General features: G+C 46.8%; 3 protein-coding genes across 18 annotated transcripts; 1 reads left to right on the top strand and 2 right to left on the bottom strand.

Annotated features, from left to right (window-relative positions):
• The first annotated feature begins 4,303 nt into the window (after nucleotides 1-4,303).
• LOC8023960 (protein BANP) lies at nucleotides 4,304-33,102 on the top strand. 4 transcript variants are annotated; one of them, XM_029977119.3, is made up of 10 exons: nucleotides 4,304-4,342; nucleotides 4,844-4,887; nucleotides 5,123-5,298; nucleotides 10,407-10,570; nucleotides 12,708-12,745; nucleotides 12,800-12,878; nucleotides 12,948-13,111; nucleotides 23,346-23,481; nucleotides 30,242-30,362; nucleotides 31,465-33,102. In XM_029977119.3, the coding sequence occupies exons 2-10, from the start codon at nucleotides 4,845-4,847 to the stop codon at nucleotides 31,615-31,617; spliced, it is 1,074 nt and encodes a 357-aa protein (XP_029832979.2). In that variant the 5' UTR covers nucleotides 4,304-4,342; nucleotide 4,844; the 3' UTR covers nucleotides 31,618-33,102. The 4 variants fall into 4 exon arrangements, with proteins under 4 accessions (XP_029832979.2, XP_029832978.2, XP_029832976.2 ...); XM_029977118.4 differs by lacking the exon at nucleotides 4,304-4,342 and adding an exon at nucleotides 4,363-4,596; XM_029977116.4 differs by lacking the exon at nucleotides 4,304-4,342 and adding an exon at nucleotides 4,363-4,676.
• LOC8023958 (ataxin-1) lies at nucleotides 32,219-48,594 on the bottom strand. Its single transcript, XM_029977123.4, has 3 exons — nucleotides 47,570-48,594; nucleotides 33,673-34,355; nucleotides 32,219-33,618 (listed from the first exon to the last, which is right to left on the bottom strand). Exons 2-3 carry the CDS (start codon nucleotides 34,336-34,338, stop codon nucleotides 33,277-33,279), a joined length of 1,008 nt encoding a protein of 335 aa, XP_029832983.1. The 5' UTR covers nucleotides 34,339-34,355; nucleotides 47,570-48,594; the 3' UTR covers nucleotides 32,219-33,276.
• An 11,304-nt stretch (nucleotides 48,595-59,898) lies between these two features.
• On the bottom strand, nucleotides 59,899-124,573 carry LOC8023964 (NACHT domain- and WD repeat-containing protein 1). Of its 13 annotated transcripts, none has more exons than XM_029977128.4 (13): nucleotides 124,117-124,572; nucleotides 109,872-109,932; nucleotides 109,676-109,814; nucleotides 108,091-108,399; nucleotides 97,488-97,698; nucleotides 96,990-97,125; nucleotides 92,425-93,136; nucleotides 85,271-86,320; nucleotides 84,200-84,606; nucleotides 75,622-75,820; nucleotides 66,336-66,520; nucleotides 62,930-63,054; nucleotides 59,899-61,057 (listed from the first exon to the last, which is right to left on the bottom strand). In XM_029977128.4, the coding sequence occupies exons 2-13, from the start codon at nucleotides 109,910-109,912 to the stop codon at nucleotides 60,852-60,854; spliced, it is 3,720 nt and encodes a 1,239-aa protein (XP_029832988.3). In that variant the 5' UTR covers nucleotides 109,913-109,932; nucleotides 124,117-124,572; the 3' UTR covers nucleotides 59,899-60,851. The 13 variants fall into 13 exon arrangements, with proteins under 13 accessions (XP_029832988.3, XP_040360828.2, XP_040360831.2 ...); XM_040504894.2 differs by having other exon boundaries at nucleotides 109,866-109,949; nucleotides 124,117-124,570; XM_040504897.2 differs by having other exon boundaries at nucleotides 92,431-93,136; nucleotides 124,117-124,570.
• Between the last annotated feature and the right edge of the window lie 5,883 nt (nucleotides 124,574-130,456).

Here is a 130,456-nt window from a genome sequence, read left to right as displayed (position 1 = left end):
TGGGCGTTGAGCTGTAGGTGAGGAGGGCCACATCCACATCCTCGCCCAACTGCCTTGCAGAGGGTGTCCTTGATCGTCTTGATTGCTCGCTCTGCTTGCCCATGAGGCCAAGGGTAGTGGGGCGATGATGTCCAGTGTATCATGGGCCATGAGGCGTTCAAGTCTGCAAATTCCTTTCGACGCACTCTGACAGGTAGAGTGCAGAAAATTATAGGAAGATCCGTTGGTGGATTTGATTCTTAAGGAATCCATTAGCATGACCCTTGGAAGCGTCGCACATGTCTCCTTTGTGACGAGGCCAAAAAGAAGAAGCAAATAATAGAGGAGACAAAAGAGAAAAGTGAACGGGCCAGCGTTAGCATTTCCCAAAGGGGGACCTGTGTAGCGTTTCCAAGGGTATCTGTTTCTTATAAGACACAGAGCTGAAGTAAATCATGTATATATGTGGTCCAGTAGAATATTTTGGAACCACTTACTGTCGTTGACCCCAAAATGCTCCACCAGCCAGGAAACAATGTGGCAATTGCGTAACTTCAATGTTTTACAATAGAAGAAAAATAGAAATTTTCTGACTGTCATGGAGTAAAAATGTGTTGCTTTTTTTTGTTATTTCTGTAATTCAAATTTGAAGAAAAACATTTTTCTTCTATGTTCCTACGTTAGAGGAGGTCTGTTTTCTCTCAAATTTCAAACCAGTTCAAAAATTATCGAATGACCCTTTTAATCAATGCTGTTGCTGCGTAATTACAGAAAGCGATTGTTGAAATGGTCACGGCTATGGTCGTGAAGGTTAATTCAGATGGTTTAAATTAGAACTGCCGGTAGACCAGGTGACATTACTGCTAGTGAAATAAAATGGCATACTTGCCCATTTATAATATTTAATAAAAAATCATCCACGAAAGCGAGCGATTAAAAAATCAAATCATGAAAACGAACGCTCTGATCATGGTTGTTCATGCCTGAAACTTGAAAACAGCCGCTGCAAGACACCTGAATTGTTTCCCTAAGAATTCACAAAATGATCTTTGTAACTTTTTCTCACCTTTCACCCATCTGTGTTTCGGCTGCTAGGAGTTTACTTTTTTTTCATGCAGTCACAAACAGTCTATCTATATCGCCAGCTTGCCCTTTCAATCACTTGGTGCTATAGTAGCTCTATAGAGTCTATGCCAAAGCACAGAGATGTGGTAGTAGATGGAGATTTTTATTTTGCAACCACATAAAAATGTTTCAGCATTTAGATGCTGAGAAGTGACGCTATATAGGTATGAAGGGAGGTTTTAAAGAGATACTTAAAATATACCTCTCGCATTCAGAATTATGTTAAACATGATCAACTCAATCTGCTGATGACAATCGCACGCTTGTGTTTTGAACGGATGGCTGCATTTTTCATTCCAACGGACCGATTCCAGCGAGAAGATAGCCATTGGAGAGCGCGATGCATCCTGAGAACTAAACCAATTGACGTTAGACGTGACGTCAATTAGTTCAGCACAGGCAAAGCTGCTCGGGGGCTGGTGTGGTTATGAGCTCCGCCACTTGGCTTCGTTACAACTTGGCCATTTTTGGTTGCCCCTCCCCGCTGCCACAAGAGTTGAATAGGCCGGGCGAGTAGGGAAATTCGGTTCAACGGGGCTCGCGCGGACTCGGCTTGCTGCCATACTTCAGTAGAACGATGCTGATTTTTAAATTCATAGTGATGTAACGACACGGTTTATTCCTTTTAAGTAATGTTTTGATGCCTTTTTGAGCAAAAAATTGGTGTCTGGTGTGGCAGAACGTGGCTGACATTTAGACAATAAAATAGGGGCTATAATTTTGTTTTAGTATTCTTTTAAAAGTATTTTGCTGGAGTCACTGATAATGTGGTAAACAACTTTATTTTCGTGGGCTTAATATTTCTAGAATTTTACGAAACGTGGGTTTATAGAAGATTTCACAGGTGCAAAACTTAATGATTTAGAGCAGAAGTGGTCAGGCTGACCGGGTTAAAGAGCCGCAAACAAAACCACGAAACCTCCAAGAGCCGTGGGGGGAATTTTTGTCCAGAGCAATATACGAAACTTGAACTACTTTCGATCTATCCGAGTCAAAAGCGGTCCAACTGTATGTATGGTGGCAGTAGCACAAGACTACCAAACCGCAACCTGTCTGTCGATTTAAAAGGCATTCCATTTCTTTTTTTGGGGAAGTGCTTGCGTGACCGGAAGGGAGGCGAGGGAGGGGGGAGGGTAGCAGGGGAGGGAGCCGCAGGCCGCATTTTAAAAGAGCCACAGCTTGGCCACCCCTGATTTAGAGTGATATGTTGTGTATTAGCTACTACGGGGTAACATATTTGCGCGATTAATTTTTTTACAAAAAATTCCTCATCAGTGTCGCAAAGCTGCCTAAAGCCGCAACAATTTCGAGACCCTTTTCATCAAACCATTTGAGCAGTTGTCCAGTTGACTGAGAGTTTCTGAAGAAGATTCTGCCGCCCCAACATTGTGAATTCTAGGCACCAGGTTTCGGTTTATTTCAATCATCAAGATAAGCAAGTTGAAATGCTGAAAGCCCTTGTTTGATGCATTCGATCAGCTCCTTGCTAATTTTTCTGATATCTTGCGCAAGGATATATATATATATATAGAGAGAGAGAGACACACAGGTTTTTTTTTATATTGAATATTTTTGCAGACTTTTTTAAAACATACCGTGAAAGCTACAGTAATGCGGTTTGTGCAGGTGGGTTATACGGCCAGGCGGACATTATGTGGGTAGGTAATCTTTGCGATAAGTCGGCTAATTAGTAAAAAAAAATGTTAATTAACTGTTTAATTAGTGAAAACAGACATACAGCTCCCATTAGAAACTTGCTGAGCACCATCGAAAATCTCTGTATCAACTATTTTTAGAAGGATATAACGTCGGGGCAGCATCTTACGGCGTTCTGTAAAAACGCTCCATTTGGACACGTTTCTAGGTTTCGGTTTCTTATCGGAGCGCATCTTTGCGCCCGCGGTCCTGCTCCCCGCTGGTCGCGGCGCGAAGCCACCCCTTCGCCTCCCCCGTAGAATGGAGGGAAGCAGGGCGCACGTGTGTTGCGCGTCTCAGACATTGGGGAGCAGGACCGTGAGCGTGGTGATGCGCTCCGATAAGAAACCAAAACCTAGAAACTTGTCCAAATGGACAACTACTACTACTACAACTTGAGAACTACAACGTGAGAACTACGAGCGTTTTAACAGAACGCCGCAAGATACTGCCCCGACGTTATATCCTTCTAAAAATAGTTTCTAAATGGAACTGTATGTCTATTTTCACTAATTAAAAAGTTAATTAACAATTTCTTTATTAATTAGCCGGCTTATCGCAAATATTAGCCACCCACATAATGTCCGCCTGGCCGTATAACCCACCTGCAAAACCGCATTACTGTCGTCACGACGTCCCGGGCCTTAAGCGCGAAACACATGTACGACGAAAACCGTCCGATCTGACGTGCAGACTGCCGGAATGACCTTGGGGGGAGAGGGTTTTCGTAGCATCGGAGAGCGTTGAAAACCCTCGCCTCCGACCGTCGTATTGCGCGGTCGGACGTCGGATCGGACGGTTTCGTCGTACGTGTGTTTCCCGCTTTAGGCGTCCCAACTTCTGACCGCGGAAGCTTCCGTGGGCTGTCACACTGGAGAGAGACTAAAGGAGAGACCTGCAGACCTCCGGCAACCTCAACGAGCGACCTGCACCAGAACAGGCGTCTGCCATTTAAGCACAGCTTGTGGGACGCCGCCAGGATCGCGACTGGCGCCAGCATCAGCTTGACTTTTTAATGACGTCATCAGGCGGAAATCGAGGGACCACTTTTTGGAAGCAGTAAAGCGGTAAACACACCAGTTGGAGACACCGTACTTGCGTTCAGGTACCATACTTGTGGATCGAAAATAACAGGAGCGAGAACAGGTTCTCTGCCCCTTCGTTTACAAATAGGCTTTACACAATTCTAGCTTGATGAGTTGCTAACGTAACATGGAGCACCCGGCTTTGGGAGCAACTTTATGCAGGACGCGAGAACAACACCCGCCGACGCCACGAGATGGTGAGGGCTAGTGAGCCTAGTGAGCCTTCCTAGTTGAGGGCTCTGTGGCTCTGTGCTCTTTCAAATTTGGTAGGTTATGAGAAAATTCAGACGCTTAGTGTTAATTTAAAACTATCCCTACTGACATTTTAGTGTTTTTTTTTTATTGTATCAACAAGAATAAAACGTTCAAAAAATCATCCACGGACAAGCGCCAAACGTGACGTCATATTTCGTCTCGAACTTGTCGAGAAGAAACGCCATTATCGCGATATCGTGAAGGTACGTGATCTCGTTGGAGATTTCGGAAAGGGGGTCGTTTGCTCACATTTGCTTGCGGTTGGCGCCCCAAAATGATCCGTATTTACGCGTGTAATCACTCGGTCGAAAAAAGTCAGGACGTAACGTTACTGAGGCGCTGCTGGTCCGTTTTAGGCCTGGGAGCCGCTTTGTCGTGGCAGATATGCAAGCCACCTTTCGATTCGAACCTCGGACGCTTGATCCGTTGCAGCCGAAACCAACGCAACATCCAAGAGGTAACTCAAGAGTGACATTGTCGTTCGTACCGTTTGGAGGGTCATCACCGATGCTAGATGTGCAGCAGGGTATCCCCCAGGTGGGAGAGGACACGAGCCTGCTTCTTTCGGGCCTTTGGAGCGGTGCCGAAGCGCCTGGCATGCTTTCCAAGTGCTGCATGTCCGTCGTCGAGTGTTGCTCGCGTCGGTGCTGCGACACTGTCCGAAATGAGCCCTGGAGTAATTTCGGCGTGTCTTTGTGTTCCAGGATGGGGGATGAGATCCCAGGCTCTGTCCAACTTGCTGTCGATGGTAATTTGCATGTTTTTCTCCCATCTCGGAAGGTTGCTGGCGTTGCCGCCACATCTGACGCGATTTCGTGACTGCCAAGACGCGACGACGCTCATTCGAGCATTTGAGACAGTTCTGAGAGCTATGCACGTGTGAACACGCACAAGCCACAATGACGAGTCTTTGCTAGGGCGGCCAATTGCAGCGGTACATAAACGTCCAGCGCTTGCCCTCACAGAGGCCGTGCGACACGCAGGGGCAATGGACCAGCTGGGCGAACTGCTGGTGTCGACCACCGACACGGGTGCTTCGGTGCCGCTGCGCCTGGTGCCCGTCGGGGGGGGACAGTTCCTGCTCGCCAAGCTGACCGAGGACCCGCCGGACGCGGTCGGGCTCGTCGGGGATGCCTCGCCTGGCGACGAGGAGCTTAAGGTGGGAAGCCGCTTGTTGTGGCCCTCGGTTTTCCTGCTCGAGGCCTCTGCTGCTGAGACACTTGAACTCTGGTCAGCCGTGCAACTGAAATATTCAGTTGGCTCAGCCTCCCTTGCAAAGAATGTGCCCTAGGTTGTTTCAGTGCTTGCTTCATCCCCTTTTCTCTCTTCGTTGAGCGATCCATGGGCCTTTTTGGGCGCTTGCTGAAAGCTTTAGCCCTCACGTGATCCATTCTCTCGCTCCAGAGGACTGACCCGACCACTTGAAACGAAACAAGTGAACACTATTTCGTTTCAAGTGGGGCTAGTATTGTGCCATGTCCCCGTCGTGTGTTCTGAACTTGGTACTCTGGTTCTTGATAGGCGCACCGTCTCGGCTGACCTCTTGTTTCCTTCTGAAAACTTGTATCTTGGGCAAAGGCCTTGCCAATGCCCCTGTCCACGTTTAGCCAACGGCTCCAGTGCTGCTTGTGGAAGCCTGCACGACATTCCTTCACGACCGAGCATACTTTTCTCCTTTCAGAGAATGGTGAAACCTTTTGGGTCTTGCAGCAGGGAGTAAAATACTTTTGCCCGCCAAGTTGATTCACACAGACACAGGTTCACATAAAGTGAAAAAAAAACTCTTAAAATGTGGAGGATATCACCAAAATGACCTTTGGGGCATCTTGCGAAAAAAAACAACTAAAAACATGCCCCCCCGCCCGCCCGCCTTTTCTCTTCCGGTGAGGGAGTCGCCAACTTTCCTCTGGTTAAACCTAGTCTGCGTTACCCCGGCACCGTGCCCATTGGGAGACAGGGTAGAAACTTTGGGCCGTAGCCACGTGGGAAGAGTCCCTATTTTTCTCTGTCCTGCCTGTCCCCAACTGTGTCAGTTAGTTGTATGTCATTAAATTCTCCCTAGAAAATTTCCACCAGTCTCTCTTTGTTATTAAAATGCACTTGTCATTCATTTTTCATTCTCGTCTGCAAACCCCAGCACTCTGGCTAAATCCGTCGCCCCCTCCGGGAGGGCGGGAGCAAGCCCTGTGCACCTCAACACCACATGTTCCATTGTCTCCTCTTCCCTTGGCATATGGCGCAGGCGTGCCTATTTCCTCATACTTCGTCCTACATATCCTAGTTCTCAATACTCCCATTCTAGACTCTAATAGCAACGAGCTCCCCCGTGAATTATTGTATCAAATGTGCCTTCCTTGTTTCCCGTTTTCGTCTCCTGTACACAGTTAAAAGTTGATTTTCCCTGCATTCTTTCCTCCCACATCTTTTTCTCAGCTTCGCAATTATTCACACAATGAACCCGGACTGAAACGCGGATGTCAAGGGTGAGCAGACACCGAGAACATCTAAGACAAGAAAGGTTTTCCTTTGTTTTCTTGATCGAGATGGGTTCTCGAATGTTCACGACATCTTATCTGTTGAAGAACGGGCCGCAGAGGCAGAAGACATCTTTCACGATGTGTCGGTGCATTTGGACAGCCTGCCGCATCCAGCTCCCCAAAGCAATGCCGCCAACGCAGCCCCCCCCCCCCCCCCCTCTTGCCTGCTGGTTCTTTCCGCATGGTGGCGCGAGCGTAGAGAAACATGGCGGCGCCCTGGAATCCGCGCAGACATTGGTCTATAGGTCGCACTTCCGTATATCGAGCCGTTTTCACGGAAAAGTTGGTATATAAGTCTCACCTTCGTATAAGTCGCACCTCTGCACTGTGCACGCAATGAGTGTTTTTCATTTTACGCGCATTAGTATTGCGAAGTCGGAGTTGTACACCATTGGCTAGATCGCACATACCGTTTGACACGCAATTTTGACGTTTTGACTCGCAGGAAATGCCCATATTACGGCGCTGTCTGTCGGGGGAAATCGAGTGATTCGCACCACGACGACGTAAAACTAGCGAAATTAGAAGGTTGTCTGCTTTATTCGAGCATACACATGCTGAGCAAACGAAAGTTTAACGTGCCAGACACTCATGAACCGAGCTTTGGGCCACTAGGCTTAGCCGAGGCCTAGTCACGAAGACCACACGAGCATGGATGCGCAGGCTTAAGGCTGGTTCAGACATGTACAACGAGCGCGATGCGTCCGTTGCAACCGTAGCGACCGGAACGACCGCTCTGCGCCGTGCGTACACACACCTGCAACAAGTGCTGCGGGTCGGCAGCACGGCGACCGCTTCTACGCCGCCGTCAGCTGTTTCAGCGGTGCCCCTAGAAAGGGGACGCACTGCCACTGAATACCGCAACAGAATATAGACAGACAGATATATCCTAAAGCTTTATTGATATCTTTTTTTTTCATAATAGGCTTGCAGGGTACAGTGGATGAAAAAAAGAAAAGAAAAAGATGCAGTACGCCGTCTTGGACGATCACGACTCTAATACACGACTTTGCCAATAGTACAAACCTCACCACACGCCTTTTGTATGATAGATGATATAATCTTATCAGCGATATAGCAACATAGAAATATGATTTCGTGATCAGATAGACGTTGCGAGCGTTCTGGATAGCTAACACTAATCACTTTTCTCCGGTGATGAAAACGCGTGAAAATTCACATCCTTTATACGGTACGCGCCAGTAATACCTTGAACTAGAGCACACGCATGAAATGCGCCAAATAAGAAATCCGGGTGATGTTCGAGGACACAAATGCTTAGAAAGCACCACTATAGTCGAAGTAAACAAACACAACGGCACGGGCGTTTCTGCTGTCTTGAGAGTGCCGCCACGACATCGCCGCACGAGTAGGTGGATCTTTCCTTCTAATACATGTTGGGTTATCATAGCGTCACACACGAAAGTTCACCAGACAAGGATAGCGCTTTTACGCGGAATGATGAGCTTTCACCACGCCGTCCACATCGACGATTACCACCGACGCCATGTTTGCAGACAGAAGGAGCCAGCCTGCGACCGGCACGCAACGCGCGCGACCCATTCTCCTCAATTTGTGATTGGTCTGTCGTTGCGGTTGATTCGGTTATTTCCAACGCAGCGGGGAAAGTTGGGCTCACTCCAACTCCGTGCGTTGTGAACGACACGCGCGTGCGTTCCTTCGTCGCTATGGCAACTGAAGGTAGCAGACCCTTGCAACGGTCGTTTCGGTTGTTCCGGTCGTTCCGGTTGCTACGGACGCATGTGTGTGAACGGGCTTTTATAGATAAATCTTAACACACTTTTTGGGCACCGCTAGAAGACCGGCTAGCCACAATGCTTCCTTTTACATGTAGCAGCACGGCTGGAGCATGGCAGATGAAAACTGCTCATCAAACGTAAACTAAGGAAGATGCGAGAAATTTTTTTGCAATGCGTGTATACCAGCCCCCTTACCTTTCAGTGTGACTGGACTGAGGCAAAAGAATACAGAACCATGGCTGAATTAGGCCACATCGATCACATGCTGTACAAGTTTTATTCTCACTGTCTTGCCTATCCACATTGATCCGCTTCGGGGAAACTAAAATTTCTCGCTCTCGGTACTTTCAGTTATGAAAAGTTTAGAAGAGTACGGCGGCAGCAGTGCCTCCTGGAAGGGTCAACACCACCTGTGGCTACATAGTTACGGTGCTCTACGAAAGATGGTGCGTGGCGCATAAGAAAAATTGCGTCGCATCATCAATTTGAAAAAAATGCATATAAGACGCACCAAGAAAAATATTTGAAAAGAAACCGCGACTTATACACCGGAAAATACGGTATCTGTGTGGTTCCAGCTTTTGGGCGTTTTACTTGGTGCCTTCCTTGATAGGTTGAGACGACCCTTGCCTCCTTGCCCTCTACCCTTATACACTCGTGTGTGGTCAATAAACACTGGAACCCTTCTGTTTATCTCCCTTGTGCATTGAAGTGCTCCCATTTTTGCTGCATTCCTACATTCTGATTTAGCTCCATCATCCACTGCACTCCATCTCTACCAATCTTGGCCTGGATTAGATCAGATGCCTCTCTTTTCTGGAATGTATTTCATTTCGATGCTACCTCAGTGGGTGTGTCCCCCCTTCGCCCACCTGTGTTTCCCTTGAGGCCCCTTGTCGCCCTGCTATGGTTACCTTAACTTCACTGTCCCGTCAGCTTTTTGGTGCGTGTTTCTTTCATCCTCTTTGTTTAATTTCAAACTTCTCTAACTTTCTTTTAAAAGTGTTTACTAAATCGTTATATGTCCATTCTCTCTCCAGTTGTCTGGATACTAGAGTCTCAATTCATTCCAATATTACTTGTGGTTGGGCATCATTTAGGGCCAATAAACTTTTTCATTCAAGAATTTGTGTCTCTGGTTCTGCTGTGCCAAATCTTCTACCCTCGTAAAATCAACCTCAAGATTCTCACAGAAACTGCAAGTGAAGCTACCCTCTACTGCATCAGCTAAGCCTCGAAGTTGGTTGGTCTCTAAATAGCATCATCGCTTGCACTCTTCCCACGCTGTACCAACTCCGCTTCTCCCTTTCGTTCTTTGCAACCCTATGCTAACCCAAACAAAGCTGGTAGATGGTCCATCGAGTGGCCGGCCTATCGCCCTCTTGCTTTATAGGGCACACAAGACTGTCCGAGGAGGCGGTTAACACAACTACTGGCGCGGCCAACTATCCCGCCAAATATTAAACAAAGCCGTGCCACGTGGTATCGGGGAAAAAAAAACAAAACAGTAAGGTAAGAACTATAAATTAACGTTAATTATATCTGTATTTACTATCCCATTCGCATATAATCGTGCGAGAAACAAAAATACATGACGAAACTTCGCTTCGGGGATTTGGGGAGCTTCCGAGAACACGTCCGGTCAGTCCGAGAACTGGCGAAACGACCAACATAAACGAAGGACAGTGTTGCTCGCTGGTGGATAGTGAAATGGGCTGAAGCGTGTTTCTGTTCTTTCTGCGTCGTTATTTATATTTTATAAAAAGGAACACGCATCCATCCATGGTTGCTGTGACGTTTCGGTGGTCTGCTTTTGATTAAGGGAGGACCACAAGGAGGGGCCCTATTTGTACCGGCAGGGGGCTTCCGCCATGGGTTTTGTTTCTGCTTTCTAAGAGACTGGTGTTGCGAAGTGAGACGGTTGCGCTCGAGGGACGGCGGAAGGAGGCCTGAGTTGGGGCTGTGTGCAGAGGCAGCTGGCGGCGGTGCAGGGTGAGGTGGTGGCCCGGCTGGAGCGCCTGTCGCGCAAGCTGTCCAAGGTGGCGGACCGCTGCCAGGGCCTGGGCGACCGCCTGCTCCAGCTGACAGCCCGGCTCACCCATGCCGCCCCTGCTGGGCCGTCCCGGATGCCCCGGTGAGCCTCTTCAGCTTGGAACTCAAGCCTTGTGTTTGCTCCTGCTTTTTATCTGAAATTCGATTCCCCACCACTGCGACATCCGACAGCATGACGGCTTTTTTGAGGTTGCCACTTCAGGACGCTCCATCAGCTGCGCTCTCGAAGGCGTGTCGGCATTGTGCAGATATTGCGTCGACTGACAGCCCAAATCTTCCTGCACGGGCGGCCAAAGAGCCATAAAAAGTGCTACAGTAGCATACCCGGGCCCCCCAAAATGTAGCCGTGCACTCTTTCCTTCTTTCGTGGACATCCCCGCCACTGCCGTGCAATGGGAGCTCTAGGATGGGCTTTCCAGTGCCCCCTGCATGGTTGGGGCAGTGGGTCAGCTCCTGTAGAGCTGTGAGCAAAAAGAGCCTTTTGATTGCTGATGAAGCAAATTGGGAAACAAAGGGTACAAAAGATGTTTACAAATTTCTGCCAAAATCAGCTGGGAGTGATTTCTCTGGAATATGCGCCTTTAAATGGGCGAATGCCATTGTCTTTTTTCTACTGGTGATTTGGAGCAGTGCTACTACCCCTTTATAGTAAACCTGTTGGGACCGGGCAGTAATTTGACTATGTCAGGGGAATACATCAGGAGTATACCTTCCGACGACACCGCTGGAAATGTTAAAATATACTTCACGCCCTGCTCACATTTCATTATGCCAAACAGTTTTTCAGTGGACCGGTCACACGAGAATCTGGTTTTGTCATTGTGGCGTCTTATTCAATGTGGCTAAAACTATGGCAATGAATGCCTCATGTTATTTTGCAGATAGCTTTTTTAATGACTTTATATACGGGGGGGGGGGGCAGGCAGGCAGGCACCCAAGAGGAACTGGAATGAATTTCTGTAGGGCGGGCCGTTCATAGTACAAGCTTTTGCCGCTAGCAGCGCTTAGCGGCACCCCTTCTGAGTCCGTTTGCCGACCGCCATCGTCTGCTAAAGTTCTAGGGGCGTGTTGGAAATTTTTGTTTTCAAGCACTTCAAAATCATTCGTAATTTTTTTGCAACGTCTTTTGCGATTGTGAATTTTTTTTTTTTTAGGGAAAACTGCTGCGGGAACTTTTTTAATGCTTTGGACAGCTTAGAAAGAAGATGATTGCAGCTCTACAAGTGTAGAGCTGCGATATCCAGGGCGACCCTTGACCTCCTCGACTGATGAAAACATGGAGAAAATTCGGGCATTGTTCACTCGGAGTTTCTTTCTCCTGGTGAAACTGTTAATCAGGTGCTTTACCTGGGAGTTTTGGGACGCTTGTGCAATTCAGTGAGGCAGAAACATGTTGTGGCAAAGGGGGGAGTGGTGGTTCCATCACAACAATGCCCCAGCACACACTGCCCCGTCAGTGCAACAATTTGTGAACAAAAATGGCACGACACCGCTTCTCCACCTCCCCCATTCACCGGACCACGCCCCATGTGACTTTTTTCTGTTGGCTCGTATGAAAAAGTCCTGAAAGGAAAATGTTTTGTGGATGTTGAGGGTCCTTCAAATGAGACATTGGCAAAAAGGAGGAATGGTTTTGAAGCGCTTGGGGGGAAAAAGTTAGACTTCGGCAGACGATGCCGGTTAACCCACTGACTCTGAAGGTGTGCCGCTAGATGCTGCTAGCGATGGAAGCTGGCACTCGAGGAATTCATTCCGGTTACTTTTGCGTTCCCCCTCGTATGTGTAGCAACCGCATCTTTCAGTCCTACAAAGTTTGTGTTTTCCCACCTCTTTCATCTAGCAGTGGGAGTGGCCCAAGGGAAAAAAAAATGTTGATGATGCTGACGAGGGTACCCATCTTGCACAAAACACACTGGGTTCTTTTTATTACCTATTTTTATTATTTATTTTATATCTTTATTAATTTTATTACTTTGATCCAACCTGTATTGAAATAAAAATGATTCAGCTGTGCTTGTGGCTCGGTGGCTTTAGTATCCGACCCGGGTTGGACCCCTGCCAGGGCTCGGATATCTTTATACATGATGGTGCGTAACGCTCCCAGCATGCGAGTCATTGGTCATTGATGACAATTTGGTCAAAAGCCATTTTGTGTTCTATCTGGAAGGCAATTGTTGCACATTGGGAGCGAAACGCAGTTGACGTGTGGTTCCCTGCAGGAGCAGTGTGACAGTTTCGTCGCCAGCAGGAGGGACAGGTGAGTGAGGGCTTTCTCTGTTCGGACAAGGGGCTCATGCGCACGCCCCTGCAGTGGAGGACTACCCCAACGGGTCCTGGCTCGGAGATCCGATGGACCCGGAGGCGAGGATCCGCGTCCCCATTGCATCCGCGTGAGTGCCCCCCCGTCGGAAGGCTGTCTGGGGTTGGGAGCCGTAGTGGATGCGTCTGCCCGAACCCAGGGACCTGGACATGGTGAACCGGACGTGCACTACTCCCGAGAAGATGGCCCTGACACTGCTGGACTTCCTGTTTGACCGCCAAGTGCAGGCCACATCCAACATCTCTGGGACGGGCCGCCACGGCAAACACCAGCTGGATCCCCTGCGCATTTTTGGCATTCGCTGTGAGTCTGGGGCCGTCTACCTGCCACAACGTGCGTTGCTTGCAAATGCATGGTCACTGCCGTATGGTGGCCATTACACGCTTGAAAGTTCTCACCTAAATGGGAGCTACTGCTATGTCTTTGGGGAATGTTGCATTCGCACCGTCTTTCGCCTTGCTGGTTACAATTTTGCGCTGCGTGCGATATGCTCGTGCTGGCGCTTCTCTGGTGGCTCTTCCGATTCAAGAGTTGAATTGAGAGGATGAGAGCCAATCATTTGATGGAGATGCTCCGTCAAATAGCTTGGGATCTAAGACCTTCCCGGAAGCGAAAGAAGGCCGCCCATTCCATGCTTCTCAATCTGGACAGCTTACAAGCATTGGATGTGCTTCCATTCACTAATTGGAACCACTATCTCTTTGGACCCGACCCCAAAGGGGTTGAACGAGAATTGTTAAAGCTCCCCATTTTTATAGACTCGATAATGCCTTTTTAGACGTTTCCATAGTCGTAATTTGAGAGTATTCCGCACGTTACAAATGTCAATTTTAGTCTTGCCTCTGAACATTCAGACGTGCCTGCCTCTTCCGTTATCTCCTTTTGTCATTCTTGCCGAGTTTTACTCGTGATCTCGTACATGGAGCTCTCTTCTCAGTTAAAGCGAAGCTGAAATGGTTTTTGAATTTCAAAAGACTGCAAGAACCTAGATCTTAAAAATGATGCACATAAATATTTTGTTCTATCGCCTGCTGACGTGGAAGCCATGTGCTCGTTGGACCGGATCTTTGGCCATGCACTCATAGTATGGACGTGCAGAGAGGGGTCGGGGATAAAAGGGGGGCAGTCCGAGCGCACTGTGGAATGGAGTGCAATCCGTCCACCCCGTGTCAGGAGAGGAAGCTATTGGGCTTGTGTCTTCAAACCTTTTGGCTTGTGTGTTCAGGTATTGCCCATGTTGGGTTTGTTTACCTAAAGACACTCTGGTTTCTCATAGAGCCCAAAACACGGTCCCTTGGGCAGTAAATATTCAACAGTGCCATCCTTTGACAGGCAGAATGTACTTTTCCAAAGTAAAAAGGGTGTACGCTAAATAATGCCCTATTCTAGCTTGGTAAGGGAGGAGAGGAAAAGCCTTAAGTGCTCCAGCCATGCTGAAGAGTTTTTTTGCAAGCGGGTGCACAGACGCTTTCTTGCTCTGCACAGCGAGGGTGGTTCACGGCGTTCTGCTGCATGGGCTTTTCCCACATGCTATAAGTGTACCACCAATTAAAGGGAAGCTGAAGAGCTTTTAGACAAAGCCTGTGACGCTGAATTGGAGCGCAGCTCTTGAGGAGGAGGAGGGAAGGGTACTGAGGGGAGGGTATACCCCTCCTCCCTCGTGATCCTGGGGGTCACGTGACCTGGGAAAGGGGTGTCACGTGACTTACGGTTACGCCGACGCCGCTCAAGCCGGAAACGGGTGCCTAAGAGCTGCGCTCTAAAATGAGTTAATGGTTGATTCTGATGTATTTGTGCCTGATAATTCCAAATGTCACGACCGTTTAACCCAAAATAATCACTAAACAAACAGAAGCGATGGCCGCAGCGGCACGCCATTGGCTAGCCCCGCGTGATGCACCACTGCGTCATAAAAGGACCCTCTTGATTCTCGCTTGCTCTGTTGCGAGCGGAAGTAGTCGGGTGCCGAGGCTTTTGCTCTTGTAAATCGAGTTCGGCTTCTGAATTTTTCCAATTCTTTGGGTGGATTCCTAAAGGGCCATGTGTCCAGAGGACGTGCAGGAACGTACTGACTGTTACTTCCTTTTAACGTAGACAATAAACGGAGTGCTATTGACGGGACGCTTCAGGCTGGATTAGCATGACTCCCCAAAACGGTTGTCAGAGGACAAGAATGGGGCACACATTGGCCTCCATGCTTGGCAGCTGCTGGACATGTGAGCATGTGGGCTGGTGTTCCCCAAGGCTGAAGTGGTTTGAAGGGATAGTAGAACCAGCTTTGGGCGACAGGAGAGCTTCCTTTGAGATGAGACGGGTCATGAGACAGGGTCGCCGTTTTGCCACCCCAGTGTCCTCACCCCAGCAACTTGGACTATGCGAATAACTATGCAGAAGGGCCATCCTTGGGATAGGGGTACCCTCTGCTGCGTTTTATTGGTTTGCCACAAATTATTATGCAAGTACAGCTTTAGAAAAAGCGGGGATGTGTGCCCGGTAGCCTTCAATTTGATATTGAATTCGTGAAAGCTTCCTGGGCCTCTACTTTCACAAACTTCTCTCGAGATTGGTTGACCAAATTAGACCTCCACCACCCTGCGTTATCATCGTCCTATTGCATTTCTACGGCACAAAGAGCCATTTGATACACAAACTGAACACGGAAAAAAAACTGCATAACTTGTAAAAAAAAAAAGAACTCAATTCACAACATCCCTGGTTTAATGTCACCCTTAAAAGATTGTCCAATGAAAAGAAATGTCTCTTTCGATTGGCAAGAAATTCTAACCATGACGAGCATTGGGAGTCTTATTGCTGTGCAGCCAAAAACCTATAAGTAAGCTATCGTGGAAGCCAAAACAACTTTCTTCAGTCATACTTTGCCTTCCATGTTGTTATAAAGCATGAAACATTTCTGGAATGTCGTGAACGGATTTAAAAAATTGTTAATATTGCTTGCAGATCTAAATGGTGATGTGATGTTATACCGAGTAGTCGGTGTGCCAATGTTTTAAACGATTTGTTTGTAAGCACCTTTTCTTGTGACTTTGATTTGTCTCTCCCTTCTCACAGCTTTCTACCTATAGACCCTTTGGTGTTTAGTTTTGATGGTATAGTCAGGCTAATCGAAAATCAAGAAACCTCTTCCTCTTCAGGTGTCTACAATATAACATCTAAGTTTCTGAAAAATACCAAAATGTATAGCCTATCTTTCTTTCCAAAATTTTTGAACTGTCACTCAATTTTACTACACTACCTGAAGATTGGAAAATAGGGAAGGAATCAGGTCACAATTCGAAGCCTAGTCCTATTAGCTCCCAGCCAATCTCACCAGATAGTACACCCTGTAAAATCATGGAGCATATTGTTTATTTGTTAATTTCCTAGACGCTAACTCGTGTTTTGCACCCTCTCAGCATGGTTTTTGCGAGTTTCTTTCCTGTGAGACCCAACTTCTATCTTTCACTAGTGATCTTTTTTCTATTCTCAGTCGAGGATCCCAGGTTGATTAAGTGTTTCTTGATTTCTGCAAAGCATTCAATAAGGTTTTTCACAAGCTTTTACTTCTCAAACTTAATAAATTTAACCTCGACCCCAATGTGTTTTCCTGGATTGAAATTTTTTTTTTTAAAAGTCGGACTCAGTGTGTCTCTACTAATCAAGCCAATTCTCACCTCAGCGCAGTAACATCGGGTGTCCCACAAGGGTCTGTTTTAGGCCCTCTTTTGTTTCTAATTTATATAAACGACTTGCCTCAGAATTTTTCATCTTCTACTAACTTGTTTACTGATGACTGTGTAATCCAGCGCGAAATTACTAACGAATCTGATGCTCTACTACTTCAAACACTGACATACTACCTCAGTACCTCTCCCTTGCAACTCATAACTTCCTACAAATATCTTGGCGTTCGTATTACCCATAACATGTCATGGAACGTTAATCACATCTCTGCTAACGCCAGCTCTATGCTTGGTTACTTAAAATGAAATTTTACAATAAAAATTCTTTTTATCTAAAACACTGGTACATTCAAGATCAGAATACGCTGCAGCAATCTGGGATCCCAGTCACTCAATACTCAAACTGACATTGAGGCCGTCCAAAATCGCGGCGCACAATTTATCTTTTGTCATTATCACCATACTGCAAGTGTCTCGTCTATGAAAACTAACTTGTCTCTGCCTGTTCTGTCGTTGCATGGCAAAGTTTCTCATTTGTGTCTTTTTCACAAAATTTATTACTTTAACCCTACTCTAAGAGAAGCGTTTCTTCTTCCTCCCCCGCATATCTCTGCTTGCCTTGACCATCAATGCAAAGTAGGTTTTCATCAGTGTTGTATCAATGCCTACACTGACTCCTTCATCCCCAGAATGTGTTCAGAGTGGAACCACCTTCCTGCATCTTTAGTGTCCATATCACCACCCAATTTGTTCAAAACTGCAATAGCCAATCACCTTTGTTGATACTAACCTTGACTGCTCATGTTTTACATCATTTGTATTTGATTTTGTTTTTACTGAATTTTGTACTGCATCTTGCCCCTCCCCTCTGTAATGCCCTAGTGGCCCTGAGGGCACTGAAATAAATAAATAAGATGTCACATGCTTTGTTTTCCATAAAGCTCTCCTGAAGAGAATGTGTACCTATGGAAGGAAAATATAACAAAATATATGTTTAAAAGATGAGTGCTCTTAAATAGTATCAGCAACTGTAAAAAAAGTCCGTGCACCTTGAAAGTAGCCTGATGAATCACATGACCAGTTTTTACAACATAAGCCCTCCCAAGCAACTGGGTAGCGGAGTAGATTAAAATAAGAAAGCAATCTTGGGTAGCGGAGTTGGTGCGGGCAATATGGTCACTTCAATGATCTAAAAAGAAACCAAAAGGAAAACACTAACACAAAAGAGCCAGTAGAAGCCCTCCCTTTGCCTACATGATAGCGGCTTTCCAGGACACTACACACAACGAATAACGTGATAGCTTTTTTCTAGAACAGTCGATTTCTGCGTAGTTTCGTCTCCTCTTTGCATGGGCCTTTGAATGCGCTGAATTGCCTTGTTACCTTCAAAGATGGTCGACCGAGCATCAGGTTCAGGCGAGCCTTCTTTAGACCCATACGCACATTGTTTTCATATGCACCATCCGGACAAAGACTTTATTAAGACCACAATAAAGCTACGATACAATTAATAGAAATCTTCAACAGTTTTATGATACTTTTCATATCAACTTTTATCAAAGAACAGTTGAGGAAAATTGGAATCTCTTTAAAAACAAGGTAACAACTGTGACTGACATGTACATTCCAACCATCAGAATTAAAACAAACAATGCAAAGCCTTGGTACAACAAGAAAATCTCCAAATTAAGTGCTCGGAAGAAACAACATTTCAAGCAAGCTAAAGAAAAGGACAATACTACTGCATGGGATAATTACAACGCGTCTGCTAGGGAATATAAAAGAGAAGTGAAAAATGCAAAGAATGAATTTTTTAACTTTGACCTTCTTAACATTTTAAAGAATAAGCCTAATAAGTTCTGGCAAATCATTCATCCTAAAGACCATAGATCCATCCACCTGACTAATATGAATGGAACTCCCGCATCTCATAGCGAAAGCGCCTCACTAATAAATACCTACTTTAGCTCAGTATTTACATTAGAAAACAATGACTATGTTCCTCTCCTAAATCACCTTTCTCATTCTGCTATGCCTTCTATCGAAATAACATATTTGGGTATAGTGAAAGCGATAGAAAATCTCAAAACTTCTGCTAGCTCCGGTGATGACCAAATAAATTCTAAATTGCTGAAAAACACAAAACATATCTCATCCCAATTTTTAACCCTTCTTTTTCAAGAGTCATTTGATGTCGGCAAGCTTCCGTCTGACTGGAAAATTGGTAGAGTCATCCCTATTTTTAAAAGTGGGGATCGTAATGTTGTATCGAACTATCGCCCAATATCTCGCATCAGCATCTCATGTTAATTACTAGAGCACGTCATTTTCTCTTCTATCATGAAATATCTGGAAAATTACGATCTGCTTTTTAAAAATCAACATGGTTTTCATTAGACATATTTGTGTGATACCCAGCTAATACATTTCATTCATGAGCTTCACAGTAACCTTGACAAGAGATTACAGACCGATTTCATTTTCATAAACTTTTCTAAAGCATTTGATAAAGTGCCCCACCAACGTCTGCTACCAAAACTAACCCAACTGCGTATTCATAATTCAGTAATCACTTGGATAAAAAAATTTCCTCTCCGATCGTCCACAATATACTGTTGTAAACGAGTCCCGCTCACCTCTTTCTCGTGTAACGTCCGGTGTACCCCAAGGTACACCGGACGTTACTGTTTTTAATATACGTTAACGACCTTCCTGCTAACCTAACATCTGAAATTCGCCTCTTTGCTGACGATTGTGCTCTATACAGACCGATAAGTAATAATAATGATCACCTACTCTTACAGGCTGACTTACTAATAATAGAAGAATGGTGTCAAACATGGCAAATGACTGTTAATGTAAATAAAACGAAACTAGTGTCTTTCACCAGATCACAGTCCTCATATCAACTCAACGACACAATAATTGACCCCTGTACATCTTATAAATACCTCGGCGTTCATTTAACGTGTGATCTATCTTGGGCAACTCACATTAACTTTATTTCATCTAAGGCTAATTCATCATTAGGATATCTTCGGCGCAACCTCAAACTGGCCTCACCTGAAATTAAACAATTATCACACATAACATTAGTTAGATCTCGTCTAGAGTATGCGTCTTCTGTATGGTCCCCATGGCAGCATTACCTAGTTATGAAATTAGAGGCAATTCAAAACAGAGCTTTAAGGTTCATTTTCTCAGACTACTCTCGTTGCACTAGCGTAACAGACCTAAGGAGCAAAGCTGACCTTCACACACACTCATTTAGGCGCATTCTTTCTCGACTAACCCTGTTTCATAAATTATACTATAATAATGCCTCTATTAGAGCATCCCTCTTCCTTCCACCCTACAGCATATCTCTCCGCCATGATAACTCCCGCAAAGTTCGCCCGATTTTTAGTTCAACTGTAGCATTTTAGAATTCCTATCTGCCCATGACAATCAAGGACTGGAATAAATTACCCGATAACGTTGTAACCGAGACTAACTCTGATAGATTTGCCGAAGAACTGATCAATTACCTGGAACTTACAAACATGTCTATCTGCTAATTTTTTTTTTTCTTTTTACTGTTCAGAGTGCATACCGTTAAAATATTAATAATATTGTGTAATGTTGATAACTACTTGTATTTTGTTGTTCTTTGATTCATCTGTATTGCTGACTTCCTCTCTGTGAACGTTAATTTATTTTAAACTATGATTATTAGTGTGTTATTGACCCCCCTTGTATAATGCCCTAATGGGCCCTCTAGCAATAATAAATGAATGAATGAATGAACGTTCTGAACAAGAACAGTGTGCTTGCCCAAACTCGTCTGTTTGCATAGTGGGAACTAGGGATGTCGCGAACCACCCTAGGTTCGATTTCGAAAGGTTTCGATATTTGCGAAGCGAACTGAGGTTCGATTTCGAAAAATTTCGATATTTTCGTACCGACCGAGGTTCGATTTCGAAAAATTCGCAACTTTTGTCCACAGCGGAGTTTCGAATTCGAAAATTTCGAAGCTTTCACGGTTTCTAAAATTTCGAATTCGAATATTTCGAATATTTTTTTACTTCAGGTTCGATAAATTCGAAGATTTCGAAATTCTTTGTAAAAAAAATTCGAAAACTTCGAACGCTTCGAATTTTTATAGACATGAAGTTCGAACAATTCGAAGATTTCGAATTTCTTTTGGCATAAAGTTCGAAAAGTTAGAAAGTTTCGATTATCTTTTAACGCTAAATTGAAAAAAAAAAAAAAAAAAAACTTTGAAGATTTTGAATTTTTTTTAATCCAAGTTTTCAAAGTTTGAAGTCCGATTTTCAAGTTTTTCTACAGTTTCAGTTTCAAATAACGTTTTCACGACTCGCTTGTTTTCACAAAATCAAGTTTAGAAAAGTTAGGGTGTGATATCTAGATTCTGCGAAGTTGGTAAGGCAATTAAATGAGACGACGAGTGTCCCGGACGTGCTAGAATATTTGCCAGTGCAGAATTGTGACCGCCAGCCCCCGGGGGGGGGGGGGGGGGTCGGGTTTTTATCATGCAGTAGTGATTGCACGAACACACTGTTTTACGAGACTCATCCAGTTCGAAACGGCCAGGGGCAAGCAGGAGGTTGAGGCTCAGAGAAACCTTGAAGCGACCTGGAAAACTAGCTCGCCACCCCTTGCACGCTGGTAGTAATCCGATCCGGTGAAGTTTATAATTGTACTGGAGGTTTATTTTCTGGGACGGAGGAATCGCCTCGCAAAAAGCACAAAAGCCGACACAACTCGAGGTCGAGGTGCGTTCTACCATACAAGTGGCGTCGGAAGAGGAAAAACGGGGGGAAAGAGAGTAGCGGGGGGGGGGGGCTTTAGCCTCCTTCTCCCCCTTGCAGGTATTTCGAACTGTTAAAGAAAACAATACGGGGAAAGAGGGCGTGGTCGAGCTTATTTTAATCTGAAATTATTTATGCATATGTATAGCTACTGTCGCTCTTCACTGCATAAAAGGTTGCGTAGATGGTCATTGTTAGAAACTCGTTGTCAGAAGGCACTGCTCGTCACATGCTTAGTGGTTCGGAAGTTCAAAGCTGTCTTTTCGACCTAAACACCTGTGCCGATAGTAACAAAAGAAAAAAAAATAAATAAATGCGGGAATAAAAAGCAGGAGAAAAAAAAAAAAAAAACTATCAAGAATTCGTCGGAAGTGTTCTATTCTTGCATATTCCGAGGTTCAGAACTTCGAAACAAGTTTCTTTTACCAAAATGTGTACAGGCTAAAAGAAACACGTCCCAAAAACGTGAAGCGAAAAAAAAAAAAAAAGTTTTCTTTTAATGACGTGCTGAACTTGAACACTACTAGAAATCTTCTGCCATGAGTTAATTTATTCCTTAACGTGAAAAAACAATAAATATATTATTTTGTATTCTGCAGATGGCAATGATATGTACTGTCTGTGGTGTTAATTTAAATGCGATACCTCAAACAACTTAGACGAAAATAAATATCAAGTTTAGGTCATAATTGCATGCAGATACATGTTTGGACATTTCTTCGAAACTCACGTTGAATAACAATAATCACATCTTAAGACGGCACTTACCTACGCTATAAATAGATCATTCTTAAAAAAAAGTATAACATATCTACCATAAATAGCTCCGGCTGCAGCGTGCTTCAAATCTGGCACAAACGATAATCGTCAAAAACCCGTCGTCCGTCCTCGCCCCTTCGGGGATTTATTTCTTTAAACCTAAGCATGCCAGAACATTGAAATAAATGACATTGTCTTTCGTAAGGAACGCAGCACCGCGTGTAAAAGTTCGAGAAAAAAAATTACGAATGTACCCCACTACTTGAAATCAAATGAAACCGTCCGCCGGTCTTTCGAAGTTCGACGAACGTCGAACTTTTGCCCTATAAGTTCGAGTTCGTCGAACTTCTGACTTTTCAGAATTCGAAAGTTCGAAACCTTTCGAATTTTCTTGATAAATAAGTTCGAAAGTTCGAAATTTATCGAATTTTTTGGTCAGTCAAGTTCGAAAGTTCGACAAGCATCGAACCTTGCAGCGCAATAAGTTCGAAAGTTCGAAAAAGATCGAATTTTTTAGCGTAATAAGTTCGACGGTTCGAAAAGCGTCGAACTTCTTAGCTTAACAAGTTCGAAAATTCGACCTCCGTCGAATTTTACGATATAGACAATTCGAAAAATCGAAATCTTTCGAACCTTTCGAACCGCTTGATTCGATCATCGAAACTTCGATTCGAAAAAAGTTTGCGGCATCCCTAGTGGGAACCCATCCCTTTGAAATCTCGGTGTCTGAATGAAAAGGGCGGTAAGCGGGAAGAACAACTGCGACGAACCGCATAATGCCGCACATGAGTAGGGCATCGTGCAACAGCGCAAATCAGTTGGTTCGGTGCCACGAGAATTCTGGAAACCTGTGAACAAACAAGAGAACAATCAACACGTCGGGCGACTGTGTCAATAGCACTACCGGTCAGTGGCTAAAAGCAAGCGCTATGCAGCGGCAGAATGACAACGGCTCGAAACGTCAGTAGGAGCAGCCTACGAGAGAAGCGCGGCCAGCCGCGGCGGGGTCCCCAAGCCCTTTGTGACGTTGGCTGACGGGCTTCCTCCTCTCTCCCCTTTGCGTCGGAGGGGCTTGGCTTCAACTCTACTTTGAAGGCGCTTTTCCCGTTAATCGGTGCATAAAATAACCAAACTAATACAATATTCGTAGTGGCTCGGGTGTTATTGAGGCTCGGGTGTTATTTACAACCACTTCAGCTTCCCTTTAAGGCTGCTGTCTTGAAATGCACTCGGTGGAGCCTGTGCTTGGAAGGTGTGCTCGAAGCAAACCTCAATTTGCCCCTCCAGGTCACCTGGTGTACCAGTTCGGCATTGGTGAACACGACTGGCACCGAATTAAGCAGAACATGGACTCCAAGTGCCGGACGGCATTCAGGCGCAAGCACCGAGGGATGTCCCTTGTGGTCAAGGCCTTCCGAGATAGGTATTTGGGAGATGTCAAATATTTGATCTTGTGAGGGGAAATGTAGCGACGCATTGAATTCTGCATCCAAGACCCCTATCAAGTGGCCATCAACTCAGCCACCCGAGGAGTTCTAACGGCATCCTCGTTCGTGGTCATAAACCGAGGCTCTTTTGCTTTTTTGAAAGGCATCTCCTAGCCTAGTTGTCGCTGCTGGGGACTCCAGGGCTGTGAATCTTGTTCGAGCAGATCCAAATTGCTCCGCGATTCATGCCATTTGGCGACACAGCTATGCTGGACACTGGTGGGTTTTCAAATGATACAACACTTTCACTCTCGAGTATTTTGGAACACTGCCAATTGGGGTGAATATCTGGAGCTTGGCAACAAAGAATTATGTACGACCATGGTGTGCCTCATCAATCATCGTGGAGGGAGATCAAACTCTCGAAAAGATACACTTTTTAAGGGGCTGCGGTAAAAAGTAAGGTGATAACGCTTTTTGGGACCGGGGAGAAACTTGCACAGAAGAAATGTTTTCCCTTGGAACTTTAGATTCAAATATGTCTCGTTTTCACCTCAAGAATTAATAAAAAAAGTAATTTGTAAAAAGTAAAAAGTAGTTTGTTTGTTGTGACAATACAGTATTTATACTCGCTGTTAGAACGAATAAACTTCAGTTGTAAGTCAGCGCCTTGTTTGTCTACCTTCTTGTTCTTGTCCGTGTCCTTGCGCTGTTTTAATCTTTAATCATGAAATACCAACTAGCCCAAACTTCTACTTTAATTAATTTCCCCCTTTCTGTAAAGAATTAAGATATGTGTAGGTGCACTTTACACCAGATATGTTATCTTGTCAAGAGGTGCATGCTTCAAACACGCATTGCTTCTTCCTCCAACGGCCAAATCTTTTAAGAACTCTTTCCTACGAATAAAGGCCCGTTCACACTCTTGCGACCTCTTAAAACTGGGTTCCTTAGAACCTCTTACAATGAGAGGACACACTGTCACCATCTTTTGGGTAACAGTGTAAACTTGGCAGTCCGGCATATTTTCTATTTCTCTCACGCATTATCCTTTCTTTCTTGGCTCGAAAAACTTTTGTCAACGTTATAAACGAGCCTTTCTTATAGGTATTATGCACATTTGACCTCGGAAATCCTGCAAAACCTCCCCTCTTGTGAAATGCAGTTGCAGGGTCACCACATAGATGGTGCCAGCGTGCCAGTGTGTTCTCTCGTCCTAAGAAATTTTAAGAAGTTTTAACAGATCTCGTCTCTCTCGGTCGTACTCGGTTGCAAGAGTGTGAACGGGCCTTAATGCGCAAAACTTGTTTTTTTCTTGAGGTGAAAACGAGTATAGCAGGTCGACTTTCTTTTTGGAACAGCTTTTCTTAGAATTGGGTGTTTCTTTTTATTTCTAACAGGCTCGTTTAAAAAAAGCACTGAAAGCTACACTAGTGCGGTTTGTGCTGGTCAGTTATATGGCCAGGGGGACATAATGATCATTGCAGTGTCGGCTAATTAACTTCTTAATTGGTAAAAATGAACATATAGTTCCAATTAGAAACTTGCAGAGTGTCATTGAAAACCGTGTTAGAAAGACTTTGAGAACGTGGGAAGCACGGTGGAGTTTACCCCTCGTGCAGGAAAAGGGAGACTACCAGTGGGATAATGCGCGGATTTTCCCTCCCTGATGGTAGCCTTGTGTCTGTTGCACAGAGGGTAACTTTAGCGCACTGGTACGCTTCCAAAATCAAATTTTGGGGCTTTACGGGCCAAACCAACGACAGGCATCTGGCATGCCCCAGCGGAGGACTGTGGATTAATTTCGACCACTTGGTACTCTTGTGACGTGGAGGGATGGAACTGCTGTGCCGATTGCGCCATTGTGCACCTATTGACTTTTCGTGCGCCACAGTGATACAAAAGTATAAATAAGAACGAAATTGCGCCAAAGTGCGCCCAAACTGAAATGATAAACGATCCTCGTCCAAATTAGCCATTTCGCAATTTCTGTTGGCGACATTGACGTCGGAACTTCCGGCCCAAAGGGAACGCCAGTGGATCTGAATCCGAATCCCAAGCTCTGTATCCAAAAGTCGCTGGCTCAGCGGTCGCTGGCATGGTTAGGCTTTGTTTCAGCTTATAACAGTCGTTACAGCATCCCTCATTGCGATGCTTCTGCTACCAGGGGCCCTAAACTCGTCAAACACAAAGCCGAAAGTTCGCAGAGCACGCTGATTGGAAATTGGCGACAAAAACACAAAGTCATCGTCATGACTGTCCAATAGACCTATTGCAGTGTTACCCAAGCATCAAGGAGAATGCAGGGATTGCTGTTCCACGCGCCACACACTTTTTCTGTATAAAAGATTTGAAGGAAATAACTAAAATAAAGCGCTGACGAACGCGCGTGCAAGAAGCCATTTGTTTTAGGTATTTGCTTTAGAAAAATTGCTACTGCTGAGGAAAGCACGTGAGGCGCGTGAAACACCAATCCCTGCATTCTCCTTGATGCTTGGGTAATATAGCAAATGGTCTATCGGTGCACTCCGTCCACTTCGACCCCAACTTTGTGTTTGACGTGTTTAGGGCCCCAGACCTCTTTTGAAGCCATTCGCTGTTCCTCTGCTTTGTCCAAGTCCACATGCAGACGATGCTACAGGCGCGAGCTCCGGGCCTTCAGCATCCCTGCCAAGAGCGCGGGCTCGGCCACTGCACTGTTCAAGGCCACATGCTAGCGCTTGTAGCATTGAGTGCGTCTGGACACAAGCTGAAACAAAGTATGGCTGCCGTTGCTGTGTGCTTTTCTGGAGTCCTGGAGTCACTTCATTGGAATAGTGGAGGCGCTGCCATACTGCGATAAACTCGAATGTATTTAAGTTGGCATGCCTCCCTCTTGGCTGTTGACCAACTGCACGCTGTATAAATATCCACACAACCCCAATTATTATTATCATGGCTCTACTTCCACTGTTTACAAAAATTAACAGTTCACATGCAGTGTCCACATGTGCCAAATCAGTCCAGCCAGCGCTCGCTTGCAATTGCGGCCAGCCAGAAACTGCGAGTGAATAACACACAAAACACAGCAATGAACGTGCCCTAATCCGCTTTTATGGGAAGGTGTATGCCCGCCCTGAAGCCCCGCGCAGAAAACTTGGGAACGTAAGAGAGGCGCGCGAGCAGTGAGGCGTATGACGGAGCAAGGTACGAGCTGAAAGCTATTTCTGCCTCTTTGTTTATATTTACCTCTTTGCAAGTCCATCACGTGTCACACTGTCGTGCAGTTTTGCTTTATATATTTTGTGCAATTTTCGTGTAATTTGTTGAAAAATGTTTCAAATAAAACGTTAACTGTATGTATGTTAATTGTATGGCATCCAGTTATCTGTATGCCATATTTCCTCAAGTTTTTGAAAGCAACATTTGGCCTCTATTTTAGCATTCTTAAAAGTCTTGCACCGCTCCTAACTTGCTCCAAGACCTCGTGTTTGCTGCTCCCAGCCTGCTCCAAACCTTTTTCTACTGCCAAGATGCTTTGCCCAGTTCCATCCCTGGACGTGCAACCAAAAGCTCGGTTCCACATCGCCTTCTCCGCAATAAGCCTCAGTCAGATTGGGGGCGCCTCGGCCGGGATTCGAACCCGCCACCTGGGTACTGCGCTTCCCATGAGCTCAGTCCTTCTATTACTTATTTGGTGGTTTTCGATGACGCTCTGCAAGTTTAGATTTGGAATCATAAGTTTATTGGTACTAATTAACAGTTAATGAAGAAACTTGAGTTAGTTAGCCTACTCATCGTGATGATTAGCCGCCCTTTCTAAATGACCTGCACGGATGACACAAGTGTAGCTTTCGTTTAAAAGAAATCTGTAAACCATGAAGAAAAAAAAAGCTGTCTAATGGTAAGCAAATATCCACGCCTGTTAGCTACAGTGGAATCTCGTTAATACCATTTTCACGGGAACCGAGAAAGGAAACGTATTACCCGAAAATCGTATTGAGCTAGCATGCTCCAAAAAGCCATAAAAATGCATACCTGGTGAGAAACTTGCTTTGATCCTGCAACCTTGAAATAGTTTGTCAACGGGCACTGGACGTTTTTCTTTTCAATATCCAGGAGTAAGTTTTTTTGAAAGTTAAGAAAAGATCCCCAGTTTGGTCGCTCAGCTCGGCATTTGCGACGTGAACGTGTTGCCTGCAGTTGGCGCACGACGATCCCCAGAGTCTCCGAGCCCTCACGTGTCTTTGTAATCGCTGTCTTCGGCGGTCCCGCTGGTGGCCTTCGCAAGGATTTTTTGCACAGTGCGCAACTCGCACGTTGTCAGGTTATCGTCTGCTGACACGAATTCTTCTGGGGAAATGTTTACGTTCAAGTGATCCCAGTTCAGGATCTCAAGCACACCATAGTTGCCGTCGTATTCCTCAACGCTCTGGGCATCGTCGCGTGCACCAAAAAATCCACGTTTCTCGAAGCAATTTGCGATTTCACACGATCTTGGGACATCGGCAAAAAGTGAATGGCGTCAAGAAGATCAATCTTTAGGTTGGCATATTTTTGTACGATCTTGGCTAAAAGCCGCCTTACCGGCAAGCTTTGAAAATTAAATTTCACGTTTCTGATAATTCCGGCATCCAGGGGTTGCAAGTGGCCGGTGGTGTTGGCTGGTAAGAAAATCACTCTCGCGTTCCAAAGCCAGCCGACGTCGACCGGGTGTGTGGCACAGTTGTCCAGAAACAGTAAAATTTTCCTGTTTTTAGCACACATCTTGGAATTAAGACCAGTGAGAAACTTTGAAAAGAAAGCACCAGTCATCCATGCCTTTTTATTGGCCTTGTAGATGACTGGAAGAGGCGGAGTACATGAGAAGCAGCGCGGCTTCCAGAACTTTCCGATAACAGTCAATTTCAGTTGCTCGCTTCCATCTGCGTTGCAACAGAAAAGGACCGTCACTCTTTCCTCGCTTTTCTTTCCTCCTCGGCACGTCTCGCCCTTCATGCCGAGACTTTTCTCGGGCTGGAGGTTGATGAAGACGCCTGCTTCGTCCGCGTTGAACGCATCCTGTGGCCAGTATTGCAAAATCAGCCCTGGCAAAGTTAACATCCAGTTGGAAGCCACCGCTGCACCCGCGTTCTTTCCTTGGCCAGAAACTGTCTTGTAGGACAAACTGTGTCATGCCCTCAACCGGTGCAGCCATCCACCTGATGCTTCCTTGGATGTCCAAGGAGGGCGCAATTTCATCGGCCTTCTCGCGTAAAACTTTCCCGTCGGCACCTGCGGCCCATACCTCCTTGAACCAAGCTAGGAGGATCTCTTCCATCTGGTCATGCTCTGCATCTCTTGTTTGCTTTATGCCGGCACCCAAGACTTGGAGCTTCTTACGAATCTCTTCCCGCTTGCCGAAGATAGTGTTGAGCGTAAAAATGGCAAACCAAGTTCGTGTGCCAGATCTACACGCTTCTTCGGGTCTAACTAATGTCCAGTAGGGTATGTTGTTGGACTAGTTGGTTCATCTTAAACATATAAAATAGCACAAAAAGGACAAGAAGTAAACGGGACAAGCACTATATACAGCAGGGAGGAACGGAGAACAGCACGCCTGATGACGATCTAACCAGAGAAGAAAGGGGAAGGCGTGGGAAACGAGTGGACAAGAAAGGCAAGTTCTCACGATGGACGCACCGCACCGAGAGTTTCCAACTGCCCGATCGAGGTCACGTGGTTTATGGGCCACACTTGCACTATGAGCTGTGACAAAGAGGCAAAGGCGTTCATTGCCTGCAAACGTAGCCGCCTTTCCTCCTGCTTTTCTCCTTGCTTGCAAAAATGCAGCGCATGTGCACTTGCGACCGATCGCCGCAGGAGGTGTCCGTCATTAAATTGCAAATGCTTCCCTTGTGCGAGATGGACCCTCTCTTCAATCTAGGCTCTCTACGAATACTTTTTGTGGTCACATGCTTGAAAATGTGCCCTACTTTTTGCTTGAAGGCACACAATACCGCCCGACTGGATGCTTTGGCAGCCATGATAGACTAGCCTAGTCCTAACTGCAACTCTCTAGCGGCGGCAACTGCGGCTATGGCATTCGTGATATGATGGCCGCAACCTGCGACTTCTCAGAGCCGCGGCGCCAGGCTGACCGTGACTTCCGCAGTCGTGCAACGGGTCGTTGGTGGCTTGTTAGATTGTGATTCGAGCTAGTAACTGGAATGTACAGGTATATTTTCCCATGAGAGCCCATTTATGTAGTCGTATTATCCAATCCCAAGTGAAAATATGATAGTATTAGCTGTATAAAAGTACATTGTTCCTATGGGGCATCCACCGGGAATGAAAGAAAGAATGCATTATACCGAAAAATTTATTACGCAGTATGGTATTAACGAGATTCCACGGTAATTGGGATGCTCCCCCTCATGAGCAGCGGAGCAAAGGGAAGGGCACAAGCGGGCAACCCAACACGTCGGATGGCGCCTTTCCACCAGTAGACACAGTGGATATTAATGACATGCCAGGAAAGCTTGTGCCACTAGGGGGTGCCCCTCTCTCCTGGGAAAAGTGGCGCCATTCTTTGTCGTGGACCCGCTCGAGACACGTGGTGCGTGCCACTTCTGGGAAGAACATCGCGTCTAAAATCCAGCTCTGTGCCACTGTATCAGTGCTTCCAAAGGGCTGCACGTTGCACAGGCCTCGTGCATCGACAAACTTTGTGCTACTTTTGAAACATGAAGGGGCTCTAGTGCAGGGTGGCATACAGATTTTGAGCTCCTGTTGCAGGGCACCCCAGGGGGCGGGGCATCGGGGCCAAGTGCTGGCAGAGCTCGGCTCGGCATCCTCGGTGCCCATCACCCTACTCTCGGAGGACATGGCTGCCCGCATCGCCTCCATGGAGCCACAGGTGGGCACTGCAAAGAGGTCCAGACAGCTTCTTTTGTCCTCCTCCCTGGGGGGGGGGACCCAATTTGGCAAAGCCAATCATGGGTGCTTTTTATACACGCATCATTTTACATCTAGAATGTTACTCTGTGGTCAGCTTGGATTGAGCACTTGGCCAAGTCGCTTTCTTGGATTGGGATGTTCCCACAAGTTGGCTCTGTAGGGAGACTGGTGCAGTGCAAGGTGCAGAACGGTCCCATTGGCGGCTGCGAGGGTTTCCACTTTGTTGCGGCGATGCAGGAGCCTTTCGAAACCCTTGCAGCCGGCAACCGTGGACAGTAGCTATCCCACTCCAGCCACCACTTGCGACTGCAGGTCAGGAAATATTTCGAGTTTTGCCCCGCGATTATGCGGCGGAATCGCACCATTCCGAAGATGTGTTTTTTGTTCTTTGTGACAAGGTAAAGAATAAAAAGTAGAAGATGCAAATTTTTTCAAGGTTAAAATGGTTGCATAGCTCCTTTAATGGCAACGTCTCCAGTGCTGCCGTTTGCTGGATTTCTTTGTGCACCTGCTGTTGCCCCATTGGCCCTGAAGAGGGCTCATAGAGCACAAATTGTGCTTCATTTCCGAGCAAAGCTTTGCCACAGCTTTCCCAGCACAGACAGACTGCTCTGTGCGTGCATACGATACGGATCTGCCAAAGTTTGGCCAAGCCTTGCCCGAATCGAAGCACACTTGGGCAACATCGAGCACAGCAGGGCGGTGGTCGTTTCCTCCTCCCTCTTGGGTCCTGTGCGGAGGCCTTCCCTCCCCGGGAGACTTCTCACTACAACTAGTCGCCAGAGAAACTTTTTCCTTTTGCTGCTCTAACATGGTTTGCAAAGAGACTGTTTTGTCATTCCAACATTTGGTGCTGCCCATCACTTGAGTGGAGCAAAAAAGCAGCGAGCAAGTTGATCCCAGGGCCTTTTCCCATTGTGCTCGGTGCATTGAGGTACAACCAATCTTGGCGCCCAGGGTGATGGCATTTGAGTAGTGAGAAAAAGTTGTTTGTGCCCTAGCAATGTGTATTTGGTGTCAAAGAAGTGGAGAAGGTGAGTGTCTGATCGCTTCCCCCCCAGATCATCCGCACGGAGCACGGCGACATTCAGGTGGTCCAGGCGACGGCCGAGCAGCTGGCGCAGATGGAAGGGGATCCACGGATCCACATCCTGGCCAGTGCACAAGTGCTGAGCACAGATGAGCAGGAAGCAGACGACGACCTGCAGCCCTGACGTCCCCTCAAGTGTGCGGCACGGAGCGACAGCTGGGTGGGAAGGGCTGCAAAGCCTTTCGAGGCACTGGTGAGACCTGTTGGGTCCAGGTGGCTTCTGGCCAAGTGCTGCAGACTGGCTCAGTGTGTTGGACTGGAAATTGTGCTACAACTGAAAATACTCTCAAAGGTGGTACAAACATTGAGGCAATATTGTTTTTCTCTCATCAAATTGACTGCAGGGATCATCTCGCATGTGGGCCACGAGTCACTCAGAAGAGCTTCGACACTCTTTTCTCTCGTTATCCGACCCTCCTTCGAGTCGGAATTTGTTTGACGTGTGTGTGCTGCCATTTTGTTGCTTGGAGCTGCACAGGAGATACGACTGTGAGCAAGTAGAACAGAAAGACTATGAAGCATTGGTTACTCTGGCCAAGGTTATCTCCTGGCCTGACCACATTTGCGAGTGAGGTAAACTCGCCCTGCGTGCTGAAATTAAGGTAGTGGGAGGCTGCCACCATTGGATTACTTTTCGGAGTCTCCCAGAGTGGGAGCTCTGCCGACTTTACGAAGAGAGATCCCTCGTGATCTCTAGCAAAGGATGGGCACATGAGGTCCAGGCATTGCAAGAAGTCAACACTGGTTTAATTTCTGGTAAACAAGCTGGCCAACATTAACACTTGCACGCAAACGTACAACATGCAGCTTAGGAAGGATTACCGCTCCCCCGCCTTAGTTTCCACAGGGAACACTTGGTGTCTGAGATCAGGTGAGCAGGTCGTATGACTCAAGTCCCTGGATGGACCAAATTATCACTCAATTGCATTGTTTGGCATTCCACATGTAATAAAACTGATTGTGCATCCATCTGTACATGCAACAATGCTAGTAAGGCAACCCTAGGCTCCATCAGCATCTTTCAATACACTCATTTTCAGCATCCCTTGACGCGAGCCCTGCAACTTCTTTATGAACACAGGAGAGCTTTTTTTTCTTTTCAAAACACCAGTTTGGCAGTCACGCAGCATGCTTGAGACTCCATGTAACACAACAAACAACCATACAAATTGTTTTTATGAAGGGGGCTTACACAATAGCTACGAATCCTCTACAAAATGCAGCAGGGTACTTAAGAGATGGGGTGGTAAAAGGCAACATTTCCATGACCAGCATGGTTTCCTGTGGCAAGAGTTTTTTGAGCTTGTGTTTGCTCCCGAGGGTGCTCTTTTTGTCCCCCCACTGGCTGAAGCAGTTTGGGATCAGAATTCGGAATTGCTCAGCATTTAGTGGGGGCTTGTGAGATCGTTGACGACTCGTCCGTTGCAGTTGTGTCCTTCGGATGACTTAGATTTGGCAGACACATTCTGCGCGCATTTCTGTCTGGCCGCGATTGCGGGGTACCTGCAGCTCGCTTTGGGGAGATCATACCCAGATTTGTCAGCCTGCTTTTGTACACCGCCTGTGAACAAAGGTGGAGGGAGATTCCTTGGCCACCAGTGTCTAAAAAGCATTATTGGGCAAAAATAGAGATACAAACGTTCCTCAAAGTAAGCAATTCTGCCTCCATCTGTAAAAGCAGGCTCGCTGGCACATCAGTTTGAAAGATGAGTGGAGAGCCTGGTAATGCGGGCAGCTCGGAAGTGGCTACAGAATCTAGAGTCTTTGGAAAAGGCGGAGAGAGTCACGTGGTGGCTGTCCGCTGGGGCATGGGAAGGCCCGCGTGGGTGGTGACCTGGTCGGGGGCCGACCAGCGGCGCTTGCGCGCTCCCCCCGACTGGGCTCCAATGCTCAGGGGGTTCATGGGGTCCGTCTTGGGCGCAGATCGGGCGCCCCTGGCATCGCCCCGAGACGGGGGGGCGTCGAGAGACTTGGCGGCCCGGTGCGTGAGCGAGATGCACACGTCGCCCACCGAGAGGCGTTGGCACTGGAGGCGGTAGCGCTGCAGCGATCGCTCGGGGTTGCACGAGGACCAGCCCCGGTTGAAGACGAAGAAGGGGTGCTCGACGGGCGCCTCGACCGTGACCTGCAAGAGGCCCGGAGGTCGGCTGCGCCCGTTCCTCGGCTGAAGCCTCCTCACCTGAACTTGGTTCTGGCCCACGGAGAAGCTGAGCGTGGCCACCGAGTCGCCCGTGGCCATCTGGAGCACCCGGCTCGAGTCGATGCGCAGGTCCCTGCTCACGTTGGCACTGGTCACAAAGTCCTCGGTGTGCAGGTCCTCCACCTTCTTGAGCAGGCCCGTGCCCAGCTGGATGATGGAGCCCTTGAGGAAATAGGCCGGGTAGTGGAGGCGGGACGCCCCCCCCGGTGGGTGCATCGAAGACACGGCCAGCCGGGGCCCCTCGGCCAGCGGAATGGGCGGGGCCGACAGCGGGGCAGCGGCCAGCAGCGCGGCCGGCGGCTCCACGATGCGGATGCTGGGCGGCGGGTGCAGGATGCGGTGCTTGAGACTGCCGCCCCGATAGTAGGGGGGGCTGGTGGGCCGCTCAGCCGGGAAGGGCAGGCCCTCGGGGAAGGGACGGTAGGGCACCGTGTAGCGGGGGTAGCGCTGGTAGGCCGGCGGCGGATACAGGGGCTCTCGGGGTCGGAACCAGGGCAGGGGCTCGGCCCCCTCGACGGGCAGGCTCATCGGCCACTCGTAGCGGCCTTCGGAAGCACTGCGCACCTTGCGTACCTCCTCACCCGGCTCGCCCTTGCTGCACAGCACCTGGGGGCCCAGGTAGTCCGACGCCCGCAGAGACAGCATGCTGGGCACACAGTGCCCTGCATGGCCACCAGGCAGCCATCAGAAAAGCTACATTTTGGAATCCCAAAAACCTTTTTTTTCCATGATGCACACTCAAAATAATCGACTATAGCAGGCGTAAAAGGCTCCTCCGTCTCAGAGAAATTGCACTGCATCAACCAGACAAATGCGCACCCATCTCTGCACAAGTTCCTTCTACAATTCCCCACCCTCCAGAATCGGGGCTTTTGTTCATGTTGGTAGATTTGCAAGATTGTCATTTAGCTGGTTTTTGATCCGTCAACAAGCGCACCTCAAAGTACTCTACTGGCCAACTGATTTAGTGTTTCCAACATATCCATCGTAGATGTCAAATCAAAGGTGTCATTTTTGGGTAAAAGTGCATTTAGCTCGTCCAAATGTTACTTGTGTCTGGAGCTTTCCAAGTACCGTCAGTCAGATTTGCCGTATTCCTTCATGCCAGCTGCTGACTTGATCTGTAGAGTCTAAAGCAAGCTGTAATTGGACACCACTTGCCAATGGAAGCAGTAGCCGCTTTACAATTACTGCCCAAAATGAACACTTCCCTGCACTTATTAGCGCTTCCGTAGATGGCAGTGATGCAATAGCATTGGTGCCAGACAAATGTTTACCATGTTACATTTCACTAAAATGTGAGGAACTTGAGTCAACGTTGCACCAAATTTTAATTTCGCTTTCTCAGTTTTGAAACTAACTGTCCAGGCTCCACTACACTGTCGAATTGTTGCAGTAGGATTGTGCAAAGTTTTGAGATTGGGCTTTGAATAGTGCGATTTCATCTTAGTATCACACGCCGACAATACTCTGGACGTCTGCAGTATTTCTTGGGGCGAGTTCTTCTCACTGCGCACTAGTCCACTGCAGAAAAGCGACGACCGTGGAGCAGACTTGACAACTCGGCATCTCTCGCTCCGCTGCAGAGCAGTCTGCATGCTTAGTGGAAAAACACTCCCACAGTGGGATGGTGCATGCATCGGGTATTGAAAGACTTAACTTACCCTAAATAAAACAGCAGCTTGTGTGTATGATATATATTGCGATATTCCCACCAGTTGTGTGCATCGCCAATAACAATTTTTTTTTTTAATAGGAGGTTTAAGACAATTACATTTCTAAATAAGTGTGATGAGGTGAAACTGGTCAAACAATCATTTAGCTCGTCTCCATTGTATGAGGGCAGAGTCGATAAAGTTTAAATTCAAATGCCACTAACTTTAGCAATGTTCTCTTTTATCGGGAGGGAAGCCTGGCCAGAACAGATTGCCCACTGCTGCGAGACAGGACCGGATGGTGCCACAATGGCGGGCATTCTCGGATAATCCAGCTACACTTTGAGGGGGAACGGTGACATTTGCTCGTGTGCCTCATAATTGGTGCTCCAACAGGCAATTTCCAACTTAAAAGTCAAAAAAAAAAAAAAAATTGTTGCAGTTTTAAATTTGGTCCTTAACATTTCATGTACCCCAATAGAAATATTTATGGACTTGTTTCTACTAGAAGGTGGGCAATGGCATGAAAATACAGAGGGAATTGAACGTATCGATCAGCCCACCTTTGACCTTAAAAAGGGCTGGTGATCCGAGCGACCCAGGAGCAGGCGAGGGGCTCCTGCCACCCCCCCCTTCCCCCTTCCCTTTTCCCCCCCCCCCCCCCCCCCCCCAAAAACCTTTTACGCGTAAAAACCACACCAAGCAGTGGACATAACTTGGTTTTGGAGGCACTTGTTGACGGCCTCTTGGCAAAAATTCTGAGCTGGCACAGCCGAGCGGCAAGAAGGCATGTCGTCATGGAGCCTAGTTCCACACAATTCTGTCCATGTTCCCTCCAAAGCATGTGCCTCCAAAACAAGGTTGGGGAATGGAACTCTCCTCTCAAAAAGGGAAAGTCCGGCAGTTTGATACTGCCCATGTTACCCATGTTACGGATTGCAAAAAAAAAGGCGTGGGATGGTTAAGAAAAAACACGCCTTTTGTGTAACGCTCATCAAATTATGAGGCACAGAAGAAAACCAGCCTTCTGCATCAAGTCCTTATTTCTAACTTTCTTTGTTCGCGTTCCACCCATTGAAAAGCATGTGGGAAGCACCTCAGCACACGCCTCGTATCGCTGCGCCACTTCCGCAGCAAAAAGGCCGCTGCTTTCATCGCCGTCACCATGGCAATGAATGCCGAATTATCTATCAGGCAGCACTTAAGAACGTGTTAACCCAACCCCCCCCACGTGCATTCGTGGCGAGAGTCTGTGGCTGCTCATTACAGAACTATTAACACTTTGGCTAGCAGACGGCGTTTTGGAATTGGTGTTCGTTGTAATGGTGACTGCTATGAAAGCAGACTGTCTTTATGCTGCGAAAGAACACTGCGATACCAGGTGCGTGCTGAGGCCCTTCCTGCATGCTTTTCAGTGGGCAGAATTCAAACAAAGAGTTTGTTCGCATTCTGCAGGGCCTCATAATTTGAAAAACCTCACACGAAAAGCAATTTTTATACCGGAGTTTTCAGTTTTTTTTTTTTTTTTTTACAACATGGGTCGGAAGTATCAATGTGCCGTAATCTTTCCCTAGCCTCAGCCAGCAGAGCAGAATTTGAGTCTCTGCCAAGGAGGATTGCTGGCCAAAGTAAACTGGGGACGGTCTAGCCACAGTGGTACCAAGTACAGTCTTGTCTCGTTAGTCTGGACACCTTGGCTCCCCAGAAAAGTCCATGGAACTCAAAGACACTAGGAAAAAGAAGCAAATTGAAGTTACGGCATGTGATTGACCAAGTAATTATTGGAGGAGAGGTGCACAACGATTGAAAACTAGGTAAAATGAAACTAATATATAAAGGCAAAGGAAACAAAGACAGCATTAAGTCGTATCGCCGAATAATGGTAACTTCAGTTCTATACAGATTAGCTATGCAGATAGTAAAGCATAGAATGAAGCAATGGACAGAAGATATGCAAATACTGGGCGAGCTCCAAAATGGATTCCGAAGAGAGAGAAGACTGGAAGATAATCTATTCGTCACCACTCAATGTATAGAAATGGCAATGAAGAACCAATCTCCTCAATGGTTAGCTTATTTGGACATCAAGGGAGCATACAATAATGTGAGCCAGGAAAAACCCTGGGGTCAGCTGAAGGAGTATAATTTAGATACACATTTGGCTAGGTTTCTTCAGCAGGTGTCCACAAGGTAGTCATAACATGGGAAGTAGAAACGACACATCCTGCAACAATAAAAAAGAGGACTCCGGCAGGGCTGTTGCTCTTCATGATATATCTTGGTGAAATGGAAAAGAAATGAGAGCAGTGCAACTTGGGTTTCGATGCGAGTTATATGGAAGGAGGGAGAAATGTAGTACAGGTAATACCAGGACTGATGTATGCGGAAGACATAGCACTCGTGGCAGGTAACCAGGACACATTACAGGAACTAGCTGGAATATGTGGAGAGGAAGGGGACACCTTGGGCATGAGTTTTAGTAGTGACAAGTCTGGAGTAATGGTGTTTAACGACAAAAAGAGGGAACCCCTGAGGGTACAAGACATCGAAATAGACCAAGTAGGAAAATACAAATATCTGGGAGTCTGGTTCAATGAGGGAAGGAAATATCTAGAGGAACATGAGGGGAATATAATTAGAAAAGGGCAAAGAAATTCATATGGAACTATAATAGATATGAAGTGGTCAGAGGTATATGGAAAGAAGTGATGGTACCTGAACTGACTCTTGGCAATGCAGTACTGTGCATGAAACCAGAGGTTCAATCAGGATTAGAAATTGACAAAGAAGCGCAGGCAGGTTGGCACTGGGAGCACATTGAAAAACACCGAATGAGGGAGTACAGGGCGACATGGGATGGTCGTCTTTAGAAAGCAGGCAGGCAATTATTAAGTTGAAATTTGAACAAAGGTTGACCGAAATGGATGATACACGGTGGGCACGGAAGGTATTCAAGTTTTTATACATGAAAAGTTTGAACACAAAATGGACAAACCAAACCCGAAAGCTTACATTTAAATACCTACTCACTGGTGATGGGGTTGAGCAGACGACTACTGTGAAAAAGAAGGTGAAAGGGGCAGACAGGAAAATGTGGGAGGGGAGAATGCAGGAGAAATCAGCTTTAATAGTGTACAGGTCACGAAAGCAGGAGATAAGAAAGGAAAAACTGTTTGACAATTCACTGGGAAGTTCTTTGCTGTTCAAGGTGAGAACCGGAGTTTTGAGGACGAGGACGTATAGGGCTAAATTTCAAGACAGAACACATTACGTGCCGCCTGCCATAATGATGGCGAGACACTAGAGCACTTGGTTTTGAAGCGCACGGGGCTTCGCCCTGCCCTGCCTGAAGGGTTAACGGATTTGGCCGGGGCCCTGGGTTTTACTGGCGGCAAGAGAAAAGGATAACAGTGGCAAAGATGCGATTAGAAGATTGGTGGAAATTATCTAGGGAAAACTAACTAGCACAGGTGGGGACAGAGAAGATTGGGACTCCTTCCTGCATGGCTCTGGCGCACTCTCAACCCTGTCTCCCAGTGGGTCCAGTGCTGGGGTAGCGCCGTTTGACCAGAGGAAAATTGGCGACGCCCTCGCCGGGGGGGGGAAGAAGCAGGGGGGGGGGGGGATGTTGTTTTTTTTCCCCGAAGGTCATCCTGGTGATATCCCACACTGCCTGGTGATAGTTAAGGGGAGACAATTGGTCTTAGAAGGGCGGGAGGAATCATTTATTTAAAGTTTTTGTCTTTTTAGACTTAGGCTAGGTGGGCTACTGCCCGTTACAAAGGGTATAGCTAGTAACATCCATCCATCCATCCATAATGAATAAAAAGCAGCCCTAAGAAACTTGTGAAAGTTTCTTAGGGCTAGTGTGTGCATAAACGCTTTGTAGTCCAAGTTCTTACCTAAAACTAAGACACCCTAGCTCGAAGGTCCAGGAAATCAATGGCTTGCGCTTAATGCGGTCTTTGGCCACTTGTGCTTCATGCCTGATATTGTCCTCCCACCTTTACTCTTGCGAATGTTCTTCAGATTTGTCCTCCGCAGCCATAAAACACGTAGGAAGGACCTATTTGGATGGAAAGCCCTCCCCAAAAATTGTACCACTGTTCAGAGCCCAGGTCTTATCTCAGGAAGGTGAACAGACAATAGTCAAGCTCTGTTACCCAAAAGGTTTCTTTTTCTTTAGAAGTTTAGAAGCTGGTGTTCATAATGAGACAAAAATGCATTTACCCAGTTGGCTCCCCAACTGGTCGTCCATAGCCTAGGCTGTGGGCTTCTCTATATTAAAGGGGCGGTGCAATGATTTACGGACTTTGGCCAATTAATTATGGAAATTAATCTGTCACCTATGGAACAAGGAACTGAAAAGCATATTTTCTTCCAAACGCTAATTTTTATTAAAAAAAAAAAAAAAACCAAGGTCAAAGTGCTTTTCAACTCTCCACTGCGCCTTTTGAGTGATGTACTCTGGGGGGAATGCGTGGTTTCCCCTTAGGTTCTCTCTTCAGAGACCCCAGCCGCTGTCTCCGCGATTTTTGACTTTTTTAAAGGATTAGCATCGTCGAGGGTCGCGGCAAGCAATCGACACAAAAGACGGTTCGCCACGGGGCTGACGGCCAGTGAAGCAGCGGAAGGGGACAGGTTTTTGTTGACTTCCGCATATCTCCCAGAGACGCTGTCACATAGTTCCCGTAACCGCCACACACGGCTGCATGCAGATCGGCAAATAAATTAGTCTTATTTGTGATCAAGTAGCGGAATGGCAGGTTTACGGGACAGGGTAACGCATTTTTGGTCACTCGTGCTTGGACAAACGATATAAAAAATACAAACTGACAATTCTTTAAACATTAAAATCAATGCACTCCCCCTTTAATGAGCAAGGTTGGTCCCTACCTATGTAGTGAGGCATCCATATTAATGAGGCACGACTAGTCTCGGCTAAGCTCGCTTCTGGAGACGGGTGCATCTGTCTGATCCGATGCCCACGCACTCTGGAGCCTAGTTTGAGCACCCATCAATATGAACGTTGCAGTAGCCCCGTTTTGGCCTCACAAAAATCGGCGTTATCTGCAAATTTGTGCATGCTCAAATAGAGAGAGAGAAAAAAGCAGCTCGGGGGAAGCTGGTCATAAAAGTGGAGTGCACGCAGTTCAGTCAAGGACCACGAGACGATGGTGGTTGGAAGTGGCCAAATGAGTTTCTTCCCAAGGCTGCACCGACACGGCTGTTGTCGGGGCCACTCGAGACCGGGCGTGAATCAGTGGCTCTGCCCCACCGCTGGCAAGATAAGCCAATTGGATAAGCCTGCAAGCCCCGTGCATAGCCCCCGAGCAAAACGGCACTTTGACCGCTCACATTGGCCTTTGTCAGTGAGAGGCGATTATTCGCATTGTATTCACACTGCTACTCTACTTCCCCAACAAAGTGTGAAACAAAAGCTACCTCGTGTTTCTAGTCAGAATTTTTTTGGGCGTCTATCGATTGGTGTTTCCAGGCAGACAAGTCCTATGAGGGTCGTGATCAAAGCAAACATGTTTTGCCATGCAGAGTGTGATAAACGCTGGCACATCTGTTCTAATGGGCTGCCATTTCGGGAAAGCAATGTGTCGGAAAAATTTCCTCACTAATGCATATCTCGGCAACTAATCTTGCCACATTGCACACCCTGGCCAACTGGCTGATTTTGCTTGTTCCATGCAATGTAAAAGAGAAATGCTGCAAATTGAAATCCCTTTGGATGAGTTGGCATGTGTACTGCACTGGCCACATTTCAAGGGAGAAAACCGAGGGCAAACCCTCTTGTCAGCTGCCGGGGTGCTCTTGCAAAAGCAAAGCTGAAAGCAGCATGCTTCCACAGTGCTTCACCATTTTGGAGACACACGGATGCTGACCCAGCTTTCGACTTTCTCCAGTTAAATGTGTTTTCACATCAATTATGTTTTCCGATTGAACTCTTTGCCTCTTGAGGGACTTGATGCATGTAGCTCGTTTGTTGAAAAGCAAGTCTGGGACAGATTTCGCAACACACAACTTGAGAATGCATCAGTGAGGATGCCCCACAGGCCAAAATTTCTAGGCCCAGTTGGGACAAAAGCTGCCACCAAATGTTCCACTGTCGATAAGGGGGCATTTTTGTTTGGCTACTCCACTCCAAGTGAGCCAAATTTGCAAATTTCATAAACCGACTGCAATTACTCTATGCAAGCACTAACAATACAACTTGCAAATATTGTAAATGACGCAATTTTTACGAAAACCGAATTCTTGAGAATTTTGCAACTACCGTAAAATACCGGGCAAGCGCCCACTCAAAATATGAAGATAATCGCGAAAACTGGGAAATGAGCTCTTGTTAGGTCATTAATTTTACCTATATATCTACAATGCATATTTTTTCAGATGTTGCAAAGTTTTGGGGCGGGCACTTAGTAGGGAATGGGCGGATGCTCGGTATTTTACGGTAATCTTTTAAAAAATACCGCAAATATATTACCTGAACGAAATTACGGTCAGTGCACAGGAGAGCTGGTGCAAGTTTAGCATGATGATTTTAACCCAAGACTGGGGCAGGAGGAGGAAGCTTTTTTACAGTGGAAGAGAAAGTAACAGACAGACGGCATCTCTAACTCGGCTGAGTTAGAGACGCTAATTTCCTCCTCCTGTCTCGGGTTAAAATCATCATGAGATTACCTTGTGGTGACGGATAGTTAAGTGAAAGTTTGTGCCTCCAAAATATTCCCAAAAGCCACACTCTAAAATGTCTGCAAAATACTGAGCCCTTGAAAATAGTCGCTAGCAGTAAGCTTTTTTCGTCAGTTTTCAAACTAAAGTGATGATTTTGCGAGTGAAAAAGTGTCAGACAACTCGGCGTACTACTTTGTGGTGCATCTACTTAATGGCACTGCTCTAGGTGCTGAATTTTGACGAGGGTATTTGAGTCAATTTGAGAAAATACAAAGTTGTCTTATTTTGGAGAGCTGCAGATCAGGAAGTTTGAGCAGTTGATTGAGTGTACAGAGCCCGAGACACTTGGATTAATGAGAAACGCTGTTAGTGTGATGAAGTGTCGCACCAATCTATGGGTGGCTCATTCAGAGGGGGTTGGAAATTCTGACACACTTGATTGTTGCCAGAGTCCCAGCAGTGCTGGCTAGATTGGCCCCCTGATGACGCCGCGGACTAAGCTCTCCCATTGCGTTGGAAACTTTGATGACCAGTATTGCAGGGTATTTGAAATGAAGGTATTTGGAAGAAAATGCACAGCGGTTGACAGTTTAATTTCAGAAAGGATGGATCAACAGAGATGGCGCTACTATGGTAAAAAATAATACAAATTTGTGCATTTATTGATTTTGCACCGGCCACAATATCTACTTTGGAGTTCTGCTGCATTTGTGAGTGGCCTCCGGCATCGTACTTGAGATGTTTGTATCAATCAAAGCAGCTCGATTGAAAAAAATATTTATGAAATGCCAAACAAAATGTATCGTGCACAGATAACACTGGTATTGCTGGGTACATGGACCAGGGCATCAATGAGAAGATCCATCAGCCTCCTTTCAGTTGCTGTTAAGCATGCTCTACCATACCAGTCGTGCACTGCAGAGCAATTTCGGGCAATGTGGACAAGTGAAAAGGGGGGGGGGGGGGGCATTATTATTGACAACTTTGTACAAGAGTGCCGTTTCTTTCTCAACCTACTTGTCCTCCAAAAGCAAAGAGCAGGGTGTATGCAGTGTTATGGGGGAGTACTTTGGGGAAACCTTTAAGAAACTAACAATAGCGAGGTGACCGCTTTTCAGCGGATTAGCTGTTCCCCTTCATACCAACAAGTACCTGGGAAAAGTATGCATTTGATACCAAGGTGCCTTACATTTGTCTACCACTATCATCAGGTCTATGAACTGATTCTCAGTTATTTCTACTCTTATCTTTTTTTACACTACTGTAGATACAGAATGCATGGCTCCAAATATTTCTGGAGGGGGGTGCCTCCAGCCAGCCATAAATGTGTGCAAATCAAGGATAACTGGAGTGCAAACAGCCCAATGTTAAAATGTGCCGAATCCAAGCGCTCGACTAAAAGAAAGACGCGGGACTGTGCGTCCCGTGGCCCAACGTCTTTGCGCAGTGTTGGGGAATGCCACTGACAGTGCTGTCCAACATCACGTGAACACTGCTCCGTGTTGGCTTTGTCACAGTTCCATCGAAGCAAACAATTTACCAATGACTTGACACAAGCAAAACTTGGACGCTTCCCACCTCGTGCTGGTTCTTTTTCACCCACCAAACCAGTTCTTGTAAGAAGCCTCCGTCCCAGAACCCGAGCCGACCGACGCCTTAGGAGAAGTTTTTGTAGGGTCGGCCTTGCCTCTAGAACCGTTCGGAGAGCTTCTACATTGAGTAGTAGTTATGCCGCTAGCAAAATAAGAGCAGTTGTGAGGGACAAAAGCTTGACTTCTGCAATGTCCAAGCTCCACCGTCAATGCTGCAAGCACACTCTCAAGCTCCACTTAAACGGCTTTTAGAGCATCTCGGTCCATGTCTACATCCCACAAAGCGTTACGGCTGCTGCCATGGCCTACTCCACCAAGTTTTTCAGCTACCCAAACTCTCAATACCTGGGCATTACTCTTCCCGCCATTTAGTATCTCTAAATGCAGAAGAGCTACTAAGAAGACGGCAAATGCAGGCGATGCCGAAACCGACATCCAAACTTTCCAGTGGCATGACATATTTTGTGCTTCCAGGCAAGTACTCAAATGAGCTCCCAGAGCATTAAATTTCGCATTATTAAATGTGTTGCAATCACTTGGGAACAAGTTCTAACAGCTAAACAGTGAAGCTGTGTCTGCCGGTGGCACCCCATTTGCAGAGTTGCCAGCAGAGACTTTCAGTTGAAAAAAAAAAAAAACAAAAAAAAAAACGATGAGGTCCAAAATTGAAAATTCAGTCACTGCAGAAAGATCATTTTAAAATGAAATTTGAGCTATACCGGAGTGTTGAACCAATCTGGAGACAAAAGTACCCCCTAAGCACATGCAATTGCCAGCTTGTTGATTGCTGCGCCTGTAGACAAGCTTGCGCTTGTGTGTACTACATCGGACAAGTTGTGTGACGTGGGATGAAAGCCAGAGAGCCCTGTGCAAGATTGCACAAGGAAGAAAGCAGCTTCTTAAGCCTCCCACAGGGCTACACACAACCTAGGCTAAGAATGGAGTACATGCTCATTGCCTTCTATGGTGCTTGGGAGCCCTGTTTGCAGCACAACTAGGCCACAAGGCTGCACGCATGACAGCTTTAGACCATAGAGTTATTATAACATACTCTAGAGGTTCAACTAGTGCCTATGTGACTTCCGGGAAGCAAACTGAAGCAGACGGCAACCATTTTGCGGTGCTCCTGTGCATTCATATGGGAAAACGCGCATGCATTTTGTATCTTCGCCGGAAAATAACGTGGAACACTCTTATTATTGGGGTCGTAACGAATAGTATGTACCTTTATTAACATTGTAAAAGTGCAATTGCTTTAGTAAGCACATTTTTCTTCATTAGTGAACAACATTTAACTGCGCTATATTTCAGGCCCAAACCTCTGTTCCACAACAGGTGTAAAAACAAGCGACGATTCTAAGCAAAATAACGATTGAAAAAAAAATATATATATTTGCGGCGGGCACAAACTGCCGGTAGAGTGTGGTCAAGGCTCGTCAGTATTCCGGTCATGCTTATATGTTGCTCATATGCCGGTCTTGTCACTATATGAAAATGACCCCGTCTTGCATCTTTACGAGCGGTTAAAAACATTCAAAACGTAAAGAATAAAGCATGTGGGCTCTGAAATGTCTCTTTGTTATTTTCTCTGCAAAGCAGACTTTATCGGGCACTCATTCTCAACGATTTCGAACGTGTGGGTGACGTTTTAAACATAGAACAACCACATTCGCGCAGAGCAGAAAGTAGTACTTATTGAAAACCTGATTATATTACGTGGCCTTCAATTTATTTTGATCGTACAAGCACAGGGAGTTACTGACCCAGTGTTACTGCGTAGTTCTTGCCGTCTTCCTTGTCTTTTGTCCGTTTGGCACGTATATCCCCCATACTGAAAAGCGCCGATGCCGTGTTCGCACTAACAGTTGTCCGACAGTGCACATAAATACAGGTATATGAAGTCGTTTTAGCACAGTTTTAATGCAATTAATTTGAAAAGAAAACGTCCTAACTGACCAATTATTTTGTCTGCCTGACTGAGAAATGTTCCAAGCTACCTAATACGTATGAATTATTCAGGATCACCGATCTCTATTATAGGGGGCTGGACGGCGCATTCAGCAACCAGGTATGAAGCCACCGTAAGTAAGCGGCTTGTCCCGGAAGTGAGCACTTGGCAGACTTGGTAACCCTTTCCGAGTGCTGGATCGAAAAGTGTCGAGCGTGCTGGATTTTCGCTTGTCACTTTAAGAGAGCCTGCTTGTTGCGCAGCAAGAGCGCATGCAGACCCCAGAAGTATCATGGGAAGCCATTCAATGTAAACATTTTGAGATTCTAGTTGATCAAGTGTGCATATGTCCTAAGTTCAAATGCCTCATTTTCGGGATTTAATTCGGAGCATGATTATTAAAACCCACTCAAAGGAAAGTATGGACCAAAACATCGACTAAATGCACTAGGAAGCCTAGCAGACGCCACACTTCCGGGACAAGCATCAAACTCCGGTGGCTTATCTTGCACCCTGCTCTGAGAGCGGCTATGCGCCACCCGGCCCCCTATAATAGAGATTGGTGTTCGGGATATTTGCTCTTATAATTGAGCGCAGGGAAAAAATGCACTAACTTTTTCCCATAGAAAGGCATTACCGAAAGTCGGTTTTCGACTGGTTGCTGTCTGCTTGAATTTGCCGCAGCACACTAGTGCCAGTTGAGCCTCTAGCGTACATTATAATAACTCTGCCACGTATCAGCACAACTTGTTGCCGAGACAACGGCATCCCCACCATATGCTCGGACATACTTCAAAAAACAATAAACAGACAACTTTTTTTTTTCGCGACTTTATATAGTCTACATTTACTTAGCATTCAAATGTAGCTGCACTGCAGTGCAAACATGCTTTCTCGTTTGTTTTATTGTATCGCATGTAGAGCTCAAACTTACCAGAACACGGGGGAATGCATCATTGCAGGGGGACCACAGGTGTCCTTTCAGACATGTATCAATATTGTTCAGCTCGAGAGCGAAATCGCTTTTGAGCACTCGGAACCTACAGCTACAATGCTACAGCTGAGATGAACATCACGACAATTCCCAAGACAACTTTGCAAGCCAATTGAAAGTGTCGCTGATGCAGGAAGGGTTTAATTAGTACCCATGGTGTACAAGTTTTATGCAGGAATAAATTAACTTTCCAGATGGAGGTGAATCTACTATAATCAAATGGTACTCTTAAAACTGTTTCATGTCACCGCACAAATCGGTGGTACTTTAGCGGGGATTCTTCTTTAGTTGACGTAGCAGCAGACGACAACAGGCTCCCTCGGCGCTGCGATACATCGGTCCTGAGGAGTTTGCCAAGTTTGCGTTCCTCTCCGTAACGCTTCGTTTCGACTCGCGCGGGTCTCTCCCACGCAAAACTTGTAGTCTGGAGCTTTCCGAGCTCACCGACAGCGCAAGTGTCGAGTTATGCGAGGTCCAAGCACGGCAACGGACCTCCCCGACGGCAAGCACGGCAGGCACCGGCCGCTCTGTGCGTCGCAAAACAATGCCCAGCTGGCGTCCCGTTGCTCGGCGCAAGGTCACGCGAAGACGATGTGTGCGGCAAGAAGGGAAAGACGCGCACGACGTCCGAAAAAGCAAAGCTTCGGTTTCGTGCTCATCCCGGTCCAGGAAGGCATGCGAGGCAGCGGACCAAGCGCCGACGACCACAGCAGACGACTGGCTGTGTACAAAAGGGCGACCAAAGGCGGCACCGGGAGATGCGCGCGTCGCTTTGATTCGCCAATTCAGAGGCCGGATTCCATGACGGTGGGACACAAAGCCACGGACTGCGCTTTCCGACGGATCCCTTTCCGAGCCACGTTATTTTAGGTCGGGAAACTGACGTCAGAGCAAACGCGTTTTTGAAACGATGCCAAGTGGTTTCGAAGCCAGATGGACACATCTGGGCGAAATCCACGACATGTTTGCTCGGCCGCGCCTTTCGATTGCTTCTACTCACCTCGTTGTCCCGGAGCCGTCCAAGGGACAACTGTGGCATCCAAAAGGCAGTCTCAGCAGCTCGCCAACAACCGTCGCCTGTCGGTTCACCGGTGAGGCACGACGGCGAGCGCCGCCAGCATCGCAGCCTTCCGAGCCAGCCAAGCAGTCGCGATCAAGTGGAGCAGCGCGCCTGCCGGCCCTGCCGGTGTCGGAACCTCGGGGTAGCAGACGACGACAAAGCGGCGGAGGGGTGGCGGAGGTCGGTCGGTTGGTCGTCTGCTCTCCGCCCTCTCCCACCCGGAGCAGACGATGAGAAGCGCGGAAGCGCCCGCACAACCAAAGGCACAACACGGCACGCAACCCTTCTCTCCAACTGCCCCGGGATGTTGTTGCTTGGTTGGGCGAGAGAAAGTAGTGCGCGCCCACGTGCCACTCCGCCGCGGCGGCTCCTTCTTTCGGTCCCAAGGTCACGGGGCGAGGACGACGCGGGGAAGGAGGCGAACTTGCCGACTTGCCTTCACTTGCTCCAGACAGCACGCGGCGCACTACTGTAGCGTTGCGCCAGCTCACGTCAAAGCAGAAAGGACGCGTTGTCCCGGGAATTTCCCTTTCCTGCCGCGGAGAGGGCGGCCGAGCCAACAACAGCCGCCGCAAAACAGCGCGCATTCGCAGTGCATCGTCCCCCGCAGCCGGGCAGGCTCGCTTGGGCTGGGGCGGGCCACCTTGGCTTCCCTCCGCTAGGTGCTGTGCGTGCTGCCCGTGCTGCTGCGCGTTGTGCACCGTTGGCCGTAAAATGGTAGCAGGTCGTGCTAGCCGGCGGACTACGCTCCCCGTTGCCTGTGCTGGTGCTCGGGCGAAACGGGCGCCGTTCGTTGACACTTGGGTTGCTCGCTCTCTCTTTTTTCCTCTCCTCGTCGCCTTTGTGTCACTACGTGAACAGATGCCCGCTTTTTACTCTTCTCTCGCACTTTTTTTTCTCCCTTCTCGGGGAGCTAGGAGAGCCTACCTCAGTAAAAACAAATTGGGGAGTTTTTGTAGACCGTTTTTCCACCTCCGCTGCGCTCTCCGGAAAGAAGACGTCACTACTGCGCATACACGGCGCTAGCCTTGCCTGGAAAGTCCCGGATCTCGTAGCGGGTTGCGGGGCAGTGGAAACGATCTACAACAACTTGTTGTTTATACCTTTATTTAAGACATAACTGTACAGAGATGTCTCAGGGGGCATGGCAAAAGGCATAAATGCCTAACCCGGGGGGGGGGGGGGGGGGGGGGGGGGGTTAGGCATTTATGCCTTGGTGGCGTCTACTGACGCACCTGGTAGGATGCGAGCAGACGACGCGCTGTGTGAAAGCACGGAGTGGCTATGTTTGTTCGAATCTGCACCGATTAAAAGCTGTTTATTTATTAAAGAAACATGTATCACGTTTTTGTGAGTGATCTTTCTAATTAATAATAGCGCCTCAAAGTTACTTTTTACATTAGAAAAACTTCAAAATGTTCCAAAAGAAGCCTCGAGCTTCGCATTACAGTTTGCGCGGCGTGCGTCAGGGCTATTCACAACCTCCCTGATTCTTTTTTTTTTTTTTTTCAAATCTGATGAGGGTTGTTGTAGAAAAAGGCTTTGCATTCACCAGCGTAAATGACATGCTGTCGTCTTAGTTGTGCACGCGCGCACAGTTGCGTTGAAAAGTGCCGCACACTTGTTTTAGCTACATTGACTTTGCCGATACCGACGTTTCTATCCAAGTGTGACTCGACAGTTGCTGCCGAGCAAATGATCGTCTGCACTGACGCTTAGCTCCTCCCGAATCGAATACATGGTGAGGAAGTTTGTCACATCGCGACTTCTGCTCGAAAGAAAATTAGAAATTTTCATAAATTGTTGGCCATGGCCCGGCAAATTCAGGCGATTGATTAATTTGTTCTATCCTATTTTTTCCAAGAATTTTTTACAAATTTAAAATCGCTCGCTGAGAAGCGCATCACGCATTATGCTCATTTGGGTCCGCAAAAACATACAAACGGTAGTAATACGTAGCAGGTGTATTCCTCATTTTTTTGGGACGCTGAAATGTCACCGACTTATTAAAGACTTGGATCGCGAGGGGGTCTCGCACGTTTCGCGTCCACCGGGTAAATTAGCGGGGATTTAGTTGAAGCGACTTCGGAAGCCAGCCACCGCTTCTTCCTGCCAGTTATTTTGAGGAAATGTTCGTTTACTGCTTTTCAAACTTCAAAAAGGAATCAACTCGGAACCAATAAGGGACCAGTACTCACAGAACACATTGAAACCAACGGAATACACGAAGTCGTATTCACCGAAGTGTTGACTACACACTCGAGAGGTTCGTGAATTTCGCTTTCTAATTTTGTATTTGGTGAGGCATTCCTTTCTTCGTTTTATTTTGTTCGAATCATAATAATAAAAAAAAAATGCACCCTATTCACCGGGGTAGATGTTGTAGTCGGAAAAAGCGCTGGATATTATATTTTCATCATCCAGCTTTTGTAACAGCACACCACCATTCGGGTGTTTGTTGGCGCGACTACCCGTGCCACGTGCGGTTTCAAACCTAGGTCAAATGTCCTGCTACGAATAGCACTTCACAGGCACGTAGCCAGGGGGGGGGGGGGGGGGCGTTGACGTCCCCCCCCCCCCCTGACTACGTCAACGCACCGCGCCGGTGCGTTGACGTCAAATATTGCGGAGTCCTGACAGTCCACTTTCTTTCACGACTCCCTGCTCTTGCCATGGTGACCCAAAGCGAGGAGGAAAGGAGCGAGCGCCGCCGGACCGGTTTTGAGCGGTGTCGCCTGTTTTACGTGGGAGGATACAAATCCAGGAGACGGCACCACAACGGACTTCGTTTTTCGTATTTCAAAAAGAAGGGGAGTAGTGCGATCGCAATTGCGTTAAAAAAAATATGTTTTACGATTGCCGTTATTAAATGTTATAGAAATGTCGCCTACAAAGTTTCTAAATTTCATGACTCTTGACGTCACGAATCAAAAGAAGTGAGAGGCGGGAGAATCAAACGACAAAAATAAAAAGGCGCGCGCGCGCGGGATATTTTTTTTTTCGCGATGCGTTTTTTTTTGTGTGTGCGTCTGTCTATGACTGTAACTTGCATCGTTATAGACAATAAAAAAAAACGATCTTTGGGGTGTCAGTGCCCCTTTAAAAATGCTTCCAAAGACATGACATTACTGAAAAGAAAAAAAAAAATCAACATGCTGGAAATATTATGAAGTTTATATAAAGTTGTACCAATTTCTTTATTTCAGTATGCCGATGACACTCTCTTGTTAGCCAGATCATTCAACTATTTAGAAGCTATCTCGGCTTTACAATCTGCGGCTATTAAAGCTATGGACTGGTTTGCAGCTCATTTCATTTTAATTAATGCTTCTAAAACTCAACTTATTTGTTTCCACAGCCCTTTACAAAAAAAAGTTTCTCTAACTTATTCTTTGTTGCTGCATACGGCATATGGTTTCCCTTGTGATTGTGTACCCATAGAATATATACATCTTCTGTGAAATACCTTGGTGTGTTTTTTGACAGTGACCTTGCGTGGAATTCTCATCTTTTGCATGTTTGTAAAAAACTTCGTGCAGTATGAGTAATATCCGGTATTTCATGCCTCTTTCGGTACGAAAAGTTGTTGTTCATGCTCTTGCATATAGTGTGCTTCGATATGGTATCACTGTTTACGGTCATCGTGCTCTTCGCTGGCAAGATAGAATTAACTGCCTTTTACGTTCTTTGTTAAAAAAAAATTTTTTCACATGACTTGTGTCTAGAGAAGGATGTCGATGTATTTAAAATATTGGGTTTTCCTAACTTTAGCCCGCTTTTGAAACTGTTGTTCACAGGCACTATTGGGCTAGCCAATTTAAAACCCCGTACTTTCCGTCACGTTATCTTAGACCCAAATACCCTTATTATATACCTCGATGCTCAACAAAATTTGGAAAACGAATTCGTAAGTATTACGTGCCAGAAATCTTCAACAAACTTCCTTCTGAAATTCATAATATAAAAACAAAATACAAGCTTAAAAAAGCCTTGAGATGTATTAGTTTTTAATTTTGTTTAATGATTGGTATGTTTTGATTGTGTTTCATTTTTTGTTGGCTATAGACCAGGGGTGGCCAGGCTGACCCGGTCTAAGAGCCGCTAACAAAACCACGAAACTTGCAAGAGGCGCGGGGGGGGGGGGGGGGCGGCAACATTTTTCTAGAGCAATAAACGAAACTCGAACCACTTTCAATCTATCCGAGTCAACAGCAGTCCAACTGTACGTAAGGTAGCAGTAGCAGAAGACAACCTAACCGCTACCTGTTTTTCGATTTAAAACTCGTTCCATTTTTCTTTTCGGGCAAGTATGTGTGTGTGTGTGTGGGGGGGGGGGGGGGGGGGTTAGGGGAGCGAGCCGAGAGCCGCACTTTAACACGCGAAGAGCCGCATGCGGCTCGCGAGACCAACACGCGGCCCTGACGTCATGCAGCTGCGGTGGCGCTGTCGACGGCACTGCGCATGCCCAGACGCTTCACTTCACGCAAATACTGTTTATGCGAACGCGCAGCGCCCACACCTGGTGTGGGCAAACGCGGGCTCCTTGGTAAACAGAGTGTCGGTATATACACGATTGCAAGTTCGGCTTCGGGGCGCTGCCATCTTGCTTGGCTAAGGTGCGCTTGGGCGAGTCATAATTCGATTACGAAGCCTTGCTAAAGCGTCCTAATCGGATTATGGTCGCGATCAAGAGCGCACCCCAGTGAGTAAGATGGCGGCGCCCCGAGACCGGACTTGCAAACGTGTATATATGTGCGGTTTCGTCTCACTGACTGCCGGGCGCTGCCAGACAAGCCCGATGTGGCTTTGGCAGGCCTGATTCTGTATCTTTTTTTTTTCTTTTCAAGTAATAAAAATATTATCATTATTATTTATTGCTTAGGTGCTCACCGAGCACATCCGTACCTTCAAAACGACGAGTATAAAAGGCGGAAACGCAGAGCTCGGAAGTAGTCAATTGTGTGTGCAGCTGATGCTTGTGGTACGCGTATTGTATCGGCATGTGTCTATACACGTTTGCAAGTCCGGTCTCAGGGCGCCGCCATCTTCCTCAGTGGGGTGCGCTCTCGGGAGCGGCCATAATCCGATTACGACGCCTTAGCAAGGCTTCGTAATCGGATTATGACTGGTCCAAGCGCACCCCAGACAGGCAAGATGGCAGCGCCCTGAAGCCGGACTTGCAAACGTGTATAATAAAGGTGCACAAGCGCAGTGGTGGCGCGAGCAAATAAATATATTTTTGTAGCACACGAATGGGCCGGTACCTAGCGCCACCTAGCCTAGCTACTTGCAATTACTCTGCTTGAGCCTGTTATCGGGTGGCGGGCGATTTAAAGGGATACTTCAACGAAATTTGAAATATTCCCGTTGTGTTCAAAAAGAGGTTGAATATGATCCACGATATCCGTAAATGGCAATCGCACGTTTGTATTTTGAGCCTGGTGGCTGTATTTTTCTTTATAAACGGCCCACCCTGGCAAGCGCTTGGAGAAGGCCCAGCGGAGACCACGTGACATCCAACGCAATCCTGACGTAGGTCGTCTCGGGACGAGCAAAGCTACGGCGAGGCTGACGTCAAGAGGATGGCCTAGTCGTTCCAGCCACCGAAGCGGCTGTTTTTGTACGAATTTTGAGTGACGGGTTAATCTTCTATGATCTTGTAGGGGGACAATAGCGACTTCTGCGACACACAAAAGGCATTCTCGGGAAGAGGGGAGTTCCTCCTTTCCCTCCTCTCTCGTCGTAGCTGTCAAGGTTCCTAGACGAGCATTACAAGCGAGGCCTTAGCGACATCCACCAAGTGCACGTTGCTAATCGTTTAATTCGTTTTAAAATTCCTTTTCGAGACTTTTTTGACAAGATATTGGTATGTTCGATGTGATACTGTTCCTTTGAACACATATAGACCAAAAAAAGTTTCACGATTTCGAGCTCTCCGCAACGAAGAAGCCGCATCTGCACCTGCGCGCCGATGGCCTTGACTGTAGAGTTCCGGGTATCGTAGCGGAGAGCGTTGCGAGACGGCGAAAACCATCTACGAAAACTGAGCCAAGCAGGCGGCTTCGAATTTGCTCTATTGAGAGCGGCTTTTGGTTGGTTTCGCGAATGGGCGCGTTAGTGAGCTCCAGACTTCTGACATCTGCGCTCGAGCGCGCGGGTTCATTTAATGTTTTCGGTTTCGGCTTTCCGGCGCGCGCTCAAAGGGACACTGACGGGGTATTTATGCTCTCCGAGGTTTTTAGCTGTACGTGACCTATGAGAGCCCAACTACCGAGAAGAGAATTTGCGGCTCGAAATTCGGTTTCTTTCCATCTGAAAAACGCCGATCGAGAACTGGCCGGTTTGAGTCGCACTCACTCTCTTCTCCGTGGTCACGGGCCGTTTTCTAAGGTTTAGACACAACCACCAAATATATGATCAATAAGTCTTAGGTCATCGAAGGACGCAGACAATATTAAAAATAGAAAAGAAATATGATACCCATTTCTGGGGGCTTCTAAAAAGCTGCAAATGCGTTGTTTGGGGGTCACGCATCGTTTTGCCTCCCCCTTATTTTTTTTTTTATCAGTTACAAGTTGAAACGTTTTAGTATGTTTTCGTCGTACCCGGTATGGGTTTCGGTTTCGAAACCCATACAGGCGTACCCGGTATGGGTTTCGGTTTCAGGCAGTTGCGTACTTTTAGTTTAATAAAATATACGTGGCGCTGTACCTAAATATTGATTGGGAAGACTTCTGACACCATATTAAATCGCCTGGCAAAAAAAAACAAAAAACAAAAAAACAGAATACATTTTGGAGGGTGTCGATGTACCTTTAACCCAATTTTTTTTTGCCAGATTTAATATGGTTGTCAGAAGACTACCCAATTAATATTTTGTCAAAGCTAGCCACGTATATTTTTAATAAAGCAAAAAAAAAAAAAAAAACGCAACTGCTCGAAACCGAAATGTGGCGACGTGCGCGAACTACAGGGGGTGCTTCTCTAGCTATCATCATCATCGTTTGTGACGTCACGGGTAGGGCAGACTAGGTCACTAGGACAGAACGCGCAGATCTTCGGTCACTCGGCTCATCAGCTCGCTTCGTGCGCTATTTGGGTAACGCGCGGCAAAGCCTGTTTCACTCGTTGTGTTCACTGGTGAAGTGAGATTTGTAGTAGAACATTTTACTTGACCTTGAAACCGTGGCACGCGTAGTTGTGCTAACAAACACTTTTGGCGCTGAGGTGTTCAAGCGCTCGGATGATGTGCTGTTCTCAAGCCCAGTAAAAAAAAGCTGTATGATGAATATAGAATATTTAGCGCTTTACCCCGCTACATCACCTACCAGAACGAATATGGTGTTATATCTCTCTCTCTCTCTCTCTCTCTCTCTCTATATATATATATATATATATATATATACAGGGTGTTTCACAGAACGCAGGCCAAATCGCTCCTGCGAAAACTACACATCGCAACGAAAAAAGGCTTCTGGCGTTTTGGTCCTGGGCCAGGGGCCCATTTAGGAAAATGATTAAAGTCCAGGATAATTAAGTTGTTAATTATTTTTGCGTAATTAACTTTTTTAATATTGTGTTTAAAAGCATGGTTTAAATTATAAAATTTCTCAGCATCATCGAAACACACTAAATCAACAAATTGCAGAACGATAGAAGGCACGCGAAGAATTTTACGGCTTTCTGAAAAACCGCAGAAAATCGACGGGCTTTTAAGTTTCGGTTTGCTATCGGAGCGCATCTCGGCCCCGGCGGCACCGCGCCCCGTGGATAGAGCAACCAATCTCTGGTGCGCTGTCATCGCGCGACGCAGCAGAGGCTGGTTGCACTATCTCTCCATGGGGCGCGGTACCGAAGGGACTGAGATGCGCACCGATAGCAAACCGAAACCTAAAACCCGTCGATTTTTCAGAAAGCTGTAAAATGCTTCGCGAGCCTTCTATCGTTCCCCAATTAGTTGATTTCGTGTTTTTCGATAATGCTGAGCTATTTTATAATTTAAACCATGCCCTTAAACACAATATTAAAAAAAGTTAATTCTGCAAAAATAATTAACAACTTAATTATCCTGAACTTTAACAATTTTCCTAAATGGGCCCCTGGCCCAGGACCAAAACGCCACAAGCCTTTTTTCGTTGCGATGAGTAGTTTTCGCAGGAGCGATTTGGCCTGCGTTTTCTGAAACACCCTGTGTATAATTATATATATATATATATATATTGTTATGATTCGGACATAATCAAACTCAGAAAGGAATGTTCCATCAAATTTAAAAGGGGTCATGAAACCATTTTCCAACTTTTTCCTGCTTAGCTTTCCTCCTCAACTCACCAACCGCGCATTGTACCAAACAGTAAAGAAGACGGAAAGGCGGGAGTCCCCTCTTGCTTATACTCTCGTTTGTGTACCCGGACACAGCCATTCTCCCCCTAGAAGATTAGCCCGTCGCTCAAAATTCAGACAAAAGTTGCTTTCCCAACCCCGTTCACCCCGAAGCTGACAGTGCTGTGGAAGCTACGTGCTCGTTGGGCCAGCCACACTTTTGCCACGTGCGTAAGCTCTCTCGCGCATACACACGCGCAGAAAATGAGGTCAGGCGACGAAAGGGAGGCGGCTGATTGGTCGGGCAAGCGCGCAGCCTCCACCGCAGTGTCAGCTTAGGGGTGAAGGGAATACGTGAGGTCCGTTGTCCTGTGACGTGCGTTTGGACCCGGTGACGCGCTGCGGGGTCCGCGGATGGATCATAGTGAAAAGGCAGAGAGCTTACGAAAGGAAGGAGGTACGAAATAGTTCTCTGTGTTCTCAAATTTTCGTACCGAAAGTCAGGCTTTTGACTTTCTACCTTTTTTTTCTTTTCTTTTGGCCCGCTGAACAATGTGCTATTAGTAAAATCCAAATCTAAATTGATTTATCCCAGCCCAAAATGCGTTTCATGGGCCCTTTAAAGGGATACTTCAACAATATTTGAAATATTCCCGTCGTGTTCAAAAATAGGTTGAATATGATCCACAATATCCGTAAATGACAATCGCACGTTTGTACTTTGAGCCTGGTGGCTGTATTTTTCGTTACAAACGGCCTACCCTGGCACGCGCTCGGAGAAGGCCCAGCGGAGGCCACGTGACATCCAACGCAATCGTGACGTAGGTCGTCTCAAGACGAGCAAAGCTAAGGCGAGGCTGACGCTGAGAGGATGGCCTAGTCGTTCCAGCCACCGAAGCGGCTGCTTTTGTAAGAATTTTGAGTGACGGGTTAATATTCTATAATCTTGTGGGGGGACAATAGCGACTTCTGCGACACACAAAAGGCATTCTCAAGAAGAGGGGAGTTCCTCCTGCCTCTCTTCTCTCGTCGTGGCCGGAGGCGAGACAACCTCCGTCACTAGCTGTCAATGTTGCTAGACGGGCATTACAAGCGAGGCGTTAGCGACATCCACCAGGGGCTCTTTGCTAATCGTTTCATTCGTTTTAAAATTCATTTTCGTGACTTTTTAAACAAGATCTTGGTATGTTCGATATGATGCTGCTCCTTTGAACACATATAGACCAAAAAATGAGCGCCGAAATTTCGTTGTAGTAGGAAAGCGAAATATGAAAACCTCTCGCGTGTGTAGTAAGCACTTCAGTGAAAGCGACTACGTGTATCCTGTTGGTTCCAATGTTTTTTGTAAGTGCTGGTATCTTATTAGTTCCAAGTTGATTCCTTTTTGAATTTTGTAAACCAGTACAAAAAACATTTTCTCAAAATAACGGGCAAAAAGAAGCGGTGCGTGGTTTTCGGGGTTGTTTCAATTAAATTCCTGCTTATTCACCCGAACGACGCGAAACGTGCGAGATGTCTTCGCCGATTGAAGTCTGAAATCTACAGGGTGATTCAAGGAGACGCCAGGCTCTTTAAATCGACCGTAAATGAAGTGAAGTGAAGTAAAAGTGAAGAAATGCGTTGTCGACAAAACGTCGCAGGAGCATGTGCCCACAAAACGTACAGCGTCGACAAACCGTGTGTCCATGAAATGTATGTCCGTGAAACGTTGTCCACGAAACATATTCCCACAAAATGCGTTTCGAAGAAATAGGGATCCTAAGAAAGATCTGATCCTCACTCAAGATTGCTTCAGTTAGCGCGTTCCATCTCGACAAAAATGCTATTTATAGAAAAAGTAAAGAATGCAGGGTATCAATCGTCTCGAGAAAGCTAGAACATTGGCAGGGAAAGAGCGAAAAACTTTCTCTGGGGGCAAAAAAAAAAAAAAAAAAAACCTCAAACATACAAGTCACAAAAAAGTAGAAGAAACCTCCCCCTCTCCATAGAGTAGTGCAGTCATAATTCCAAAAACAAAAGTGCTTCGACAGAAAGCGCGACCCTGTGGCGCCACGGTCTGTTAAAGGGATACTGAACTGAAATTTGGATTTCGCAAAGTAAGGCTGTAGAAGTGTTGAACAGGACGCTACGAACTCCAAAACATCACTCGCACATCGATATCTCAAACGGATGGCCGTACTTTTGGAAAAGAAGGGCGCGATCAAGCGAGTTCTTTGACGTAATTGTCCACCGGGAGAATTTGAGAGTGAGGAGAAGCGGCCTCGCTTCTCTCCTCCTCGCTTCGGTTCACCAGCTTGACGGGACGTAGCGAGGAGGAGAGAGAATGGGAATCGTGACGTGCTCTGTCGCGTCGGCCTCGTCGGCCGGGTTCAATCGCGCACTTCTTTTCCAAAAAATACGGCGATCCGTTAGATATATCGCCGTATGAGTGATATTTTTTGGTTTTGGAGCTTCCCGCCTATCCGCCCGGCCTTGTTTTGTGAGTTCAAAATTTCGGTTCAGTATCCCTTTTAAGTTTCGGAATCAACAGCGCACGCACATGTGTTTCTTTTTAATATGCTTAGAGTTCTAGCCAAAAAGTCTGGTAGTTCATATTCGTCCAACTACAACGCCAGGGCGTCGTAGCCGGACGAATATGATCCTCTCTTACTTTTAAAGCGCAGCTCTTGCGCCCGTTTCCAGCTTGAGCGGCGTCGCCGTCGGCGTAACCCTCGTGAAGGTTACAAGGGTTACTCTCACGAGGGTTACGAGGGTTAGTTACCCTCAAAAGGGTTATTAGGGTTACCCTCATGAGGGTTACCCTCACGAGGGTTACCTTCACAAGGGTCATGAGGGTTACCTCCCTGAGGTCACGTGACCCCTCCCCCCCTCAGGTAACGTGACCTCAGAGAGTCACCTATCCTTCAGTACCCTTCCATCCTCCTCCTCAAGAGCTGCGCTCTAATGCAGCGCTACAGCGAGTTGTAAACGGGTTTCATCTTTAATTGTTTGACGAAACTAAAATGTCATATTTGAGTATGCCCTTTTTAACTTCCATGTTTCAAAAGTATGCGTCTGCATAAAATAAATGTTACAAAACAAAAAAACGAAAAAAAAAAATATATAGGTATCCTTTTTGTGCACTTCTTCTGGGCAGAGTGTGTTGCGGACACCTAGGACGGGTCACATAATTGAGATCATTTTTCCTCCGACATGCAGTGTCTCGGGAAGACTGACCACTTTTAACATAAATACGATGGAACTGATAATGATAAAATGACATCCCCTTTGAGTGGTAACCCGAAGATTTCTTTATACAAAGATAAGCAAACAAATTAAAAAGTGCTATTTGTATTTGGCTTTTTTCATGCACGCTTGATGTTATGATATACAATGAATCAGGCACGTAGCCAGGATTTTAGGGGGGGGGGGGGGGGGGGCACGTCCGTTGTCGGCGAGACAAGCAGAAGCACCGCCGACAATGTGGATGATAGAGGCGACAGCATGTTGGTCGGCAGCGAGACGAGCAGAGGCCTCCGCGCGTGCGCCAACCTGTCCGTTTTAACCGGCGCGAGGCCCGTAGTGGCATGGGGTTGCGGCAGTTAGTTTTATTGGCGTGCTGGCGGCACGGACACGCAGCGCCACCTGGCGGCGGTCGTTGAAACTGACGCGTGCAGTGGCCAATGGGAGCCTCGTCGCCGCGTGCCAGCCAATGGGACCTTTGGAATCAGGGAAACTAGGTGCCATTTTCGCGCTTCAAACTGATGACGTCGGCTCGTTCCATGGGACAGTAGATGCTTTCACTTTAAAAAAATACTGGCAAAATGGGGACCAAAAATTTTGCCACTATTTTTTGGCAAAATGGGATACTCCATTTTGCCAAAAAATGGAGTATCCCATTTTTCCAATCAGAAGTTTGCTGACCACCAGTAAGAGCCACAGGAGGTTTGAAAAGAAAAGAAAGTTGCTACTTTGAAAAACAGCGTTTATTTAATGCAGTGTAAAGTATGTTCACTCGACTACACGGGCAGAGGGAGGAGGGCGCTCCGAACAAAGGAGCCAAAAATTTGTGCTGGGGCCACGCCCGCCATTATGCAGGCGGCTGCACTGTGGAGTCTGCAACGCGGCTCCCACTGGTGCATGTCCCCATCCTGGTGGTTGGGCGTACAAACCGAGAATGCGAGGGTGTCCTTGCGTGCACTGTCAAGCTGGGAAGCAACCTGCAGCGGGCACAGCTGCTACAGATTCTGCTCCAAGTGGGAGACGCCTTCCAGGCACCATGGGAAGAGGCTGCCAGACTCCTTTTAAGGGGCGGTCCACATTTCTGGGGCGCAGGATTGGATCAGGGTCTCAGCCCAACGCTGACGCAGTACTCGCGTCCGATACGTGGGCTCAGCAGCTGCTAGATGCTGCACATTTTTCAAAAGGAATGCAAAGGTAAATATTCCAGCTTCACTAACATCTTCCTTTAGGAACGTCTTTCGCTGCTTTCCCACCTTGGTGGCGTTAAGGAAAATGTGCTAACGTAGTGTTAAAATGCCAATTTTTCCACCCATGCCTCAAATTGAGCAGTTTTTCGGGATTAGTTTAGCGGGTTTTTCATTTTCTAATCGGCAACGCTGGTTTTTTCGGCCTAGTGGCGAGGCTGCGGCGGGCCTGCGCCCGAAATTTAGCAGTTTTCTGGGATACCTTCAGCGAGTTCTCAGTTGCCAACATTGGCTTCCCCGCCTAGTGGCTGCGGCGGGTCTGCGCCTTAAATGTAGCACTTTTTCGGGATACCTTTAGCAAGTTCTCAGCTGCCAACACTGGTTTCCTGGCCTAGTGGCGTGGCTGCAGTGGGCCTCAAATGGTTTTCAGCCGTTTTTCAGTCGAGTTGGCAACCCCAGTTTCCCGGCAGCGTGGCCCCTGGCAACCCCGGGAGTCAGGCCTCGGGGGCGAGGTCGAAGCGCTGTCCGCAAAGCGCAGCGTTGCCGTACACAGCCTCCGGGGGCTCGTCTCCGGCGTCAGTAAGCAGGTGGCAGAAGAGCCGCGAGTGGCGCTCCAGGCCCATGGCCACCGCCCGGCCATCCAGGCTCAGCTCACAGCATGTCACAGCCAGGTCGGGGGTGAACACCGCCAGGCACTCCCCTGCACACACAGCCACCCGGGATCACTGCTCCAAGTGCACACTTAATCCTCTTTCGAGTCATTCTGGAAAGAATTGCATAACAAAATAGCTGCCAGGGTGATCTCATTTCTCGTGGCAGTACTAAAATTACTTGGAACCAACGCTATTTTTTAGACTTGTACGGTACCATTACAAGTAATCAAATTACTTGTATTTGGAAACACTTCACAACTGTTTGACTACCTTTAATCCAATTACTTTTAGTACTCCAAAAGTAATCCAATTACTTTTGGAGTACTAAAATTACTCGTGACCATTACCATGTTTCCCTCCCCCTTCTAATGGCGCCTTTTGTTCGTACAGTATTGACAAATCCTCGAACCAAGAAGTCTCCTGTAGGAGGATGGCTTACCAAATTTCATGGACTAAGACAAGCAGTTTATAATAGAGCCTTTCAGAAATTCGTGCCATCTCTTGGCTCAAATATCAGTCAAAATTTTGGTATCCTAACGGCAGTTAAGATCTATTTGCTAACTGCCAATGTACAAAAGTTGTGGTGTTCTTCTTCATACAGTTCTTTCTTTGTTCTTGCTCGACCGAATCCCGTAGAAGAGTGGCTCGAACATTGTATTAGTAGTCGCATTCACCGACTCCAGGTGAACTCGGGCGAAATTTCAACAATGGCTTTAAAAAAGGTTGAGCTCATTAATAGAAGTGGATGAGTTGGAACAATTTCTTTTGGCAGTTATTAAAGTTTCAAATATGGTCCGAGAACAACACCAAAAATGTTGTGTCTCTACTGAGAAAGGGGCCCAATGGTTGAGTTTGTGCCGGCGACGGAGATGTGGACCCAACCTGGGGGACTCGAAGAGACTCAAAACTCGAAGAAAGCGGCCCAACGGGTATCAGCCAGAATAGAAGCCAGGTTTTTTTAGGATCCCCAATACAGCAGAGGGACGGAGAGAGGGCAAGACCAACCAACTGGGAAAACATGCTGAAGGCCCTGTTGAACCAGTCGAGGCAGGAGGAACACCATCAGAGGCACAGCGGGATCAAGCAAATGGGAAGAGATTCAATATTGCTTTCCTGAATATGCATGGAGGACGGTCAGAGAGAAAGTGGCTGGAGCTCTACACCCAAATGTGTGAAGAAAGAGTGGCAACCCATAAACAAGTTGAGTAGTTCTGGATTTTGCCAGTGTTTTGTTTTTGTTGGCGGTAGAATGCTTTGGTTCGATTATAAACCGACCCCCCCACTTCAGATTTAAAAAAATTAAAACATGGGTCAACCTACATTTGTGTAAATACGGTAGGCAGGACCTTTTTAGCTTTAGAATTGGTCGAGTTACTGCAAAGAACTGGACCAGCAAGTTTTGCCAAAATCCAGAGGCAAAGCGAATTTTGACAATTAAATTTGCCCTTTTCCGAATAAGAAAACTCCACCGAGTGATTAATTTATAGATGACACTCCGCACTACCAACATGTAAAATTTGTAATTTTGGAAAAATGCTCGATTGTGTCGTTTTGGGTTCTCGCTTAATAATAATAGTAATTTTATTTGACAGAATGCATAGGAAAGAGCTGGCCCACAAAAGCAAAAACTGCTCTTATATGGGACCAGGCAGCCAACAACACACATACTGGAAGCAAAAAAAAAAGATATAAGCAAAACAAATGATAATACAGCAGAATGACTATTCTGAAGCAACACAATGATTATGGTGAGAACATATGACACCGTAGATTCTTTTTGACCACTCAAATCGGTAATATATTAAACCTCTGATAAAGCGTTGAATAATGAGGATATGTCTTTCTTTTTTACCGTAATTAGTGAATACTTAAGGAATTATGAATCCTTCTGCAAGGTCTATGGCAAGTGTGCAGCTCACCCTTCATGAGGTCCCAGACGCGGACGCTGCGGTCGACGCCCTCTGCGTTGCGGGTGAGCGCCCGCAGGCCGGACTCATCCAGGCGGATCTCATCCACGGGGGCGCTGTGTCCCGGAAGGGTGAACCTGCAGCCGGGAAAGCAGTGCGGCCCACTCACAAATACCGCTAAAGGAATCCCCCAAAAAACCCCTAAAAACTGCTACATTTGAGGCAGGCTCTAACAACGACCTTTTTAACATCATGTTCCAATGTCTGCCCCAGTGTAGACAATTTAGCCGTTTTCCCCACCCAATTCAGCGGTTTTCCGAGTCGTATAACGGGAGAAATTTCCCTTTTGAGGTTGGCGGTATTTGTAGCAGTTTTCGAGCCGCATTAGCATATTTTCTGGTGGTTTAAAATGTTTTCCAGTTTACACTTATCGATCGTAAATAGCTCTGTTGTGAGTTAGAGTCATTATTTTTACTTACTTTCAACAAAGTTGTTTTCAGTAAGAATGATGCCAATCAGATATCATGTAAGAGGAGAGATCTTGAAATGTTGGGGCCTTTTGAGAGAGTTACCGTCAGCGAATGGTGTATCTTGCAATTCATTTCCGTTCAATCTAAATTTAGGATTAAGAATACTTAGTTGGAATGAGAGGTCAACCTTACAATAAAAAATTCCGAGAACACCTAACCACTTCTTATGAGTTGTGAATGCGAAAGCATGGAGGATGTTCTTCCGCTCCCTTAGTTTGTTTCCAACATAGTGGCATGGAGGGCCACGTTTCGGTACTGCCGAGGTTGCGGCTGCAGACGATGTAGATGCCTCAGGCGACGCCATGTTCCCCGAGAGGAGCAGGGCCCACTTGGCTACAAACAGTGTCTCAGCTGAGACTGGGGGCAAGAGAGCTGAGTGGGTCTCTTGCCGCGTCTCAAGACACTCGCACGCCCAAGACTTTGCAGTGCCATAGCCTCCTATATATACTGACAAAGCCTGGAAAATTGCACGGAGAAGCAGCCGCCGAAATGGAAAAGGTGGAGCGGCAGACAGCGTAAGATAGGAGAGCAATGTGATTGGCGCCCCGCTGCGGCGAGACGCCGAAACGCAGCGTCTTGCCGCTGCCGCGAGACACTGCAGCGAGACGCGAGGACCTGAAAGTGTGTTTCGGGTCTTCGCCGCTGCAAAAGCTGTGCGCTGACGTTTAGGTTCCCCAATAAATGGCTCTTTGATGCTCTGCGCTAACCGATCCTCGCGCTCCAAATCTGCGACCGGGCACTCTATGGCTCCGTCGTCGAACTGCTAGGCTTTGTTAGTATAGAGGAGGCTACAGCAGTGCTTTCTTTCACAGAGTCTCAGCTGAGACTCGGTGAAAGAAACACAGCTCTGCGACAGTTCTCCCTTTACTTTTAGCAAGGGCAGAATGGTTGGGCTGTTTTGGTAATATAGCAAGAATAAATTATGTTATTAACTTTTAGGTTATTAGAAATATGTTCCATTGATGGTAACTATTTATAAAATAAAACAAGCTATTCCATAAAAACCTTTTCTCTAAACCTCGACATGCTTGTATCAGAGTCTAACCACGCTGTACACAAAGTCGAACCTTGTAGAACTTGGTTTAAAGTTAGAAGTTTCGTCGAACCAGTCGAGCCTTGATGTTCGACGTAAAAATACGGTTCGAAAAAAGTTTGCGACATCCCTTGTTGGAACATATGTGTAGGAAAAGGCCAGTTCCACACAATTCGAGCAGCACAAAAGTGAAAAGCAACAAAAGAAAAAAGAATAAAACGAACAAATGTGTTTTTTTTTTTCTATTTGAGCCGTTTGCGAGTCATTTATCAAATGAATAATGCAGAATTAAAACTTTGGATTGGTCTAGTTGGTTGATCGTGATCTGGAGGACTTAAAAACGCAAAAAAACACGGACGAGCACCAATCCGTGTTGTATGGGTCTCTTCCTCGTCCATGTTTTTTGCACTTTTAAGTCCTCCAGATCATTTAAAGAGTTTTTCTTTTGCTTTTAAAGTGCACAAGGAAAAGAAGCGGCAAACTCGTGTATCACAAAAAGGATATACATTCTAAATTGGTTATAACGGACCTTGATAGCGACCAAGGTTTCAGTCTGTTGTAAAAGGAGTATGCTGCATGCAGATACAAAGTGGAACCAATGGCACACAACTAACCCAACTGCACAAAAAGCAGTATGTTATATCCAAATGTCTGTTGTAAACAGTTTATACTGTATACTGGCCGATGCAAGATCAGGCTTACATCTACAGCTCGGTCTGCCAGCATGTGCCTCTCAGTTCTGCTGGTCTGCGTGCATGTGCACACACTTCTTTTCGTATGCTTTCTTCGCATTCTGATTCACATAAATAAGCTACCACGTAACTGACGAAACAAGTACAAGATAAAACAAAGCTCCCCTTTCCAATTAGCACAGAACAACACCGTATTTCGATTGTGATCAGCCTACTATACATATTTTATTACTCACTTTTTTTTACTAAAAACAAAATAAATGCGCATGAATATCGTCAAATTACAGACAAATGTATTGTAAAAGCTTGGTTTGCTGGGCAAGTTGGTAGTGGACATTCATATTAAAAATAGCGCAAAAGAGACGGGACAAAAAGACGAAGAAGCACACAGGACAAACGCTTTGTCCCGTCTCTTTTGCGCTATTTTTAATATGAATATACAGACAAATGATTAATAAAAACATATTTCTGATACTACGTTTTTTGGGGCCTTTTCTTGCACCTGGAAATTTCCCAGGTGTTCTGGGAAATTTCTCGTGAAATTGGTGCGACTTAAATCACAAGCTAAATCAACTTTATTTCTTATCTCCACCCTGAACTCAGTGGCAGAGTAATTTCAGGACATCAGTGCCTCGCACGATTTTGTGAAAAATTGCAGTGGTTGAAGTGGGAAAGTTCCTCGTTGAAAGCCAGCCTGCATTGTGAATGAGCTTTTGCAGGTGTGCACCAGCCCTGAACGTGTCAGCTCATAGAACCAAAGTTCCGTCCGTGCACACTTCCGCCGCCAACCCTTGGCACGCGAAAAGACACGGCAGGCTGCTGAATGCGCCTCACGGTAGAACGCCAGCTCGTCCGCCAGTGGCGCTATGTGCACTTTTCAAAGCACTTGCTTTAGTTCCCGCAAGGAGCGCCTCGTGATGTCAGGTCACGTGACATCAATTTTCCCGCCAAATTTAGAGGGGAAACTGAATGGGTCGCATGACGTCAATTTGTTTAGCGGAGAAACGGAATTAATGTAATAGGCTAATCCATTTTCCCGCCAAATCTAGTGGGGGAACTCTGTTTGCACCAGCCGATTTGCCCGCAGGTGCACGGACGGTCCCAGAGCAATCCGAGGCTTTGAAATCCAGAATTGCTTGGCCAGGAGAGAGCGAGAGAGAAACCTGCGAGCGCCCGTGGCCAGGTCCCAGACGAGGACGAAGCAGTTGTCGAGGCCATTCACCACGCAGCCGCCCTGCGAGGAGATGGCGATGCTGCAGCTGTTCCGCTCGGGCTTCCACTTCTTGAACAGCGTGCCGCTCTGCAGGTCGTACACGATGATGAAATTGGGCGCACTGTCGCTCAGCTCCTGCGCACACACACACAGCCCCCTCAGAGCCCGTCCAATGTTGCCAGCGCTTTCCCCGCTAAACCCATTTTCCCCGTTATCTAGCGGGAGAAATTGTCGTTTCGCAGTTGGCGGGATTTTGAGCAGTTTCCGAGTCAGGTTAGTGTGTTTTCTGGCAGTTTTAAGACATTCTCCAGTTCATACTTGTCGATCGTAAATAGCTTCATTTCTGTGGTAAGTTAAAGGACACATGCAAAAGAAAAAATTTTCTTTTCTTCCTGGTTGTGAAAAGGAAGTCAAAAAACGAATTTACAACGAAATAGAAAAATTTTTAGAGCTTTATTTAAGAGCAATACGAATTTGTAGTTGGCGCCCGCGGGTGCCACAGAAAAGTGGCCGCTATTTGTCACGTGGTGCTTGCGCTCTTTCGGAAGCTTCCTGAAGTAACTTATCATCTTTGTTTGAAGTATAACAAAAAAACTAAGATTAATAAGTAACTTTTAGAGCCCAAAGGAAACTCCTGAAAAAGCGCAAGCAGACGTGATAGACCTGTGTGCCGGTCAGATGACGGCGGCGGCGTTCCAAAGCAGACGAACTTGTGCGGCGGCTACGGCGGCGGCGACATGGAGGCGTTGAACCGGGATCGCACCACGCTCAGCGTGCGGCGGCGGCGTGACTTTGCGGCCGCGGCAACGCAGCGCGGCGGCGCACAGGCCTACCACGAACGTTTCAGCTCTGTCGCATCGCCGTGTTGCACCAAACAGAACGAGATCGCCGAAACCAACGCAGCGCTGTCGTGAACCTTGGCTTGTGGTTGCGCACTCGTGGATTCTGTGACTCCCTTCGCTTTCAAAGCGCGCACGACGATTACGAACGATACTTTCCATCTTCCGGGAACATCACAGGGGCACTTCTCCGGTCACGTCTTCGTTACATGTGCTCGCAAACCGCGTCAAACCAAAACAATACCGCGGCCTGGCGTAGTTGCCAGATCTTGCCGGAAGTCGAGACGCTGCGTCGTTCAACTCCGCAACGCAAGGAGAGTGAGGGGCGGGGCGTACTCTTCTTCCGCGGGGGTCGAAAGAGCGGGAGTTTCAAATGTGGAGAGGTTCTGACTCTACTAAATTACGTCCTGTAACGTAAATATTGATAAAAAAATAATTTTTTTTCGCGGAACATTTGTTTTGTGACATGCTTGTCCCAATTAGGCTGTTTAAAAAAAAACTTTTTTTTCTTTGCAGTTACCCTTTAAGGCCTGTTCAAACAGGAATCGCAAGGTGACACGACTCCGACGTAGGTAGTGCGGCGGTCCGCTTCTGTCCCTTTTTTTTGCCAAAGGGAAAGTTCCCTCCGTCAAATTTCTCCCGTGTCCTCCACGGGGTGTTGAGCATGCTCATCACATGGGTCCAGACAGCCACTCAAGCTTTATTGGCTGTCGGTCAATCGCTCAAAGCCTCCGCTGCTCTTCAAGTCCCAAAAACGGGAAAGGGAAAGGCAGTGTTCCAAATCTTACCCACATAGATCCGAGCCACTCTGGCAGGTCATGTCATGTGATAACACAGGTAGAGCGACGCTGAACGCGGGTAGGTTTTTAAATGCAAGGCATAAAACCCTTACTCTGAAGCAACACCGAGTAAATTTTGGAACACGGCCCAGGATACGAGGGCCTGGCAAAACAGATGGACAGTAGTGGCAGGTGGCGTGTGATGTCGAGTCTGACAAGCACCAAGGTCACTGAAAAGCGGAGGAAAATCGAGATTTTGGCTCGGTGGTGTTCAAACAGACATCGGAGTGCCGGACGCTTTAACTTTTACGATTTTTGCCGGAGTCGTGTCGCCTCACGATTCCTGTTTGGACAGGTGTTTAGAGTCATATGAGGTGGCTATTTCTGCTTGGCTTGAGCAAATGCAGAGCCTGCTCTGGTACATACCTGCCACAGGCAGGTGGGGCATGGGGTATTTTGTTTTTTGGAGCAAAAGAATTCACCTCAATCAAACATTTCCACCGGTTTTTTGTAGTCTGGTCAAGGAAGGTACAGTTGAATCAGGATATATTGAATTCAAAAGGGATCGTAAAATAGTTTGATATATCGATAATTTGATATACAAAAAGATGTTAACTTAAGCGCGTCTCTGCTAATACCGAAGGCCCCGACCAAAAATTCAGGCAGCAAAAAAAAGAAAGGCAAAAAAAAAAAAAAAAATAAATAAAAAGTAAAAATGACGAAAGAAAAAGGTAAAAAAAGATAAGGCGTTCAAAGTGCAATTGCTCAACCCTTGGTGTCGGCACACTCAACTTGATGAAGACTTTTTTTGTGCTTATTTTATTTAGGGGTTGGGCTAAGGAGTCTCGCAGCACAAATGGTGTTCGGGGAAAGAGCGGATGCTACCCTTCCCACAGCGGGCACTCCCTGCCCTCCTTACACGCCTGCGTGCCCTTCCCCTTAAATTTGCCATCCTCCTTCTTCTTTTTTTTTTTTACAATTTTTTTTTTTTTTTTGCTGTGTATCCCCGTGTGCATTTCGTTCGCTATATCAAGTGTCCCCGCCATGGGAGCTGGATACTAAAAGACGACGTTCCTATACTATTACATTTGATTTTCAAGGGGATGTTTGAACTGCCCGATATAAACAATAATTCGAAATACCTGGGCTCGACTGTAACAATATTTAGGTTAAGCGGGGCATAAATAAAGCTCCATGCACCAGGAAACACTGAACAAACCATTGAAGAAGTGACAGAGTTTTTCAAGGATGCCAAGCCTTCTTCACAAACTTCTCTCGGAAGACTCGCTTTGCTACCCCTTCCCCATCAGCAGGTTCCCAAGGGTCTGGTGACAGAGTGCAATTCTGTTCATGTCTTGTTCACAAATATCCCTTATTACAACAAAATCACCCGATTCCAAGTTTAAGGTGATCCCGACCGAAATGCATGCATTTTGAACCGGATTATTCCAAGTGCCAACCGCGCTCACTATGGAGGCGGAGCCGTTGAAAGCCCGTGCAAAAGACGCCACGGCACAACACAGGCGACCACTTTTCCTCTTTTTTAGCAACGCGCGAGGACACGAGATTGTTCCGACGCTACACACGGCACCCACAGCGAACTCCGACACTCGCCGACACCTGTCGGAATCGGGCCAGGGGTACAATGGTTACTGCAAGAGGGAGATTGAAGTTACCTTTCGTGAAAAAAAGTCAATAGTCTGCCACGAACCGAGCGCCGCAGCAAAGCGAGATCGGACACAGGTTGAAATTGTGATCGCCTGCTATTTCACGTTGGAAGGCACTGACAACCCGTGCTTCGTTTGCAAATCTCAAGTTGCTCTGCTGCCGCACACAAGTTGACCTTGACCGGTGGGTGAAAGAGTGCCAAGGACAAGCACATAAAAGCGCTATTTGTATGTTGGTATAGTGCCTCCTACACCGGGTGCTACTTTTTGTTTGAAACATATTTTTTAAAAAGGAGTCTTCACTACCACATGAATGCAGTCTTCACTATATGTTTCTTCAGCTCAGCAGACATTAGAGGGGCAAACAACCGTCACAGTCTGGTGAGGAATTAACTGAAATTTGTTCATTAACTTTTTAATTATTGAAAATAGACATATGGTTCCAATTAGAAACTTGCTGAGCGTCACTTAAAGCCACTAAATTAAAGCCACTATTGTTCCGTACAAGATGCATATTCTACACCAGACGCATACTCTGCACATATAATAGTTGCATTCGCAGCACACTTCAAAAAATTCCTACAAATAAAATCACTATTCGATATTCGATTCGATATTCGGCTTTTTTTTCTTGATTCGATTCGGTATTCGATTCGAAAACTACTATTCGGTATTCGCACACCCCTAGTTTTAAGCACTGTCGGCTCAATTTCCGGATCCCAGGTTTTCATTACACAAACCACCAATAGTGCCTAGATGCCTTTCCCTCCCAAAGGTCATCACTGGTGGATCCAGCCAGCACCTCTTGGTGCGTCTGCCATTTTGCGGCCCACTCTCGTCTCGCTTCAGTGTGGCTTGGGGTGGGCCAAGGATAAAGATGGCATCGCGCCTTCTAGATGCTTCTTTCACACAGCCAAGACCAACTCTAGATTTACGCCTGGAGCGCTGTCCCCCGATGCTGCCGACATAATTTTAACTCGTCCCACTAGATGGCGCCATAACTCAGCTGTTCAAGGCGTGCTCGAAACGCTCGGGGTAACCGGCTTGTATGCGCCCGGCGCAGTCCCAAATTGTTTAGGAATGGTTTGCTTTTGCCCCATTATTTAACACCAATTCATTGAATGAACGACACTACACTCAAGCACCCCTTGAAAGGGCACTCACACCCATCAAACATTTTTTTATTTGCCAGGCGATTTAATACAGTGTCAGACGACTCTCCAATCATATTCTGCTACAGCATAGCATATATTTTAAATAAAGTAAAAAAAAAAAAATGCAACTGATCAAAACCGAAATTGAAACTGGGGAGGAAGAAGAAATGGGGAAAAGGAGTGAGTTGCCGGAAGTCATGTGGCTACACCAGACCTCGTTTTCTTTTTTTTTTTTTTTTTTCGCGTCGTTTTCCTGGTTGTGCGAAGCAGACGAAAAACGCATACGTCGCACAAAAAACGCAAAAGTCAAGTACTTTGGGCTTGACGTTTGCACGTTTTTCAAGCTCTTACCAATTTCTGCTCGCAAGACTAGCGATGTCTTCAGTCAAGAAAAGGGGCGATGATTCGGCGACGTCTTCATGCGAATCAGCCTGGTGGTCGGGCGTGTCGTACGGAATAAATCCTAATTGTTTTGATCGGGAAACGATTTCTCTTTCCGAGCTAGACAGATTCGCTGGTGCCGCGAACGACAGTTCTAAAGTAGAGGTCCTAAGCCCATCGTCTGCCGCCATCACTTAGTCTGCTTCGTTCAGCCGCCCGCGACTCTCACAATATGACGCCATGTTCAGAATCATGCATACAATGCACAGTGCTTCCAGTTTTCTCTGAGCAATTTTTTTTTTTTTTTTTTTCAATCAAGATATTTGAAATTTTTTGAAAGCTGCAAAAAATGGATATCATATTTATTTCTATTTTTAATATTGAGTGCGTGCCTTCAATGTCCCACGAATTTGATTATATTTGGTCTGTCTATTCTAAATTATAGAGAATGGCACTGACCACAGAAAGGAGAGTGAGCACAACTCCGACCGGCCAGTTCTCGATCAGCGGTTTTTGGGCTGAAAGGACGAATTCCGAGCCGCAAATTGTATTCTGAGTAGTTGAGCTCTCATACGTCATGTACAAATAAAAACCTTCAAGAGCATAAATACCCTGTCCTTTTAAGATAAACAGAAAGAAAAACGGCACATAAACCGAGTTCTATTTCACTCTACAGGGTGTTGTAAAAAGAATCTCATTATTAAGCCTATGAACAGAGTGGCATGAAATTTTTTACAAAGGTGCTTTTAGGTGGTGCATCTATCATACTAAAATTTCGTGAATGTAAATTTTTATGAAAAAAAGTTAAAAAAAAAAAGTGCCTTTTTTCCCTCTGCGCGGGAGAAAAACAGAAACAAACCGTCGGGTTGAAGCTGCTATTCGTGCATGGTACCACACGTGCTTGGATCTTCAGAATCTGCTGTAGGGTTTCTAAGAATCTTTCAAGTTTTTATATCATGTGGTGCCATATGTAAGCAGCAGCGTCACTCAAAGTGTTTGCGTCCATTTTCCTACTGTACATAGGAAAGAAAGAAGTTTTAATTTTTTTCATTTTTTCCCAGACATTTTACACTTACCGATTTAGAGTATGATCAATGCCCCACCTAAAAACACCTTTGGGAAAAGTTCATGGCACCCTGTTCACTCGCTTACTTATACAATTTTTTACGCCCAACACTGTGTCGAGAACAACCTGTAAATAAAAGATGAAAAACGAAAACAAAAAACAAAAAAAGACATACACGTCTCTAGGATTGTGTTGAATCCAGATTTTATGAAATCGATGTTCTAGGGATTTGCAATAAAAACAGACGTTCACCTTTCATGAACTTACGAGAGACCATGGCACACTTTCAATCGAGAGGACCATCACAGCCATCGGTCGTTGTGTACGCGCATTCTCTGCCCAAACACCTTGAACGTGCGATTTCTAAAAAAAAATGTGAATGACTTCAAAATTTAGCGGTCTGCGGTCTCCTAAGAAGGTCTGCGGGACTCAGCCTAACGAAGTCAGCTGACAAATTGTGTGCGTGTGTGTGTGTGGGGGGGGGGGGGGGGGATGAACTACTACTGATTACAGCTAGCATAACTGCCAATCTTTAAGGTGTACAATAAATGCAACATTTGCAGCGTTCTCCAGATTCATGTTGAACCCGACCAAAGGTTGACGCAGGTATGAAACCCACCAGGATGGAAAGAGAACTGGGTTCAAGTTTTTACCGCAAAAATAAACTATGTGCTAGCGGTTGGAACCTGGTCCTTTAGGAGGAAAGTACAACTCCCGACTTCAAAGAACATTCCCCAAGATTGGTCTTTTTAAATTTGAATCACAAAATGATGCTCTGTCAAATCTGAAGAAATATTGGGAAGGATATTCTACTCTCACCAGAAACGTGAGCAGACGACGCATCGCTCCGTTTGTCTGGGGCTACTTCTCGCTCGGTCAGCGCAAGCGAGGAGGTTCAAAATATTAGGAGAGGACAATTAATCATCGTGCAACATCCGAGACTGTGCTGCGGAAATATTGAGAAAATTTCAAGTTGTAGAAAAAGTCAGGGGAACGTCTCCATGTTTTGAAACTTCTCTTGTTTTTCCTTCGACTTGAAAGTTCAACTTTTCCGCACTGCAGTCTCAGGTGCCACATTATGATGAATCATCACCAGCTTGCCTGCACACTCGGTTTTTTTTCGTTAAGGAGAGGACACTCCACTTTGAGAGCATTGCTTGTGGAAGCTACAGGGCCTCCGTCGTGCTCTCCTAGTACGTCTAACCCCCTTGTGTGCAACAAGCCAGTGCCAGCGGTGCCAAATTCACAAGTTGGAGGGACCCCCTGAATTTGGCACCATTTCTCCAAATAACTCCTCTGTGGCCCCTTTATTCCATATTCGCTGCCATTTCTGGAACAAGTGATGGACCCCCATTACCCCTCGGGCAATGCCTCCCACTTCCAAAATCCCTGTAGGGGGAAATGAAAGGGCATCGTGAAAGATTGTGTGAAAAAGTCTACCTCCTATTCATAGTACTTCAAGTACATTTCACCCAGCGTACTTACTACTTTACTCGAAGTACATCACCTCTCATTTCATTTGTACTTAAAGCACTTTTTAGACATACTTTACCCAACAGTTTATCTCCAAAGTCCTACGACGCACAAAATGCAGTATTTAAGGAGCAATTGTTTTCATTTGTTGGCATTCCTTAGAGGACATAGGACACTTGTTTTGGAGAACCTTTTATCAATTTCCACGCTAAATTTAGCGGCGAAACTGACGGTGGATAGGTCACGAGACGTTAGGTGAAGTTTTTATAGGGGGAAAATTGAACTGCTGCATAGGACGCATGATGTTAAGTCAGGTGACATCAAGTTTCCCCGGTGTTAGGATTTCACTCCATTAAATTTGGCGTGGAGACTTAAAGGGCCCCTGAAAAGAAAAAAAAAGTTTTTTTTAAAACAGTCTGGTTGGGACACGCGTGTCAAAAAATGAATTTTCCGCGAAAAAAAAAGTTTTTTTTAGAGCAATATTGACTGCGAGAGATTTATTTGAAATTTTGCGCGCAAATTCCAGGTCATTCAGCTCGGCTTCTCATTGGTAACCATGGTCATTCAAATCGGCTTCTCATTGGCCAATAGAATGAGTGACAGCTTAGACGTTGGTTATAAAATCTTTGTGATCTCTTGAGATCGCCTTTTGAATGACATATTTTTAGGTTTAAGAAACAAGCCATCGAATGAATGTCGCAATTGCTTACAAACGTTTTACAAAATCGTAACTTCCGTTCGGATACTACAACAAAACAACAAACAAACGCTTCGCCATTTTGTTTTCTGTCATGGTCGCCGTCGTTGTAACGCGTCTCGCGTATCTCGGGTGGTTTTATAGTTTTATCGCGTTTATATGTGAAAACCTTCTGAAGAGGGCTTGTTGCTTGTGTTAGTTAGTCATCATAAGTACTTAGGAAGTGGCGCGGTGTGACAGGTTCTTGTTTTCCTGCTCTTCTTTGCGTGATTCGTGTGTCCCGTTTGACCCATCTTTTGTATGTTTTCTGGCGCGCGCCAGTGCCAATTTTTTTTTAGATGTCGGTTCCCGTAAAGAGTTTAGTGAAGGCACGCGGCACTGCACTCAACGTTTAATAAAAAAAATGAGTCACCACTGCATGTCCTCACGGCGGCTTGAAGGGTCGTGCGGCTCGGACGAACTCGTCGAGGCACCCGCTTCGCAGCCTTCCGCGGCGAAGTAGGTGCCTACTCGCGAGCGGTTGTCTCGCAACGATCGGAGCGGACGCCTTCTGGCTGACGAGGCTTGTCCTCGTACGGGCGAAGGCCCAGCTGCTGGCAGCGTTGAAGGGTTGAAGCAACCGACGCTTCAGGTCGGGGTCCATCGTGCACGATACGACGCGGTACGTCGTGCGACCGGCAGACACAGGGGCTGTGTTCCAAATCTCCAAATGGATCCGAGTTATTCCGGCGGATCGTATCATGTGACAGCACAGATTGAAAAACGCTGTACGCGGGTAGGTTTTAGAATGCCAAGGGTACAAAACTCTAACCCTGGGGTAAGATCGAGTAAATTTTGGAACACGGCCAGGAAGTAGCAATGGCTCTCGTGCGGGGCGCAGCCAAGCCGGGAAAGTAGCCAAGCCGATCCACTACGAAGAGGCGGGGTGTACCTCTCCTCCACGCGCCCGAGATGCCGAGAGAGAAAAAGGTGGAAAGGAGGTGACTGCCGACTAAATTGCGTCTGGCGCGGTCAATATTGCTCTAAAAATTTTTTTTTTTCGCGTAAAATTGATTTTTTGACTTGCGTGTCCTAACTAGACTGTTTTTAAAAAACTTTTTTTTTCTTTTCAGGGGCCCTTTAACTGAGCAAGTCCAGCAGGAAATTTGGGATTTTCGTGCTGGAATCAAGAGGGACTTGCCCGGCAGACGCAGACAACGTAGTGTCCGTCCCCACTGATGGCCGAGAGGCGGGTGAGGAACTCGTGGTGCGGGATGCGGAGGTCGTAGAGCAGCTTGCGTCTCGACAGGTCCCAGACGAGCAGCGGGAATGGCTTCTGGGTCTCGTCCCCACAGACGCAGATCTTGCCGTTGGCGCTCACCAGCAGGCTGTTGAGGAACCTGTGCAGGTTCGCCAGTTTGTCCCCTTTCCCAAAAAGTTTTACTGCTTTTCTCACTTGTCAAGCAGAACCAATTGCCCATTTGGCGGTTGGCAGGATTTTGAGTGCGAGTCGGGGTAGCGTCTTTTGTGGTGGCCTAAATTGTTCTATAGTTTCTGCTTACTACTCTTAAGGGGGGACACTGGCTAGAGGTTGAACTTCTAAACTACTCAAGTGATCGGAATGAAATTTGGAGGGGAGATTTCGCCTCAGATGTAGGTGTACTGTGCAAACTTTCAGCTCTCTAGAACAACTTTACATACCTGCATAAGAAGATGTGTCACTCTTCAATAAGAAATCTATAATAGGCAAATGAAGCTATTAAGCATCATTTGAACTGCTCGAATATAAAATGGGGAATGTGGGACTTCGGGCTGTCTAGTTTTTATAACTCTAATGCAGATATTTCAGGAAGAGTGATTATCTCAAAATATGAGATGCATATCTATGCATATCTGTCCTATGTCCATTTTTGAAAACTTAGTTTTTTCTCAATGAGGACTTCAACTTAAAACAAAATAAAGTAGACAGCCCGATTCCACAGTAAATTTCAGTTCAGAAACATCTTGATTGTGGTATCAAAATAACTTAATTTTTTAACAAAAGATTCCTTTGTATACAATTTGCAGCAAATAAAAATGACCGCATCTCCACGTGGTGAATAATGTTGATTGGGGTGAAGCTCTGGTGGTGCTGACGATACTGATTTTATTGTTCATAGGTAGTGCTGATGGTGCCGATTTTTTTTGTTGCTCATAGGTAATGCTGAGTTCCGGGTTGCGTTTCGACTTCCATTACTGCTTTATTATGGTCGGTGAAATGCAGAGCCAATGGTTCTTCTAGCGGATCAGCTTGGATTCGCTAGAAGTCGTGGGAACGCATCTCCACCGCTTAAGTCAACGGTCCATGTCAGAAAGAGAATGTGTGGTATGGAATGTGGTTATATATGCATTTGAGCATTTGACTGCAGCGCCCTCTCGTCTATAAACGTTGAGCCAATGCATGCAAAGTTTAACGCGATTATATACGCATTTGACCGCAGCACCCTCTCCTGTATAGACGTTGAGCGGCTACATGCAACGTTTCATCCATGACATCCCCAGCTCTTGAGTTACTACCACATCTCAGAGCCCCCACTTGTCCCGCCGTCGTAGCCCAGTGGTTAAGGCAATGGACTCTAAATCCATTGGGGTCTTCCCCGCACAGGTTCCAACCCTGTCGACTGTGCACAAACATTTTTTCTTTCTTTAAGAAGACAGATAGGATAGCAATCGATGTGAGCATGGACGGCGGACAAGACTGGACCCTAAGGAGCTTCGCCCCTAAAAATGGAACTGAGAAAAATGCTTTCAAACATTGAACTCCTTTACTTTGTGCCTCATAGCCTCATAACGTGCTGAAAATATTTTATATCAACGTAACTATTTGGAGCACGGTTATGAAATTTAGTGTAAGGGTATATAATTAGTTTCTAAAACCGAAAACCTCAAAATTGAAAAATTAATTTTTTCAAAACATTTTTATACTTAGGCCCACGTCCCCCTTTAACAAAATTCTTGTGACTCAGAATAACGCTCGCAACACCAGTGAGATACGGGGGGGGGGGGGGGGGGGCAAACATTAAAACATAGCGTTAAAACAGTCCTTGGGCCTGCACCTTAAATTTAGCAGTTTTGTTGGGGGGCCCTTCCCTCGTGACAATGAATTTCTGGTTTCATCTTTATGTAACGAGACATCAAATATTCACCAGAACTCAACGTGTCATGTGCTTTAACAACCGTTCCACAACAGGAATTCACTTGAGATTTCACATCAAGTTTCTGTAGTTTTCGATTAGAATGTTTTATGCGTAAACATGTTATCTGACTAAAGACGTTTCTTGCTAACTCGCCAAATTAAAGGGGCCGTGTAACAATGTTTGGACTTCTGTCGAATAATTGTGGTAGTTGCTCCCCGTCACATATAGATTAAAGAACTGAAAAAAAATTCTGCCTACGCACGTTAGTTCCTTAGAAAAAAAAGTGAAACAATTGACGTTTTGGGTGCCTCCAAACCACCCTCGACTCTTGCACCTTCTTCCGAGTGCCCAGTGACGCGCAATGCGGATAGAGAGTTGGGATCTCCTTCAGAGCCTTCAGCGCGCCTGGCCTCTGCTTGCGATTCACATGGCGACCTAGAAGGTTGGTCGGAGACTGAGCGATGTGGAGAGGGGGAGAGCAAAGAGCTTGACATTTTGTAAGGAAGTTCGACTGACGTAGTAGCACAACGAGGTGAGGCACAAGGAAGGAATAGTTTCTTTCACCTCGGGCAGATGGCGCCACTAAAACCGAATGTTGTATAACTTTGTCGATTATACGAGGTTTTTGACACATCTACTCGTGTTGAAACGACAATATTTATCAAATATGGCATTAGCTTGAGCACTTAATGAAACATCTTGCCAACTCTTCACATTATACTCACTGCACGTAATGCCTTAGTTCCTGTGGCCGGCACCGCGCGGCTGCGAATTGCGAAATTTTCCCGTTCTTTTCTTTGCTATTATGCAGCGGAATCGTAATATTTCAAAAGAATGAGGCGGCGGTTTCTCCGTTCCTTTTGGTAAGATAAACAATGTAAAAATTTAAAACTTGTGGGATTGGACTTGTAGCGAGTTTGTTTCACACGCACTAGCACCGTTCGAGTTCTCTCCCAGAATGCATCGCACTCGCGGAGTGTCGCACGGAGAACTGGCCTCAAAGAAACTTGCCAAATGCACCAAGTGCAGAAGACTGATACTGCCGCCATCTATGTTGTAGAAAGAGTACCGACCTCAAACCGAAACTAGTGCCTTTCTGTTCGACACAATGTGTGGGAGTGCCAGAGTGCAGTCGCTACCAACGTTTATCTATAAACGTTGGTCGCTGCAACCTGTAGTTTTTATTTGCAATGCCTTCAAGCAACTCGGCTGTCATAGAGATATTTACAGACGGCCTAAATTTCCGCAACCAGCTGACTACAAAGCAGCTGGGGTTTACACTGGAGAAAACTGATGATGCTGTCCGTTCAGAAGCTTGATCCCTTTGAGCATGGTATTATGCGTGAACCTCTGAAAGGGTACGGCTTAAAACTAGTCTGTTGGAATATCCAGCAAAACATTTCGTGGGACTTTCGATTTCGATCGTAGTTACAGGTGGATCAGATATTAGTATTGGTGAGGGCGTCGAGAACGAGAGCTTTCTTAAACAAAATACGACGAGGCAAGATAGCTGACGTAGGTAAATGTCAAACATGAGGATGCTGCCCAAGCTTCGGGTAAAGTCACTATGTTCAGCTTTCTCAGATGCTTATTGGGCAGTCACAGATTTCTGCTGGGGGATTTTTGTCGACAAATGTTCAATTTTTTACCAGCACACGGATCGTGATAAAGATCTCGGGGGCCGCTGATGCGTTTGTTCTGAGCATTTCTTTACACACTGGTATATTTCAGCGTCTGTACGGCAACAGAGCGACTTAAAACTTGCAAATAAAGCATGGGTTGTCAATTGCTTCCTTCGTGAAATAGCAGATGCTCACAGTTCAAGCTCGCGTTTGATTGCGTTGCCTGCGGGACCCGATTTCTAGCAGAAAATCTACTTTTTTTTCCTTTCGGTTCCGCTGTACGAATGACACATCGTAGCAAACAACTCCTCGTTGTCTGCTCCCACTCCTTGCCAGAGCGGGGCATGACGGAATTGCAGTTTGGCGCACGCTCGATTTTCTCGGTGCAGAAAGTGCATGCACGCGTGGGGTGTCGGCGCTGAAACAAACTCGGAGAGTGCAACAACTCGTGGAGTGCTGGCCGAAAGGAACTCGCTCTGCGTTGCGAGTGGGCACACTTGGGTACGAGTGCCGTGAAACAAACTCGCTATTACCTTACTGCACCACGAGGTCGATCCCACTCCATAGCTGGATGTTGAGGACTGCTACGGCCGGGTCCATCCGAAGGCTAGCGTGGGCTCCGAGGGGAGGAATCACTCCGAAACACAAAGATTCTGAAGAAGCGGGTTTACTTGGCTCCTGTGCCACCACGCTGTGCCCATTGTCAAACCTATACTACCACCGAATGACGCACTCAAAGGAGAAGCCTCACAAGTACACACTTTACTCCAAATCCTTTCCAACACCCGGCGACCAGGTCAATTTCCGGCCTTGGATCTTTGCGTTTCGGAGTGATTCCTCTCCTTAGAGCCCACGGCAGCCACCGGACGGACCCGGCCGTAGCAGTCCTCAACATCCAGCTACGGAGGGGGATTGACCTCATGGTGCAGTAAGGTAAGTCGAATCCCACAAACTGCAAATTGTTTCCAAGTTATTATTGTTGCGTCGCCCCTTTAAGCCGTCCAGAGGGAGTCACCGCAGGCTCCTTTGACCGCATCCACTTCATGTAGCACCGTTTCACACGGTCTTTAAATGACTCATTGATGCAGACATCCAGCGGTTGTAACCGAGACGCCATGCCTCCCGGAATCACGTCAAGCTCAGTACCAGATTCTTGCAGCAGTTTTTTAACCAAGTTTGCAAGGTGACACCGAAAGGCATCCAGCACAAGTTTGTTTTTCTCCTTGCCAGGTGCTCTTTCAGAAACCGCGTCAGCTGCTTCCTAGCCACCGCCTGCTATGTTTTGTTTGTCAGCTCTCTTCTTCACTTGACTTTTACGTGCCGATTGGTTCGAGCAGGAAATGGAAACCGTCTTTGTCGTTCTTTGACAAACTGGAAATGATTCCTTGGCGCAAAGTACAGACTTTAGCGATCATCAAACTTCTGCCTGTGATCATGGGGCATTCGTAGCTGGATAGACGGCAGCATTCGCATGCAACCATCAATCCTCGCTGCGGCTCAGCTGCTCTGCGCAGCTCTCTTTTTTGTCTCTGTACGGTTCCGCTGGTTTTGTTTAGACTCTGACTTTACGGGAGCAAAATCACATTTGTTTCAAGGACTTGATTGCCATACTGCAGATCGTGGATGTAAGGCCAGACGAAAAGGCTTCGCAATATGCTAAAATGGTAAAAGACTTTTCTTTCCACACATGCCTGGGTGCTCCGATTCTGTAAACGTCCTCGCAGAATACAGTTCAAAAGTTACTTTTGGTTCCAGCTGTTTGCCCGCCAAAAGCGTTATCAGTTACGTTTTCACAAGTCATAAATGTTTTTCGCGGCCTGCTAAAGAATATGTTAATGCGTGTTTACCGTAGTGTCAAGAAAATAATTGTTCATTATGAAGCCCGGCATTAAAATTTGTGGTAGGCCTGGTTTCGATATAGCGATTTACAGTATATATCGAACTAAAATGTGCGTCCAACGGAGTTTCTTATAAATGGGTTCAGCTGTACTACAGTCGAACCTCGATATAACGAACTTCAATGTAACGAAATCCTCGATTTAACGAAGTATTTTATTTTTCATAATTTCTTGCCCATAGACCCCATGTATTTTTAGTCTCTATATAACGAAGTCTATTTTGCTGCTATTTCAATATAACGAAGCGCCATTGCCATAGAAGGCAATAAATAAATAGACTCTAAAAAACAACTTCGCAAAAAAATTGTGGTTAAAAAGAAAATTATGCGCAAACGCGAGGGCTTGATAGGTTACTTCACGGGGACAGGCCTTCCAACGTTCCTAGGCTGCCCGAGGATGCGGCGCCGGTAGCGCCGGCGAGGCAAGCGGCAAAGCGGATTCCGCGGGGCTGGCCAGAAAATGCCGAGCAAAAAGTTAACGCGGCATAACAGCATCACCACTGACATTCACTGATCATCATAGTCCACTGTACCGCGGGAGCCAACTTCAGCGGGGGAGCGACGTTGGCGACGTGATGGCGCGACCGCGCGACCGCACGGGCAGTGCCATTTAGGAGAAGACCGAGAAGACCGATTATCGTCTTGCGAGCGTGATGTAAAGCAAAAGCACAAGCACAGTGTGGGCGGAAGGGGGCAAGTAAACTGATTAAACTGTGCGGTCAAGAGTGCTGCATAGGTTGGAAACATTGCCACCGCCTAAACTAAACAGCTTTATTTTTTAACCGGGCGGTTCACTCACGTGCTTGCTGCCGTAAGGAAACGTAAAGTTCTTTCTTTGGATGAGAAAGAAACGTTTTGGACGCCATCCTGAAGAAACTGCCGAGATCACGAGCACTCGGGAAGTGCTCGACGCAATGGACGTGCCGAGGAGGTACACGGCGTCGCATGGGCACCAAGATGCCGTGCAAGCGCTGTGGGCCGTCAAACGCCGTATGACGCCGCTGCTACTGTCGGACAAGGCTCAAGCAAAACTCGCGGACTACTTTGCCCCTAAATAAATGTCATTTTCGGTGAGTTTTCATACCCGTAAAATGTTTCGGAATTTTTTTTTGCATGCTAAAGCCAAATTTCGATTTAGCGAAATTTCAATGTAACGAAGTAAATTGCGAATTTTACCGATTTTGTTACATCGAGGTTTAACTGTATAACAAAATTACCTATAGACCTTTGCAAAAAGTGCTCTCTGGCAGCCGCCATTTTGCGAATCGAGCGACCCCTATCAGCCAGAAATTTCTGGCACCTGCCTGAGCTGTGGAAACCCGGTCAGCGTGACTCCCCACCTGCATTTTGCATTCGGAGTTCGCCGGCTTTTCTTGGAAGTTTTTACTTTTTTCGCCTGTTTAGGATACTTACCCTTTGTGTGTTATCTTTCACTACAAAAACCAGGGAATTCCAGGGCTCGTAGCCAGCTCGGCCTTCGCAGAGAGCGAACGAAGCGAGCGACCGTCAAGCAGCCCACGACGCGGACAGTTCGACGTTCTTGGAGGATTATTTCCGTTGAGATAATCTCCAAAAAGCCTTCCCGGCTATGTTCCGGGTCTTCGCGAAAAATAGCTGATAGGGTCGGGTCCGGGGTGTGGGAACGGAATAGACACGCTCCTTCATTTGCTCTGAAACTGTGCAAAAAAGCGGCTCTCTTCTACATGTGCCCCAAAGCACCCCGGATTCCGTCCGATCGTCGTGAAGTGACTATCGTCGACAGTGTATATTGGATATGCTGCGCTATTTGAGACCTTTCTCAATTCCTGTTCGGATAACGCGGCACCGTGGGGTACGTACAATATATGTTGTTCCATTGATGAGACTTGTTGAACGGTTCATGTTGTGGGCGGAGAATATCCATGCAGTTTGGATATCCTATGTGGTGAAATATTTTTGACGGTTAAGACCTTTGTAGTTTGACATGACTGAGTGTATGTTGCCGTAAAATGATCAACGTAAAATGTACCAAACATTCCAGTTGCATTTGTTGAGTAGCGCACGGACTCACGAAAACAGCTTTCATTTCTTTGTTTTGGTTCCCAAAAATAATATAATGCATTCCTAAAAACCCCTAGACATTATGTTCACCATAGAACACAAAATAAAAAATATAACGCGGCAATTTAGCCTCCACCAGCGTCCGGAAGTGCTTCTACGCAGGCTGCCACAGTCCCCTGACTAGAAAACCCACAGCTCAGCGCAGTCGGGCAACACTGACGTACCCTCTCAAAACCAGGGACGCATGCTGTAAATCGCTTCGTTCGAGACTGCCGTTGGAAAGGTCTATACTACGAAAAATTTGCGCCGGGACCGCAGACTCCATTATAAAAGGGTTTGACCGTAAAGCTTTTCTGGTGATACTTTGCCATTCTTCTTTTCTACACCAAGCCTGCATGCGTGGATACTTCTGTGCTACGCCGTGTGTAAAAGCTATCTTTGGCATTTGCAATGTTATCAATAGTGAATAATTCCCATGAGTAGGCAAATAAACCATATTACCGTAAAATTCCAAACGACTGCCCACTCAAAATTTTTGGATAGTTACGTAAAATTGGGGGACCTAAGGAGCACCCAGCTCCTTAGGTTAACAATATGTGAAGATATGTTTTTCGTGTATTGTCTGAATGTTACAAAATCGAGGGGTGGGCACTTATTGTGGAATGGGCAGATGCTCGGTATTGCACGATATGCACAGTATTGAAATGTGCCCCTAGGTGCGTGCCCTGCTAGAAGATTGCTTTACTCAAGTTTTTTTGTTTCACCTAATATGGCTTCCACAGCTGTGTAAGGTTAAAGGAATGCATGGAGGGGAAGTTCCTCCCAGCTCTTTCCCCTTTAGCGGAGCTGGAGAGGACTCCTCCCCAGGGTTCTGGAAAAGTGCAAGGAGGTGAGAGGAGCTTCCCTAGACACATGGTGGCCATTTTAGCAATGCGTTTGACAGGAAACTCGTCAACAAGTCTAAAAAAAGTCAATTTCTATGGAATGTGACCGTCCCATCAGAAAAGATATTCGAATCCAAAAAGGTGTGTGAAAGAAAGGTACCTGTCCTCGCCGACCTTGAAGGTGGTCTCCAGGTCGCCGCTGTCCAGGCTCAGCATGTTGACGTACATGCGATTGCGTGAGAGAGCCACGGCGTAGTCCCGGCCGTGCAGGCCGAAGTAGGCCATCTTCTGGTTCATGACACCCTTGAGGCGCACCAGGAGGCGTCCCTCGTCCAGCGAGTAGACGCGCAGCTCCCGGTCGCACAGCACCAGGGCCCGGAAGGGGTCCACCATCTGGAGGTCGCGGGGCTGGGGCAGGCCCGCCAAATGGCGCACCACCCGCTCCGCCCGCACGTCCCACACCCGCAGGTCGGCCCGGTCCAGTGACACCATGTGGGCCGCGTCACCCCGGATCGTGTACAGGCGGCCCAGGCAGGGTCCCTCGTCCGAGGGCGCACAGGGGCCAGTCTTGGATAGGAACGCGATAACTTCCTTAATTTTTAAAGCATCAAATGCCTTTTAACCTAACCCCCAATTCCAACATTTTGGACGTCCGAGCATTTACCGCTAAATTCAGCGGGGAGGCTGACGTCACTTGACCTAACGTCACCTACACACCCTATGGGAAACTGACGGCACGTGACCTATACATCAATTCAGTTTCCCTGCTAGCGGGAAAACTGACGTGATATATACACCAAATCAGTTTCCCCGCTAAACTGAACGGGAAAATGATCCCATGTGACCCGAAAAGAGCTACAGACCGATTCGATTCCCCCACCAAGTTTAGCGAGAAAATTGACGTCTCATGACCAATTGTACCAAGTCAGATTCCCTGTGAAATTTCGTAGAGGCATTTTTTTGGTAACTTGTCACTGTAAAACGCTACCTTTCCAAGGTGTAACTTGTCACTGTAGTAGAATTACTTTCCCTGAATTAACATTGTAACTTTTGTCATTACTTTTCGCAGTAGCAACACATTGATTGGGTACAGTCATGAAATCATGTGGCTTTTTGAGTGTTGCCTTGCGCCAACTTTGCTTGCACGTTCTGTAATAAACTTGGTGATCTTGTGGAAAAGTGCCACTACTTTATAAAAAAGGAATTTGGGTAATTGGCTCTGTTAAATTACCCAAGTCTGGGCCCCGGGCTCCCTCAGGTGGGCGCTGCGGGGCTCCAGCCCGGGTCCCGCCGCTCTAAGGGCTGCACAGAGGGCCTCCAGCCGGGGCAGGTCACCCTGTTCTAGCCGTCGCCGCAGTCGGGCCCATAGCTGCGCCGCCAGCTGGCGGCCGTCGTAGCGCAGGGCGTACGCCGCGAGCTCCAGGGTCTCGGCCAGCAGGCAGCACTCGGCGTCCGAGGGCTCCAGGGAAAGGTAGGTCCGCAGCTCCTCGAGGAGCAGCCAGGGCTCGGCCGCCGTTGCCTTGTCCCGCAGCCAGCCAGCGTCCAGTAGGAAGCGCTCCCGCACCAGGGCGCTCGGGGGTTGCCCCGGGGCACCCAGGGCAGCCCCCAAGGCAGCCCCGTCCCCCCGCCGCGCGAGTCCGAGCGCGATCCAAGGCAGCTCCACCAGGCTGCGCGCGTCCCGGCCCTCCGAGAAGAGCGCCACAAGGGCGAGCGCGCAGCCCCGCATTGTGTCGGCGTCCAGGCGCCCCTCGCACAGCAGGGATCGGTGGGCCTCGCCGCGCCACGTGTGCAGTGCGCGGCCCGCCACCACGCGCGTGCGCAGGAAGGGCCGCAGCACAGTGCGCACTAGCGCCCACAGGCCAGGTGGGCAGCGCGCTGGGCTGCCGTCCAGGTGCGGGCAGGCCTCGAATGTGGCCGGGTGTCGGGACAGCGCGTCCAGTACCTCGGCATCCGAGAGACCGTGGCGGGCCACGGACAGCAGCCCTAGTACGAAGGGCACCAGCCGGGGCCCGACCGCGCGCTCTGCCAGCCTCACCGCCTCCGCCGCCAGGCCACCCAGCGTGGTATCCCCGGGGGGCTGGTCGTCGGGGCCCCAGCGCTCCGCCAGGGCGGCCAGGAGGCGCGCCTGCAGCGGACTGTGTTCCAAGCAGGCCGCCACAAGCGTCCACTGCTCGGGGTTGAGGACGCAGCCCCTCCGCTCCAGGGCGGCCCGCACGATGGCCTCCATCTCGGGGCCTGGTAGCGGCCCCAGGGCCAGCAGGCACTCGGGCTCCAGCTCGTCCTGCGGGGAGCCCCCTCTTGCAACCCTGGCCTCCCCACAAAACTAGCTCGGATGAGACGGCACTGGACTGCCTGACCAAGGAAGCAACAGTATGCGGCTCCTTTCAATCATATTGTTCACTTTCCATTTGTACAAATGGTGGGGAAAGAAGAGCTTCCTCCAAACCCTAGGCAGTTGGGGAGCAGTCTGTACAATGGATGGTAACCAAAAATACTCAGTCATACGCTAATCAAAGTAACAGTAGCAAATTAATACTGGAACCAAAAACAACAAAAATGGTTCAATTACTATACATTTCAAAATGTTTTCCAAAAATAAGCAACAAAAATTTTTGGAAAAATTTTGCCTAGATCTATGCTACTGCTTTAAGGTGATTTAAAGGAACTCTGCCGATTTCTTTTAGCTACGTAATCCAAAGGCATCACCTGAATGCAGATGGCTTCCTGATTCCGAAATGCTATCTCCTTCCTCCAGATTCACTTTAGAGTGAATTTGGTCTTGGAGCTTTTTTTCTTATTCTGTGACCAAACTCAGTGAAACTGCATAAGCTTGTTCAGCTTTTTGCGCTGATTTCATATAGCGGGTCGTTTTCTCAGTCAGGAGAATTGTCCTCAAGGTAATTAAAACTTGCCTGCCTTTGTTTGGAGGAACGATAGGAAAAAAACTGCTCAACAAAATATCCTTTTTGACACATGGCTAGATACTAGAAAGTGTAGAGCATACAATGTTGGAAGTACTTTTAAGATAAACCCACTATTAGTGATTTTACCACACATTGAAGTTCAGTGCTCAATACATGGCTAACAAGTAATAAAACAAAAGATAAAATAAAAACATTTCTAGAGTTTTATTAGAAAATCTGCTCTCAACATTGTATGCTTCACACATTTAGCTACACATTTCAGGAAAGGTTATATTTCTATCTGCTCTGGATGCTGAGATATCCCTCCTGCAAATTTTTCAAGAGTCCAAAAATTGTGTCTTGTGAAAACAATGTTTTACAGTCAACTTCAACTCACATTCAGCCCGCATAGGCATTATTAGTTGATTTATAGCCCAAATATTCACCCACAAAATTAGAAGCCTGGTAAATTCAGAAGAACAACAGCCATCGCCATTTTCAAAAGAATACGGTTTTAGGACGTTTTTGGCTCCAAGAACTATGGCGCACTGTGAATTCACGAGGGCGCCCATCAAACCATTCGGCCAATCTTGGCCGCGACACGATCACATGGTCGTGTTGCCGCGGGGTCGATCGGGATCTCGAATTCGGCTCCCGACGCGCCGCTTTCTCTCCTAGCCACTGGAGGGCGCTGCAGGCGCCCCCGTGGCAGGCGAGGAGAAACCTCCTCGCCCATCGATAGATATACTCGGTGGGGCAGGGGGCGAGAGGCCTCTAAGAACTCCGGACGAGACCGAGACGCAGGCAGGCAAGTGGGTGGCGACCGGATCTAGGATATCGCGGGACGCGAGGCCTAAGGCCTTCTTTGTGTTTAGCGTTGGGCTTAACGTGCTGTTGTAAATATTTGTGTAATGTAGCTTGTATTTGTATTCTAGACTGAGTGTTTTGTAGCGTTGTGTGTTATTGTACCAATAAACTGGGAGCGGAATCCCGCTCCCGTGAAAGAACCAGGCTGGACTCGGGTTGTTGACGGACCACGTGGGAAACGGCGAATCGGCGGCGGTACGCGATTTCCCACAGGACTCATGTCCCCCCTTAAAAAAGTGATATTTTGTACGCTGCCAAAACCAATACATCGTTCTCCCCAGTTTTCTCCGCCATCCAAACGTGACGTCACCCGCTGGCAGCGAGACGCGCGGCCAGCAATCAGGTACGCTCGCGCCCGCCTTTCTTGCGTCGAACAGCAGGAAAACAGGGGCGTTAGTGCTATCTCAAGTTCATAATAATCTCTAGTTGCACTAAGTATGGCCTGGGCCTACGTGCTGAACTGGTAAAAAAACGGAAAACAATCATGATCTTGAAAAAAACCGTGTCTGCAACTCGTTACGCTCAAACCACGGCTTGCTAGTTTCGTGAAATGGCTAGCAAATCCGTTCTCCTTCTATCAGAAGCTGGCATTTCCACTGGCAAAGAAAAGCCAAAGAGTTATGCAATACATTCTTTGACAACCTACCCAAGAACCATGGAGTATGCTCGGAATGTTGGTACAAGTGCCACACATGCTTGTCTTACCTGAAGGAATGTGCCAGTCGTTTTAGATTTTCTTCAGGAAAATTACTGCTGCAAATGTCAGTAATTACTCTTGTAGCATGCATATGCTCTTTGGTGCTTAAGTAACTTAGCAAAAGTTCTACAGACGAATCCAGAGAAGCACCTCTGGTCGGTGCCATTTTCAGCATTTATGCGTGTGGCAAGTACTTTGCTCACCTTCCAAAGCGGCAAAGATACGCGTGTTGGGCTGTGGCCTAACACATGTAGACTGTGATTCTCGTAAACAATGAAATCTATAGAATGGAATGAACTGCAATGCGTGTAGGCCAGATGACAGGTTACTGCTCATGAAGATTGTGCTAAATGACAATTAAAAGAACTTTGCAACCACCAAGCCAAACATCAAGGTGCAATGAAAGGCATACAAAATATGTAAATCCACCATTCATCTTCGAATAAAGGATATTTGCTTAAAGATACAATAGAGTGGAAAATACAGAAATGCATCATAAAATTTTTAATTCAAAACAAGTTAACAAAAGTTACAAAAAAGAATCGTACCAATTTTTCTTTTTTGTTATTGTTGGAGTAGAATGTAACGGGCTCGAACACTCGTCCACGAGCGCACATGGGAAAGAGGTCATTCTAAATTTTTTTTTTTTTTCTTTTTAAGTTTTGGTTTTGCAGTTTCCATCAGCTGTAAATTTACATGCATTCCCTCAATGATATGAATATTTTCATGGTTTTAAAACCTTTCCAGCATTATACAACATTTCTCCGCAATAGAATTAAATTAATACTTTTCACCATTTCTTCTGCGAGAGAATATTGCACACCAGCCATTTAAAGAGAAACCACACAACGGCTCTATCGTATACTAATGAAGCTTAAAGGGCAACTCCGCTTGATTTCGGAAATTTTGAGATAGTGGGTGATATAAACGTGAAAAGTACTTCAAAACAACTCTAGACAGTTAGTTTCATTAAAAGCAAAATATTTTTCGTGCGATCTTGTTATTTACCACAATCGCAAACCGAAACTGAAACTTCGGCGCAGCCGGGCAACATTCTACTCTCAACGTCAGTTGCATACGCACCCACGTGGAATACAAGGGGTCACGTGATCTACTAGCCGTAACCCAAGAAAGACGCGCATGCGAGGGGAAGGGCGAGGAGGGAGGAGGGAGGAGGGAGGGCAAGCCTAGCCGCGGCGGCGAACAGGCAACGCAAGCAGCAACGAAGCAGGCTATGTAGGCGGCAACCCAGGCGGCTAGTCGGTTGGCACCGGTTGGCAGGTGTGTCAGCGAAACTCATCCCGTACAACCCTCTCTTCCTCTTTTTGTTTCTCTTGTTCTCGTTTATTTTTTTTTTTTTTTTTGTCTGTCTCGCCCACTGATCTCTATTGTAGTAGGCTCGCCTCTTTGCTTGCTCAAACGTGGAGCACGTCCGTAGCGCCGCCCGGTAAGCTCTCCCTGGAAAAGAAAATACCAAGAAAAAAACTGCGTATGCAACAAACGTCAGCCACAACGGAAATACAACGTTGGCTGCGCCGCACGTCGCCCGCTAAGTTAGCGGATTTTGCTGACTTCGCGCGTCTCAGTTTTTGTCGGCCGGTTTAGTGATCTTTTAGGCGGTATTACGTTATAATATTTGACATTCGGTCTCTCTAGATGACACTAAAGAGAGTCGCAGTGTTTGGTAACAACCGAGAATGAAGCGGAGTTTCCCTTTAACACCTGCTCCATAAACCTCTAATACCAGACACGAAGAGCAAAGGGTCAAAAGTCCTGTCTAAACTCAGACTTGAACTTTGTTTAGACGTTTCGGCTCTCGTCTTCAACAGATCGGCTGTGTGAGTGGAACTCCAAGAATAGCCCAAGCTAGATTCATGTCCAAAACAAATATAGTGTTTATAAAAAAAAAAAAAATCACTGAAGACAAATGTGACTGTGCCAAATGTCGACTATAATGTTAGAATGTGCACCATTTTCCTCAATATTATTAGCGCTCCTTTTTGGACCGATGTTGTAGTGGTCAAAGCCGGCTCGAGTCTGCGCTCGCCGCTCTTGAAGCTGTCCCAGCCCCAGCCCCCAGAAGGATACTCAACTACTCAACTCGCAGCACGCGGCCATAGAGTATTCCGAGCATAAGTGAGAATGTTTCACATGACGTCTCTCGGCGCACAGCTCGTGCAAAAGCACCTTGACATGGCTGGCCTCCACTGCTGCTGGCTGGGGAGCGCATTTTTTTTACTCTCATGAAAATAAGGGTAAAAAAAAATACAGGAAAATCCATTGGCGTTTTTTTTGGGGAATGCGCAAGCATGACCCTTAGAAACGCCACGCATGGCCCCCTTCGGGAAACGCTGACCCCTTCACTTTTTTCTTTTGACTCTCTTTTGCTTCCTCTATTTTTCGCTGCCTCTTTTCCACCTCGTTATGGGGTCAGTATTAGCGTTTCCCAAAGAGGGACGTGTATGGCGTTTCCCAAAGGTCGTGCTAACGGATTCCCCAAGAATCCACCAATTGTTCCTGTAATTTTTTTCGCCCCCTTTTTTGTACTCTGCCAGTCAGGGTATGTCGACGCCCTTGGATGCGGTTATCCATGTCACTCGTGGAAAGAACCACATCCATACCACTCGTGGAAAGAATCGCATACAAATCACTCGTTAAGTGAACCGCAACCATCATTTTAACTACACACACACATCACAGCCCACGCACCGCTACTACGAAAACCCAGAGCGAAGAACAACCGTCGATAGCAGAGCGGCAACTGAGCACGCCCGCATTCCACCGCGCTGCAACGTAACACCTCCGAGATAACAAAGCCGTAATGCTGAATGAGATGCATAATCAGCGAAGGCCAAAGCTTGGCACAGATTGCACACGACGATTGCATCAGTGTTAGACTCAAACTTGACTCAAAGCCGAGCGCTGACGCGGCACTCGTTTGCAATCTGTGTCCAGATTGCAAACGCCATCTCATTCAGCGCTTTGGCTTTATTATCTAGGAAAAGTTCCGTGGCGCCTCCTCCTCTCCGGCTCTGTGCCAGCTGTGCGCGTGACTTTGGCAAAAATGAAAGGGCTCGTTTTGACGAAAACAAGGCAGTGTCTGTCAGTTTGTCAGTGTCGGGGAGAGGTTGATGTGTGCTTCTGTCAGCACTTTGAACCTATTGGAGCATCACATGCGACAACAGACAAACAAAAGACACCGCCAGGTTTTTGTCAAAACAAGTGTACTAATGCTAACGCATTGAAAAGAAGCTTTTCCCAGCACTGTTCCTACAATATATTGCGGAGCACAAATTGCTACCCATTGCAAAGGAACTTTAAACCTTGATACTGTGAGAAAATAATTTCAATCGCTGGCGCCCGGAGAGGCACTTCGCGGCTGCCCGAGTCGCTCGTCAGCCTGCCCGCCGGTGACGTTACGGGCAATGAAAAATAGGAATTTTGCATGGTTTCCAATAGAGAGTCACCTCCTGGAACCCTCAAGGCCGCCGTAACTTCAAAATTCCATACCTCTGCGGAAAAATTTTATATTTATAAAATATTTTGGCTATGAGTTGAGAAAGGGCTATTGACACAGCCTGCCAATTACCAGCCAAATTGAAGACTATAAACAAAACGGCGGACCTTTAAGAGTCGACGAACATCATGTCGAAGCATCTGCTGTCCATAGTTAGATTTGCGTGTGAAAACCCTCCAAATTCATCGTGGACATTTTAGAAATTCTCTGGGTCGGTAAAAGTGTGTCAAGTCTGCCCTGCAGGGATTCCTTCAGGGCGGGCTTGACAACTGTGGCTTCCAAATTGAAAGCCACGGTTGTAAGACCGAGTCGACCCACGTCCCGACAAAAGCAGAAATTCTCCGCGGCAGTCTCGGCGCGTCCAAAACAAAGTATGTCCCCGAAAAGGACTGGCGTCCCACCCGCACCAGCTGGGGGCAGCCGTCCCGCAGCGTGAGCAGCAGGCGCACGTGGGGAGGCAGCCGGGCGGGCAGCCAGTCCCAGTCGCCCTCCAGCTGGTCCAGCCCATCCAGCACCAGCACCAGTGGCCGCTCCGAGCGGCCGAGCAGGCTCCCCAGCAGGGCCCGGCGGTCCGCTCCGCTCCGCGACGCCTCGGCCGGGTGCACGCCGCTCAGGGCACACACGTGCTCGCAGAGCGAGCACAGCAGCCGGTCAGGCGAAGCCGGCACGGCGCCCACAAATCGGGCCACCACGGGCGCGCCGGGCAGCCAGTCTGCGCACAGGGAGGCCGCCCGGGCCACCAGGGCGCTCTTGCCTACTCCAGAGGGCCCGTGGACCACCAGGGGCCGGCCGCCCCCCGATCGCACGTAGCGCTCCAGCCGGGACAGGGACTCAGAGCGGCCGACAAAGTCTTGGGCCAGACTCCGTGCCCAGGCCCCCTGCTGACACAACTCCAGGGCCAGGGCCCGCTCGAGGCCCCCGCAGGGACGCCCCGCCTCCTGAGCGGCGTCTGCTTCTGCCGCCCCATCTACCAGAGCCCCCAGGGCACGCTCCAACAGGGAGCCCACCTCTGCCAGGTACGAGGCCTCTTCGGCTTCCCCCCAGCGGGCTCGAACCACCAGCTTGTGGGCCTCAGGCAGCCGGTCTTCCAGCTCCCCGCGCAGGGCCCCAAACCTGGGCACATGGGGCACCCCGTTCGTCTTCAGACCAGCCTAAATCGGCTCCCGTATTGAACGTTCCTCGCCGAGCAAATCCAGGGCACGGCCTACTTCAATGTCCCGCTCTTTCACAGGCAGAAGACCCGCACTCCTTGGCGGCTCATAACAGCGAACCAAGCAGCGTTGATGGCAACAACATCTCCCAGGCGGCATCCGTGTAAATGAGCCCCTCTCTCTACGACATAAACCAGGTTAACACGTCACAAAAGAGAGGCGCTGCCGCCAGGCGTGTCCAGTCGCCAGCGGGTGCGCATCTGTCACGTGCTTCAAAGAGGCCACTCGGGCCCCACATTCGCCCCATGGCTTTTCTCTATACACGTTCCGGGCTCAACGTCTCCAAACACCAGCGAGAGTTCTGAATCGCTCCTAAATAAAAACTTGTCTTTGCAACATAAATATGCCGCTACCTTTTAGCTTTTTTGGCAAACAGTCTGGTTGGGACACAGATGTCAAAAAATTAATTTTACGCAAAAAAAAAAAAAAAAAAAAATTTTTAAGGCAATATTGACAGTGCGAAATTTATTTTAAATTCGGCGTGCAAGGTCCATGACGTTACGGAATGGTCATAGACTCTTTCCACCTCAACAAAGGTGGTCATACACTCTCCTCTACCTCAACGTGATGGCCAAGCCAATCCACCTCTCCTCCATGCACCCGAAACGTTTAGAGAGAAAACAAGTGAAAGGAGGTGACTACCAACTAAATTGTGTCTCGGCCGTCAATATTGCTCTAAAAAAATTTTTTTTAAATAAAATTTGTTTTTTTGACACACATGTCCCAACCAGACTGTTTAATAAAAAAACTTTTTCTTTCTTTTCAGGGGCCCTATAAGACCTTTTAGCATGTTTGAGTTCACGTTGATTGCCGTCTATTTAAGGTTTCTGCCGACTTGTGTAATCTGATGGCCATATACTGTAAAACCCTTTATTTTCGCGGCCCCCATTTTTCGCGAATCGGTCACAGATGACATAATCGCGACCACTAAATTTCGCGAATTCCAGACGCCTGCATTGAAAATTTTAAAGACCGAAATTTTCGCGCACCCTTAAATTTCGCGAATTCTTCAATTCGTGAAATTCGCGAAAATTGAGGGCTTGCGAACATTAAGGGTTTTACAGTAATTGCGTGGCACCCCCTTATGCAGACCAAAATATTTCAATACAGAAGATTTAAAAAAATGTTAGCGTAGTAGCCACAATCCTTTTTCGAGGCGCACCGAACGCAGGGTGGTGCACACTCTGCGTCTTCGCCGTCGGCGTCCCCGCCATCCCTATCCTCCACGTTTGCGCCTCTGCTCCTGCTTTTCGGCATATTTTGAAGCGCAGATAAGAAAGATTACGGGAGTAAAGCTTCAGAAAGCTGTCCTTTTTATGGCTTTCGTATCATCCACGGTCACTTTCCGCCCACATGTGTAGACTTCCCACAAGTAAGCGACCCCTTAAAGAAAAAAAGACGACGACGAGACCTCGTGAGCCGGAGCACTGTGTGTGCACGCGCACGTGAGACTGGAATGCCTGTGTGGCGATCATGAACGAAACCACAGCCTGTGTGGCCACCCCAACCGCTTAAGTATTAAGACGTTACTTTTATCTTCTTTCTACCAATGCGAGTACAGTGCAGTCCACTTATAACGATATTGAGAAAACCGCAAAATCCAATCGTTATAGCCGATTATCGTTATATCTGGATCAAATCAAATCTAAAAAAATAGCGATCAAATCTAAAAAATTTGATCGCTATAAGCGATATATCGTTATATCTGGTATCGTTATAAGTGGATTACACTGTACCTTTTTTCTTCCTTCTGATCTGAACGAAGACCAGAAGTTAACACATGACAATAGCTGCTGTGAAATTGGGCACTTGGGTTTACGAACGTCGCCATCAGGCTACATGAAAGTTTTATGAGGGCAGTGGGCAAGTACTTTCGAACTGCCACTTATTCCCTGGAGTGTGGCAGACACACAACGGGCCACAAATACGGTGTCGACAAGATCTGCGTACAGTGCCAGACAAAGCATCCAGTGCGGGGCAGGCTCGCTGGTACGCCGCTACAAATGAAAATCGTGATGTTCAACCCCTGAGCCTGGGAGGGAAACTTGAAGAATATTAAAGCGTTGTATGAAATAAATTTTGTTAGCCGAGTTTGAGATGCTTGCCTGTCACCTCTCTTCTAATATATCTTCCTTCCCAGTCTTGGGTTTAAACACAAATGATTGTAAGTCAACCCCCCCCCCCCCCATGCACGTCAGCAAAAAATAAAAATAAAAGTTATACTTTGGGGATGCATTGCATGGTGAACATATGAGAATGGCAGATGTCTCTTTCGAAAGCCTGGCATCCAGGGTGCTTTGGCTGCGCATGCACGTGTGCACAAGATGCCCAATCGCTATCCAAACTGCTCCCTGTCATTCTCACTCTGTCTGCGACAACCATTCGTCTGCACTCGTGATGTCCTTCCCGTCGTTGTCACAGCTGCCTTCTCAAGGCACGTCGTCGTCCAAAGAAATCTCGCACTTTGCAAATGACCGCATCAACCGCATCTTCTGCGACGTACGTTGCAAGCTCGACCTCCAACTCCAGAAAGCATGCAGACCTTATCCAGACTTTGTCCCGTGGAAGCCTCTTAGTTTGCTGTCACAGTTAAGATCCTGCGCCGTTGCAGACGCCACTCGAACACCACCCACTCTGACTGGTCAAACTTGCGTCCAGCTGCGCAGTTGTTGGTTGCTTTTGAAAAAATGGCCATACAAAAACGTAAACTACCTGGATCACGCCTGTCACTACAGAGGAACGTAGTTGGCACTCTAGCATGACCTCGACAATCGATCAAACAACGTGCAACCATGAATCGTGTGAAAAGCAGCAGCAGGGAGTGAGGCTGTTCCAGCAGCCATTCCGGAGTGGCTCTTACATCAAGTGCCACCCCTCCCAGGAGTCGGGTGTGCCGTGCACCGTTCACCACCGTACATTTGGGCTGATTTGCGAATCGCTATCAGTGGTACTCGCTTGTGCAGAGAAAAAAAAAAGCTCTTATAGAATGAGTGCACAGAATGGCGCAATGCTACAGGTACATCCGGCTGAACTCGTAATAAGCCGAGATGATCTTGATATCACGATTGTTTCATTTTTGTCGGTGGCGGAATGCTTTGGTTCAATTATAAGTCGACCCCCCCCCCCCCCCCCCCCCCCTGAAATGATCAAAAATTGAAAAATGGGTCGACCTACACTCATGTAAATATGGTATGTATGTTGACCATTGTTTTGCTCCAAATGTGCTAATCACACTTGTCCAGAACACGGGAGCATACAGCTTTCAGTGCTCGACTGGTGCCATAGGCAGAAACTCAGCTGGGGCAACGTGGACCAGCCTGCTCGATCAGGGGAACACGGGAGGCTGCTATCATGCTCCTCACGTCAGAGCACTGGCAATAGAAAATAAAAAGATGAAAGATGTCCTGTTCCCGTCCTCGTCCTCTCTGTTTTATACTTTCAAGTTTTGTAGAAAATAAAGCGACATGGTTTATCCACAATGTCGCCATTGAAAGAGACTCGAATGCTATGCCTTTAGAATTATTCGCCACAACTCTTATCAAGCCAGCGTCGAGCGTGTCGAGAATGTCGGCGACCCCCAATGGAGCGGGGTGTTCCATCTTGCCCCAGGTCACTGTTGCCGCGAATGCCACCAGACCAGCGCTTGAAAGAGAAGCCGTGCAGTCCCGCGTTACGGACAGGTGTGATTAGCAGAGTACGCCAGCACAAAAAGCGCACTTTCTTCCAAAAGACAGCGAGGTGCCCGGAAGGCTCACCTGCGGGCCCCGTCGTCGTCGGCAGGCGGGGCCCCGTCCGGGCGTGGCCGGTGCGTCCATCGCCGCTCCAGCCACACGCAATCCTGGGGCCGCTGGGCCGGACAGAGCACCGCCGCCCGCACCTCTTCCTCCAGCACTGCCCGAGGGTCAGTGGGGCCAATCAGTTCATCCAACTACCTTTCATCGGCATTTCATCTAAAGGTCTCATGGACACACCTAGCAACGTTTCGTCCAAAGCGCCGCAGACACCCTTGGCGGTTTCCATGAGATTATATTAAAGTTTCCTCGAGCGAGGGGTGTCTAGGATTAAGGCTCGCAAATTTCTCTTTGCCCTACTTCAGTTCGGGCATGCTTCCAGCAAGCAAACTCATGTGTCCACGAGACAAGTTTCCACAAAACATTGCAGTGTCGATGAAATGTGCATCCTCCAAACATGTAGTTATGAAAGGTGGTTCGACAAAGCTCGCGAGGTGAGCGCTCGAACGAGGGCAGCCTCACCGGACGTCAGGTAGAGGGCCCGCTGGAGGGGCGAGAGGGCCTCCCGCAGGGCCGCCTCTAGGGGGGCCGACTCCCCCACAGGGGCCCGCAGTCGCTGGCCGCCCCGTCCGTCCGGCACATACCACTCGGCCAGGCCACCCGCCAGTCCACCGGGCAGCCACGGGGGCAGCGTCTGGGGCAGCCCGCCCTCCAGCCGCTCAGGCAGCAGCACCTGTAGCAGCCGAGTGGGACCTGCTCACCAAGTACGTACCAAATCCAGGGCCCTGATTGGCCCATTTAAAAGTCCCACTCTTTTGCAAGCAGATTATCCCTTTTGTGCTCCTTGTTTCAGCCGGCTTGTGGGGAGAAACCAAGCAGCGATGACAGAGTGGTGCATCACGGGCCGTAAGCCAGCAAATGTCCGAGGCGGCATCCATGTATGCGTCAAGCCTCTCCCTTCTCTCTCTAACCAAGGGGAACAGTCACAAAAAAAGGCGGCGGGCACGGATTTGTCACGTGCTTCGAGAAAGGCAAATTGGAGGCCCTGGTTTCACCCCCATGCTTGTACTCTGTCAGGAAACAACTAGTAGAGGGTATCCCAAGTGGACCTTCCGCTGTTAAACAAGCCTGAAAAATTGCCCCTTGCACGTAGAAAGCTCGAACTTTCACCGAACGGGCACCGAGCAGGTCAGTTTGACCGTGTGAAATTTCAACATTAAGCTCTCTTCCTATAAAATATGAGAGCAAAAATCTTGACCAATTCAAGGGAGGGCGCATTCCCAGACGACCGAGTTTGTGACGCTATTTACTTGAGGCGCCATCTCCCGATAGGCGCAGCGAGTAGACGACGCACTCTGTTGTCTGCTGTGGGTTACATCATGGCTAATGGTCGAAAGAAAAACAAAGAGTGGCGGCAAGTTGCGCTGGAAGTCCACCGGAAACGAAAATGCCGGCCCCCTGGCAGACAAATCCAACCCACCACCACGAGCTAAAAGTTCATTCGGATTGGTGCTCTACATACACAAACAGGGCGTCCTGGTGGGGCAGGATTAGTTACGGGTATCCCATCTAGATTCTCCAGTGTTACACTGCCGAACATGCTAGGATACGGTGGCCAATCAATTCACGAGGGTCGAGTTCTAATGTTGAGGGTACAACTGATCTATGTGGCATGTTATTGAGCCATGATGGGACTTCACTAAAGCTATACGGTTTCCCAATACCCTGGCGGTGACTCTTGGCACCCAACGTTCACCAACTCCAAATTGCTTTCTTTCATCAATGCATCCTTAGCCATTCTCATGGCTCTCTCCGCAAGACCATTCAATTGTGGACACTGAAATGCAGATCTTCGGTGCCAGATTTTATTTCGGGATATAATTTTGGTAAACAGTGATCTGGTAAATGATGTTCCATTGTCGGACACAAGACAAACAGGGAGTCCAAAATGGCCAAGGAGATTTCTCAGGTGCTCAGCTGTAGCTGCTGAAGTTGCTGCCGGTGTCTGTAGTGCTTCAATCCAGCCAGAGTAGCTGTCAACCACGATGAGCACCATGGTACCCTCAATAGGTTCAGCGTAATTCACATGGACTCTTCTCCAAGGTGTAGTGGTCGCAGGTCAAGCTCGTGGTTCTCCCACCGGTAGCATTGGCCTGTTGACATACTATACAAGTTTGCAGGGAATCTTCGATTGCTTGATCAATACCTGGCCACCGGAGTACTGACCGTGCGAGTGTTTTCGTCGCGTTGATACTTATGTGTGTGCCATGAAGCTCTTGATGGAAAGTGTCTCATGCCTTCTCAGGGATGACCACTCTCTTCCCCCTACGGATGAGAAAAGCATCCAGGACAAAGCTATCTCTCTGCTGCCAGAAGGGTTGAAGGACTGGATCTTTAAGTTTCCTTGGCCAGCCTTTCCCGATTGTCTCTCGAAGCACTACTAGAACGGGATCTTTAGTTGTAGGTCTTCCAGCCGCTTCTTGGAAACAGGACCGGTGTCCATCCATGGCTTACACTCCATGCAAGCTGCTGTTTCTGGCTGCATCTGTCTGGGTTTGTTGTGTGGGAGTGGCAAACGACTCAACATATTTTGGTTTGCTTGACCAGGCTTGTACTGGATGTTGTAGTCGTATGCTCCTAGTGTGAATGCCCAACGCTGTATTCTGGCAGCTGCGGTGGCTGGAGTGGCTCTGCTTTCTTTGTCCCACCAAGGGTTCATGGTCAGTTTTAAGTGTCTACCCAGCAGATAGTCACCAAACTTGGTTACTCCGAATATGAGTGCTAAAGCCCCTTTCTCCAGTTGCTAGTCATTTTTCCCTGCGCTGTTATGGGACAACACTGCCCAACTCTCTCCGGGGATGTGTCGCATTCTAGCGGGCCCCCCCCCCCCCCCTGAAATCCAGCCGACCCTATAATATACACATGCATTTCGAACCCCCCTCCCCCTCTCCGCTCCCCAAGTCATGGACATCCCAGCCACCTCAGCCCCCCCCTTCCCCAAAAGGAAAACTTTCTGGCTACGCCACTGCACTCTAGGACCAGTTCCTGAGTGGCGTCGTAGTGCACCCGAAGACTTGACTGCAGCAGCGTTTGTTTTGCCCTGTTGAATGCAAGATCTTCTTCGGGTCCCCATCTCCACTTGACATTGTGTCGGAGACAGTTGTAGAGTGGAGTTGTTTCACCTTAAGTCCAGACCCAGACGATGCTACAAGCTGATGGGACCCATCAGACAGCATCAAATCATGTTCTGAACCAACTGTAAACAGAAGAGGCCTAGTAACTTGCCATTTTGATGCTGCTTGGTTTACATTGTGGCGTCGGTGGCATCTGGACTTAAGCTGAAACCAGGTATAGAAGCTGCGACAATTGAGGTAGCAAGCATTTGCAATAGCTCATGAATCCCAGGAAGGAGCGAAGCTTATGCAAGTTTCGTGGTGCTGGGGCCTTCATGATGGCTTCGAGCTTCTGCTCTGATGGGTCAAGTCCATCTCTGCCAATCTAGTGACCCAAGTACACAACTTTCTCGTAGCCAAATCCACACTTGTCTGCACTTAAAAGATTTCCATTTCCCTAGGACGCGGCAAGCACTTTCCAGAGAGTCTCGCCAAAGTCCTGGGGTGCCTCTCCAACCAGATGTCGTCCAGGAAGACTCCTGGGATGCCCCAAAGGATGCTCTCCATCTTCTGCTGAAACAGAGCAGGAGCCGAAGCCATAAGGAAGATGGTTGTAGCAGTAAAGCCCTTTCTGAATTCCTGGTCTAGGGCGACATGGCACAATGCATCTCGCAGATCCAGCTTTAAAAACCAGTCCGTGGAAGGGGGTCCACATCACAGGCAGTCTTGTCACCTTGAAATCATCACGAATGCAAATTCCTTCATCCTTTTTCGTAACGGGAACCACTGGGGTAGCCCAGTCAAAATGAGGTGATAGGATTCCACTGTTGCACAACCAGTTTTGCAGCCACCTTGTTGTGCAGTGCAAATGGCAGCGGGCGTGCCTTCATCAACTTTGACTTGACATCCTTCCGCAAGTTAAGATGTGCTGGGGGACCCTTCATCAAACCTCCATCCAAGAGGTCTCTCTTCCGCCTTGACCATTGTATTCACATTTATGTCCAAGGGCTGCAGGCTGTTGACGTGTTCTGTAGAGAGAAGCTGAAGCTCGTGGATCATGTCGTGACCGAGTGGGCTGGGATAGTCCACCACATACAGGAACCTGTTGGCTTGTTTGCAGCCCTGTTTAACTGGTAGGTGCAGGGCTCCCACAACCGGCAGCTTTCCTAGGTAGCAGAACAAAATGATTGAGTGGAGGCCACCAAGCAGCATGTTTGTTGTAAGCGTCTTTCGATATGACACAAAAAGGTGAGCCAGCGTCCAAGACCATGCTCAGGGTCACCAGCCCCCATTTGAAAGGCTTGATGATTTGACCCCATTTGAGAGGCTCGCAGCACTGTGCTCACAAAGTACAGGTGCTGCGAGGAATCACTTGGCTCCACAAAATCATCCTCCATTGACAAGGTGTTTGTGTGAAACTGATGGTGTTGTCCTCGCTTGCACTGGTGAACAAGGCAGGCACTTGCCAGGTGTCCCTGTTTCTTATACTTGAAGCATGTTGTCAACCTGTGAGGGCAGTTGGGCGGAGTGTGTTTACTGTCACCACAACGGATGCACGGTCGTGCTGAGTTCTGGGCATTTTGTTGAGCTGCCTTTTGAAAAAGACGTCTGCCGGTCACTTGCAGTGCACCGACTTCCCTTGCAGGCAGTTGTGCCTGGCCGGTTGTCTTAGACAACTGCGTCACATTCTCAGTCACTACTTCTGCAGCTCTTGCAATTCCCAGTGCCTCGTCGCGGTTCAGTGTCTTTGGCTTGGCTAGTAGTACCATCTTTGCAGCCTTGTCCCGTAGGCCAATGACAAACAGATCGCGGAGGTTTTGCTCGAGCGCAGCGCCGAAATTGTAGTTGTCTGCGATTTTTCCAAGCTCGGCGAGGTAGTCCACCGCTTTTTCACTCGGTCCTTGGATTTATGTTTGGAAACGGTATGTCTTGTAAATTTGAGAAGATTCGGGGTTGAGATGTTGCGCTAGTACCTTGAGGATGTCTGTATAGCTTGCCTGCATAGGCTTCCTAGGCGCCAAAAGACTTGGTAGGTGAGCATACAGATAGCGTTCACTTAAAAAAAAAAAGCCTTTCGGCGTAGCTGGTCCACGTTTGGACTCCTGCGTCGTACGCGACGACCTGAATGTCGGCGGCGTCTGTTGCGACATGTTGGGCTTGAGTAGGACTTGAGCGCTCACCGTTCGTTGCTTCAATCATCCAATCTCATCTTCGTAGCCACTGTTGTGCCCATAAGTATTTTATTATGTACATACCAAGGGTTACATTGTGGCTAACAGCCCAAGGAAGAAGTGGAGGCAAGTCCACCGGAAACCGAAATGCTGGCCCCCTGGCGGACCAACAGTGAAACTGCTTAGGAACTGCTGCGCAGTTTATGAGAATATTTTTTGTCCACGTCCATCAAGTTTTCCACGACATTTAAAACAGTACAATTTTCTCGCCTAACAGTCGGGCTATGTCCCCAAGTAGCGTTTTAACTTTTTTGAAGCGCGTTTATTTCACTGGGTGATCGGGATCAAGACGGATGTGTTCCACTCGTCGTTTTGGATCAGCTCCCACTCCAGATCTTGATCCGGATCTGACAAAAGTCGCTCCGCCGATCTTGGTGGATTCGAACAAAAGCCAGTCTGGCCAGCCCTCGGCACGCACACGTGACTTCCTTTCTCGCAGGGCAATTCGTAATGGCCGCTTGCGAAGTGCCGCCCGCTTTACTGCTGCTACACGAAAGTTCCTCGCCGAGTTGCCCAAGCAGCTCCTCCAGCAGCAGCCGCTCGAGTAGCAGCAACAACGAGGATTGCTTGTATGTCCCGCATCAATTCGACTGCCTTTTCAAGCCTCCGCAGAAGAGGCCAAAAATCGAGAAGTACTTGGACACCATTCACGAGGATTCCGATGAAGAGGCAAGTGGGCTACGCATCTTTCACATCATGATTAACTTCGCTCGTTCGTTGAACAAGTGTTGTTAGCGCCGCGATTGCGAAAACATGTGCTTTGAGATCCGGAACCACAGGAAACGAATTCCCTGAAAAGCGAATGACGGGAAGGCATCTGCCGATCTCGGAGGAATGGTCATGTTCCACTGGGGATCTCGAGGCGGAGCGACTCCGTTCGGATCGCATGCTCCATCTCAGATCTGATCTACTGATCCCGGCGCATTCCAAAAAACGAAAACATGATTCAACAAGACGAGATCGAGATGAGAGGCGCAAGTCCACGACTGCAATGGCGAATGAAAAAAGCAAAATGGTGACAACAATGATGATGATAATGACGCGCAGCTAGAGAAAAAAAAAAAAAAGCCGTACATCGTCACCTAGCGGTAGGACTTAGCAGTACTCAAGTAGCGCCGCCAAACCAAGCCAATCCATGTGCAGCCAAAAAAGAATCCAAAATGGTCGCTTGTCGGTGGTGTTTCCCGTTGTTCGCTCGCGAGGATTTTGTCCAAAACATATAACTTTCAGGCTTCAAACTGTCCGAAATATCGGTCACGAATATGCACTATTTCTATTGGGTAGGTCACATTTGCTCCTTTAGGTCAGAAATATAGAACAAGTCCAAATTATCGGCGTCCGAAAAATCATTTAGCAACTGTATCTGTTCAAGAAATGCATAAATAAAAATTCCCCACTTTTTTTTTCTCAAAATCACTTATGACGGGCATATTCTGCCCATATCCTCGAAAATACATCTTCCAAGTCGGGATATTTATTGTATATAAAAAAAAAATTGGTCCAAGTTCAATAAGAAATTTAATTCAAATATGCTCACTTTATGCTTAGACTGTTTTAGGTTAAAGCCTGCAAACTTTTTCGGGCTCATGTTTATAATCTGTCGAACTCGGGCCGGGCTGAGGCTAATATTCCAAAAAATTTGTCGGGCTCGGGATTATGTTTAAAATTCTGTCTGGCTCAAGCCGGGGCCCGGGCTGGAGCCCGGGCCATGTCTCTCCAAGGCCGGGTCGGGCCTAGAAATTCCGGCCCGTACGGTGCTCTAACAGATGCACCCATTCGTTGGTTACGACGCCAAAGTGCACAGGGTTCGCTCGAAAGTCCGATCACAATAAAGAAACGCGAGATGGGGGCACCAGCAAAACACAGTTGCCAGGCTGTCCTAGTTTTCGTGCTCTCATTCGGTATTAGATGGGGTCCAATTCTTCCAGCACAATTCTAAAAACGCATGTTAAGCCCTGTAGCAAAAGGCTTCGTCATTTTTCGAGTCCCCGAGCCAGCTGTGTGCATCTGCAAAGCAGTAACCTTCCCGTTGACTCGGCTGGGACTTTGCAACTTGACGAGAGGGGCCTCCTGGGCAGTGTTGCCAATTTAGCACTTTTCCCGGAACTCTTTTCTCACTTATCTAGAAGGACGAATTACCACATAATTTTGAGCGATTTTCTAATCCTGTTAGTGAAGTACACAGGGTTCACTCTAAAATGTCCTCCAGCATTTTTTTTCTTCTTCAATCGTTGCGCATTGTACAGGGGGCGGAGGCCTGGTGGCTGACAAAGCCCCTGACCCGCTCGGCATGCGTAATAACAATTCTACATTATACAATGAAAGCCAAAGCAATGTGGAAAAATACAGCACATTCATTTGGTAAAAACACTGTAAACGTCAGGAAATGTTAGTTGTGTAAAAAAAACACAATTATTGTAGTATCTCAAGAGATTCCCCACCCCTGAAAGGTGACCCACCCCTAAAAGGTAATTTATCCCTGTTTTTGGCATGATTTGCTATAGACCCCTTGCAGAAAACCCGGCAACAATGTCTCTCGGCATGGTAACCATGGCAACACGAAGCGGTGACCGCAGCTGTGTTCCATGGTGAAGGAAAGCAGGTTGCAACCTCTCTGTGCACCAATCGAGCTTCAGGCGCTTCATCTTCTGTTTTAAGGACAGTTTATGCGCTCCAGAGTACGAGAGAAGATGCCAACACACTGCCGTGTCCAGGTCTGCACACAGTATTGGCGAGGAGATGTTTAGGTAGCGCCACCTCGTGGGTGCCCTCCTGCGAAGGAGCAGGTAGGATGCGAGCAGACGACACGCTATGTCAAAGCAAGGAGTGGCTACGTTAGTCCACACCTATGCCGATTAAGAATGGTTCATCTATTAAAGAAACCTGTCCGACGTATTGAAATGAGAGTTACTGCGCAGGCAAGCTGGTGAACGGTCACAGCGGAAAAAAACCTCCAGACAAGGAATGAAAAAAAGGGGAAAAACACAACACCGTCTCTAATTGTGCTTGCACCCCTTGTTTCGTTCCTTGTCACGAGGCTTTTTTTTTTTTTACTATAGTGTACGTCGTTTTTGTGAGTGATCTTCCTAATGAATAAGTGTGCCTTAAAATGCTTTTTATATTAAAAACTTTAAAATTAAAAAAAAAAGCCTGGAGCTCCACATTACGGCTTGCGCAGCGTGCGTCAGAACTATTCACAACCTCTCCGATTCTTGTTTTTCTTTTGGATCTGTAAAGGCTGCAGTCGAAAAAAGTTTTTCATTCACCAGGGTAAATTGCGTGCTGTCTTAGCTGTGCACGCGCACACAGTTGTGTTGCAAAGCGCCGCACACTTGTTTTCGCTAAGCACATTGAGCTTGCCGATACCTAGGCTTTTATCGAAGTGTAACTCGACGTCAGCAACTGACGCTTGGCTCCTCTCGCATTGAATACGGGGCAAAAAAATTTGTCACATCGCGACTTCTGAAAGAAAATAAGAAATTTTCATAAATTCTTAAATTGTCAGATGGCCTGGCAAATTTAGGTAATTGATTAATTTGTTCTATCCAATTTTTACTAAGAATTGTTTACACATTTCAAATTGCTCGCTGAGAAGCGCATTACACATTTTGCGCATTTGGCTCCGCAAAATTAAATATACAAATGGTAGAAATTTATAGCAGGTGTATATCTCAACAAAAAAAAAGCTTACTAAATTCAGGCAGCAAAAAAAGAAAGGCAAAAAAAAGAAAAACGGGCAAAGCAATAATGGTAAAAGAAAAAGGTAAACAAAGATAAGGCGTTCGAAGTGCAATTGCACAACCGTTGTTGTCCACACACTCGACTTGCCTAAGACATTTATTTTATTTTGGGGCTAGAGAGTTGCACAGCATCAACAGTGTTCGGGGAAAGGGCGCAGGCTACCGTTCCAACAGCGGGCACTCCCTACTCTCCCTACGTGCGTGCGTGCCCTTCCCCTTGCTTTCACCATCCTCCACTTTGTTTTTGCGGCACATTGTCTCTCCTTTCCCACAATTGCTCTTTCGCTGGCTATCTTCCCACGTGTATGCTGGCTCGGCGGTCTGCCAGCCCCGCAACGCGAGCTATGTGCTTGCCGCCTGTGCAATCAGACCACGGGATAAGTAGGTGATCGTGCTTCGCTCGCTATATGGAGTGTCTCCGCCATGGTAGTTGGATACAAAAAGACAACGCTCCTATATGAACTATTACATTTGATTTTCAAGATGTTTGAACTGTTTGATATAAACAATCATTCAAGATACCCGAATGTGATATAACCGGGGTCGAGTGTAGACTCCGGACATATACCTGTCTGATGGCTAGGACATTGTCGTCATAGAAGACAACATCATCACAACCAACCTACTGCTAGATATCGAGGACCTCATAGCGTGGAATAAACTCGCTTTAAAGAACAACTATGTCTATGTCATGCTACCCACCACATGAAACCGCGGTCAACCTCATCGCTGGGCAGCATGAGGGCAAGAAAGTTTGCGGTCTGGTGGCCAACGAACACGCACACACACACACCGAATACAATACTGGCAGAAACAACTTTAATATGTGTAGAAACATAACTTGAAAACATTTCACCGTCAAACTATAATGCTTTCGCATTCCTAGACGTAAGCAGTCTTAAGTATCTTCGGCGAGTTTATATCTTGTATATCTTTATATATCTTCCAGCATGATTTTGCACGACCGTGACTGAAACATCACGTGCACCACACATTTTCAGTCACCGAGAGTCACTCCGACACACTTTTTTTTTTATTTCCAAGTTGGCAAAACCGCCTTCCCGACCTAGTGGCATGGCTGCAGTGGGCCTGCGCCAACGTTACTGATTACCTCAGTTGAAGAACTCCAGCGGAAGGGGGTACCCCCCCTCACTCACTTCACTTCCCGTCGTTTGAAGCGGCATCTAGACTTTCGTTTCCTAACTGCGTATTCCACAGAGTATGGTGGAACGCCATCTAGACGCTGTGCTTTGAAACATACGTATTCCATAGAATACACTGTAGTTATTATAGCCGCCGTCCGGCGCGTTGAACGACGGGAGGCAAGTCGTGGTGAGTGAGAGGGAGGTACTGCTGGGTGCAAGCAGTGTCTATGAGCAGTTCCGTAACTGAGAAGCTAATCTAATAACATTGGCCTGCGCCTTCAATCTAGCCGTTTCTCGGGAGTTATTTAACGGGTTTTAGATTTTCGAGTTGGCAATACCGCTTTCCCGGCCTAGTGGCATGGCTGCAGTGGGCCTGCACCAACATTACTAAATCACTCAGTTGGGAAACTCACCCTTGAACCCTGAACCGCTGGCATCCACCGAGACCAGATTAAATATGATAGCAGCGCCACTCTTTAGCGACGAGTCAAAACATAAAAGTTGCTTTATATAGATCTTGCAAGATGGCGCCACCAACCCTTGCACGAATCGACCTGAACCAATATGTGCAGTCGCTCAGTTCCCGGAGTGGACACTGCGGGAGAAATGACGGTGTTGCGATCACCATTAGTCTGGTTCCCTTGTACGGACCGGAGCCACTTTTTCAAAGCAGGCTCTTATGGCAGTTTGCCAACTGAGTGCTCTAGTAATGTTGGCCTACTCCTCAAATTTAGTAGTTTCTCTGAATTCTTCTAGCGGGTTTTCGGTTTTCGAGTTGCCAAGAACACTTTCTCAACCTAGTGGCATGGCTGTAGTGGGCCTACACCTTAAATTTAGCGGTTTCTCGGGGTTCTTGAGCAGGTTTGTGATTTTCGAGTTGGCAACACCGTGCGTACCAAAGCCAGCAGGCGTCCCCGGGTGCGCAGGCGTGCCAGGGTGCTCAGGCAGACCTCGGCCAGCAGGGCCCGGTCGTCCAGGCGCACGCCCCAGTGCAGGTCGGCCAGGCACAGATCGTAGCCCCGCTGGGCCGCTTGGTGCCGCAGGGCCGGGTACACGCGCTCCACCAGCAGTGTGCGCTCCGCCAGGGTGTCCGGCAAGGCCGAGCACACGTACAGGCCCAGCTGGCGGCTACCCTGCTCCTCCTCCTCCCCCTCGCCAAGGCGGCCCAGCAGCGGCGACGCCAGGGACTCCAGGCCGGGGGACCCCTGCGTGCGTCAGCCACCGGGTTGCATACACTTCTATCCACACCGAGTAAAACCATGGTGGCGCCCCTGAATTTGAAGCACCTCAGAAATGCGCACCGGCAACTAGACACACGCGGCGGCTTTTTTTTGTGACTACAGACATTCCCCTGGTTTTACGCGGTAGAGAGAGGGGGCTTGGGGTCATTCTATCAACCTCCTGCACAAGTAGCACTCCATTTACAAGTGCAGCCCACCAGGAAGCGCAGTGCCCTTCTTCCTGTTCACTCACGCCGTATCGACAAATTTCTATATAGTTTCTATAGACTTTTTCCAACCGAAGTCTATAGAGTACCAACAATAGAAATGCAATATAATTTCTATTGCTATGTCTCAATGAACTTGGTGCCACCATATTTGTATAGAATACCTATAGACTAGACTCGATAATATGATTCAGTTTGGACAAGAAACAAAACACCCAGTTGGGACCTTCTCACGGCGGCTGCTTTTTTTCGACTGTGTCAAATAATTATTGCTCCTTGCAACGCTTTTTAGTTAGGGATACGGTTCACCAACCCTTAGAAACCATATTTCGTATAAATTATTGTCCACAAAACTTTTTATCTTCTGGAGTGGTTCTAGTTCAAACGTTTGCCTTTCAAGGAACATGGTGATGCAGCAGTCAACGCCACTGAATCACTAGTGAACTCCTTGGAATGTGTATTTGTGATGTCTGCGTATGTGCACAAGGCAGGTGCCAAGTGCATGTTTTCACAGGTGTATTGTGATAACCCTAAAATTAATGTTCAGGACCGACTTTTGTTTCCCGAAAAACTAGTCGAGTGTCTATAGAAAGAGGATAGTAACGCTGTTAGAATCTCTTTTCTATCAAATCTTTAGAGAATGCCACAAAAAGAGTGGCCAAAAAGCTACAGTGTGGATACAAAAGTGGATACATTTTCTTTAGAATACCTCTATACATTATTTTCAAGAAAAATTCTGTTGAAAGTGGATAAATATTTTTGCAAGGGGCGGAATGTGCCGTGTGTGCATTAAGCTACGCTCGACTGCGGGGAGCTTCGGGTGGTTTCGGATGCGTGGCACACACGACCCACTCTTGTTCGGGTTTATCGGAATGACCGAGACAAGTTTAAATTTCTTCAGGACTGGAGCATGTGGGGGCTTTAGTGAGAAGTTTCCATGGGCTCAGCCTCTTCCGAGGGCCCTTGGAACAACTGAAGCAAGTGAGAGGGGCATCTGCAGGCTGCTTCACCGAGAGCAGTCGCGGAGAGAGCACCTGGGAGACGGCGGCACCATTGTGGTGGCTGGGGGGCGCCGGGGGCTCCGGGGGCGCCGGGGGCGGCGTTGCCTCCTTGCCGTACGGCAGGCTGTCCGTTGAACGCACCGAGCTGCGCCTCCTGCCCTCGGGCGAGCACCTGCGGGCAAGGGCGGTCAGGGCCCGGCCACGCCCCGCATGGGGACCCCACCGCTGCTTCTTGTCCTTCTTCTGGGCCGAGGAGCAGCTGCTGCCCATGGCGCCCCTCCAAAAGGGCCCTGCACACCAAAGGCCCCTTTCAAGGCCAAATTCCCTGACTCTCAGCTTAATCTTTTTTATGCTTCAAAAATAAAGAACATCCGCGTCTGCTTGTGTCAAATAACCTTTTTTTAGCCAAATTTGGCGCGGTGTCCTTGCCATTGCCAATACCTATTTGTCCCACGACAAAACTTGCAAACAAGTCTCTCTTCGATAGCGCCAATACCTTAAAACTTCTGGAAATAGTTGCTGGGAAGTTCAGTTTCCTTTCATCACTACTTTACAGCTGCACGGGGTGTAGAGGAAAGGGTGTGTTCAGATAAGGACAGGGTGCCATGTGCATTTTTTTCTTTTCAATTTTTAGATGAGGTAGCAAGACATGTCCAGACAACCAGAGACAGACCTTACTTTTGCAAGCTACCCTTTCTCATTTTCGTAAGAAAAAATCACATCTGAAACAATGACTTTCCCAACTGCATGTTGACACAACTTTCAGGGCCGCAGGAATCAAGAAGACTACTTTCTAAACTCTCAAAATTTTGGTGTGCGATGCATGCCAACTGGTGCGGTATTGGAATTAGCTACCTAAATGATTCTTGTTTTTGTTTTTTTGTTTATGTTTAAAGACAAATAAAATGACAGCCTCTTAGCAACCTTTTTATAATGAAGCATATTTCGCCAAATGTTTTAAACATTTCACACTTTTCTGAGCTGAAAATTTTTGTGCAGACTAGGATATCATGCTTTGTGCACGCTTAACAAAAAAATTAGAGTTTTACTGTTGTAACTGGTTTTTGCTTTGTGCCCGGAACTTTGCTGAAAATAAAGAAAGTAAACAACGTTTGCACACTTTCATTCAGTTCAAACATTATGCAATCTTTGTGCGGCAATTAAAAAAAATGAATCTATGTCAATTTTCTTTTAACTTCATCCAATGTACTCTTGACAACTGGTCCAAACCTGCAAAAAACATGTTGCCTCGATAAAAAAAAAAAAAAGAAAAAAAGGTCTCCCCAAGATGCGCAAGCCCAATGGGTGGACTCCATGACCTCACTGCTTTGAGCTCTGTCCAATTACATCCACCGCGCTCTTTCTCCTGTCGATGGAAAAATGGCAGCCTATGCGCACAACTCCAGTAACTTGGTGGAGCATGTCTCGCATGTAAAGGTGAGGAGAGCGTGGCATCTTTCTAAGTCTTTTCACGAGTGCTCCAGTTCCTCTGGCAGTTGCCACTACAAGCGACACACACCCTCGACAAGGATTTGAGAGACAGAACTAGTCTGAGCGTTGAGAAACTGCGCCGCCTCCTTGAGTCCTGCCTCAGCAGCATTTACTTTAGTTTCAAGGGGGTATACTAATAGGGAGACCAGTGGAACCGCAATGGGTGCATCCATTTCAGCATGGCAAACTGCGTATAAAATGTTCAATGGCTTCCATACACAGGTTTGCCACTATAGCCATTTGCCGCAAGTCGCAACGTGCTCTTGCAGTATGTAGGTGACTGCTTCATGGCGCACCTCAACTCCATCGAGCCAGCCACCCAGATCACAACATGAGATGGACGACAGCTGGTCTTTTTTCCATATTCAAATGACGACAAAAAGAGCTCACATTTTCTGTAAAACCGACGCTCACATTTTCTGTAAAACCGTACCTTTGCATTTAATTGCATTATAATTGCACACTGGCTGCTGACTCCAGTTCTACTCAAAGCATCCTACACAAGGCACCGGTAGTCCAGACGCTCTTGTCCAGGGCGAGGACCATTGGCTCGTCCGACAAAAACCAAAAGGAGGAAACTGCCACACGTTTTATCTACCGCACTGCCAGTCGTACGAGCCAAGGTCACCTGCAGCCATAGCCGAGTACGCAGTCACACAATCTCATATATCCAGTGGCGTACCAACTTGCTTTTGAGTGGGGGTGGGGGGGCAAACCAGAACTCCCCCCCTTCCACGGCCGGGGGGGGGGGGGCAGTGCCCTTGGTACCCCTTGGGCGCCGGCGGCCAGTGTTCGCCCTGCCCAGTGGCGGCTGTTTCAAGGGCCCCGGTTGGTACGCCGATACATATATCCTCCCGCTTTTAGATTTTGCCTAAGTCGCTTTGTTGCAAGCTGCACTGAGGAGCGTTTCAAGATATTATTCTGGGATTGGGCTTTTTCAGGTTATATTTAGAACGATATAGGTAGAATTTATATTAAAGAATATTAATCCGTTTCAATATACAATCAGGTAATGAAAGTCAGACTTGTGTCAATCTCCAATACTCTACTCAAGATACTGTATTTCAATTTACTTTTGGAAGTAATTTGGTCTCTTGCAGATACATTTGATCTGAGTATTTGCTACTCTATCTTAATTACATTTCTCAGCACCTTGTACTTATTATCTAAAATAATTTTTAAATCTTTGCAAAAAATTGTTGCTGGAATATTTTACGAAAATAGTAATCCGCACACCCCAGCGCAAAGTTGAACCTATCACGAAATTGAAGCGAAAACAACCGACAATGAACAGGAAACAAGCGCAGAACCAAAGATGCATACTCGAAATGCCGACAAAACAACAAAAGGGAATAAAAAATATATTAAAAGAACTGCTTCTTTTTTTCTTTTTTGCTACGGCAAGAACAGCGACAGCTTGACGCTTTCATGAGCATAGTGATAGCAACAAGACTGGAAACTAGCTATGAGCAGGATCAGCTTTTAAAATGCAAACAACGAGTCCTCCCCAAGTTGTACGCCTTTTTGAAGGGGTTCCTGAAGCTTAGTATGAAAAAAGTATAAAAATCAATAACCGTGAGAAAGACAGTTGTAGTTCTTCGTGTCCATCTGTGACCGAGTCTACATAGATGCGACTGTAGCTAATCAAATCGAGATTTGCCACCTATGATTGGTTAGAAGAGGAAGGGAAAGGATGATCAGAGGGCGGTGTGAATGGTCACCTCTCAATTCTATGCGCTACGGTCGCATCCATGTAAACGTAGCCTGTGTAATTCTTTTTGAAGTTCAGCCATCTTTGAACGCAGGGTTTGAGGTACTCAACTCGAAGAAAGTGCAACAAGTACCATGCCTACTATATGTCAGCCCTCTTTGATATTCAGTCATTCTTTTGCGCATATAAGAAAATTTGTTTAAAGTGACTCGTGGCGCTTAATAGTGACTCGCGGCGCTTAGTAAAACATTGCATTCAATATGTGCATTATAAAACCACCAGAATATGTGATTATCAGCAAAGTGACTATAGGTAGAGTTTCCTCTTTTCGCTCATTTGTCTAAAACTATATTGTAACATGGACCAGTGATGTATACTCCTTTTACTGGGGCTGCATAGAATAGCACTGCAATATCATTTTGTTTGCTTCTGTTGCTTGCAAGTGAAGCATTCTAGTATCACTGAAGTCGATGCAAATTACGCAATGCGGAAGTATCTTCGGAAGTAATTGAATTACATTTCAAAGTATTTGTACTCTACTCAAGATATTTGGCATGGAAAGTAACTTGAGTAGTACTCTAAATACTTTATGAAGCAGGCATTTAGTAACTTGAATACTTTTGCCGAGTATCTTGTCCAACACTGATTAAAGTACATAAAATAGTATAGGGACATGGTATAACTTGGGCTTTTCTACTTTTCATCATGTTTGGCGCTTACATAATCTGCATGCGCAGCATCTCCATCCTAGGTAGTCCTATTTGGGTCTTTGGACATACCTGAATTGAGAGAATGTTCTTTCAACATCGCAGCTTACACATACATTTGCAATGCAGAACAATATCACTTTCGTTCAACAGGAAAAAAATATCTGCTGTTCCTTTCGAGAAAAAAAGTTTTGCAAGTAGTTGTTTTCTTTTCTTACGCTTGTTTAAAAGGGCACGGAAACGAAATTCCAGCGCTCATTTTTTCGCTTTAATGTGTTGCATGTTGCACCATAACCTTAATAACACAAGCCTTGCATTGAAAGGCACAAGCAAACTAATTTTAAAGCTAATTAAACAATCTTTCAATGTGCACCTGGTGGATGCGTGCGGAGCCTATTCGGGAGGTAATCTAGCAACATTGGGGAACTTGCCACGTAGTCATGACGTAGCAAGTTCCATCGGAGCAGCGCCGCTCTTTGGAATTCAACGTTTTCCTTCTTAGCTTTCCTCCTCAACTAACAAATCGCGCATTGTACCGAACCCTTGTTTGTGCATCCGGACATAGCCATTCTCCCCCTAGAAGATTAGCCCGTCACTCAAAATTTTGACGAAAGTTGCTTTTCCCAGCTTGTTCACCCCTAAGCTGAGTGCTGTGGAAGCTACGTGCCCCTTGGGCCAGCCACGCGCTTGTCACCCCACGGGTACTTCAAACGGCTCGGGTGTAATGCGTTGACACTATTGACACCACCACAATGCTGACAACGCCACCAATGGCAAAGCTCATAACCACGCCAGCCTTGCTATGTCACAAATGCGGGGAATCTTTTCTTGTTTGCGCCGGATATCCTATGATGCATCGCGCTCTCAGTTCGCTTGCTCGAGTGCACCGTTTGCAACGAAAAATATAGCCAGTCGTTCAAAATACTCACGTGCGATTATCATTTACGGTTATTACCCGTCATGCTTGACTCATTTCCAGACAAAATTTGAATAAAATTTAAATTTTCGTTTCCGTACCCCTTTAAATGAAAAGAGAAGGACGATAAAAGTGACATTTTGTAACTTGATCTATGCCCCTGCAGTTCACTGAAGCCAAGCCAGCAGAATCGGTTTCCAGGTTTGGAGCTAGCGCACGTGTTTATACCAGCAGTTTGTTTTATCGAAACTATTTTCAAAGCAGAGTAATGTAAAAAATTGTGGCATTCCCTTTCTGGACTCGGAGAAAAATCAAGTTTAACTTGATAAAAGCCACACCAAGGCTGTTATTAACTTGATAAAGCCACCTGCGGCAAAAGTGTGGCTGGCCCAACGAGCACGTAGCTTACACAGCACTGTCAGCTTCGAGGTGAATGGAGTGTGAAAAGCAACTTTTGTCCGAGTTTTGAGCGACGGGCTAATCTTCTAGGAGAAGAATGGTGGTGCCCGAGTACATATATGAGGCTTCGAGCACGAGGGGAGTCCCTCCTTTCCGTCTTCTTGAACTGTTTGGTACAATGTGCGATTTGTGAGTTGAGGAGGAAAGCTAAGAAGGAAAAAGTTGAAAAATTGTTTCCTGACCCCGTTAAAGGGGTACTCCGCCGATTTTTGAGCTACCTCAACTAACTATATTTTCTGACTCCCAGGCCTTTACCCTTTCTGGTATGCTATTTAGTATCGTGAAATTCACAATAGTTATTGCGAAATCGGCAAATGAAAATGATGCAAAAACAGAAATTCAAATATACCCGCCCTTTTCAGGGCCGTGACGTCAGTGGAAGTTCAGCCTGCCAGTCGGGCGAGCAGTCTAAAAAATAGAATATGCCAATCATTTGTTCCGTGCTGGAGCGCGGGGACTGGAGCGAGCTTCCAAGGCATTCATTTGACACCATGAAACTGCTTCGAATCAGTTGGGAACAAATTCTACAGTCCAAAGAGTGAACCCCTGCACTTCCAATGACGTCACTTTTTCATTGTTGCCAGTAGAGACTTTCAGTTTGAAAAACACGGTGAGGACCAAAATTGTAAATTCAATAACTTCGTGAAAAAAAATTATTTTGACCTAATATTTGGGATACTATTTTTGCGATGTTGTTTGGCGAGTTTAGCAAAATTTCAAGCAAATCGGGGACCATGAAGAAATCGGCGGAGTACCCCTTTAAGCATAGTCTGTCATGGGGAGTTGGCAACTGCTATATGAAAGGATGACAATCCCAAATCTATGTGGTTGGTAATGACACAAAATAAATTTGTAAAATAGCTTTTTTTTTCTATTTTCTTGTCACAGAACCACACGTGTAACTAAATTATTGACGAGGTATGTGCGGAGAAGTTGGGTGGGACAGGTATTGAGAGTCTCTACCCAGTGCTAAAATAAGAAGGAACCTTGAATTTCACTGGTCATCATAGGTTGCACTTACTTCATGGGACTCTAATAAAAGAAGTAGTTTCCAAGTTTTCTAAATTACTGGTCTCTTTTTTTTTCTCTTAGAACTGCCGAAACACCTTCTGGCTATTTCAGGATGTCGAACCAGAACCGAACCAAAAACCGGAACTGAACCATTATTTTTAGCCGAACCGAAACTGAACAGAATAGAAATCTTTGTCGCCATCTTGGAACTGAACCTGAACTTACCGGAAAAAATATAACGGTAACTGGTTCAAAATGGTTCACGGTAAATTTTATTTTCTTTTATGTTAGTATCACAAAATTAATATCTGAGAATAAAAAATTGGTAGTTGTATTTCTCTGTATTATCAAACAGTCATATACAGAATTGCAATGTATGAGAAATTATGGGTTTTTGCGGAACTTTTGTGTTGGCACTATGATTAAACATGTGTAACCTGGTCACGAAACGTCATGATGTCAAGGCATGCTGTCAAGTAATGTCACGTCACAAGGCCCCAAGATGTCACGTGACGTGACGCACTGAGTCAAGTCTATTTAAATTGAGAATGTCACTAGATTTATTAGCGTTGACACCGTGATGTCACACGACATCACAACTACGCACCTTGAGTCAAATGACACCGTGATCCATACTCGATTGTCATGAGCCCGAGTCGAGTGTTCGGGTTCGTGACAATCAGCATTGTCAAACACTCGGGTAATGGCTCGTGTTCAATCAAAGATGAAAGATGAGAGTAGCCGAACATAAACAATGTCTGAAGCATGCTCTATGCTTTGCCAACCCCAGCGCATGACTATGATGAACACTGACAGCGCATGACTATGATGAACATGTCGCCACTTGTTCCGATTGCGAGTTGAGGACGGGAAAGCTGTTTCTTTACTTAATTTTTTTTGGGTCTGCCATTGCACAAAGGGGAAATTAATGGATGTTTTTGCAAGTTATCAACAGCAGGGATCAGTTCTTAGCAGCATTTACTGAAATGGTAAAATGGTTGCACGGCCCATTTTACATGAACACCTCATTGAGGCACCCAAACATGTTTTTTCTGTTGCTGAACTGCCTCGAAAAATTGTGCCTGAAAACAGAAGCATTGAAAGGACTAAATGTGTTCAAAATGGAAGCTTTGGGATGTTGGTAAGGCAGGATGATTAAAACAAACAGTGCAAACAATAGGGACACAAGAGAGAAGATGCGAAAACAAACGGGACAGAAGAAGTCTTCCCTCTTCTGTCCCGTTTGTTTTAATCATCAGGCTAAATGTGACCTATTAATCCGACTTTACATAAAACTTTAAGAGTGTGCGGGAGGGATACCTGGAAAGAAAGATCCTGGTGGCCTTAGAGGGTCAGCCGAACAATGGCAGCCCCTCGAAGTCTCACGGGAGTGTCGTTCTCAAGTTCCCTCCCAAGCTTCGACCATCTTTGCATTTAGTTTAAACCTCACAGTTTTTAGGTGCAAAATAAAAGCAATGGAGGGTTACTGTTAACACGTGGCACAAGTATAATTGTTAAATTTGGAGGAGGAAGTCCCCAAGGAATAAAAAGTATTCTTTGGAGCAGCAACAAAAAATTAAAAAGGGGGGAAGGAGGTGGGGGGGTAATTTTAAAAACATACTGTGTTTTATAAAGGTTCCCCTGCCCCGCGTGTGCCAGGTGTTTGCACTGTGTTCCTCACGATGCTGCACCAAGCAAAAGTAATTTGTGTCTCTCAAACACATGGCTTGCACTAAGTACGGACCTTCTGCAGCGTGCATTTTGCACCAACGGATTGGATTTTCTTGACAAGAACAAATTGCAATGACCACCAGCATACTGTGCGATGACATCACGCACAAGCCATGTTAAACAGTTCAGTTTTCTGGTGAAATGCAATGTTCACAACACTAGCATAAGTAGATGTCCAAATTGCAAAGGTGCACAGTATATGCAGCAGTATCGCAACGGTATACGGCAGCCTAATAAACTGTTAGAGCACATGACTGTTAAAACACTGAGTTGCAAAGTGAGGGCCCAAAACAAAAGCACATAAAACCGAATATAACATTAGCTTCCCGAAGCATTATTTCTCAAAGTTTCAAGTTCGTGCAAGCTGATGCTCAAATGTAATTTATGTTAAGGGGGGATAGTACCCCGACATGTGACTTCGAGATGTTTTGCCATTATCTCAGCTCCTTCTGGGTAAAAACGGTTTAAACTTTCTGGGCATATTTCGCTGTCCTTCTAGCTATACCAAGCAAAATATTATTTAAAACTATTGAGGTATATTGTATTTATAAAAATTTGAAATAGAAGTTTTCTTGACTTAGTCAAGGAACATTTAAAATATAACTAATGCTAATAAAACGATGAAACTTCTCTCACACTTTCTATACAGTATTGGCATTCGACTGAACTAAAAAAATAAATTTGAATTGCTTAGGTCGTTCAAAATCAATTTTTGAACTTTGATACTTCAACTTAGGTGCTTTCTGCCTTGAGGAACTTGTAAATAAAAAAAAAAGTTTTCATGCAAATATTATATTTTTAGTTCAGTAGACGCGCAGGTTATGCAGCAAAACACGAGAGAAATATTACAAGAAAAGGTTCATTTGTTCGAGAGAAAATGTTCCTTATACGAGCAAAAACAGTGTTTTTCACAAATCACTTTTGAAAGTTTAGTTGTTCAACGCTCAGCCTAAAATGCACCTGGTGCGTAGTCTTCAGCATCATTTGCCTCAGATTTCTTCGCGAAACCTTTCCTTGCACTTGCTTTGGCCTTCCTTCTTCGCTTGCTCTGGGCAGAGATCCGAAAGTCACTTTTGACTATTCGGGCCTTGTCCATCATGTTGAGGGCCACATTACAAAACACTCCAGGTGTGACGCCTAGAGCCTCAAACACTTGCTTCCTTGCTTGGTTGTCATTGTTGTAGAAGCTAACCGCGTCATACACGGCAGCTTTTACTGTGCATGCACCCACAAATGTTGTCTTTGGGCACCTGCACCAGATCAGGTTATTCAGGGACTTGTTAGACTTCTGGGTTCGCCCATGAAGGCACCTTCGTAGAAGCTTCGGTGCTGCATCAGTTAGAAACAACTTTTCTTTCCAGTTGCACCGTTTTTTTTCAATGAGAGTTGCAATGTAAAGAAAGATTTCTAAAGCCACGCTCACTTTAAAATACGGATAGTATATTCATGACACCATTTTTAAATTACTTCTGGTGCTGCTACGAGCATGCCGTTTGGAGAATATGTTCCCTATGAACCGTAGTATTTTTTGGTTCTATTTAAAAAACTATTTTTGGGTTGTATTTACCTACTATCCCCCCTTAAGATTATAAGAATCTTTGCCTGTTCTTCGCACTATTTATATGTAATTAGGAATATCATTACATCTCTATGTATTTCTTTTTGCAGTAAGGCATTGTGTATTGGATTCTTTTGAAGAATACCATTTATTATCTCTGTCTTTCTGCACATTTCGTGTATTCGCCTTCAGGTGTATCAATAGAATGTTTTTGGCCTAGCCCACAACTTGGTGTTCCACAGCGCCAAACAGTGAGCAAAATAGCATGTTTCCGCAGATCCACCGGTTCAGCTGCTGGCATATTTTCGAGTATCAGTATCAAGCAGTTATGTGAACTTCATACAGTCAAACATTATTTATGAAAGATGCACTGCCAATCTTTTCAGGCATTTTTATCCTGGATAAGTGATTTGGGAGCGCCTTAAACAAATTTTTGATTATGAGCCAATTTAAACAACCGTGTTCCAGGCACATATATCACTTTTCAAGCATATAGAAGTCTGCTATTGCCTCTTTTATGTGATGAACAGCAATGTTATGTGTCTGTGGGCTGGACAAAAACAAAACAGGGGCACATGGTGGTACTATAACGATCATGCACATAGATTAGCAGGAATTAAGTAGCTGCCATGTCGAGTAGAGCCTGAAATACTACTTTGTTCTATTTAACAAAAAAATAAATAACTTAGCAAAAGTGGTTTGCAAATTGAATGGACTGGCATCTTATCAAGAACAAACCTCAACAGCCAGGCTATATCAGTTTATCCTGTATAAGAAAATATTCACTTGGATACGGGCTATTTAAGCCAGATTCAATCGGAGTATGAAGGTGCGTAGAGAATAGAGTGAACAATTTTGACCACTCCTTTCTGGATGGTTCCTTACCTACATTAGGGTGCTCAGTGCAAACAATGTTGGTTAGGAAAACAAGTGTTGTGATTGCCACTCAGTATTTCTACAAAAAGGTAGACTGAAAGGGCTTGTCCTAAAACGATTGTGACATTTTGAAAATATTGCTTTTAGCTGAACTGTGTCGTTATACAGGGTGCGACCGTAAGGACTAACACATTTGGCATGCCTTGCAATATTCAAATTCAAAACTTACATACCTGAAATTGGGTATGCGAACACAGTTTCAGAAGAAGTGTTGTCTATTTCTTTAGAGCTCAGGTCAGAGATTGTAAAATATCATAATAGACCAAAAATGCTGGCCGTGCATTTCCTATGCCTTATACCGGATGTTCGGCGTCTGCACACTGGTTTGTGAGCTTGCTTCCAGGTGATCATTGTTCACACATTTCGTGAGAAGTATTAATTATCGCGATTATCTTCCTGATCACCAGCCATTGGTTTCTAGCACTATTGCATTTAGCAAGCCATCTTGGAGCAAACTCATAAACCAGTGTGAAGACGACAAACAGGCTGGTATAGGACATAGGAAATACACGGCCTCCGATTTTGATTTATTTTTGTTTCACTACCTCAAAATTGATCCCTAAAAATAGACATACAACTTCTTGCAAAACCATATGTTTGCGTGCCCAATTTCAGGTATGTGTGTTTGGAGTTTGAATTATGCAAGGCGTGCCAAACCAGACTATTGTGAAACATGTTTCGTTAACTATATGTCCCGATATATATGGTGACGAGGTGCCCATTCCATGATTTTACTCACTGTAATTAATTCCCTAGTGTAAGAGCACAACTGCGAATCAATTTTTAATACTGCGACGGAAAATTTACACAAACCATTCGATTTGTGTAAAATATATGTGACTGAGGTAAACAAATGGATGTTGAGTCGTATAAACACGGCATTTTGTAGGTTAATCTAAATTTTATTTTATTTTTTACTCTTGCGTGTAAATTAAATAATGCGATTTTTAAATAATGCGATTTCTTATTGATGGTACCTAAAAATAAAAGTGGATTGTACATACGATAAAAAACTATATAGTCCCTCGTTTCACGGCGAAAATAGTGCCTATTGCTACAACAACAACATGGAAAATATATTCTCAATTTAGCGGTTCAAAACGGAACTGAACCGAAAGCCGTGAACCCGAACTGAACAGATAAAAATTTCGTTTAAACACTCTTTCCAATGGCCACACGATGCATCCCTCCCCTACTCCACTGGAAACTCGCAAGCTGCCAAAGTGAAGAACAAGTGGCTAAAGCTGGCCAATCGCTCCAATGCCAAAAGGCGGTGTCTCCAACTGCTGCAACCTCCATGTGCTCAGCAAACTCCACTTGCAATGCTTCAATTCCGTCATTAGCTCATAACTAAATAAAATGAGTGCACACTATTTTGAGTGAGACAAAGAATAGGAATGCCATCATTAATGAAGCAGTGCAGGCAGGCTACCGAGGGATTCAAGCGCGTAATTGGTACAGGAATGAGGAATGATCCAGAATCTGATGCTCACAATGGATTTGCATTTGGTCAGGTTCCACAGATCAGAAACAAAAACTCCACATTCGAAAAATGAGCACAATCAACGATAGCCACAGACACTGGCAATTTTTGTGACATTGTAGCTCAAAAATAATGGTTCGGCATGAGTGTCGCAGGAAACATTTGCAATGAAACAAAGTACTTTTTTTCCTTTTGAAGAATAGTTTGTTTATATTAGTTTTAGTCGTGGTACCGCAAAGCAAATGGCAATAGTTAATTTGTAAGCCAAACAAAGCGTGATCAATTTGAACTATAATGTTTGTAGGCAAAAAAGAATGACGACCATTTTCATCATTTATTGATTTCAGTGTATTACATGATCATCCCATAGCATATGTTGCAAAAAAATGACACCTAGTGTATAGTGCTGGCTTATTATTTCAACCTGGCTGCTACCGATGTTTAGGGTATAATTTGTAATAAAGCGCTTATTTATGGACCTAAATACAATAGCTTTTCACTTGACAGAATTTATTATCTTCTGTCTATAAAAAGAATCTTTTTGAGACAGTGTTTATTTGTCGCAGACATAACAAGACTAGTGTCGTCTGCATACATGATAAAACATGAACGTTGGCAAATATTGACTATGTAATCAATATAAGGAACAAGAGCAGACTCTGCACTGCATATGTACTTCGAGATACAAATGGAACCTAAACAGTCTTACGACGAAACCCAAGAAGAAATGTGTCTTCACAAACCGACTATCCAAGGACAGCTTGACAGGTATAGTTTTTATAGACACGGCCGCTTTGGAGTGCCTTCATGCGTCTACCTCAGGGAGGCGACAACCGACCAATTGTACTTCTCATCATCACCAACACACTGCTAGGATATGCAACTCCAAGGCCCACTTTTGAAGCAGTTTTTCTGAACGGGATTCGAAGGAAATGAGGCCCTCCAGAATTGTGGTTTCCATGGAGGGGGTTCTGGTGGGTCGCACGGTTGCTGGCGCGACACCCCAGTTACCTGTTACCACAGATGTTGTATTTGAACATGCAGCCAAATGTGCAGCCATGCGGCGACAAACATTCCCCAGGCAGAATGGTCGAGGCCGAGCACAACCCTCCTCAACGACTGCTCATTTGGTACAATATTGCAGCGGCCATCCCAGAATGCCGTGACGTATGTCCGCGCCATGGATACACTCTTTCTAGCAGTAACCCTCTTCAACCACCTCTAAAGGCGGTCAGGGGGTGCGAGTGCGTCCACAAGACGCAACCATGTAATGCTAGCTACAGACTCTGAAGGGCGCGACCATAAAGGCGGCACTGTAGCATTCGATCCTGCACAAGCCACAAATGCTTTACTCTGTTTACCCTTAAAGGTGCGCTCCAACGATTTTCGGACTTGGGCCAATTAACTGTAGAAATTAATCTGTGTCACCCACGAAACGAAGAACACAAAACCGTATTTTCTTGCGAGATAGTTTTTATTTAAAATAATGAAACAAATCGAAGGTCAAAGTGCCTCTCAACTCTCCACATCGCCTTTCCAGTGATGTACTCTGGGGGATCACGTGGTTTCCCCTTGGGTTCTCTTTTTAGAGACCCCCAGCCGCTTCCTCCACATTTGTCGGCTTTTAAAGGATTAGCATCGTCAAAGGTAGCAGCGAGCGATCGACACAAAAGACGGCTTGCCACAGAGCGGACGGCGAATGTAGCAGCGGAAGGGCTCAGGTTTTGGTTGGCTTCAGCGTATCCCCCAAAGACGCGGGTTCACGTAATAGCCATTTTGCAATTATGCAGCGGAATAGCAGTTTTTCGGGGCAAGGTGACGCGTTTTTGGTCACTTGTGCTTGAATAATCAATATAAGAAATACAAACTGACAATTCTTTCAACATTCAAATCGTTGCACTACCCCCTCTAAGCTGAGACTGCAGCCAAAGCTACAAGCGGAAGCTAGACCGCGCTCCTGGCTTTGAGACGTGCATTTCTAGCGCGAGTTCTGCGGAAGCAAATCGAAGGTCAAAGGTTAAAGCAGAGACCTCGAGCTCTGGTGCAATTATGGCATTGGCTGCAGTCTCAGCTTAAGGGTGCGCTAACAGAGCGCGTGAAAGGAAAACTAAAATTATTGAAAAGCACGCAGCTGGTGGCTACAGCCTCTTAGCGAACCGCTAAGAATGCGTTCCTTTCAGCTGTTCGCGTTGTTTTCTTTCGTCCGTGAGCAATCGAAACGTGACCTAAAAGTATTTCATTTTACTCGCCAGGAGCGCTGCTCAAACCCTGGGAGCTACAGGTCTACTGAGGCTATGTCCAAGGCGTCCGCATCCCATATTTGCCTCCCTGGTGCGGACTACTCGCCCCCCAATTTTCATCCAAGTACTCGACCATTCCCTTCCTGGGCTCCGGTGCCAAGGACCAAAGGTTGGCTCGGCTCAGGAGAGCGGCAATCGAAGGACCCATGCAACCCACAGGTGAGCCCTCACCTGCAGCCGACGTTGCCGGTGGCTGGGACGCCGCTCGACCGTCCGCCAGGACACTGCGCCCCCACCAGATCCGATTTCCGACGCTCCTAATGTGGCGCGGTGGCCGCGCGAGGCCCACGCCAAGGGTTCCGCTCACACATGGTCCCGGCCTGGCAGAACACCGACCGGCCGTCCGAGCCACGGGCGCAGATCGCGCGAAGGGCGCAACTCAGCGCCCGGGACGAGCCGTCGTCTCAGCCGTCCCGCCGAAACCTCGCGCTGCGGTCGAGTGAGGGGCCATCTTGGAGGAGGGACGCGCGCATGTGGCGCACGCGCACTATTCATCGCGCATGCGCAGTATCGATCGTCCGCGGCTACTTGCAAGTTGCAACTATGGTGCGTTCCAGGTACCAGGGGCACCAGGCACCGTACGACCAGGCCCAACGTTTACCAGGCTGACCGGGCCAACGTTACCGGGCTACCGAGCAGCGCTGGACCAGGAGAACGCAGCTTGGCCAGAGGCGGCTTTGGGCCAGCTTGGCCGCTTGGCGGTTCAAGCCAGATTTCAAGCGCTAGCCGCTCTAGCCTCAAGTTTAGCCGCAAGGTGCCGCTAGGCGCCTCTGGCTTCCGTGCTCGTGTTTCGGTTGTTTCGGTTTCGAGATGATTTTTTTTTAATTTATTTATTTATTTTTTTTTGGGGGGGGGGGGGGGGGGGGGGGTGTAAAGGTAGTTTTTTAACATCATACTAAATCGCCTAACACAAAAAAAAAAAAAAAAAAACTTTTTGAACAATGAAATTAGGGGGGATCTTCGGGAGTGAGGTTGGTGGTTGGGGGGAGGAGTGAACAGAGGAGCCAGTTTGTAAGCACATGATTTCTTTCGACAAAATGCGCAGCAAGACAGGGACAGAGTAAGGGAGACAACACGAAGCGCTACTTTCAACTCAATCCCTTCCATTCCCTTCTACTGAACGTACTAGAAATGTCGCGAAGGAAAAGAACAAAATCAAACTCGTTTCTGGCCCGCTAGTGCCGCTATTAAATACAGTCGTTGGAGTAAAGTAACACACTAGAGGCACATGCTCCATGACGCATGACACAACTTCAAAATCATCCACACGGCGTCAATGGACCTCTTGGCGAATATGTGCTGCCACCTAGACACGCGACTGGGTCGAGCCTAAATGGCGAGAAAACAAGGCGCGCGCGAGGCCTCTCCCACCCGTTGCACTCCCAAAACGTCAGCTACATCCTGTTCATCCATTGAGGCGCTGTGACCTAGATACGGCTCCCTCAAACTCGCCTTTGTCCCCATCGTGCGTAATCTTCCGCCCCGAAGTCGACACAACGAAACCATCTTCCCTCTCTGCTCGGCCAGAAGGAAGGGAGAGAGGGTACTGGAAACAGTTACTCTCGAACCGATGTTTCTGCAAAAGGTCCAATGCGTGCGAAAGCAGAGACGCAGCACTTCGGCATGCAAAGAAATCTTTGATGACGCCGCAAGACTTGCGTTCGACGAATTGTGCCTTTTTCCTGCGGTACTGAACTTTCGTCAAAATTTCCACGTGTTCTCAAAGGCAACTACGACCGTTTACACAAGATTAAAAAAAAAAAAAAAATGTCTTCAGCAAGCTGCCGCCCAGCCTTTCCAACGCTCCAAAATGTTGACTTTTGGTACATGCAAGATGGCCGTCCGGTGGCCGCATTCGCAGAGTGGGGAAGTGCGAGAAACGGCGAGAAAGGTGGCACAAGCTTCTCATTTCGCCGCTAAGCACAAGCGTTTATATATATATATATATATTAGCTTTTACAGTTGAAAGTTACAATCCTCGCGCGCTGTGGTAAGGTGTTCTAGTACACATGGGTTGCACGGACGTCACAACGCATACTTTTGACCACCATGTAAGAGGAGGAGAGGGAAGCTTCTTTTATAAGAATTTTGAGTGACGGGTTAATCTTCTATTTGGAATAGGTGCAGTCCTTTTGTTATATTTTGGGGGAGATTGCTGAGTTATATTTGTGAATCGACATGGAGGCCGTCCATAGCGCTACTTTGGGAATGAGAGGGTTTGGCGTTTGGATAGAGGTTGTCCCTTTGTGTTGGTAGTGACTTTATGGAGGGTTTGGCGTCTGAACTGGTTAGAGTTGCCCCTTTGTGTTGTTGGTGGGCTGAATAAACCTGGTAGCTGAGTTTGAGACGTCGTCCTGTCCCTTTCTGTTTCTTCGACTTTATGTTCCCTTCTACCACAGTCTCAGGTATATTCAACATGGTTAATCTTCTATAATCTTCTGGGAGGAGAATAGCGACGCCTCCGCAAATCCGGAAGGCACAAAGGAGGGTCCTGATGAGAGGGGAGCTCCTTCTTGCCCTCGTCTCTTGGTCACCGGACGTTGACCGAACCGCGTGTTTTGCCGACAACATGGCCGACAGAGCAGCTTGGCGCGAGTCACGTGGTACTCAGGGTATGGCATATAGCGAGTTCGTTTCACACGCACTGGCACCGTTCGAGTTCTCTCCCAGAATGCATCGCACTCACAGAGTGTTGCACGGAAAACTGGACTCAAACGAACTCGCCAAATGCACCGAGTGCAGAAGACTGATGCTGCCGCCATCTATGTTGTAGAAAAGGTACCGACTTCAAACCGAAACTAGCGCCTTTCTGTTCGGAGTGATGCGTGGGAATGTGAGAATGCAGTCGGCTACCAACGTTTATCTACAAACGTTGATCGCTGAAACCTGTAGTTTATAGTTGCGATGACTTCAAGCAGCTAGGCTGCCGTAGAGATAATTACAGACGGCGTAAATTTCCGCAACCAGCTGTCTACAAAGCAGCTGGTTGCGATCTTTCAATTCTTATAACCGTTTACACTGAAGAAAACTGATGATGCTGTCCGAACAGAAGCTTGATCCGTTTGAGCGTGGTATTGTCCGTGAACCACTGAAAGGGTACGGCTTAAAACTAGCCTGTTGGAATATCCAGCAAAACTGGGACTTTCGATTTGGATCGTCATTATAGGTGGATTAGATATTAGCCTTGGTGAGGGCGTCAAGAACGAGAGCTTTCTCGAACAAAATACGACGGGGCAAGTTAGCTGACGTAGGTAAATGTTAAACATGAAGATGTTGCCCAATCCTCGGGTAAAGTCTCCATCTTTAGCTTTCTCTGATGCTTATTGGGCAGTCAGAGGTTTCTGCTGGGGAAGTTTTTTCGACAAATGTTAAATTTTTCACCCGCACACGGATGGTGATAGACATCTCGGGGGCCGCTGTTGCGTTTGTTCTGAGCATTTCTTTACACACTGGTATATTTCAGCGTTTGTACGGCAACAGAGCGATTTAAAACCTGCAAACAAATAACGGGTTGTCAATTGCTTCCTTCGTGAAATAGCAGACGCTCACAATTCAAGCTCGCGTTTCATTTCGTTGCCCGCGGGAGGCAAAAATATCTACTTTTTTTTTTTTTTTCCGTTCGGTTTTGCGACACATTGTAGCAGACGAACCCTTGTCGTCTGCTCCCGCTCCTCGCCGGCCCCACCGGAGCGAGGCATGACGGGATTGCATTTTGGCGCACTCCCGATTTTCTCGGTGCAGCGAGTGCATGCACGCGTGGGGTGTCAGCGCTGAAACGAACTCGGAGAGTGCAAGCACTCGTGGAGTGCCGGCCGAAACGAACCCCTTTTACGCTACGAGTGGGCACGCGTGGGCACGAGTGCCGTGAAACGAACTCGCTAATAGAGATCATACATACTAACTCTAGAGGAAAAAGTCCGCCATTTTCCCATACATTCATAAAGCCCTACATGCAACACGGCGCGCGTTGCACTCTGGGAACTAGTTGGCCAGCCAGGGAGGAGGGTGGCATGGTTTCGGTTTCGATTGACTCGTCGACAAAAGATTATACACAGAGCGTGGACTATTAACGGCCGTTATCTCATGTTTTCTGGTCCCGAGAGCGTCATTTGTGGTCTCTAAACTAACCTAAATGGCCAGACCTTGAAGCTTTAGACAAGCCCGCGACGTATAGTTTGTCTTAACTCATGCTTGTTGTATTTTTGTACTTTAGCCTTTCTGTTAGCGTTCCAATCGAGGTATGTGGACGAGCCAGTGCTGGGAATCTTGACGCTACGAAGCTCGGGGATCTTGCCTATGTAGCAAGATCCCCGAGCCTATGTATCTTGCCTATGTAACAAGCTGTAGCAACCAATAAGTATGCATACATCGAGCTCGCGCCTTTACATTAGTGTTGTTGATCAGGAAGTTTGTTTGTTTCGTGCGTCCATAGACGAAAAATCACTTTTTGCAATTACTGTTTTTCTTAATACGCCTGAGTACGCGAGGTAAAACTCGGAGGCGCCATTGAAAAGCTAAATTTTAACACACTTCTAATCTCTTATCTGTACTGACCCGCAGCACTGCACGAAGTGAGGTCCCCACCCGCTTGCATTCCACTAATGTTCAACATGGCGTATGCGCATAAAGTTATCCTGCAATCATATAGGCACATGCGCACATACATACCATTTTTAGTAAGCAAAGGTCGAGCACTTGTGTGAAGAATGTCGCACCGTTCGCCGGGAGTGCGCCGGACGGGCAAGAACCCCTATGCGGTACGCCAAGCGAACGAAATTATTCAAAGCGCGTTTGACAGTTGTTAATGGCCATTATATTTGTTATGTATTTGCTTTCTTCCTGCCTGAGTATGTCGAGATAATTTCAGACACACCGTTCAGGCACAGATCTTGGGCGTCAGTAAAAGCTCGTCCAAAAAGGCTTAGCGAGGAGTAGGGGACGCTTGTTAGGGCCTCCGTCGTAGCTAGCCGATCTCAGCGTTTGCAAAAACTGAATCTTCTATCAGCATAAAATTTGAGTGGGAGATATATGATGACACGAGGAAGACATCATAGTAACTTTTGTGCGGTAGCGAGGTCGAATTTATTGCGTTTCCTTAAGAGTTCATGCGTCAACGCTGGGCTCAACTTTGATACTTTTGTGAGAATGCGGCTTGCTTTTTGCCCAATGAAGTAACAAGAAGCGGACGTTTGGCAAACAAAATAGGTGAAAGGCTCCAGGTGAACAAATTTTAGTTCTAGTTCACTGGTACTAGACAAGATTATTGAAATTGAACTCAAAGATGCACTCGTTGGGTGAGGTGACTAAGCCACGCCTTACTACGTTTGCATACGCACTCATAATATCCGGTGTTTCGGGAACCAAGAAAAGTGCCCCGGTCTTCGTTTTGTATCGCTCGAGAATGAGCGTATTGTACGTTCGTGAAAAGTCAGATAATCGAAAACGCAAGCAGCGCGTTCGGTCGCGGCGTGATAGCATGAGATGAAGCTGCTCAATCGAAACCGAAACTGAGCGGCCAACTAGTTCCCAGAGTGCACTGCGTGGTATTTCGCCGCGATGGGGCGCGTCGGTTTTGGAAGAAGTCCAAGCGGCGGATCATGCAGGCAGACCCTCGGGGTCCCAAACACGGTTACATCATCAGAGCAGTTTCGTGAACTTCAACAATCCACGAACTTACCCGTGAAAAGATATTCGCGTTCCTTTCGAAGCTTTCTTTTTGCATAGCGCGCAGATGTACGGCCTCGCGTTAACGCTAAACTAAACCATATACCCGGCTTCGCCGGTGGGGCGCGGCTAGGCGCGGTTGGGGAATACGAAACTGCGCAACCACCAGATTTCCGAGATTTCGACAGAAGGGAAGTTAATGCAGCGTAATGACTTTATTGCTTTTTATAAGCGTTAGAATAGCTCAGAATTTAGTTTACAACGTTAAATTATCACTGTTTATATTGCTGAGAGTTTTCACTCTTCGCGTTTACCAAGGCAACGAAGGCAACGTTGCTTTCTTTCTCTCGTGTTCTGTCGCTCTCTTTTGCGATCGTTCACTCGGGACCCCGGGTGTCGGCGCACAGGATTTGCCACTCCTCCTCACCCACCTTTACCCCCCTGGGGTATGGTGCCTGGAACACGTCTCCGACTCCTATGCTGCCCATACATCAAAAGTGGTCCCCAAGTGGCAACAAATGACGTCACAGGAGCCGGAGTGTCATGCTGTTGACTGTCGCGATCCTGGCGGTTGGCCGTAGAAATGCTGGCAAAAAGCGCGAGCCAACGCGAGTGTTGCTGTCGTCACCGCGTCCCAACTTTCGGCTGCTGTAGCTTCCGTAGACTGTCACACTGGGGAGCGACCTGCAGCAGAACAGGCGTTTGCCATATCCACCACAGCTGCTGAAGCACCACCAGGGTCGCGACCGGCGACAGCATGACACTTTTATGACGTCATCAGGCGGAAATCGAGGGACCACTTCTTTGGGTGCGGTAAACACACCAGACGGAGACGCGTTCCAGGCAC

Source organism: Ixodes scapularis, unplaced genomic scaffold (assembly GCF_016920785.2).
Source record: "Ixodes scapularis isolate PalLabHiFi unplaced genomic scaffold, ASM1692078v2 PGA_scaffold9__187_contigs__length_104089568, whole genome shotgun sequence".
In the NCBI taxonomy this organism is placed as follows: Eukaryota; Metazoa; Arthropoda; class Arachnida; order Ixodida; family Ixodidae; genus Ixodes; species Ixodes scapularis.
The sequence above is the reverse complement of the archived record's forward strand: the minus strand, read 5'-3'. Positions and strand labels throughout refer to the sequence as shown.

Bases quoted from the DNA above. Each gene is read 5' to 3' on its own strand.
- LOC8023960 (XM_029977116.4), top strand. From the start codon at position 4,654: ATGTGCAGCAGGGTATCCCCCAG. The intron at 12,746-12,799 runs GTGAGTGAGGGC...ACGCCCCTGCAG, and splicing joins GTCGCCAGCAGGAGGGACAG to TGGAGGACTACCCCAACGGG. The intron at 12,879-12,947 runs GTGAGTGCCCCC...GCCCGAACCCAG, and splicing joins CGCGTCCCCATTGCATCCGC to GGACCTGGACATGGTGAACC.
- LOC8023958 (XM_029977123.4), bottom strand. From the start codon at position 34,338: ATGCTGTCTCTGCGGGCGTCGGACTACCTGGGCCCCCAGGTGCTGTGC. The intron at 33,619-33,672 runs GTGAGGAGGCTT...GGCCTCTTGCAG, and splicing joins TGGGCCAGAACCAAGTTCAG to GTCACGGTCGAGGCGCCCGT.
- LOC8023964 (XM_029977125.4), bottom strand. From the start codon at position 109,912: ATGGGCAGCAGCTGCTCCTCGGCCCAGAAGAAGGACAAGAAGCAGCGG. The intron at 75,821-84,199 runs GTACCTTTCTTT...GAACCTGCACAG, and splicing joins TTCAAGGTCGGCGAGGACAG to GTTCCTCAACAGCCTGCTGG. The intron at 63,055-66,335 runs GTTTCTCTCTCG...TCCCGGCTGCAG, and splicing joins CTGGCCACGGGCGCTCGCAG to GTTCACCCTTCCGGGACACA.